Below are 133799 nucleotides of genomic sequence, written 5' to 3' on the forward strand. Positions count from 1 at the left end.
TAAATAATGAATTAGACCAGCTGACGTCTTCCAGTAAACTCCACACCGTCTGCTAGTGTTTTCATCCCATAAAATTACCCTGAGCTCAGACATTCTGCAGCATTTATTGTAAGACAAAAAGAGAATTTCACAGCCCACTGTTTGTGCTCCACTGCAGCAGAATGTCCTAAAAACTGAGATAGGCAGTGCAAGAAGGGGAAGAATTCATACAAAAGAAGTACTCGGTAAAAAGCATCTTTCAATTTTCAATAGCGTTTGAGTATTTGTTCCTATTATGTTTATATCATTTCCAACATTCTTGGTGCCATATTTCTGTCTTCTCAAACCTGAACCTTTTAATAAACCTAGAAACTCCTATGACTGATCTTTCAGATCATTTTCATTTAAAAAAAAAACCTTATGCTCTTCTTCTGAGCTGCAGTCTCTCCCCTTGTTTATTGTAGCTTCATAGTCCTTTGCCTTATTTAAAAAAATATATCACTGGCTTCTTCTTATTGGCTGTACTGATCCACATGATTCTGCTGATGCCATCCCGGGCTATAGGTGGTGTGATGATGCTGCACATGCTCAGAGACAAATCACATAATTGCCTGCAGCCAATGGGATGAAAGTGCAGCTGGGACAAATGAAGCCAAGGTCAGTGGTGAGGAGAGAGAAGAGGAAAAGGAATGAAATCAGGAAGAAACAACGTCCAAGGGGCTATCAGCGTTCAGGAGGTTAATGATTTTAATGTTCAGTTCTTTGGAGACATCATTTGCTCATTTCAATATTACGCAGTCAGGCAGCGACATAAAAGAAGAAATAAATGCCCGTCTTTAATTATTTTGTCTATTGTAGTTATATGCACTGCCTGAAAATTAAAACAGCGCAAAAACATTGCCATCAGTTTAACCTTCATGTTTATTGAACACCACCACCCCAGATCCTATTCTTTGTCATGACCATAAATCACATACAGTCATATAATGAAACTTCTCCCAACCTGGTGCACTTTTGATGTGTTGCTGGCATCCAAATTTCCAAGGTTAGGATAGTTGCCTGTATGGGGAACTTATTATGGATAAAACAATTATCACCTTGACAACCTCTGGACACCTTCAGAGAGTGATGTTAACATGAAATCCACCTGTCCTTCAGCCAGGATAAGTTTATATCAGTCTAATATTTGCTGCTCCAAATGTTGTCCTATTCTGGCTCAGTATTATTATTACCTTTATTGTCAGAGTACAACATGTGTACAGTGAGATTGGCTGAGCCTCCCTTTGTGCAGCCCTCCCCACAACACAACTCACAGTGAGGACACTATGTCCCTAACCCAGACCCAATCTTATTACACTATGTGACCTTGTTGCACAATGCGGCGGCCCTGCAAATCTGTCATATTATGTTGACATGAAGTTATTTTCCATTCAGAAGTCTGACAGCCCACGGGTAGAAACTGTTCTTCAGCCTGTTGGTGCGACTGGCTATGCTTCTATACCTCCTACCCTATGGTAGGAGAGTGAAGAAGTGCTGACCGGGATGTGAGACGCCCCTAAGAATTTTCCTCACTCTTCTAAGGCAGCGAGCCCTAGCGATGTCATCTAGTGGTATCAGGGAACAGCCCACGATGTTTTGTGCTGTGCTCACCACCCTCTGTAATGTCTTTCTATATGCGGCTGTCAAGCCAGCATATGACACCGTAATGCAATATGTGAGGACGCTTTCTATTGTGGACGATAAAAGAAGGTCATCAGTCATTGTTCTACTTTATTCTTTCACAAGAACACTGGAGGAAATTGAGTCTCTGTTGGGCCTTTCTGGCCACCTGGGTTGTGTTGATTTTCCAGGTAAGATCTTTGCTGAGGTAGACTCCTAGGAATTTAAAGGAGGAAACTCTCCCCACACAGCCCCCCTCAAATAATGAGGCTGGTAAGTGTTACTGCCCTTACATAGCACAAGTTAAGGAAAGCAGTTTGTGCATTTCCTGGCATGGTTGTCCCTCACACCAAAGTTCACTTGAAACAAGAATCACACAATCTTCTTTGTAAATTTGGGGAGATGTTGGAGGAAGAATTTTGACTTCTTCCTAGACTTCTTACATGCATGGGAGAACAAAATCCTGCACCAAAATGTTGATTATACTACTTGTGAATGGTAACTAAATTGTCATAATGGACTAAAAGGCAAAGAAGGAAAAGTAGTGGATTTATAGGAGTTAAGTTTCTGTTTCATAAGAGACCCATCTCAACAGCTACATGTAGTTTGCAAGTCACTCTTCTTGTTCAGTTCTTGTTACATATTGTATCAGGACATAACCTCGGTGTCCTGTGCCCTCAAGCCCTTTTTATTATTATTATTACATTAAAAAATATATTTTCTCACTGTGTTCTGGTATGCACAGAGTGAAAAGTAGGTTTGTTCATTCTGTATATTATTATTGCTAGTATTATCAGCATTTCTATGCATATATGAAAAGGAATAGATTTCCATATCTGTCCAAATAAGGAGAGATCTAAATAGAAACATCTGTAAAATTCCAGAGTCCAGTAATCATAAATTGAAATAACACCTATAATTTCCAATCTATTATAAAATCAGACTGATTTATTTTGTTTCAACAATACATTACTTCCACCAAAAATGTCATCGTTGTACTAAACACTGAATGTTCAACTATGTGTGCATGATATTCATCAGTAACACAAAATATGTAATTAGAAACGTTTATTGTATACAGGAAATTTCAATTCTAAAACTATTAAACATATATCTTATTTTTAGGAGAAGCTCTACACCAAAAGTGCCTGTTGGATAACTTTCACTTTTAAAAATATTGAGCAGTTTTGGACCCTAACATGACTATTTCAGTACCGTTTCCTTTTGAATAATAGTGACCCATATTAATTGTCTTCATCTTTGTCTCCATTGCTTGTTTTATCTTTATTTGTGACTAGAGAGTAACTGAAACATGGAAGATACTTCAAAAACTTATTGAATTATAACTGAGATAGATCCACTTCTCCAGTAGAAAACTCAGCTGACATCAAAGTACAGCATTCTCTCACCAATTGCAAAATTTTATAAAGCTTCAAAAGAGTTATGTAGAGTGAAAATTCATCAAGGAAGTGAAGGATGTAAAAGTATATGACAGAAAACTATCATGATTAAAATGCCAGATTATTATGTGCAAATGAGAAAATATGAAAGGTGATGAGGAAGACGGAGACTATACATTGAGTTAAATTCACTACACATCTTTCTTTGTCTTTTTTTTTTTCCAAAAAGTTTTTAATTTTTTAATTTTTACACATCTTTCTTTGTCTTGAAGGGGGAAATGGTTGCATTAGTCCAACATATTTGACAATATAGTAGGATTAAGAAGATACTGCTGTGTTCCCAGAAAATTATGGCCAACTGCTTAACACAATATTGTAATACAACTGCAGCATTTGCACAAGCAAGCTAAATATCAAAGTGCATATAATTCAATGCAAAGGCATTGAACTCCTGCCAAAACAATACTTAAAACCACGTCTTGCTGAAAATAGCATCTTCTAAGAAAAAAAATCCATCTTAATAAGAAACCCTTAACATACGCAAAATGTTTAGGTGCAAGTTATATGTCTGTTGATTAGCAGAGTTTTGATTTGGCTATAATTATGAGTAACTTTTCAACAATTGTTATCTGCAGATATCAAACTGCATGGACATGAAACTATGTAATTTTGTTGAAGGGTGGGAAATGAATGACTACTGAACACATACTGAACACAATTCATGAGAGTACTGTGTGCGATGTACTCTTAATTTTTGTATTAGATTCATAACCCACCTGTCTCCTTTGATGGATTACTGAATTTAATCATTTTCTGGAATCTCCCAATACATTGAACCAAAAATGAACTAAATGGGATGAATTTACCTGATACACTAAGCTGCAAAAATCCTAAACCAAATGCAAACTTTATGACTTAAACATAATTCAGTATGTTCTGTGAATGTCTGCTTTCCTGAGATCATAAACTACCGGTAACCATTTATTCTCATTCAAACTTTTATTGTTAAGGACATTACTTTGAGTCCCGTGATTATACATTTCCAGTATATATCACTTTATTTCGTTACTCCTCATTGAGGATGCCTATATCCAGGAGTGGGCTGCTGGGGGTTTGTAAGGGTTCGGGAGAGCCCCTAGCTAAGATTCTGTGCAGTATTAATTGGAGAACCCCCAAATCCCACTCCTGGCTGGCCCCACCCTGCCCCTCCAAAGAATCCCCATGCGGCCCATTTTGGATGCAGTTAAGTGCAGGGTGTGCATGGAGGCTTGGGGAGGGTGAAAAATGGGTCTCCCGGAAGTTCAGGAAGGCTAGAAATGGGCCCGTTTTCAGCTTCCAGAGAGCCTCCGGAGTCCGGGGTGGCTGTTTTCGCTCTCCCAGAGGCTTAAGGAAAGCCTCCGGAGCTCGAGGAGGACAAAAAACGCTTCCCCTCCCCCAGCCTGGTGCAGGAGGCCATCAGACACCATGGCCACGCCCACCCAACAACTGGGTATAGAACCCTTTGCTAACATTTTTGAAGCCCACCCCTGCCTATATCCATGATATAAAAATTAGGATGCATGCAACATGTGCCATTTGTCTCCATAGCATAAACATGGAACAGTTCTTCTCCATAACAAAACAAAGGGTAATAAAAACATGTTCTTTTCTCAGTTCCCCTGCTCTGGGGGGAAAAAACAACAACAATCCTCAAGCAGAATAGCTTCTCTGGAGCCAGAAGTGAAATTAAAGAGGAAAAAGGAAGAGTGGGAAAACATAGAGGAGGACTCAAGGCTAGGATGATAAGATGATAGGAGCACATCTATAGAGTTTCTATCTGGAAGGAATAAAAATAGTGTCCACATGGCACACTTCTAGTACATAATGCAGAAAACAAAACAAAAAATGTTTTGGTTGAGGCAGATCAAGAGAAGGGTCAAAAGCTTGCATCATGGCAATACAAAAATTCTGTAATAATTTCCCAGCAAGAATTACACCATAATGCTTATTACCATCTGTCAAAGAATCTTATTCCATAATGTCCTTTTAAATGACAGTTCTGATATCTCCGCTATGTACACCAATTGAGTTAAGGGGGGGGGGGACAAAGAAAGCAAGAGGCATACAGAGAGAAAGCAATCTTCAACCAGCAATAACAGCTATAAATCTATGCCAGAAATCATACAGTAGATGTTACTCAAGGGCAACCTGGCAAATAATTATGCCTTTCATTGTGAATATAATTGCATTATCTTGTAGAAACCAAATGCTGTTTTAGAATCAAATGCTTTCAATAATCACACTCACATGTTTGAGCCAGAATGTTCCAAAACAATACAGTCCCGAGGTTGATGTGCTTCAAATAAGAAACGGTCTCTGTTCTCAGTATAAAGATTAGGAGCAACTACCAATCTGTAAATCATGTTTTCAATATAGAATCTTCAGTTAATATGCTTTCCTGATCATGTTTTATGACGATCAATAATGCCTATTTTCAAAGTAATGGTAAGTTCTAGTTGCAGTCCAAGTTCTTTGTTTTCCTACAAGAATTGAATAAACAACATGGTTATCGGAATCCTAGTCATGAAATGAATGTGACACTAAAAGATATATCTAATGATGTATTCATTGTTGCACAAAGACTGCTTAAAAATACATTCTGGACTGACACCTTTCTATAACACTAATTTATAGGCTCTTATAGTACCATACAACTATCACTGTGTCAATATATTGGTAATGAAGATAGGCTTTATGCTGTCATGTCTGGCTGATACTATGGAACCCTATAAATCACAATTGTAGAAAAGTGTCAAGAAATCACTATAGTTATTATGGACTTAGTTCATGCTATCGATGTGAAAGGCAAAAGTAAGCGCATAGTTGAGAAATGCTACATTGTGAGAGAGGTTTTTCTCGGTTACCATTTACATTCATCCAACCATAACGATGGAGCTATAAAGCTTGACTACATCTGATTTTCCGTAGCGACAGTACATTATGATTTGCTGCAACGTGTTCTTTAAGCGTAACAGAACACAAATGAAATACTAAGCAGAGGTGTCCATCAGGAAATGTGTAACAAGAAGTATTCCATCTGTATTATTCTTTAAATAATGTAGCAGTGGCTTAGGTTTTTCATCTCTGTGGATATTTTGTAGAGGGTATAAGAAGGTCCTAATTAGGGAACAGCTATCATGTAATCTTGCTTTTCTTTCATTTCAGAAGCTCTTCAGTTTTCATAGATGTGCAATTATTTTTAGGAGTGGAAATTGTAATTTGATTTCAAGTAAAGCCCACTTAGGTTTTGTGTTTATTAGAAAGATATAGCAAGAGTGTATTATTAGGTGGGCTATATCAGAATTCCTTTTCTTTTTATCTTCATCTTGGAGACTAAATAACAGACAGCACTATATGTAACACGATTGCAGATTTCTGTCTGTCACCAAAGAGACTTCAAACCGAAAAATAAGTATAATACTGGAAAACAACAGAAAAGGGGAATACAGAAGAGAGAAATAGAGGTAGAGAGACAAGGGGGTAAAAAGGGGAGAGAGAAGAAGAGAGGGAAGAAGGAAAGGAAAAGAAGTTACAAAGGACCGGAACAAGATATAGAGAAACAGGACGTATTTAGAGATAATGGGTGAAAATTTAACTGAAAAAGGGATTCTGTAAAGGTACATAAGATTGTGTTGTTATATTAGTAATAGAAATAACTTTAGAAAATTGGAAACAATGTATGATTAAAATGAGGGATAAAATAGTTAGTGTAATTTAGTGAAATGTTTGTGAATAAAATAAGTGAAATAAAATAAATGAGAAAATTGAATTAGGAAGGAACAGGAACATCTTAATTAGTTAATGTTTTCTAAAATAAAAGTGAAGAGGGGGGGAATCAATTATGGAAAGCTTATAATTGTTCCCATAGAAGTATGATATTTAATTAAAAAGTAATGGTAAAGAAGTTAAGATTTTAATGAATATTAATATTAATGATAGAATTGAATTGGAATGGAATGCGTTGTTTTAATTACATACATTTATATATTTTTCTTTTTCTAAGAATATATTGTGTATTTTAAGAATGTACCAAGCAGAATCCGAATGGAAGTTATGTATTATATTCAATGTTATAATTTTAGGGTATATATTGAAGCCTAAATAAGAGTTAAATGGATAAATTTAAAGGGCTTGAGGAGACAGACAGAAATCCGCAATTGTGCACGGTTTGTCTGGGCTCGCTGCTGGAGCGCCTCGAGCCGGCTGGTTTGGGGCTAAGCCACCCGTAGAGATGGTGAAGAGGGGGAGACCGCCAGCAGGGTTGAGGAGAGCCGCATCTCTCCTCTCCTCAGCTGGCCATTACCCTTTCCCGAAGGTGGTTGTAGCGGTGGTCAGAAATGGCCACCACAAAGGAGAACTCGAACGAGGAAAGAATGTGCAGGAGGAAGATAAGAAGTGAAAGTTTTGCTGACCGGGTTAAATTGTAAAAGCAACAACTAAGGTACCCTGGAATTTAAACTTACAAAAAAATAACATCGCTCCCAAAGAAGAGTCGGAAGCAGCGAAGAAAAGTGAAAAGGGAAAGGTTTGGGTTTTTTTTTTCTCTTCTCTTCCCTTCCCTATACTGACAACTAAGAGATTTAAATAAGAAATCGGAAAATCCGCTTTGACATCAACAGGCAATTAAGCTGAAAATAAAACAAAATGTCAAAGGGATAATAAAGATTTCTGGACACTAAAAATTTTTTCATAAGCAGGAAGGGAGAAAAAAAAAGAATAAGGGCAGGATCTGGAAGAGGGAGGAGACTGCCTGGAATTAAAAAGAATCTACGGTAAAACTTCAGTAAGACTTCTAAAAGATACATTTTAACTGAAACTTTGTAACTAAATAGTAACCCCAGGAAGAGAAAGTGAAAAAAAGAGCAAAAAGAAACAGCCTGCGTGTATTTGGATTATATGGTGATCTTTGGATTTTTGGTTATTACATTTGAATGACTAAAATTAATTGGGTGGTTGTTTAAAAATTTATACAATGGCATCACTTCTAGATGAATTGAAAATGGAGCTTTTAAAGTACAAAGAAGATGCACAAGAAGGGAAGGGTTCTTTTGGCTTCGTTTTTCAATTCTTAGAAATGGAGATTTGGAACCATGAGAAACAACAAGAAATGTCTGCAAAACAAGAAGACTGGGACAAAGAAGAAGCCATCTTTAATGAACAAGTAATTTTATGTGGGGAAGAAAAAGGAAAGGGGGGAAAGAGAATGGAGAATTTAAGACTTAAAAAAACAACCAAAGAAAAGAAAAATAATTCGAATAATATAACCATACTATCTTATCTACCTTTGCAGAATCCCTTTTTCCATTAAATTTCACCCATTATCTCTAAATAGGCCCTGTTTCTCTATATTTTGTTTCTGTCCTTTATAACTTCTTTTCCTTTCTTTCTTCCCTCTCATCTTCTCCCTCCCCTTTTTACCCCCTTGTCTCTCTACTTCTACTTCTCTCTTCTGCATTTCCCTCTTCTGTTGCTTTCTGATTTTATACTTATTTTTCACTCTATTTTTTTGGGGGGGGGGGTTGTTTTTCCCAATCTTAAACTTTCCATTCTCTTTCCCCCCTTTCCTTTTTTTCCCCCACCTAAGATTACTTGTTCATTAAAGATGGCTTCTTCTTTGTTGCAATCTTCTTGTTCTGCAGGCATTTCTTGTTGTTTCTCATAGTTCCAAATCTCCATTTCTAAGAACTGAAATACAAAGCCAAAAGAACCTCTCCCTTCTTGTGCATCTTCTTTGTACTTTTTAAGTTCCATTTTCAGTTCTTCTAAAAGTGGAGCCATTTTAAAAAGTTTTAAACAACCACCCAATTGATTTTAGTCATTCAAATACAATAACCAAAAATCCAGAGATCATCAAGTAATTGAAATAGTCCCAAGCTGTTTCTTCTTATTTCTTTTTCCACTTTGTCTTCCTGGGGTTTTGACTGCGATGTTTCAGTTAAAATGTATTTTTTGGAAGTCTTGTTGAGATTTTGCTGTAAGTTCTTTTTAATTCCAGGCAGTCTCCTCCCTTCCAGATCTTGCCCTTTTATTCTTTTTCTCTCCTTTCCTGTTTTCAAAAGCTTTTGATTATCCAAAAATCTTTATTATCCCTTTGATTTTTTATTTTCAGCATTAAATGCCTATTAATGTCAAAGTGGATTTTTTTCCAATTTCTTGCTTAAGTCTCTTAGCTGTCAGTACAGGAAAAGGAGAAAAAACCCCAAATCCTTTCTCTTTTCTCTCTCCTTCACAGCTTAAAAATCTTCTTAGGGAACAATGTTATTGTTTTTTTTAATAGCTTCAATTCGAGGGTACCTTATTTGTTGCTTTTGCTGTTTGACCCGGTCAACCAAAACTTTCTCTTCTTATCTTCCTCCTGCACATTCTTTTCCGGTCAAGTTCTTCTTTGTGGTGGCCATTTCTGACCACCGCTACAACCACCTTCAGGAAAGGGAGTAATGGCCAGCTGGGGAGGAGAGATGCAGCTCTCCTCAACCCTGCAGGCAGTCTCCCCCTTCTTCACCACCTCTACGGGGTGACTTAGCCCTGAAACCAGCCGGCTCGAGGCGCTCCAGCGGCGAGCACGGATTGAAACCTCGCAGAGACGAGGTTTCGGTCTGTCACCGAAGAAGCTCAAAGATGCAGTCAAAGATGCATTTGATTCTATCATATTCTAGTTATATCCTTGATAAAATTAATCCCAGAAGTGTTATAAGAATCCCTGTCAATCCTATTTTGACAATTCACTGATTTGTTTTGTATTAACTTTCTTTTATCATCTCCTTCCATCATTTCACATGGTGCCTCTTCATATGCATAACTGGATATCATTTTGATGCAGAGAAGAATGAGAAGAATGAAGAACTTTTCTACTATTTTCTGAAACCCAAATAACTACAGTTTTAAACTTTGATGATGAAATGCATAATAACTGGTCTTAATAAGATTATTAAAAAACACAAAACACAGTGCATATGGAAAGGCTATGCCTAAAGGAAGCAGAGGCTATTATTTATTTGCGTATCAATTTATTCAAAATTAGTTCTGCTGAAACTGCTACTTAAAGATGCATTGCAGAATTAAATCACATTACACAAAATCCAGTCAGCAAAAGGCACATTAATCCAACATAATATGATGTTATTTAACCACGTATGAAAACTCAATTGTAGTTAAAGATTTCACATGAGAAAATTGATATTTATACCTAGGTTATCTATCAACTGGTATGACAATGAACACTTACTCAAAACATAGGTGTATTGTCTATTTTTCTACCATGACTAACACTGAGACAAATTTTCATAAATTGGTATTTTGCTGTGTATCCTTTTTTTCAATGAATGCATTCACAATACAAATTACAAGCAATCAATCCATAGCTAAAACATAAACCAACAGTAATATTATATTATAACAATTTGTATTAATATGTACAAAATATATATGCATTTACCACAATAGGAAGCTTGAAAATGCATCATCATCACCAATAATTTCCATGTTGTCCTGTATATTTTCTCCATCCTCTCTCTTTTTAATTATTGAAATCTGTTTTTAAAAATGTCAATATCTAAACATGAAAAAAATATTCTCTATGTTTAAAGCTCCAATAAGTAGAAACAAATCAATAATGTTCAATTTAACAAACTACAAATTGTTAAATTATGTATTGATTAGCAATAGCAGGTATGGTTTAATCACTGATCAATCAGTTTATCGCTGATCAATTCATAATTTAACAATTTGTAGTTTGCTAAATTGAACATTATTGATTTGTTTCTACTTATTGGAAATCAGCCTTTAAATCCAGCTTTCAAATAAACTGAAAAGCAGAAACAGGGTTATTGAAGGCTTAATGAAACAGAATTTGAATTGAAAATATAGCTTCCAATTATTGCATTTCCATGCATATTAATGCAATGTGTCCAAATAATTTTATATAGTTTTCTAATTCATAACATACTAATGGAATTTTTCTGAAAGCAATACAATGCTTAGCAAAGTTTAAGTAGAATATATGTGCACTTTAAAGTAATATTTAGTATTATAGTGATGTGTTCACAGATACTACAGGCATGGGAACACTACAAAGAAATGAGACAAGCACATTCACATGCTCCTTTCTAGGAAGATGATAAGATATATTTCTATTGGAGTTATTGCTGTTTTGAACATTCTTTCCATTTTGAATATGCTCATTTCAGAAATGGGATGAAATTCAGAGTGTAGCAAATGGAAAAATGGGACTGATTTCATCGGAATGCTCCACTTTCTTTATTACAATGATCACATGACTACATAATGGTCAGTGGCCATGGAACTTACAACATAAGCCACTGGGATGGTATGAACCTACAGAGCTATGTAGGTAAATGAAGAAAGTGATGAAGTTTTCTGGAATGGAAATCTAACTAAGCAGTGATTGGTGAAGCAAGTTTTATAACTATAAAAAATGGTTAAATAATTATGGGATAGGAAAAATCTAACATCATACAAGGAGAAAACTGATCTGTGGACTTCAACTCCCAGAATTCCTGAGTCAGCATGATTAATTCAAGAATTCTGGGAGCTAGATAATGATTTGATATGAAATTAGATAAGAAAGTTGGAAATTAGAAAAACTTTAACCTTAGACTGTCCATTATTGACCTCACCCCTTTCCTAAGAGGTCTGTAGGGGGCGTGCATAAGCGCATCAACGTGCCTACTGCCCCTGTCCTATTGTTTCTTTTATTTTTCTGATATGTACCCATTTCATGTATTCATAACTATGTATATACTTATACCTATTATCTTGTAAGCGATTGACAAATCAAAAATAAATAAAATAAATAAAATGTAACCATGATTATAAATGAATGTTGTAACCTGGAACCACGTTGCTTACCTGAAGAGATGTGTAAAAAATAAAAAATAAAAAACTTTTATTAAAAAAAAAGAAAGTTGGTAGGTTTGTTCCCCTAAAACTTTCAAAGCACTTTTGTAACTAAATCAGAATCTACGGTTGTAGGTGTATTTATTGATAAATGTTGGTGTTAAAATATATTGTTTTCAATGTTAAAAAAAAGGAATTCTGGAAGTTGAAGTCCATAGATCATAAAGGGGCTATAGTTGTCCACTTTTGGTTTAACCTGATTTCTCTAACTATTAGTCCTTGCATCTGTGCCATGAGGTATTGAAGAGTGAGTGGAACTGTGTTATTATATAAGTTGACTGCAGCAAGAATCCTATATACCCCAAAATAGAAAGACATATCAGTTCCAAAAATGAAAGAATGGATGGAAAAAGCGATGGAGTTGACAGAGATGGTAAAACTAACTGCTTTAATTAAAGGAAAAAATTAATCTAGTTCTGTTTCCACTTGGAATTCACTTGTGGACTTTATGTTTGATACAGATAAAAAAATAAAACATTGATTTTAGGATTTGAAGATTATATTAATTATTTTCTTATATACAGTAAATGGCTAGTATATAATTATGTAAAGCACAAAATTGAGATTGTAACTATATTTTGTATTTTACTACATCAAAATATTCATAGGCAACAAGTACCAGTCAAGATATCTTCCTCTACTTCACCCAAGTTCAACTTACTGAGGCCAATGGCATTTGTGTATTACTTCTCCACACACTGACAACAGTGATACATATGGCTCTGCATTACATCCTACAACACCTGGAATCTCCAAATACCTACACAAGGGTCCTCTTTGTAGGCTTCAGTTCAGCATTCAATACCATCATTCCAGATATTCTTCTAAGTAAATTAAACCAACTAACAGTACCTGAACACACTTGTAAGTGGATCATAAGCTTCCAAACAGACAGGAAACAGCAGGTGAAGCTAGGCAGAATCACAACTGATATCTGTACAATTAGCACACACACACCCCAAGGCTGTGTACTTTCTCCATTTCTCTTCTCCCTATATACCAATGAGTGCACCTCAAGTGATCCATCTGTTATAATACTGAAGTTTGTTGATGACACAACAGTGATAGGTCTCATTCGAGACTATGACGAATCCTCATAAAGACAGAAGGTTGTATAACTTGCCTTGTGATGTAACCGGAACAATCTGGACCTGAATACACTCAAAACCATAGAAATGGTGGTAGACTTTAGAAGAAACCCTCCCATACTACCACCTCTTACAATACTAGACAACACAGTATCAACAGACCTTCAAATTTCTAGGTTCTACTATATCACATGACCTAAAATAGACACCTAACATCAAAAATGTCATCAAAAAAGCACAACAAATAATGTTCTTTCTGCACCAACTCAGAAAGTTCAAACTGCCCAAGGAGCTGCTGATACAGTTCTACGGAGGAATTATTGAATCTATCATCTGCACCTCTATAACTGTCTGGTTTGGTTCTGCAACCCAACAGGACAGGCACAGACTTCAGAGGATAATTAGGACTGCAGAAAAAAGAATTACTACCAACCTGCCTTCCATTGAGGACCTGTGTACTGCAAGAGTCAAAAAGAGGGCTGTGAAAATATTTACAGACCCCTCACATAAACTGTTTCAACTCCTTCCCTCAAAATGATGCTATAGAGCAGTGCACACCAGAACAACTAGACATAAGGACAGTTTTTTCCCAAAAGCCATCACTATGCTAAACAAATAATTCCCTCAACACTGTCCAACTATTTACAAGGTCTGCACTACTATTACTGTTAATCTTCTTGTTGTGTCTGGCGCAGGAAGGAAGCTCGGAGTCAGTGACAAGTTCAGCTCTTTATTGTGCTCCATTTACATGCTTGGCTTTAAGGAAAAACCTGCGGCTTTTTATTCTCAAGCCGCCGCGGCGCTGCCAATGACATCGTTTCGAATCTCCCGCTCTTGGCTTGTCCAATCGCGGAGATTCTTAACGGGCAATCGGTGCGGCTTGCTTCTCGGCCAATCCGGTCGCGCGCGCTTTAGCCAATCACGGCACGGGGTTTACAAGAATGCTAATTAACTGTACAGAACACCCCTCCCTCTTGGTTTGTTCCTACGTAATGTAGTCCCGTAAGTAGGCGGGGCTCCGTACCTGTCTACTGGACTTGCGCAGGTCAGTTGTTCCTTGGTTTTCGACCTGCTCGGTCGGGTTTTTGTTTCTCTTTGTCCATGGGATGGAATCGTCTGGAAGGTGTTGCCTGGCCTGTTGTTGCAGCTCCCTCCCGGTCTACCGGGTTGGTCGAGCTGCGATTTTCGCCGCTCTCGCCTGGTCTTTCCGGGCTGGTTGAGCTGGCCTGGCTGCTTCTCTCTGGTGGGGCTTGAGTTGGCTGTTATCTGGTGAGTATTGCTGGTTATATTCTATCCTTCCTTGGCCCCCTGTATCTTCCCTCCCCTTGGTTTGTGTTAATGGGGTTGCCTGTGTTTGCTTGCGTGTCGGTTGTGTTTCTTGCCCTTGATCTTAATTGATCGATGTGGCGTTTCCATGCTTGTCCATCCGTTGTTTGCAGTCTGTATGAGTGGGGGCCTGTTTGTTGGGTTATGGTTGCCGGTACCCATAGTGGGTCTCCGGTAAGGTTTTTGCATAGACTGCATCGCCCGGTGTAAATGCCCGGTGTTTGCTCGATGAGTCTGGGGTTTTTCCGGTTGTATGTGGGGTGCAGTCTGTCAAGTGGGGACCTTAGTTTCCTCCCCATTAATAGTTCTGCCGGCTTTTTGTTTGTTGTCGTATTTGGGGTTATATGTTGTATTAGGAGCATTTTATTTATTTTTTCTTGTATGTCCCCGTGATCAATTTTCTGGATGGTTTTTTTCAGAATTGAACCATCCATTCCGCCCTACCATTGGCTGCCGGATGAGCCGCCGCTGTCAGTGCGTGTCAGCTTCGCTGCGGACGTCTGCCAGGGCGACATCGAGACTGATGTCGCCCTTTGCCATTAGGGCGGCTTTTCAACGCCTGGTCCCGGAGACCTAGGACCACGCGGTCCCGGAGGATGTCGTCTAGTTCCTGGAACTCGCACATACCCCGAGGTCCCTCAGAGCGGCTATGAAGTCGTTGATGCCTCGTCCTGCCGCTGGTTCCGCCGATAGAATTCGTCTGCCGGATGAGAATGGGTACGGTGGGAGCGTAGTGGTTTTGGGAGTAATGGTGCAAGGTCGGCCCAGTCCATCGCTCTTCACATCGGCGGGTTTGGCGAGGGCTTTCGCCATCTTGAACACTGCGGGCCCGCAGTGTGTCAGGAAACGGCCCTTTTCTTGTTCCCGTTTATGCCTTCTGTTGCTACTCTCGAGGAACATTTGGAAACGGTCTGCGTACGATTCCCAGTCCTCGGTAGCCGGGTTGAAAGGCGCGGGCGGAGTGAGGCCGGCCATCGCGCCGGTCTTTGTCTTCCTCCGGACACGTGCTTGGTGGTTCTTCCTTGAATCCCACCTTCGTCGCCAGTGTTGTGTCCGGCGCAGGAAGGAAGCTCGGAGTCAGTGACAAGTTCAGCTCTTTATTGTGCTCCAGTTACATGCTTGGCTTTAAGGAAAAACCTGCGGCTTTTTATTCTCAAGCCGCGGCGGCCGCTGCCAATGACATCGTTAAATCTCCCGCTCTTGGCTTGTCCAATCGCGGGAGATTCTTAACGGGCCAATTGGTGCGGCTCGCCGGCTAATCCGGTCGCCACGCGCTTTTAGCCAATCACGGCGCGGGTTTACAAGAATGCTAATTAACTGTACAGAACACCTCTCATCACTCCTTATCGCCCATCTCCTCCCACTTGTGACTGTATGACTGTAACTTTGTCGCTTGTATCCTTAGGATTTATATTGACTATTCCCTAGTATGACTTGATTGCTTATTGTACCCTATGACTATCATTAATTGTTGTACCTTATGATTCTTGATTCTTGACGACTGTATCTTTTCTTTTATGTATACTGAGAGTATTTGCACCAAGACAAATTCCTTGTGTGTCCAATCACACTTGGCCAATAAAGAATTCTATCTCTTTATCCATATAGCAAAGGGAAGATAATAGGACTGGAGAACAGCATATAATTATTTGCGTAACATCCATCCTTGAATTCTTCATTCCTTCTCTGTTTTTCTGGTCCCTATCAGTGCCCCTCAACTGTGACCTTCTCTATCCTTAGCTAAAATAAATGCCACTGGGTATTCAATGGCCGAGAAATGATGATATTGTCATAGCATTTCCTAGAAGCACACCACTATCTCTTACAATCTCTTTTTACACGTTTGTGCAGGAAACTCTTGGTAGCCTTTTGCTCCCTGTGCTTATTGAGGGGATATAAGAGGCCTCATCTATTGCTTTTGACAATAAATCCATAGGCAGCAGTACTGCAAAGATTACAGTCAAGAAATCAGTTATTATAACAAGCAGAAGATGTGTCAAATGATAAGGGAGAACAAGATCATGCTAGCCGAAACTAAGTGGGAGTGGCAGGCATTCAACCTTAGGAGAAGAACATTATTTTGCTAGCCTCCCCAATAGAGAATTCTGCTCTGCCACTGGCTCTTTTTTATCAACAGCCTTACTACATGAGGTAGTTTTCTTTTGAGTGGAATTGGATTACTTACCACTTCTCTGCTGTTTAGGAAGAATAAGGATCGTGCTGCTTTTCACTCTGCAGAAGATAATTAAAGGCAATACGCTATAACCTTTCAGTACATCTGCTCCATATAGATGCATCTGCTAAATTATATCTCTTGCCCCACTCCACCCTCTTTATATGGGAAATGCAAGACAGTTTTAGGAATTATGATAACAGTAATAATTTTCTTAGATTTCCTTTGGTTCCTTTGATCCTGAAAGATCTGACAGAACTTGAGAAGAACTTGCTTAAATCTCTTCATTATACAAAATAATCATCTGTTAAGCTAGCTGGACCAATGCCAGTTGTTAAAAAGGCTGGGGAAAATGATGGGTCAGAATGGAGAATTAAAAACTGCAGCCTCTGGATCGTCTCCAATCTTTTCTGCTCCAACACAGAACCTACTTTAATATCTATATATGTGTATGCAGATGCTTACTTTCTCCCCCCCTCCCTCCCTCTCTCTCTCTCTCTCTGTCTCTCCTCCCTCCCTCCTTCTGTATTCTATATGCATATAGACATACATTCTGTGTGTATGTCTATGTATGTGTGTGTGTCCATATTTATTTCAGGGCATATTTAGTCCACAACTGGGCCTGGGGCTTCTGTTGCTAAGTGAGTCATGAGCTTTTTTGCCACAGTCATTAAGTGAATCATGCAGCCATTAAGGGAATCCAGCTTGCCCCCTTAACTTTGCTTGCCAGAAGCTGGTAGACAAGGCAATCCCGTGATTCCAAGACACTTCAACATCATAAAACCAAGCTGGCTGCCAAATGCAATAATTTTGATCACATGACTACAGGGTTATAAGTCATTTTTTCAGTGTGTCTTTGTAACTTTGAACAGTCACTAAACAAATGATTGCAAGTCAAGGACTATCTGTATATAACAGATATATCAAATTCCAGATCTATCTAGAAGTAAGCTTTATTGAGTTTAATATATGTCTAGAGGATTTTACTCCACACCATTCATTCTACCTTAAAAACTTTGGGAGGTTTGGTTTTGTGAAGTTTATGAGCTGAAAGAATGCTCAGTAACCTTACAATTGTTGGTTATTACCGTATTTATTTTTTGTCACTAAAATAAATTGATGCTGAAGGTGACCAAAAATAAAGAAGAGAACTGAATAACCAGAAGAAGAAGAAGAAAAAGCAAAATAACACAAAGTTAGAATTCTCTCCATTATAAATTTAAAATTGAAACTAACAATAATATGGCAATACCAGGGGTGGGATTCTACCAGTTCGCACCTATTCACTAGAACCGGTTGTTAACATTCTAAGCAATTTGGAGAACCAGTTGTTAGAAGAAATTACTGGCCTAATCCTGTAAGGAAGGCAGGAAGGAAACATTCTGGTGTTGCTTACAGAAACTGCCTCTCCATTAACCCTTATTACATTCTTGGTAGGATTAGACTTCCTGTCTCTGGAACTTCTCTGGAGTTTTTTTCCCTCCTTTGCTGGTACTTTGCTTGTGTGGAGTGACCATTCAAAGTTACAATGGCACTGAAAAAAGTGACTTATGACCATTTTTCACACTTATGACTGTTGCAGCATCCCACAGTCATGAGAGGCCAGGTGAGGAGATGTGTGCCTCGATGTGAGTGATATTGAGTTGGCCACGCCTAGCTAATAACATGACCACCAAGCCACACCCACCAACTTAGCCACGTTCACAAAACCGGTTGTTAAAACTGGGCAATATTATTGTTCAGTCTCAGTAGAGGAGGGAGCCAATGGTTGTAATAGTGTCCTTCTGTTAATCACCTAACCTGTTACAAATTTGGGGGGGTTATGTAATTACAGGGCCATGAATACAAAGGTGGTAGAGTAGGGGTGTCAAACTCGCAGCCTGTGGGCTAGATGCGTCATGCCCACCCTGCTTTAGCAAAGGGGGGAAGTTACTATATGTCACGTGACGACGTGACGCCACAAGTTTGACACCCTTGGGTTAGAGCACCAGTGTATCTAATTTTGAATGACATCTATTACAGTTAAGCCAATTATAAGCTGTCAAATTCAGTATGTTTGTGTTGTGACCTTTCATTGACCAAGGGCACAAACATTTGTTAATTTGTTTATGAAGACCAAGAGCATCAGAAGGCCTGTAGAACTATGGGGACATTTATCAAAGTCTCAGGAAGCAGGATTTCCAAATATTGGAGAGGGGAATTTATGCCTTGCATAAATATGTCTGCATGTACATATTTATGCAAGGCATAAACAAAGATAAGAACGCTTTGTTCTTTTTTTGTGTGTTTGTTTTCTGCCAGACGATCACCTTCATGTATCAGCAATTAAATGCACAAATATGGAAACATGATTTTTGGGATCTCAGAGTTTCAATGAAAAAAAAGCTGTTCAAGAAGTATATGTCCAGAATTAAAACAGAACATAATAAAGGAGAGGTTTAATTTGAGCAACATTTCTCCAGTCTAAATATTCTATTTTCCCATACAAAATAAGTTTCAGAATTAAATGGTGGTAGAGCCACTTTCAACTAAAAATAGCCAGAGAAGATTTTTCTCCTAAACCCAAGCAGTGTGGACTTGAGCCATAGTTGCTCTGAGGAAAATTTTGCTGAGCCTGTTCACCAATTGCTCACATTTTTTTTTCTCATTTGGGATTGATTTGGGATTGATTGTCATGTAAAGTACATAGAATGACAGCCAAAGTCCTGAAATCCCTTTGATTTTATGACATGTAAGCTGACTTTTCAAACTTCTAGTTCACTGCCTGTTGAAAGTTAAAAACAGGATAACCACATGAATTCAGTTATATGCTCCAAGGGATGTTTACTTCTCTCCATGCTTGCTCTGTTTTTAATGGAAACTTTTACTTCCACTGCTTAATTTCAAGCCAATTTCCTTGCTCCAAGACTTCTGACTGTGGGCGGATGTAGGTGTGGGTCTTAATTGTTACAATCAATTTCCTGAAATTGCTGGTGGTGGGGAGCGAGGTATTTTAGTTGTAGCTATAGAAACAGTCAAAAGCTAACCAATAGCCTCCTACTACAAGACAATGCTTTTATTTGGATGTTAATGGGAAGATGCTTGCTTTGGGGTCTCAACTGTGCTGACTGCTGACCAGCCTGGCAAATCTGGTATATTGTTGGCCACATGCCAATCTCTTCATAAAAGGAACTTCTGTAAATCACATTACTCCCTCAAGTCATTTGATGCTTCTATGGATAGTGTGCTGAGTCACAAGGACAAGGTTACATAATGTCAAGTTAGCCAGGCAAAATGAATTATACATAAAACATTTGACTTTCGGGATTAGTTTGGAACCACCCGGATTCTGGATTGAATACTCATGCAATCACATTTACACTGCAGTGATGAACAAACATAATCATACGCACCACACACATCTCTTCACATCAAACAACTCTTTTCTGGCTGGGTTAACCCCAGACTTGTCAAACTAGAACTTCAACCATTCCCATCCAGATTGGGGAAAGCTATATTAATCCTTTCCATTCCCACTTTCTAAAATATGGAAAACAGAACAATTCAATGTGGGATGTTGAAGGTGCTAAAATGTGTGTGGCTTCATCTGTGTGCCTACTAGATGTGGAAATGTTGCTCTACTCCCTTAATACCATAACCAGCACCAACCACGCCCACTGTTGGCATGCAACCCCTCCAGTGGTAGGATTCAAATTTTTTTACTACTGGTTCTGTGGGTGTGGCTTGGTGGGTGTGGCAGGGGAAGGATACTGTGAAATCTCCAGTCAGAGGTGGTATTTGCCAGTTCTCCGAACTACTCAAAATTTTCGCTACTGGTTCTCCAGAACTGGTCAGAACCTGCCACCTCTGAACCTCTCCCAACATGCTTGCCAACATCAATTGTGACCCATGGGCTAAAAATACTTTTCACCCTGGCATTATACAAATGGCAACCATTTTTTCTGACTGCTAGCCTTTCATGTACTTAAAGCAATACTATCGATGCAAAAGAGAGAACTTTCAGAAAATCAGACAAATGCAAAGGTTCATTAAAAACAATACGTAAGTTTAAATCAATACATACACTCACCCACTTATTTAGGGCTTGGGCATGTTCATTGGCTCTCAGTGTTAATTAACTATTGAGAAAACAAAATTAAAATGTGAAATGATGGAATGTAGGGTTATCACAATCAGTCTGTTTATTTTTTGTTTTGACCACCAGATATTAGAGATAAGGTAAAACCTACACAAAAGGGCCCAATCATTAAGAGAATAAATAAATGTATACAAAAATTAGTAAAACTTTAAAATAGTGTTGTTACAACAAATAAAATATTAGAAAACATTAGAAACTTTTGATAAAATGTTCTGTTTAGCAGCAGCCTGTGCAAAGCTTGCTAATTTCCATAGCAATATCTCCTTTTCCCAATTCACTCGATATTCAATTTTATAAGAATAAGGTCAAAATGCTTTTCTTACCAAGAGGGGTTCACAGTCATCAACTTGATATCTTCATCCCCCCTTTTCCCCTCCTCAAGACATTCTTGGAGTATGGAATATGATTGACATGGGAAGGGTTGACTGACAAGCTAGCTCACTAAACTGGAATCAGGCCCAAAGTTCCTCTCAAAGTTCTTCACCAAATGCATGTACAATGGAACTGGATAGCTGATCTCTCCATACTTTTCCAGGGAAAAGAGAACTTCTCCAACTATTTCTCTATGGCAGAACTCTTGCTTAGAAGGGCAGAAACATTGCTATGGAAGAAGTCCTCTTTTATGCCTTTCTCTGGAAATCATTTGAAGTAGAAGATGTCAAGGGGTTGCAAGCTGTTGCAGAAAAAAAAAAAACCTGCACCCATTTATTAACTAAATATAGGAACACTAAATTTCACCAATGAGAATCTCTCCAAAATGTTCTCCTCCATTAGGGAACAAAAATAGGCAATAAATCAAATTCCTTTTCATAGAGTCGAATAAAAAGGAATGCTCCAAGCTGCACCATTTTATTGCAGACCTTCTTACAGCAACTACAGCTGGGTGTTTCTTGTAGCTATATGCAAACATGTACTAAAAAAAAGTCAGTTTTCCGTGCCATGTTTAATATTAGATGACATAATCTTTGGGATGTCTGCCTGAGAGGAATTTCTTTTCCATCCACCTGGTATCTGCATTTAAGAAATATAAAAACATTCCATATGTGCAATATAGGTAGCAGTGAGGAAAGACATGACTAATCAAGAGGAAATTCATTTTTCTTCATGTTTTTTTTTTTAAATCTCTCTTTCCCAACCCATCCCTAAGGCAGATTCTCAGTGCAAAGCAAGTCTGAGCAGTCTAGAGAATATTTTCCTCTGTGATGCCAGAATCCCACTCCAGAGAATGGCAGTTGGAGAGGAGAGGAATGCCTTAAAAATGATTAGAGGTCTGTGCATTCTGGTAAAATTAATATTCATCACTGCCTGAGCCAGATTTAGATTATGATCTCCTGGGGGCAATTGCAGTACTTTTCTGGCGCAGAACGTAGAAGTACAACCTTGGCATGAAATGGATTCATAATTCATTGGATGCAGGCATGCTAGTGGCTGTTAACGGTTTCCAGCACTGAAACATACATTCACAATGAGTTGCCATCCCATCCTTCTGAAGTGGTGGTTGGATGACCAAAGATAGAGGAGATACCTCCAAGGATCAGAGCAGTGCTTTTCAACAGCATGGGGGTGGTGGTTTTAATTCATTCTTCCTCTGCCATGTTTTTAATCAAAATGTTCCCTTGCCACTACCGAAGGCTTCTTTTTAATATACTCATTTTACCACAGAAAGAAAGTTAGAAATGCATAGAAAAACAGACAAATCCCATCTCTGCAATAAAGAATTTAATGATGGGCCAAAATCGCCCTGCAATTTTTCAGAAAATGTTTACTCCTGTCAAAGGTACTTTTATTTATCTAGCTAGTTTTCCGAATGCTTGAAAAATTTCAGATTTCTCTAGGTGGTATTTTTGTGTTAACTAACAGTAAGTCCTTGAAGACCTGATTTTATTACAGAGTCTGGAGCTACGGTTATGTTAATAGTGTTGATTGGTTTGTTATCTTGGCTGCTGTATATCTTATTATTTTGCTGTGTTGTTTTTTATCTTGTTTTTATTTATTGTTAGCTATCCAGAGTCATGTATTTGAGATGGGCTGCCATATAAATTAACTAAACAAACAAAGAAGCCTTATGGCTAAAATGGCAAAACTGCTGAAAAGCTTCCTGTTACACATCTTTCCATCACACTGAAGCCTTCCAAATTGCTCACACTTCAAAATATAAAAAAGTCCAATGGAAGGAGTTCTGTACTTAAGAATTAATGGAAATGTAAAAAATCATGATTATATTATTAAAGTCTAAACATACACACATTGCCTCTCTCCTATTACATCGACCTGGCTCACCAGGAGAGAAGGCAGAGTATGATATGGGTCCCATCGATCAGGGACATATGTCTAGTGGGACCAGAAAAAAGGGTCTTTTTGGTGGTGGCTCCTTCTCTATGGAACATCACTCTTCCTGGAGTACAGTTGGCCCCCACTGGGTTGCCTTTCTGAAAGGCCCTAAAAACATGGTTTTGTCAATGGGCCTGGGGACCATGAATGGAGATGGAGCTGATTGCTGATTTGACAGGCGGGAGAGGAGTTGAAGGGTTATGAGTTTTTAGATGATGGATTTTTAAATATTGTAAATGGCCTGAGTCACCTACTGTATCTGTGAGTTGGGTGGCCATATAAATTTGATTCATAAATAAAAATAAATAAATATTGCTTACCCACTGAGAAACAAATAAATGCAGGAATAACTCTACCCGTGATAATTTCTCCTGAAAAAAAAAATCCAATTTAGAAGATATTTCAAAAATAAGTTCTCTTTCATCATATTAACTGAGAACTAGCAGGGAGAAAAAGAAAAGGAGGATCTTTCAGCCTGTTTTTCATACACTGGAACAAACAATAGTTTTTATATTAGATCGTGAAGCACGCAATCACTGAACTGGTTGTTATACTGGCAGCATCCCACCCCTGGATATGGGGCTAAGTAGGTGCCTTAAGCTTTGGAGATATAAGAGGATCCCATTTTGATTTTTAGAGTTTGTGAACCTATTTCCAAAATGGGCTCGATCCATATAATCTCAACATCCCACACCTGGTGTGGCTCTCAAGTAACAGCAAGGATGCACTCTTGCTTTACAGATCATGCCAGAATACTGTTAAGGACACTTTTTATATATTTTATATAAACCTTCTCAGAAGGAGTGTGGTGGCTCATATGGTTAGAATGCTGGGTTGGAGGCCAGTGCCCATATTTGAGACCTAAGTGCTGCTCCATGAGGGGGTGATTCGCTCCAGCTCCTTGATGGGGACATGAAAGGAGCCCCCACGGACATCCTTTGGGCAATAGTGATGTCACTGGCTAATGTAACACCAACCAAAAGACAAATTTCACAGACATATTTTCTAGAAAGACTGCCCCAAATACATCTATCTCTTGAATAATCAAGGGAAATGGATGGATGTTATGTGAGAGGCCCTAATCCTCCTCATGGAATGAAGCCTGGTAGACCAATGGCTGCCACATTTTGTTGTCATGCACAAGAGAAGCATCTTGTGTTACATGAGAACCGTGATAAAGCTGATTAAGTCATTATCCACTGGTCCTTTTGGGGGTCTGAGATGCATTTCTTGGCAGTCCAGCATATTTTTTCCAACACAGACTTCCTAAAGAGATTTAAATATCAAATGTGAAAGCTATATGAAATGGTGATCCTATACAAATTGACACAATCTGGAAATGATATGTGACTGAACTGGAACTGAATGAAGCTTGGATGTTTATGGAATAGCAGTCTATCAAGAACAGGTCTGATCAAGTAGGGAAATAGTCACAAGCACAATCTGAGAAATAGCCACAATCTGGTTATGTGGAACACAAAAGCCTAAGATATGGCAGATAAAAATGGCATTTTAATGTGACAGATGGGTTTGACAGTTACCTACAGGGAGAATATCCATAGAAATCAATTTGTTACAATTTACATTGTCAATTTATTTTGTACTTGTGGTTTTGATCACTTCTTTTAGACTGCAGTCCCCACAATATTGGGTACTTCTGCCTGCATTACCAGATGATTGATCAATTGTGCCATACAATCTAATTCCTTCACATAGTTTGATATGTAACAATAAATTAATTCTTTGGACCAGAAACAATAGAGTGAGAATGACAAATTCTGCTGAAATTCAAAATTACTTAGCTCATGAATATGTTTGTAATCCATCACACTTTAATGATGCAACAGAGATTGAAGATCAGTTTGTCTGTTCTAGACTGTGCAGTCTGTATGATTCTCATATAACCACAGTCTTACACCTTTGCACTCTCCCCTACAAGGTTTTACTTCAAGGATAATATCTTCAAATGCCTTTGAAAATGTAGAGCATAGTTATGTTGTTGAGCTGGCTTTCATTCATGAATTGAAGTTTCCAATAGTCCTTAAGTAAAGCACTTTGCAACAAATAAATGTCAAAAGATAATGAAAACATAAGACTTTATTGATAGTGCTTGCTACTTCAAAAAGGGACTTAATTGGAACAGCTAAAAGTGGGCAAATACACGCTGGACATGGCTTCCACCTGTTGACCCACATGGATCTGTAAGACCAAGGCCATATCAAGTTGCAGACCAACCTTTTAAAATATTCTCTTCCAGGATCAGCAGACCATCTAGCCATTACATGATTGCTTAACTCCAATTTGTTACAATTTAACTTAAATTTGTTTCATCCCAGCCCAACTCTCAAAGCTCACAGGATATAGGTAAGGAACCCCACAGCATCACCTATTCATATTCAAATGCTGATGTATATCAATTATATTTCATCTTACCCTGATGAATTATCTCCCCTAATGGCTTCCCAAAGAAATTAAATAATACCGTAGTCCTTGATACCCTCTGAGCTTGGTTGTTTCCTTGCAGACATTTCATTACTAGACTAGGTAACATCTTCAGTGCAAGCAAATAATCAAACTCAGCACCAAGAAGTCCACAGTTCAACCCTGAATTGTGTATATTCTGTTCTATTGGTAAGTCCTATATTTCTCCATATAAAAAGACCTGGACTCAACCACTCAGTTGTCTTTGATACTTACAGATATTGCCCACTCAAGATAAAACATAAACACTGCAATATAATGCTCCCAAAATTCATAGATTCACTCTCTACAATAGTTGATTCAGGAAAATGCCATGATTAATGATACCAAAGGCAGCTGGGAGATCTTACAGATCCAGGACTGCACTCTTAACACTTTGAGTTTGAGTCCTGGATGAAAAGAATCTAGATAATTCTGTTTCCACCTAGAATCCTTTTCAGCTATAGTTCTACAGTATAATCTTTTTCCAAATGAATGAATGAATGAATTCTTTATTGGCCAAGTATGAGTAGACACACAAGGAATTTGTATTGGTGCATGTGCTCTTAGTGTCCATAAAAAGAAAAGATACATTTGTCAAGAATCGTAAGGTACAACACTTAATGATAGTCATAGGGTACAAATAAGCAATCAAATCATACTAGGAAACAATCAATATAAATCGTAAGGATACAAGCAACAAAGTTACAGTCATACAAGTGGGAGGGGATGGGTGATAGGATCGATGAGAATAGTAATAGTAATGCAGACTTAGTAAATAGTTGGACAGTGCTGAGGGAAATATTTGTTTAGCAGAGTGATGGCGTTCGGGGGGAAACTGTTCTTGTGTCTAGTTGTTCTGGTGTGCAGTGCTCTCTAGCATCATTTTCAGGGTTGAAACAGTTTATGTCCAAGATGTCAGGGGTCTGTAAATATTTTCACAGCCCTCTTTTTGACTTGTGCAGTATACAGGTCCTCAATGGAAGGCAGGCTAGTAGTAATTCTTTTTTCTGCAGTCCTAATTATCCTCTGAAGTCTGTGTCTGTCCTGTTGGGTTGCAGAACCAAACCAGACAGTTATAGAGGTGCAGATGACAGACTCAATAATTCCTCTGTAGAACTGTATCAGCAGCTCCTTGGGCAGTTTGAACTTTTTGAGTTGGTGCAAAAATAACATTATTTGTTGTGCTTTTTTGATGATGTTTTTGATGTTAAGTGTCCATTTTATGTCTTGAGATATGATAGAACCTAGAAATTTGAAGGTCTCTACTGTTGATACTTTGTTGTCTAGTATTGTAAGACGTGGTAGTATGGGAGGGTTTCTTCTAAAGTCTACCATCATTTCTACGGTTTTGAGTGTGTTCAGTTCCAGATTGTTCTGGTCGCACCACAAGGCAAGTTGTTCAACTTCCCATTTGTATGTGAATCTTCTTTAAAAGGAATTTGGAACCTGAAATAACACTATAGTGTCAAGAATTTGTGTCTTGAAGACTACTTTCTTCAAAGTGTTCACTACCTTCAGAAGTTCCTCCCTCCATCTTAGCTGTAAGCTATAAATCTCTAATAAATCATAGGTTTACCTACTTGAAAGTGCTACTTTTTGCCACCTTTTAAAAAATGGTAACTTTCAAAACACTCACCTGGGCTTCTTTCATGTTCAATCAACTTTTACAACATATAACTGCAAGCAGAAATATAATTAAGTTGCTTGTAATTGAACAATACGTTAGATCATCATTTCCCCCTAGTAATCTAATGAAAATCTCAAAATATAATTTACACAACTAAGCTAACCAAAACATAATAGACTGAAATGTTTCAATTTCTTTGTGGGAAAATGAAACAAAAAAAGAAAACAGTTTTGCTCAGAGGAAATTCCAGTAATAATGAACATAGCAAAACAATGCTACTATAGCAACCAAGGTTGCCTACTAAAACTATCAACATTAATAGCAGCTCTTCCCATCATCTTTATTATATCAGGTGTAGGTAGTTAGATACTTATTGAAGAGGTCCAAAGTTTTCTGGGGTCCAATATTGACAGCAAAGCAAGCAGTTTTGCCATCTCCTAAATTGGATGCTGCATTGGAGCAGATTAGAATTGTATTCTATGTAAATCCTGAATCTGTGATAAACCATAGCTATTCAGGAGATATTTTTATTGCTTCAGGATGGAAAGCAATAATTCTAATGTTTTTTTTAACTTTATCTAACACAGCTGCAAATGGAAACTCAATACATTTTTTCAGTTCCAGAGGATTACTTAGTAATCTGTAGCAAACATGAATATTAATAAAATAAAATGTCACAGAATTAAGCCAATCAATGTTCATGACAATAAGCACAGAATAGAAAGAGATGGAGTAGGGTCAACTCTTCCATCAGGCAATGTGATAAGTTCCTCTTGTGGTAGAAAATGGGGAATGAGAACAAGAGGAAGATGGAGGCATTAGCCTGTTGCTCATTTTGCATGCGCACACACACAAACTCAAACACATACACAAACTCTCTCTCTCTCTCTCTCTCTCTCTCACACACACACACACACACACATACACATTGGTGCAGTGAAGAACTATCTCCCATTGCCAAAATGTACTACTCAACTATTGTAATTGGCCTCTGCATATGGCACTGAAAAAACTTATCTTTCAGCACTGGAAGTAAAATGTGATTAATGCTAGATGTCAGAGGCTTTCCTTCTGCCTCTGCTATCAGACTATCTACTCAGTGCATTCTAATTTTTTTATTTGTATTAAATAGTCTTAAAAGAAAGATAAAAACAAATACAAATTAATAGAAGGTAAGAAAAAGAACAAATGCAAACTAATAGAATGTAAGAAAAAGAACAAATACAAACTAATAGAAGGTAAGGAAAAGAAAGAATTCAAAGAAAAAGCTAAAAATGCAAGAAAGGAAAAAGTAGTAAAAGAAAAATAGAAAAAAGATACAAAGTAGCTTTTGCTTTTCTTTGCAACAGTTATATGTACAATTATAAATTTACTACTTACTCTATGGTTACAACATAACTCTCTTCATTCTATAATTTATTCTGTCTAATCATTCAAAGCATAAATCATAAACTCATTTTTTTTCTGTTTTACACAAAGTCCACAAGGGGTTTGCTTAGTGCATTCTTCTAGAAGTTATCTTTCAGAGATGAAGTATGCACACCATAGCAAAAGAAATTTAAGACAGCAGCATCCATTATCATTGAAGTTTTCAAATTTGGGAAGCTCAGCCTTACATATTAGCAATGGGAGCAGAAGGCTGGATTCTGACATTGGATTCACCTCCAATGTTGGAAGTTTGTCTCTTAATTCTAAACAGATTAAACAATGTGGAAACTGTTCCAGCAACCATAGCATCTTCTAACCAATTTTGGGAGACTGCAGGCAAACATCTACAACTGGAGCAGGCTTATTCCCCAAATCCTTGCCATTGTGAATGTGGTCAGTCAGCAAACACAGACAAACAAGAATGCAAATTGATGAGGAGATTGGCACACAGAGTGCGTTTTATGTTTAGGTTTTTTTTTTAATCCCTCCTACCTATAAATCTTGTATCTTTTCTTTTAAGTATACTGAGAGTATTTGCACCAAGACAAATTCCTTGTGTATCCAATCACACTTGGCCAATCAAGAATTCTATTCTATTCTAAATGCACATTTCCAAACCAAACATTGGTTTGGAGTGGCATCATGAGATTTGCCAGCAGGAATATGTACCTTCAAGCAATGGGTAACTTTGGGCAATGAGATTGCAACTAAAGAGTACCTGAAGCAATCTCCTCTTCATTATTTTGTTACCTCCCAACATGGTACATAGCTCATAGCTCAATATTATTGTCCTGGTACCATAGCTCAATTTTATTGTCCCAATTTAAATGGAGAGTTTGAATGCTATTGTTGTCCTTCTTGTTTGTGTGGCATTTTGAAGTTTGCCTCCTGCACCAAAATCCCTGTGGTGGGTCGTGTCCCAGCACCACACGATATGTAAGCTAAGTTGAATTTTTTGGAAAGAGTAATAGCTGGCAGACTTCTCCCAGGAGATTGGATGTGATTCAGCCTGTAGGCAGAGACGCAAGCAAAAACATCCTTGGAATGCCCCTCCCAGACTTCAGAATTAAAATATTTCCTCTCTGCCATTGCTGCAGCATTTGTTGTTGCTGTTTTTAAAAAGTCTCACCGGATCATCTGTGGTGCTAAGAGAGCACTGGATAAGATTGCTTAAGCCTTTTCTTATCTTTTAAATCCCTTTACATTCCCTGTAAACCAGGGAGATTTGTGCCAAGTGATTTTTATTGGGAATGAGAATTTTTGCAGTTTAAGAATATACAGAATGTTTTTTGGGGTATCATTGTGTCATTGAGTGTTAACTCAATGTTATTTTGAGTGCCAGTGGCCTTTTTTGCAAATTAGATTTCCTATTCATATCTCTCTGTTCATAAACGCCTGATGCATAATGATAATAATCAATTATGTATAGCCCAGTATTTTATTTTTACATGCTTGTCAGCAAGGTAGAAATACATTTCCCCAAAGACCAGCAAAATATTTTCCTCTTTTTCCAGCTCTTCCTCAACATCTACTTTGGGAAAGCTCTTTGTACTATTTGAAATCAAAGAATGTTTTTCCCACTCAGACTTTAATGCAGTCCTTCCTTAGGCTATCTTCTGCATGTAAGTTTCAATTCATGAAGATATAATAGATGTAATGCAAGAAATTCAGGAAAAGTTTATTTTATTGTCATCATCAGCTCAACTTTAACTAATAAAGAGCAATACTTGGAAAGAGAAAAGAATTTAAAACAAATATGATAGGATTCTTTTTCCTGGAGATTTCCAGAAGCAGTTGTTTGAGCAACATCTACAAACAATATTACAATTCTTTAATTCTGATGGTATTCAAAATTATTACTTATTATCTGTTGACAATGTGAAGTCACAACTGCCAGTTCTTTGGCTAGTGTTAGCCTTCATATGTATTAAGTTCTTCCCAATCTTTAACATTTTCTCAGCCCTAAGAAGGAGGCACCAACAAACCACTTCTAAAAGCCTCTTGTCAAGAAATCTGTAAGGACTTCTCCAGACAATTGCCAGGAGTCAACAATGATCTGAAGGCATAAAAATGTGGTATGTACTGATACCAATATTTTGAAAAGCCACTATTAGCCACTTCTGGTAAATCAAATCTTGCTGTTACAATTAAAGGTTGTTTCGGTCAGTTGGCAATCTGTATTACACATGCCAGAAGTGATAGACAATAGAGCTGAACCCACTCCCATAGTGACAGTTATATTGAACACCTTCAAGATGCCATATTCTAGTTCCTGGTGTCAGTCCTGTGGCATCCTAATTAGTTTTTTTATCCAGTGTCTTAACTCTGAAATTACAGGTGTGACACATGCATAATGAATAAGTTAGATAGTTTGTTATTCTGGTTGTCCTGTCATCATGCTGCTCTACTTGCCTCAAGGAGGAAATAATAAAAAACAATGGGATCCTGAAATAAACTATAAATCAACACAACAAAACCAAGAAAATTTCAGTACCACAACCAAATTAAACCTGCAAACTTTCAGGCTCCCAGCCTTTCCATTTCCCAATGCTTCTAAATCCACTTCCAAACACAAAGTTTATCTACACGTTAGCTACTTTTGGCTCTTTTCAGGCATCAAGGCACTATTTGAGAATCTACACATCTGGCAGGGAACTGCCAGCCAATCGGCATTTGCATGCCAGCCAAGAACTGAAAGCTTGGTCCTGTTCAACCAAACATCCTTTTCCCACTTTAAAAAAGAAAATATACTTTGTTTTTAAATTCCTAAGTAATATTAAATGTCCTAATATTGGGGCAGCAATCCCAGGAGCTAAGAAAGAGAGTGAGCCAAGAATGCCTTCAAGTTGGTGATGTATTGGTTTTGAAGTGGCATTCCTGGCCTTAAAATGACTTTTCCCTATTCTGGGATCCAACAATATTCACACTGAAAAGATTAAAATTCCAAGTCTCTGTTAATACTATTATATAATCAAAAGGGGGGAGGGTTACCTCTTACAAGTCTGCATTTCATTTACAAAATCTCTAAATTTTTCTTGCACTTGACTTACTCCACGTTATTCTTGATTGTGTTTTCTAGCTAGTATGGGTGGAATATTAGAATCAGAGTATTAGAAGGGATCTAGCCAAAGACAGGATGCAGCTATAACTCTCTGAAAATATCTATCCAGTTTTCTACTGAAGCTCTTCCAGTGAAGGAAGAAATGCTGATCCCTTCCCCTCCCCCAGAGGAAGAGAGAGAGAGAGAGAGAGAGATTGTTCCGCTCCCTTACAGTTTTTATTGTTTAGAAATTGAGCCAAGTTCTTCTCTGGAGTGTCCACTGATTGGATCAAATTCTGCCCTTTTGAACATTACGAAAAAAAGTTTATTTCTTTCTGAATAAAGACCTTTTAGATCTTCTAAAGCCACCATCTTCCACTCCCCAAACTCGTTTGCCGACCCCTTTGCTTTTCTTTTGAGGACTATATGCAAGAGATCTAAAGTACTTTTTTTCCCCAAAAGAACTTGTGCAGTCCGTTTCATCTGCTTTTCATTTCAAACCACATTCTTCTAACCTACGTGAATTCAAACAGCCAAGAGACCCTTTAAATGCTAACAAATGTATTATCACATGAGCGTTTGTGCTTCACAGTCCTCCAAGAAAGCTTATACAGTTATACCAGTTTCTAAGATGCCACACAGCCGCGTTGTTTTGCCATGCTGCAAGATTAACGAATCACTTCTGAAAATATAAACAATGACCTGCTCTCATTCTCTCTCTCTCTCTCTCTCTCTCTGTTCCTCCCCCGCTTCCCCCCACTCCCATCTCTGTTTTGAAGACTGGGGATCATCCGAATAAACTCTTGTAGCCCCCACTGCTCCGAAGATCCCACCTGATAGGTAGGAATAGAAATTGCCCACCCAGCCGGCCACTTTAACCAGCGAGGACCAGCCAATCAAGTGAGGGCACCAGCTGGGAATCTTCCATCAGTTTGGCTGGTCCCTGCAAGGAGGAGTTGCATCCGCCGCACCACTCCCTTTTTCTGCAATGACCTAAAGCAGCAGCTCTGCAAGGCTATGAACAAGCAAGTAAGCAATGCAGAGCCGACCTGAACCACTTGGGGCTCGTCCAAAGGGAGCGTTTTTTTCTTCTTCTCCTGCCGACTGTGTCAGCAGTTGATTCCGACCAAGCTGCACTTTTAGTGCATTCCCGAAAAAAAAAAAACACCACTCAACGCTTCTGTCTTCTGCACTGGGAGTGATTCTTCAAGGCAGCCTTTCTCAAAGGAACCAGAGAAGCTGTCTCTTCTCTTCTCTCTTTTCTTTCTCTCTGTTATTGCTGTGCCAACCTAATCCACCAAGATGTGTGACTGCTTTCATCTCGTACTTCCTAACTGGCAAGGATCTCCAGCCAGTGGTGGGCTTACTTTTTTTCCTCCCTTCTAATACTTTCTTCTGTGCTGCTGCTGCTATTGCCTGTGCTGTGTTAAACTGTGTTTGTTAGCTGCAAAGTCGGCCTTTGTGATTCCATCCCTGCAGCTTTTAGGGTGTGGCTAATCCCAGATACTGCATGAATCAGATAAGGAGTCCAGAGGATCTTGCAATATTTAGTCGGGAGGGCTAAACTTTCCCTTCACCTTTCCTCCTTACATTGAATCGTGTTTTGGAGCTCTGGCACTATGTATAATTAAGTTAATAGCAATATTTCTGCACATCAGAATATCCGCTTTTTCCTCAGACTGCATGCTTTCAATTTCACTAGTTTTTAAAATATATTTACATAGCAATAAGTCTGTTGGTGCACCATGCATGGCATGATTTAAAAATAAAGTAAAATGTCTTTTTTTAACTGCAATTGAAAAATGTGGTATATGGTTTATATGTGCAGACTACAGTGTTTCTAGTAAGTGGTGTCAAAAGTCTTAAGCAACAGCAGATAAAGTTAGCACTTTGGTATATGTGAGAGTACTAGTAAAAGCATTATGTTTGGCAGCAATAAGGGCACACTTCCATAAATTTTAAAAGTTTTGAAAATAATGTCACTTTGTTCCCAGAATCCTCTTGAGAAAAGAGGTAAACAAGAGGGTTTAATATTTAGGAGATGAGGGTTCTGGATTTCAACTCTGTACAAAAGCCCTGCATCTTAATATTAAACAAATTAGAAAAGGCTGGGGGAGGGCAGTGATTAGAAAATCATATTTTGTGCATCCCCAGGGTTTCTCTTAATTTCTTTATGTTTTTTTGCGTAAAAACTGGAATGGCTCAAATAATGGAAGTAGATTAATTGGTAGAGTTGAAAAAAGTATAAACAACACCCACAGAATCTGCCCAATTATACCATTATATATTGGATCCATTCTATAGTAAACAGTTATATGTATCATATGTATCATTTTACTACATTACCAGTAAAACATCCCACCTCAACTTTGTGCACAAACTGACACGAGATGATGGAGGCTGTAATTTTCTCCATCTGGTGGGTACTAATCAGAAGATGCTACAATAGAAATGTATCTTTCAGTTTGTCAAATTTATGAGCAAAATTGCAACAGGAGTTGTTCCCTATTATAATGTAAAGGGCATAACATGTTCACATGATAATCACAATCCAAAATGTACTGCCAAGTGTGAGGGGAAAGATAATAAATGCAACAGTCCCTGACTTATTCCAAAGGCAACTTTTTAAAAAGAGAAATGTAGTGGTTTAACAAGTTGGTAGCCTGATATATGTTTGATATATTAGAAATATAAAGTTGGTGTGTGTGTGTGTGTGTGTGTGAGAGAGAGAGAGAGAGAGAGAGAGAGAGAGAGAGAGATTCAATATTAAGCTGAACATCTGATCATTTAGAATGATTTCTGTTTCTTGCAAGACCAAAGTTTACATCAAACATTTTCTATAATGTGTACCCTTTCACATAGCTGATTTTTAAGTGATTTTAAGAATAATACATGCTAAATGGCCACTGCTTAAATCTTAAAAGGGAACCTATTGGATGCATGATTTTGAATGTCTGGTTGTTAGCTTTTTAAAAAAGTATTTTATAATCCTGTTTCTAATGCCCTGGAATTTATAAGACTAACTTTATCAGTTCTTGTTTCTCAAAGAACTGCTACAAAGAAATAACTGTTTGAGCAGTCCTATTGACTGTTACTACTTTATGGCCTTTATGGAAAGAATGGTATTTTTCCACTGGGAGGAGCAAAATATTAGCTGAACTCTCTCCAAGTCCCAAGATAATATTTTGATTAATTATTATGATCTCAATGTCCAGGTTTTACAACAAGGATAATGACCAAATGGCAGTCTTAACTTGGAGGGGGAAATATCTGGTACCAAAAGACCCACCCTTTCCCCTCCAAATAATCCAGCTAAGATAAAAAATACTTTCCTCAATTTCACATTAATACAATAGCGGTGATGAGAATCTCAGTGCAGAACATAAAATCATGACTGTATCTACTACCTCCTCTTGTTTTATGGTGGAATTGAGTACAGCCATTTGGCTGTATCAAACCCTGCCCATCTCCAGTTAATAACTTGATCCCAACAGGGAGTTTATGCTCCTTATTTATGAAGCTCTAGTCGCTAGTTAACCACAAGATTATTCTAGGGAATCGTTTTTGAAATTGAAAAGACTTAAGATTGCAGCCGCAAGACTCAAACATCTGTATTGAAAACCAAATATATCCCAAGAATATAAGTTTTGGCATTTCTACTTAAGTATTTATGTTCTTGTTTACATAAAATACCTTTTAACCTGAGAATGCACTATGCCTGGTCTTTAAAATGGATGAGATGATAAATAAATATTCTGTTCAGCATTATATCTCAATGTTTCTGTCCCACAAAGTATTTAAATAGAACTCTGAACGAATCAAAAATGTAAGTTCATTGACTTCATATAATTGCTGCAATATCTCATTTATTCATACCTGAGTAAACATCCCACTGTGCTCTATAATTGCATTCATAGATGATCCAGGCAACCAGATGTAAAAAGGTCATCAAACTAATATCCAAGTCCTTGCATTTTAATAGCAGTATAGATCAAGCTGTTTGAATATCAGAGGCAGAATTTCCATCTCACTTCAAATGTATCCTGGTTTAAGGTAGAGTCTGCTTGTGCTGGGAACCATCAAAGGATGACAGGCATGCTTGAATCAGCCAACTATTTTTGGGAAATCCATAGCTTGAAAGGAGAGAAAAAGCAGATGGTTTTATTCTCAAATCTTTATTGTGAAAGTTTTTCCAGTAACAACAAAACTAGCTCAATAAGAAACCAGGCAACTGTATTTTAGAATAAATTTAAGATTTTCTTTGGTTCTTGATGGGGTCAATACATTGTTCTGCAAGGGAATGTGACTATATTAACCTTCTGTGAGATACAGTAGAACCTCTAGTCACAACCATAATTTGTTCCATAACTTTGGCCACAACCCGATTTGGGTGTGACCTGAATCTAATTTTGGAAATTTGGTGCTTACAAAAAAATGGCGCGGAAGAGGAAATCGGCCGCAAAAAAATATGTGAATTTTTTGGTCAGAACCCGATTTGGTCATGGTCAGAAGCGTTCGTGACCAGAGGTTCTTCTGTATTTTTCTACCACCACAGTTTTGACTTTTGGAGGCGTGAAATTACTCTATATCACTATTTGGTACGATTGTGCTTCTTTGTGCTGCAGTAGATATGTTGCATAGCAAATAGTCTGCTTATCTCAATATTATAGAGAATTGTTAACTAGTTGTTTTTCACTTACACTGTAAAAACATGTTCATTTTTATATAACTGAGTAAGATAACAAGAATGTGTTTTGTTGCTGAACATTTAGGATGCAGAAAAACAATGACTCTGACTTTGCAGTGACTCTAAAACTGCTTCAAGAGAAATTTTGTTTTCCTTTCAGAACGTATTTCATATAAAGGCCATCTTTAACTATTCAGTGTATTAACTTTTTACATAAAAATGGATATTGCCAAAATCTCTCCATCTTTTAAAAAGCATTTAAGGAATTGTGAGATAGCAGTTTAATAAACAAAATCTCTAATTGTAGACACAGCCCTTACTCAAGAGAAAGCCCAGTGACGCTTGTAAGGACCATTTAAAAAGCCAATGCTTAGAAGCAAAAGGTAACAAAGCAGTAAATCACATATACTTTCTGAAATCGTAACATTGATATACTGATGATGTTACCTAGTTTGAGTAACGAAACATCTGCAAGAAAACAACCAAGCTCAGGGAGACCAAGGATCCCTCATTTCAACCCAGAGCTACAAATATTCCCCTCTTTCAGAGATAATTGCAGAAATGAGGATGAAGAAGAAAACAAATAAATTCTTTTTTTAAAAAATACAAAAGAAATATACAGTAATTCTCACCAACCATCCAATCTCTGGAGGCAGTATTCCAGAGAGCTGGCACCACTATTGAAAACACCCATTTGTGTAATACCCGCAATAGAATCTCTCTGGGTGATCATCTAAAAACCATTCAAATGTATAGCAAGAGGGAGCTAGCCTGTTTTCCATATTGTTTAGAGGTTTATATGCCATTAATAAAGCCTTCAACTAGTAAATGGAGGAGCATGCCATTGTTTCAATTAATGCTATTGTGTATGGACTGCAAATATCTGGATGACCGCAAGATAGCAGCACAGCATATGACTGTTCTGCATATTGCATTACATGAATAAGAATTGTTAGCAGTGCTTGGAATATGGTGAAGATGCAGAGAAATTCAGCAGTGAGGAAATAAAACATTGGGGGGGGATATATGCTATTCCAGAAAGGAGGGGGACAAGGAGGAGGAAGTAGGGTTGTCTACTACAAAGTCAAGAGCAGCATAATGGAAGCAGGAAAGGGAAATGGTACAAAGGCCATGCTAAATTCACACTGACCAGGTGAACCATCAGATGGCAGCAAAAGGTACAAGAAACTTTATGCTCCTGTCTAATGATTCAAAGTGACTCAGGGAAACTTTTGCCGCCTAGTCCTAGTGCTGATGCAGCTTGCCATACCATTCCACCCACAAGAGTCCAGAGCTACTATATTCTTATTTCTCTCCCCAACAGATTTAAATACAAATTGCAGATACCCTGCCCTTTCAAACTTTATGCACTAACTCTGTAACTTTTGACTATTATTGAGATGGAAGAAAGAGCATTTGATAGGCTGGTCTTAGGACCCAGAGAGATCCTAATGGTAGCTAAGCCATCCTTGACCAGAAAAGGAGACACTATATGATGAGCCAGGGTGATGCAGCGGTTAGAATGCAGTATTGCAGGAAAATTCTGCTGACTGCCAGGAGTTTGATTCTGACCAGCTCAAAGTTGACTCAGCCTTCCATCCTTCCAAGGTCGGTAAAATGAGGACCCAGATTGTTGGGGGCAATATGCCAACTCTGTAAACCACTATGAAGCAATATATAAATCTATGTGATGTTGCTTTTGCCATTGTAGCAGATGTTCCAGCCAGAGCTGATAAAAAGCATTCCTGACCTCAGATGTAAATTGAGCCTTGATGACTCAAGGATGACCATTTTCTGAAATCCACCTGAATTAATTCAGGAGAATAATGTGGTATTATGAAAAGCCACTGTCCCAGAAGCTTGTCTTTGCCTACAGGTCATCCAGCAGAGAATCTAAGACCTTTTCAGTTCTCAAAACAGGCTTGAATCTAGACTGCAGTGAATCAAGATAATCAAGAATAGCCATTTCAGTAATGCCATCTCCAATATCTTATTCAGATATGTTAATGATTAAATAGTATTTGTCATGATAAAGTCTTTTCTTCAAAGTAGAGTTTTCAGGGATGGGTGACCCTATGGCTGGCAGCATCTCTCTAGCATGCAAACATATATCCAAGACTTATTGGATCCATCCAGGTATCACTTCTCAGTTCATTCAAACAAACCTCAAGGTAACAGTCAAGAGAACACATTGTAGGGTAAAATAACTACAAATAATTTGAACATATCCTAAGGAAGCTACAAACTAAACCTATGTAAGTTTCACCATTATTATTTACTCTCATGCATGTCTGCCCTAGTTCACAACAAAAATTGTTTCATTTGAATGTTGACCAGGCATACTTAAACCACAGTGAGACTCTTTAAAACACTCCAGGGGGTTGTTGATAGACATAAAGTTTTCCTACTAGGACCTGTTTTTTAGTTCAAAACAGCAACTAAGGATACTGGAGAAATAGCTGCCCTCTGTTATGGGAACTAGTTTTACGAGTTTTTTCCTAAGGAAGTCAATCTTGTATCCCCATGTACTTTCTTTTAGATGGCACACTAGCTTATTTCCCACAGCTTTCATTTTACATTATGTTTTCCCTATTATTTTCTTAAGCTAAGAAAATGCTGGTGAATACATATATATACATTGTTGAAAAGTGAGATAGAAAATCTGAAAGAGTTAGATATGTAGTTATTTACAGTTTAGTTCTGTGTCCAAGTTGGAACCATTCAACAAATCCCTTAGTTCTTCTTGAAACAGTTTAGCAGGCAGGTTTATTTTTATATATATTGGGATAAACAAAATATTTCCCATTGCTTGCAATAAAATGGGAGGGGTGGCTCATTTTAACTAACCAAACTTTACAAAGACACAAAGTGTGAATGTTAAATAGCAAGGAACATAGAAAATTGGCACAAACAATAAGATCTGCTTCAGGGAAAATAAGGAAGTGGTTGTAGCTGAAATGGAATGCAGTGAGCCCTAAATAGTGTGTAATGTTCTTTTAAAAGCTTCATGACTAAACTGGGGGGAAACTCTTGATTTTGCACAATGCTGCATTTTCCTCAAGTGAAAAAAGAGACACAAACAACAAACTGAAATTAACATTCCACCTAGTCAAATTGATTTATTTAATTCAAATGTTTTGCTATACTTTTTATTGCTGGCATTCAAACAAGTTAAAATTATATACAGTTTGACACAGAGAAAATTATGTGAAACAATACAAAAATAATAGCTATTTTGAAGTAAGATATAGGTATAAGATATTTCCTTTAGAATTTGTTCAGGAGATCAAGTTTTGAGCAAGCAATGGAAGAAGCAAAACATTTCCATAATTTCTCCATTCAGAAACATTATCAATAAGTAACTAATGATAGAACTACCAAGATCAAGGTTCTGCTTGCCAATCCTACAAAGGACAGAAGGATTAACTGTAAGCTTATCTGGTAAAAAATAATTATGGAGTTTAAATCCAAGGAATCTTACCGAAAACACTAGAAGATAGATAGAAAAAAGAGCATGGAGTTTTCAAACCAACAAGATACAGAAGTAATAATGGCTCATTTTGCCACTGAATTCTGGCATGAAATTCATCAACATTTTATTCCTCTTTCAACATAGCTTTAGCTCTCAAAACACGAAATACATACCTGCCCTACAAGCAAACTGATGGCATGGCCACATTTATAGAAGATATTAAAAAAGATTCAACAAAAAAGAATTTGTTCAGGAATTTTGGTGTGTCCTAATTTAACAAACAGCAGTTGTGATTATTGCAATGATGATGCAACAATAGTGGTGGTGTCATTCCACTAAATAATTGGAAGACCAGAAGCTGCTGAAAAGTCAAGGTTCTATTCAAAGGTGACTTTTTCATTCTAGGAAATTAAATCAATAAGAAAATATATTAAACTTTTCTTTAAGGAATTGCAGGCTGTCATTAAACAAATTAGATGCAGTAAATTTGAAGAAGCCCAATTGGCAAACAGGTGTGTCTGTGTGTAAGTAGGAGCAAAAAACATATCCACCAATTTGAAAAAAAGAGAACAAGAGAGACTTCCGGAGAATTTTTTACACATTCCCTACAGTATTGGCTGAATGGCTTGACCTTTAAATTTTTAATGATGATTAAAATGGCAAATTTATTATTTTATCACCTATATAAAAGGTGCACTTTTCACCACAACCTCTTTTGAAAGTGCCCCCCCGCTACAAAAGTATAAAATAACTTGGTCAACTTGGTTTTCAGAAAACAATAATTATGGAAATGAAGGAGGAAGAGTCCTTGAGAGAGAAAAGGGATGTCACCATTTCAGGATTACAAAGTGAATCTGATTTTCATGTTTCAGTTTTCCTAATCAATGACAATTTATAATGCCAAGAAGCATCTAAAAGGCCATCTGAGAAATATATGAGCTCCAAAGATGATAAACCAGCCCTGGATCAACTGCAATATTATCAGCACTGGGAAATAAGACCAAATTGCTGAATCCCCTACATCAGCACTGCCCCAAAGCATGCATGAGTCAGTACTGATTGGATGAGTATTCAGTGCAAATCACATTATTTTATTAGATTTATATCTCCTCTTTCCTCGAGGAGCTTGGAGCAACATATTTAGGGTTGCTTTTAGCCTAAACAACCCTGTGAAGTAGATTTTGTAAGGGAGTTATGGCCTAAGCTTCTATGGATAAGGGTGAACTTGAACTTAGATATCTCAGATCTTAAGTCTCACACTTTTTTCCACTACATCACACTGGCTCTGAATCTTGTATTCCATATAGTGATGTGCTGCATGGTGCAAGCAGGTCCTTGTTGATAAACGGGTGGTTTACCTTATCGTGACATTTGAAGCAAAAAGACCCTTCTCTTCCCCCCCTCCCCCCCACAAAACAGGTCTCTTTCAAGGTCCCTGAGAAAGGCACCCATATTTTTGCAGCAACAATCATTCTCCTCCATCAATGCCCCAGCAATTAACTCAAGCAGCCAGAGAGTGAGTATGGCTATTCATAAATAAGTTTCCAGAATAATAGTACAAAGACCTCATGTACAAATACAGATGCACCCAGTTACAGGTGGGATTTAAGGGGACAGCGGCAAATGCAACAGCACACAAAAGTGGTCCCACAACACTCCGACAATGCTCTTCACCCCAGGACTGACTACCATGTGCTTGTGATGGCATCGTGCAATGGCACATGTCCCTGCCTCCTTCCCTGACTGCACGAGGTCAAATTTCAGGCAACAAGGAAGGAGAGCAACTCGCTGTCTCCCAGGGCCTTGGAGATGGCAACAGTGCCCTCCTGTCTCTGGGCTGGGTTGGATGTCTTCAGTCCTGCTCACCCACCTCCTGGCGCTCACTGCAGCCAAGACAAGGAGAGTCTGTTTTCCCAGCGCCTTGGATGGGACATGACTTAGAGGCTATGGCTACTATCTCTGAGCTGCAATCTCAAAAAAAAAAAAGAAAGAAAGAAAGAAACTTTGACTTGGCTGGATTTGCAGTCCAGATCTGGTAGATCCAGGGGTGGGATTCAAATTTTTTAACAACCAGTTCTGTGGGTGTGGCTTAGTTGGTGGGCATGGCTTGGTGGTCATGTGACTAGCTGGGCGTGGCCAACTCAACATCACTCACATCAAGGGGCGCTTCTCCTCGCCTGGCCTCTTGTGACTGGGGATGCTGCAATGGTCGTAAGTGTGAGAAACAGTCATAAGTCACTTTTTTCAGTGCCATTGTAATGGTCACTAAATGAACTGTTATATGTCAAGGATTACCTGTACAAAAATACAAAAAGCTTCTTTGCTTGCAAAAAGCTGCCCTAAATACCAATCATTAGATTAAAAATATCTGCAAGCCAGAGTTACAAATTAGGCAGGGTGCCAGAGCATCTTGAGGAATTTAATATTTTAAAATAATTAAAATGCAATGATAACCATCAGCAGCCAACTCTTGCTCATAAAGTGAAACCCTTTTGCAGAGAGGTCATTTAAGCTCTCCAGAAAGAGCACACCCAGGAGAAGCAATCCTTAGATCCATTTGCATCACTTAAAGACACCAGCTGGTCTCCCTCACCTCATAAAATATCCTAAGGAAATCTATCCAGATTTAAGGAAAGATCACATGCCCCCCAGAAAGGCAATAAAAAAAATCAGTGCCAAGCTTGCATCCTGCCTCTTGGAAGTATACCCCAAAAGGATAGTGCCAGATACCACTAAAGCAGTGAAGGAAAACTCCCTCTCCCCAAAGAAACCATGAGGCAGGAAAAAATTCAAACACAATACAAATAATTAAATCACAATAGTAGCTGTTGCTTGTTAAACCAATTACCAGAACAAATAGACACAGGAACTAGCCATATTTCTCAACCCAGTTTCTTTTCAGGAACAGAGATTAACCTTTTTCCTTCCAAATAAAGCTGAATAGGGAAAATTATCCCATCAATAAACACAGGATTAAACATCACCAAGCACAGAATTAAACTTCACCAAAAACCAGTTTTAGACCAAAACTCAGAAAGGGTATGTAAACTCACGTTTGAATGTCAATCTTTCTAACTAGCCAAGAAGCCTTGCTGAATGTCACTCGTCTTGGTTTCTTGTCATTAAAAGCTTCTTTCCGCAGCTCTGTTTTGTTGTTCAATTATTTCTTCAAAGTGCTAACTCCAACAGGGGAGTATTTCCTCCCAACAGCAGTGTAAAAAACTTAAAACAACCCTTCCCCTTTAAGAAAGTCAAGCTGTCAGGTTTCCAAGTGAAATGGCTACAATAAGTCAATTTCAGGCTCCACACAAGCAAAGTACCAACACAGGAGAAAAAAAAAAAAAAAAACTCCAGAGAAGCTCCGGAGACAGGAAGTCTAGTTCTGCCAAGAATGTAATAAAAGTTAAGGAGATGCAGTTACAATACCAGAATGTAAGGTTTATAAATATTATATTATATTATTATAAATATTATAAATAAAAATTCTATTTGGAGCTGCTTTTTTCCCTCAAAGCAAACCTGTAAAAAGTAAGGCTGACTATGAAGAATCAATGTGCGATCAAGCCATGCTTCTCCAAAATACTGGATTCACTAAAGCCCATCTGTATGGTATGCAACTGCATCATATGAAACTTCCTGCAATCTTAAATTCTGATTAAAAATGTCATCTGTCCCATTGGAAAAAAAAAATCCACAATGGTCATTTTGGTACTTTAAATCAGAAATAATGGTGGCTGACCAAGGAAAAAAAATCTGAAGACTTCCAAACTTGTTTCTTAAAAAAAACAAAAAACCAGCCGTGATTAGCAGAAGGATGTGAACAGCATTGCAGGTGAATTTTGAATGAAGATTAAGCCAGTGGATAGGTAAGGAACTGAATTTGCTAGAGGTAAGAGTCATTTTCTTTATACTGTTGTTTTTTTAATCTCACATTTGACCAAAAACTGAATTCAAGCAGTGGAAATGATACCTATTTGAGCCACATCTACAGATTTAACTTGCAACAACAATTTGTCTTCAACTTGATGCATTCAGTTAATGAATCAAGGAAGCTTGACTACCCCTGCTTTTTATACCCAAATTTCTCAGTGCAGGATTTAGGACTCTGCAATATGTACTTTTTTACTATGCACTTATCTTAATCCTAGAATCCAAAATCATCTCAGGAAACTGGAAGAAACAGCAGCTTTATAGGGCAACCATGAATTTACTGATTTACTTATTGGCATGAATGACTTCAGAAGGGGATTTGAGAAATTCATAATAGAAGAGAAAGATAGGACTCTCAATCTACTAAACAGAATCCGTTGGCTTGGAGACCAAATATCATTCAATACTGATTCTCAAATTCTGAGAAGCAACTTTAAAAGAGAAGAGTTGTTATTGTCACATCCATACTCATCCATTATGAGGACTAGTTTTAATGGGGAAAAAAATAGGTTTTGAAATTATTTCAAGACAACTTTGGAGAAATAGGTGGAAGATTCCTGTTCTTATGTCAATGGACAATGTGAGCATGCTACCGTTCATAATATGGTACCTATGATTGATTTCTTGAAGAAGATATCATCTCTACAGCAATTACTATCTCTCTAGCTTCCAAAGGGAAAACATCAGGTTTCCCCCTTTAGCAGTGTTACTATCACCACTAAGAAAATCAGAGAAAACTTCCTTCCAATCTCTCTGTCTACAAATCTGATTTTTAAAAAATCAGGGAAACATTTTTTTAAAAAAAGATTATTCACCTTCAGTCCAAAGAAGTGCAGTCTAGCTAATCAGTACTTTCTGTTCAAGTCTGCTGCTGACCTCAGTTTTGAAGAGATCTGATGCTTTTTGAATGAGAATATGTGAAAAACATGGAACATATTAAGTATTTTAATAATCAATGCTACGTCATATTAATACATATATAAAGGACCTAAGATAACTCGGCAGTATGCTATGGTGAAATAAAGACAGCCTCTGCCCAGATGTTCATAATCAAAAGTGACCAATGGAAAGAGTGAATCATAGACATGATCTAAAGAACTCGGAGTGAGTAATGAAATATATATCTCAAAAAAAAAAAAAAAAAAAAGATTAAGGAGCAGTAGTGAAAAAAATACTATGAACATAAGGGACGAAAGAGAAAACGTAACATAGAGAAGAAATAAAATGCCCTGGCCATTCATTAGACTGTGGATCTTAATAATAGGCAGAAAATTATTAGTCAATTAAATTATTAATAAGTAGTAGTGTATTTACTGCCAAGTGTAAGGAAGGGATGCTTTTCTGCTTCATGTATTTATCTTGATTTGGGTGATTGTAAGGTATCATTTGCAGCAAAATATCTTTGGTAGGCTTTGAGAAAAAACAATACGAATACCATGCAGTGCATTAATTAAATATTTATTTATTGAACACATTTCTCTCCCACTGCAATCAAAATTACCCAGGATATATTATCAACGTAGTGTGTAACAAACTGCAATAACAGCAAAGGACAACAAAACAAATGATAGTTGCATGATGACATCAACATGAAAATGCTACGGTAGTTACATACCTTTTATATAACATTTGATGCAAGACCATAATACACAGCATTTGTATGATGATGTTATTATGCATATCTTGTTGTCTGCCCCACCTCCATGGACTCCGAACAGTAATTGCTGATTACGACACAGTTCCATGGCATTGCTGTGTGAAGATTTGTGACATTTCGGTTGGAGCTGGGTCTTGCTATGTTCTGATGGTACGCTTTAATGTACTTTCTGTCAGGCATGGTTCATCATTCATCACTATTTCTGGACACGGATGGACAGATCCCTTAATATGTAAATTGCAGAATGCTTGCTGGATATTTTCATTTCTTCCATTTGACATTAAAATTCATTCCATGCTGCTGAGACCTCTATTCTGTGACCATGTGATATTTTTTCTGTCACAACTCTATGAATCAAAATATTATTAATAAAAGAATTGAGAATTTTCTGTAATTCATTTTAGAGGGAAACAAATTTCAAGGAATGAAGGCAAAATGACATTTGCCCATTGGCGTCAGTATGAATATACATTGCTGATGGTGAGCAGGGGGATAGGATGAGTTTTCTCAGAGCTGTCCCTCAATTCATAATGACGATGCCACTCTTTAGAATGTGTAGTTCCGAGTACTAATCCTAATAGAGAGCTGCCAGGAGAGAGCATCATGCTCACATTCTAAAACAAAGTAATAAGAAAATGTAAATATTAACCAAATATTTGTAGAGTGAGATAAGGGTTAATGGAGAGCCAGTTTGGTGCAATGGTTAAGGCACTTGGCTAAAAACTGGGAGACTGTGAGTTTGTGTCCCACCTTAGACATAAAGCCAGCTGAATCACTGGGCAGGAATCTCTTTCTCTCTCCCTCAGTCATGGGAAGAAGGTAGTGGCAAACCACTTCTGAAATCTTTCCAAGAAAACTGCAGGAACTTGTCTATGCAGTCACTAGGAGTTAAGACTTCCTTGAAGAAGAAGAAAAGGGGGGGGGGGGTGCCAAGATTTCTGCTGAAAGCAAGTTAGATCCATGACAGAGTAAATTCTAGCCAGAAGGAAATCCAGTCATTGTTTATTCTTCTGCCCTCTTTCCTCTCTATCCCCCATAACAGGAATAAACAACGTTTTACTTATTTCCTAAAATATGCAAGATGGTACAAAGATAAAAGCCCGATTAGAACAGCACTTGGTCTTTTTGACATTCTATAAGCTGCTTTAACAGTGCTTTCGGGATCAGCTTTGTGATCCCATGTTGTCATTTGTTGATTGATTGATTTAAACCATTTATATAGCTTCTGATTGGCGGCTCCTAATCAGTCATATGGCTTCGTTAATCATTCCAAAAGGTAATGAGAAAGAATCCTGCCGTCCAGTGTTTCTCAACCTTAAACACTTTAAGATATGTGTTGACTTCAACTCCCAGGATTCCATAGATAGTCATAACTGCCAAGGAATTGTTGATGTTGAAGTCCACACATCTTAAAACTACTGAGATGTGTTATTTCAGTACAGATTCACAATTCACATGGACTTTCTATCTAATGCTCCCTGTTCCCAAGCAAATATTCGTCCCAAAAATGAATTCCAAATATAGCTCAATTAAAGAGGCATAGATATGTTTCATTTCATAAATACTCTGCTTAATACCTGAAATAAATCTTATTTTCTATTCTCCTCCATGGAAATTACAATAAATTTGAGCATCAGCCAAGTATGAAAGCTTAGACAAATCCCTAGTCGAAGCCACATACGGTAATTGGAAAAATTGGAGATTGCCATCTTACCGAATAAACCAATTTGTCTAGCTATCTTAGCATCATCTGCACAGAGTAACAGTGATTTTTCCATAGCCTCAGAATTTTCCTCGGTTGAATTTCAAAAAGATTTCTCATTACTATCTGATTTTTAGCTGGAGACTACAGAGATTGTCTATATTTAAGCGCAGAGCGGTAGTCTCCTCTCTTAATTATAAAACCTGATTACACCACTAGTAATAATGCCTCATACTATGGCAAAAATCTGAATAATTCTTGTGAACGTATGCATATGTGTGCAAATATCCAGTGATTCAAACCCATCACTTGTTTTCCCAAGTGTCAGTGACTCACTCACCCTGAAGATCCATGAATAAGCCTTGTAACTCTTATGGTCTTTGTAATTAAATATTCATTTTATCTTGCACACATATAATGCTTCAACATTGTTCTTCAGAACAAATATTTTGAAGAAGACTTTAGTTTACTTTATTGTCATTGCACCTCGTATAACGAAATTAAATACCATCTTCAGTGTACATTATGACTATGAAAATAAACACAAACACACATCCTTCACATTCTATACATTGAATTGAAAACTCCTGATACTGTATTAATATTACACTATACAGTAGAATTCAATAGCGTTAGTCCCCTGGGATAGAAGCTATGTTTCAGCCTATTTATCCTTGTTTTTATTATGCTGTACTGTCTGCCAGATGGTAATAGTTCAAAAAAAAAAAAGGTGCCCAGGATGAGATGGATCTTTGAGAATGTTTTGAACTTTCTTAAGGCAGCGGGAGCTATAAAGCTTTTCCAAAGAGGGGAAAGGACAACCAATGATCTTTATTTAATCTTTAAAACACTTTCAATTTAATTCTTCTTTGAAAGCCGTCTTCTGTGCAAATGTTCCATTTTTTTTCTTTTTCTTCCTTTCTTCAATTCAAATGCTTACTTTTCTATTCAAATATTAATTCAAATGTTAATTTGAATACCTTCTGCTTCACATAAATATTGTGGAATCCAAATCTGGGACCAAAGGTTTATTTTTCCAAGCGTTCAGACTCATGCTAGAACCAATCATCAGGGAACTTCTCAGATAGGCTCCAGCATGAGCCCAAAAGCTTGGAAAAGTAAACCTGTGAGTCCTGGTGTCCAACTCAGATTGGATCCTGCAGCATGATCCTGGGATATGTATTATTTAGCTTCATTCATGATAAATACTCTAGTTATAGCATAACATTGGAATATGGCTACTTATAGGAGATATGTCAACAACAAAACTCAGTAAACATATCTTAAGAGTCAAAATAGAGGTTAACATCATTATGAAAAGTATAACTCCTTACTATAGGTTTTAATTTTAAATAAGCTTAATTGCCCTGTAGATTCTGAACAGGTTGTTGAACGATTTTGTTCTATCACAATTGCCGTTTGAATAATTTCACTTTAAATAGGGGAAGTGTCATTTTATGATTATAATAAGAACTATGCTTTTTTTCCTGACCGCCTGTTCCTATCAATAGAAGAGTAAGAACATTACCTTGCTTTGCTGAGTAGGGGACTCATTAAAGTATGTAGATAGGATGGGCATAAGGGGAGAATTTGCATTGTATAGATGTTTTCTATATTATGGAAGCACAAGGAAACTACAATGTCTATATTAACTACAAAAATTAACGTTTACATCTCAGCTTTTATTTAGTCATACCGAAAAGGCTAAAAACTTTCTAGTAGCTAGTACTTCAGTGTCCTATTCCTTTGCTTCTCTGCATCAAACTGCAGAGTTATGTAAGATATCTAAAAATACTCATTTTTCTAGACACAAACCAAGCCTTTTTTTTGTGGAATAAGGAGAGGTGATCATGAATCAAAATTATAATTATCAGCCTGAATACAAAGTAGATTCAGCTCCAGCTACCGGCTTTGTGTTATATACTATTTTGACTATTATACAGCAACGCATGCACTTTTTCTTCCTTTTATAGAACACTCTTATGAGTAATGAAATTAATAAATCATGAGAGAGTAGTCATGGGACAATGTCTTTTTTTAAAGATAGGTGTGGCAGCATATGTTTGTTTAGTTTCAGTTTTAGGGAACAGGATGATGAAGCAAAGGGTGAATATAGAATGTAATGACACGGATAATCTCCAACTTCAGTTTACGTAACAAAGATAGTATCAACCAAACATTCATCAGCTGATGCAGCTGCTAGAAAACAAATATGGAAACAATGATCACTGGGTTGCCCATTCAGATGACATTCAAGACTTGTAACTGAGGAAAACTACATTCTGTATACCTACAGATAAATATTCTGGATACTCTTAGATAGACTTCACTTTCTCCCAATCCCAGGCACCTCAGCAAAGAACTGTGGGAGTTGTAATGCAAATTAACTTAGAGGCATATGATTGCTTGTCCCTATTTGAGATTGTTGAAAAATAAATCAATCCTGCCTTTTCCAAGTAACTAACCTGCTTTTCCAGAAAAATTTGAAATGGCATGAAGACAATGGTCTTTTTCCATTATTCTTCTCCATTGTCTGGTGTTCATTCAGTTAAATACTTTCTCTAAACATAGAGGCTCTATGAAATATCCTGATAGGAAAGAGATATTGTTGGCGGGGTTTCGGCCAAAATCTTATTGCTTATTTCATCTGTAATTTAATATGCTTTCAAAATATAGTTATGGCTTTAGCCATCTGCTTTAGATGCATTGTTTTACACCAGAAGGTGCCTATTTCGCACATCAGAGCATTAGCACTAGATTTTCCCATGCTGTGTAGCATATCTACAGAAGATGATTAGGCTGAGACTAAGGGAGGAATCAAACGTGTCATCAGTCATGAGTCCCTTCCCACACACAGGAGATCTAAGTCTAGGCCACTGTGAAATCCTTATCTACTGCCAAATTGCTTTGACCATCAGTGGTTCAGATTCTTGTAGACAGTTTAAGCTTGCAATAATTCTTTATACTCATTTGAACTGTCTGGATCTCCTGATTTCCCTGGAGCTTGACAATATCAGGTAGCAAGGGATCTCCAGTGTTTTTGATCTTGGACAAGTACTTCAGCATCTTTCCATGTGATGTTTAGAGTCAATAAGTCTTCCAGTATTTCAAGGCTGTCCTCTTTTCAAAACTCCATATGGTTACATACATTCCTTGATGATTGTAAGCATATTATATTTCACTAGGCTTCCCTTCTCATAACAATAGTGCACTTAGCAAAATCCAGAAAGATAAACTGAATGCTGCAGCAGTTAATAATATATGGTATGAAATCATATTTAGCTGTGATTATGTACTAGTTAAGACTCCAGGCTAGAAACTTCAAGACCATGAATTATAATCCCAACTTAGCCATGAAGGCAACTTGGTGACTTTAGCCAGTCACTCTCTTCCAGCCCTAGGGAGCAAGTAATGGCAAACTGCTTCCAAAAAATGTGGCACGGACTTTGGTTTAGTCCTTTGTTCAGTTTAGTTCAGTTTAGATCACTTTAGTCAATTTAGTCAATTTTTTTTCCTGATCTGAGAATCACCAGGGACAAACTTTTTTTTGGTCCAAGAACTAGCAAGGGAGCTGAACAATATTGAATGGAATTTAGTCATTTGTACTTCAGGGTAATTAATATTAATTATAATTAATATATTATCTTTTAGATAGCTATTTAACAGATTTTACTTTTTACTGTATTAAATTACAATTTGATGCACTCAAGGTTTTGGAAGCTTTATGGTACCCTGGAAATACAGAAACTCAAATTGTGCACTTCTGATCAAGCCCAAAGACTGTGCCATTTCCTGTATTTTGTACAGTGGATAATTCACTACCACTGGTACATAAATGTTAAAAAGATTGTATCAGTAACTCCCTTAATTTCTTTCCCTCCAATACACTGATCTTGTCTCCTCTGCTGGAGAATACATGATGCAGCTTTGCATTGGAATGCACAACAGGCAATGGCAATTCTACAAACACCAAATCCAGCTTTCCAAAATGCATGGGTAAATTTGTAGGTGGCCACTCCAAATAACAAACTCACAGACATGGAAGGCGGCAGGCAACACATTCATTAATTGATTTCAGTAAGTAAATAAGATTTGTGCAATGAAACTGTTGTAGGGCTCTACCATTTCATAGTGTGAGCTAATTATTGCCTGCCCTACTTCTTCATGTTGAGAACTCTTTCACATATGTAAGACTAATAATGAAGTCATATAGTTACCATAACTGATACTAGTTATGTATGGAGGCTGGCTGTAATGAAACCCAAACAGTGAACAATTCAGGACAGGTCCCAAATCCTAAATTGTATGTTAAAACTGCAAATGCACAAATGTTCTTTCCAGATTCGCCACTTCAATTGAGGGCAGAAAAACAGAACGGGTAATTCCACTAAATAAGGATTTTCCACAGTGGTGACACTGGCTGCTGAAAGAGTCCCAGTAGGGGAGATTTTTCCGAGTATCTTGCAGTGGTGGAATTCAAATTTTGTTTACTACCGGTTCTGTGGGCATGGCTTGGTGGGTGTGGCTGGTGAAGGATACTGCAAAATATCCATTCCCTCCCCACCCCACTAATCTGCTTTCCAGCTCTGTTCTCCTGTGCAGGGAAACAAAAGAAGACCCAGCCAATCAGCTGATACTCGGGAGGCAGAGAATAGATGGGGGCGGGGCCAGTCAGGGGTGGTATTTGCCGGATTTCCAAACTATTCAAAATTTCTGCTACCGGTTCTCCAGAACTGGTCACAACCTGCTGAGTACCACCTCTGGCACCAGGGAAGTGGCAGATGACTGAAAACATGACCTTATAATGAAAGAAAGAACATGTACAGACATGCTAGACTACTGCATAACGAAGAGGAAGAATGCCATTTTTCATTAAGAAATTCTCCAAAATGTTCTTATCCTTTGAAAAAAAATTCTAAAGCAAACATTCTTTCCTTAAACTCAGTGATAAGTGATCAGAGATCTTTTGAGCTTAGCAGGCATTGGCTTAACAAAGCAGATTTTATTATCTATGATTAATTGTTTTTACATCCCATCTTTCCTCTCAGATTTCAAGATGGTGTACATTAATACAGGTAGCCCTCAACTTATGAACAACTTAGCAATTATTTTAAATTACAACAGACCAGGGTGAAATTCAATTTTTTTCCCGACCGGCTCTGTGGGTGTGGCTGTGGGCGTGGCTTGGTAGTAAAAGCAACTGGGGTGATTTTTTTACTGATTCAAATCATCCCTACCACTTCTCCCGAGGTGGGCCAAGGTGGTTGAATTGCACCCCTGCAACAACCCCCCCATCCAAAGCTACTTCTGACCTAATTGCATATATCCCCATAGTCACATGACCACACCACAGGCACTTGGCAACTGGCTCACCTTTGACCCACTGCAGGGTTCCATAATCACATGACTGCAATTTATGATGGTTTTGCCAGCAAAAAAAATGCCCATAGGAATACATTGATAATGACCATAGTGTTTGCTGCCATGTTCACTTAACAACCATGGTGCTTGGTTCATGACTGTTGCAAAAAAAAAGGTCATAAAATTGAGTTCAGTCATGTGGGTGCCTCGACTTACATCCATCATGATGGAAATTCCAGGCTCCATTACAGTTATAAGTCGAAGACAACTTCTATCCTCTCTTCCCAGTTTTCTCCACAACAATTGACTATGAGTGTCCCAAAGGTGCTTTTTCAAGAGGCAACTGGACTTTCTGGGTTTTTGGTTTTTTTTGAAGATGTTTCACTTTTCATCCAGGAAGCTGCTGCTGCTTCCTTTGGGACAACCATGACCTGGATGACTGAGAATCTCCATAGAAATGGACTATGAGCAGTGATGGGATTCAAAAAGGTTTACCACCAGTTTGGTGGGCATGGATAGGTGGACACACTTTGCGTGCGTGCATGTACTTTGCGTGTGTGCATGCACTTTATGTACGTGCGAAACGTGCACTTTGCAGAATTATGCAACTGCTAAAATGCTCAATGCAGTCTTATTCTGCTTTAGTGCTTTAGCAGAAGTATTGCATTTAAATTACAGGAACTAATATTTCTTCGACCATATGTCCCTCTCCCCCAGTGGTGTGTTTTCAAAAAAGTTTACCACTGGTTCGTTGGGCATGGCTTGGTGGGTGTCCTTTGTGCATACTCACATACTTTGTGCATGCGCACGTGCCAAACCTTCACTTTGCACAGGCACAAAGGTGTTCCAACTCACCTCCTGCAAGCCTTTACTCTCCCGGTTGCTTCAGCAGCTGCCGCGCAGCACTCTGCTGTACTGCGCAAAGCAGCTCCACTTCAAAAGCAGAGGATAAAGACAGAGGTGGGATTCTACCGGTTCACACCTATTCACTAGAACCTGTTAACATTTTAAGCAGTTTGGAGAACCGGTTGTTAGAAGAATTATGGCCTAATCCTGTAAGGAAGGCAGGAAGGAAACATTCCGGTGTTGCTTACAGAAACTGCCTCTCCATTAACCCTTATTACATTCTTGGCAGGACTAAACTTCCTGTCTCAGGAATGTCTCTGGAGTTTTCTTTCCTTTGCTGGTACTTTGCTTGTGTGGAGTGACCATTTAAAGTTACAATGCCACTGAAAAAAGTGACTTATGACCATTTTTCACACTTACGACTATTGCAGCATCCCACAGTCACGAGAGGCCAGGTGAGGTGATGCGTGCCTCGATGTGAGTGATGTTGAGTTGGCCACGCCCAACCAGTCACATTACCACCAAGCCACACCCACCAACTATGCCACACCCACAGAACTGATGGTTTAAAAAATTGAATCCCACCCTTGGATAAAGGTGAGTATGGGAGCCCAGGTGGGCGGGTGGGCCCAACAGCAGAACAGTGGAGAGAACCGGTTCGGTCTCCGCTGCTCATCGCCGCTACTGGCTCGGCAGAACCGGGCCAAACCGGTAGAATACCACCACTGACTATGAGGTAGTTGGAGACAAACATGAGGATTTCCCTTGGAATACCAACTCCTATTTCAAATGCTATTTCATATTAGCATTTTTTTAAAAAAAAGTCTGAAAGAAGGTTTCTAATTTTATAAGCAGGACAATCAGAGGCTTCCCCAGCCCTTGCTGAGGCCCACCTTAGAGGCCCTCCTTTTGCCAATCTCTGACAGTAGAGTGTATTTGTCTAAATATCTCTGTACAAAGATCATTGTACACAAACATGAGTAAAGGGAACTTAAACTCATTTTCCTCTTGTCCTTGGACTGAACTCATGGAAGAAGAATAAATGAAGTGGCAAGAAAAAGATGAACCTTGCCCAAGAGGCAATACAAAGGTCCTCTTGTCAGGAAACCCTAAAATCCTGCAGCCAACACGGTTGTGTTAAAAATATTAGGAATATTATGATCGAAGCTAGAGAGCCCAAGGGAGAATAGGTCTTTTGCATGCACATTTTATGCTTTACAATACTTTAGCATCAGAACAAATTACAATGTCACATATTAATGTCAGTTTGGGTTTCAAAATTATAGATTCAGTATGGCAAATTAGTAATCTAAACAAGGAAGCATTTTCCCTAATAACAAAGAAATGTATTTCAGGAAAGAATAAGCTGCTATTGCCTTTTATAATCTATCACTCTATTGCAATGTTTCTCAGATTTGGCAATTTGCTAGCTGGGAGTTCTGGGAGTTTGCAAGTTTGATAAACACTGTGGTAAGAATTGGCAAGTGATAGCTAATGATGTTTCCACTTTGCATGGGCTAGTATTTTCTGTTTCCCACTGCATTTAGGCTGGGATAAAGGTTTCAGCACTGCTGTTCTTTCAAAATGATGTTCCTGAACCTGATTTGCTTCTGGCATTTTATCAAAGATACTAATCTTCCATTACCCCTCCCCTTTCCTAAAGGGGAAATCACTAGAGGAAAGTTTGGAATAAACTTGAACAAACCAGTTCCTGCAAATGCTCAGCAACATTTCTGACTTATCTGTAGCTTGGACCCATCGCCAACCCACTCTGACCTGAAGTCACAAAAATATTTAAAGTGAATGCAGTACCCTGATTCTGGGTCCCAGTGTCACCATGGGACACATCTCAAATTCTTAAACTTTTGAGTTTAAAAGAATGTAACAGGTCAAGGATTAAGCCAATAAACTGCTTTTAATTCATTTAAATCACTGGTTACTAATTCTGATGGCTATATATGCTGATTCCAAGCTCTGAATAATTTTTTTGAACTGGCAATTAGCAGGGTACAAAAGAGAAGAGACCCATTGCCCTCATGCCTGGCTTGTTAATATTCATCATTAGTGGGGCTGACTAAGAGGTGGCATAGTGGTTAGAATGCAGGATTGCAGGCTAATTCTGCTGACAGCTGATTGCTCGCAGTTGGGCAGTTTGTTTCTCACTAGCTGAAGGTTGATTCACCCTTCCATCCTTCTGAGATCGGTAAAATGAGGATCCAGACTGTTGGGGGCAATATGCTGACTCTAAACTGCTTAGAGTGGGCTGTGAAGGGGTATATAACTCTACATGTTATTGCTACTCATAAAAAAATGTCAGTACAGATGAAGCATCCCTCCTTGAAGCATGAAAGCAACTGTGTCTTTTGGGAAGCTCATGCTTGCCCTGGTTATCTGTGTGTGCTTTCATACATACAAGCAGTGTTTATACTGGTATCATGGTGAATTCAGGCACTGTGGCTTTAAGTGTACAATCTGCATTACACATGGGTATTGAGAGGGAAGTGAGGAAGCAATTGACATCACATGCATCATTTGCACAAAGAATTCATCACATTGTTGAAGTGATTTATAGATGGCTATGGCACCAATGTGGTATCCCTTTTATGTTTGATAGTTAGCAGGGCCATCTATGCATATTTTAAAGATAAAGCAGAGTCTGTTATACAAACTAATTAGTAAATTTGCATGATCTTGTTTTTTAAAGCCACTTAGGCCACCAATTATGGCTGCATCAGATGGAGTTGAATTCCACTGCTGTCCCTGTGTTTCATGAAGAGTATTTTGTTTAATTGGTTTTCTAGTGAGAGAACAAGGACCATGATGGGATACCAGTTAGCCAACTGGAAGATGTGCTGCCCAACTCAAGAGAGCACTATCCACACCTGAAATTCTACTGTCGTAATCCTGTTAGATTTTGAAGTCTTGGCATTTCCGTCAGGGACTAGGACCAGATGAGCTGTGAGATAGTTTATTAGGAGTCTCATTGCATTATAATATTGTTTGTTTATCCTGTTATATTATGCATTTATGTATTGTTAGCTTCCAGAGTCACTGAACTGATGTGGACAGCCATATAAAATTCAATAATAAATGGGAAGACCAAGATATTTGCCAGGTCCTGGGATGGAGTAAAAAAAAAAAATATGTTTACAATTATTAAAATTACAGTTGCTTAAAGTTCAGAGTTGAAACTGGTCACAAGAAAACAACCTTGGTTAAGCTGACTGGCTGGGGGAATTCTGGGAGTTGAAGTTCACACATCTCAAAGTCGCTGAGGTTGAAAACACTGGGTTCAAACATGCAAGATATTGTTGACCATGGGAGGAATTTAAGTTGGGGCAACAAATTTGTCCAATGACTGATATTCCTGGGGGCTTAACCATGGCTGAGTTGAGACGGAGCTGTGAAACCAAAACATTTTTGCCTTGCTGTGTTGAAGAAATGCATGCAGCTAATTCATAGGACCTTTGTCACTTAAGCAGAAACTTAAAGACCCATCACTGCTGAGCAGCCACACACAGTGCCTTTTTAGGAGAGGGATGATTGGGACGTGGGTGCATTCTCCTAAGTCACCTAGTGAAATGGGACCGCAGCAGGTAACAGCTGGCCAGAGAGGGGGCGACGCAGTAACGTACGAGGAGGCAGCTAGCCTGTATTCCTGCATTTCGGAATGGCTGCTGCTCAAATGACTTTTTAAAACGAAGAAATCTTTGGAAGGTTGAGATTTTTGTAAAGGCGTCAACAGAAAGCTACTCTGCGATCCTTGTAATGAGTGTTTGTGTGGATCTGCTGTACGCGAATGGGGGTGTGTGCGAGGGAGGAGGGGAGAGAGAGAAGTGTATTCATGACTCACTGGCCCCTGGCAAGCCTTGAAATGAATCCCGGGAAAAGAGACATTTGTTTAGCCCTCGCCTTCGCAGCCACGGGGATCCCTGCTTCTTTCTCTCCACCCCTGCATCGACATTGGTGCTTGCAAGTGTAGGCTTAAAGACAAGGGTCCGTCTTGCCAGCCATCGCCCAAGCCTCCTTTCCTCCATAGCGGAGGGTGACTCACCCTCGGCACAAGACCTGTAAGTGGCTCCAACTTGAAGGAAGCAGTCCAGCTGTGGTCTTCCTGCAGCGGGGATTGGTTGTCCGCGGGCTGCGAGGACCGCCACCGAGCGGGCGAGGACTGCGCGGTTTGGAAGGGAGAAGAAATTTCCCCCCTCGCTCAACGGCACGACTAAGCGGTAGCAACCAGGTTCGTTGGATTCAAGTCCTGGGCGGCAGGGGTTTTTTTTTGGTTTTGTTTTTTGTTTTTGACTAAGGTCTGCTTTGAAAAAAGGAGGGGCTGCTCCGGGATTAGCACGCCTCGATGTCTTGCAACTTCAGAGCAACTTTTCAAAACTTTGTATCTAAATTGAGATCATTTGAGGGGGGGGAAAGTTCTGTCTTTCTGTCTGTCTCTGTCTCTCTCCCGACCCCCACCTCTTGCAAGCCGAGATGAGCATTTTAAATATGTATTGTGTGTGTCCGCGTGCAAAACGCAGTGCTAAAAAACACGGCATGTCCGAATGTGAAGGGCTCCGGAGTTGCCAGCGGAGAACAAGAGGCACACCCACCCTTAAGTTTTGTAGTGCTGGAGGAGGGAAAGAGCTAGAAAGATCATAGCGGGATAATGTGTGCGTGCGCGCACACACACACACACACAGAGTTTAAAAATGAGGCTCTTTGGGTTAAAAATGTTTTTAAAAAAGATGCACACTATTGAAACTGGTTTGGGGTGGAGGTTTGTTTTTTAAAAAACTGAGTTTTAGAAGGAGTTGCAGTCCAAAACGGTGCAATAAATTATCTCCTCTCAAATATATGTCTCTTGAATTTAGGAATTAAGAACTTGCTGCTAAATTCTTGTATGTGGGCCTCTTATTGAGCCTGACACAGTTGTGGGAGGCAGGGGGTTGGCCAGGATGGGTACCATCCCTCCAAAATTTCTTTGCAGTAACTTTCTGAGAGAGTTCAGTTTGCAGAAGAAAAATGAAACAATATGGAATGTGGCTTCTGTGTTGTAAATGAAGCTCATTCATTGAGTTTGGTCTTTTCTGGTCCCTGTTACTGAACACAAAAGTCAGTTCTCAGCATTTTGAACACTGTGGTGTGAATAACTTCCAAAACCAGTGTGCTATACTATATGTATACTATGTGGAAGCACACTGTGCATAGAACACACTTTTTAAAAAATGAAGGACAGACTTGAGTTGCAACTGGGATATCTTGGAAGTGTAGTCCTAATTCCCATCCCTGTGCCCATTTCTTCCATAGAAATGAATAGCTCCCATCCAGCTCTATAAAAGGGCTACTGTACCTTTTGGCTGTGGCAGGTGTGGCTTTAACATAGTCATTTTGCCTTGCGAAGTTGTTTCTCAACTTCAAAAAAGTTAAGGTGTTGCTGGCTGGGGAATTCTGGGAGTGGAAGTCCATACACCTTGACATTGCAAAGATTGAGAAACACTACTTTATGCAAACTCACAGGTGGAAAAAAAAATCTTATCCTCAGTCAGATCAATCCTCCCTCTAACACAGGTGTGTCCAATCTACAATGTTCCCTGAGATGGTGCCATGACATGTGTTAGATCACAACTCATGTATTCCCTAACCATCCTGGGCATGGTTGGTTTATGCTCATCTGCAGTAGTTCTCCAGGCACTCAAGCTGTGATCTGCTTGTATTTCTGGAATCCTGGATCTCCTGGACAAGCAAAGCTGGCTCTCTATGCAAAGACAACTTGCATACTCACCTCCACAATGAGAGTACTGTACCTCAGGGGTGGGTTTCTACCTGTTCTGTCCACCTCTGTAGAACTGGTAGCTCTGAAGAGCAGCAGACATAGAACCGGTTCTATGTCTGCTGATGTTTTTGACCACCTGCCCACCCGGGCTCTTACCTGATCTTTATTTTCTGATTTTTTTTCAACTTCAGCTGCTGTGGGAGGCACAGCTGCAGTTTAAAAAGCAGGAAATAAGGGCTTTTTGAAAGGCTGCTTCTCTGCACGCAGCGTGCTGGTGACAATTTACAGGCACGCGCCGGCAGCGTGCAGGGAAGCACATCGTAAATCACCGAACCTTGTTAATGACCAAATTGGTAACCCTGTCGGATCCCACCCCTACTGTACTTGCATTAACCAAGTGGCTTTCATAACCTCTAGTTTATCCACATGGCCATCAGAACACTGATTTATTTTCTGGGGTTGTAAGCAATGTCTCACCAAATATTTCTAATGCAAGAACTGTCAGGTTTATGTTCTTTATACTTGTCATCTTAATTAATCATGGCCACCTTTTATTCTGAATGTTTGTAGTTCCATCTCTGCAGACAGTCACTCCCAGTTTTAAAAACAACTGTGTGCAATACTGAAACATGTGATACCAATTTATGCAATAAATATTGGCTTACTGGAAATGATCCAGAGTTAGGCATTTGCAAAGCCTGCTTTATTCAGATGTTAAAATCCCATTCAACTGAATGGGATTGACTTGCTAGTCAATAGAATTATAACAGCAGAACTTCCACAATGCCTACTCAGAAATAGGTCTGCTGTGGGGCTTACTCACAGATAATTGTGTGAAGGACTATAGCCTTATACAGTAGCTTCTTTCATGTCACTGGACAAACTGAGATGTAATGCAACTGCATCAGTGTTTATTCAGAAGCAAGTCCTATGACTTTAATGGGGCTTATAACTGAGTAATTGGACACGATTGAATCCTTACACAACAAATCTCAAGATTTATTACGATTACAGAAGCAGATCTAGTAGAAGAAACATTGATGGCATTTTTCAGTAAAAACATTTGCACTCTGAATATTCATTGGGCACTGATAGTTCTGGTAATACTGCTGTTAGTTAAATCCCAATCTCAGCATTTCAAACTACGTAAATTCTGGATCAGAGAATGAAGAATGATCTTCCTGATTTACTCTATATTCTATCATCCTTGATTATTGGCCATGCTGGCTGGAACTGCTGGACTAGGAGACCATAAACACACGGAAGAAAAAATAATGTTCCATCTTCTTCCCTAGCTCTTGTTGGTAAAGGACCATAACTGGAACTGAATGAAAGCTGGTGGGCTCCCTCCATTCATAGGCACCTCTGCAAGCAAAGGCCTCATTCAATCTCCTGCTCCCCATTTGAACAATGCAGCAAGTTTTGAAATAATTATTTAGTTAGACTTAGCATATCTAAGCTTAGAGAGGGCTATAAAGCACTGTGAAGCAGTGTGTAAGTCTAAGTGCCATTGCTATTGCTATTGCTCTGACATTTGAATGGTTGAATGGCTATTTATAAAGATGTTTGAGTATTGTGCAGTAAATCTATATATATAAAAGCGAAATACCACTCACGTATCATCAGAAAATCTCCAGAACTGTAAAGCCTACAAACTTGAAATTTGGCATGTATGTTCCTCTTGGCTTCTAGCTGCTCACTAAGAAAGAATTTTTTGAAATGACCATCAGAGCATTAGTATTTCCTATATTATTATTTACATGCTCTGATGCTAAGGAGTTCTACTCCCCACCTGAAAAGAAATCTGTTCCAAATGCAAAACCCAAGCAGAGGAGAGGAGTTTCAGTTTCAGTTTTAGTTTCACAGCAGCAACCAGCTTTAGTACAGAACAGTTGAGGTAAGCCACACCCAGGCTCCTTGCTGTCTCCTTGCTCACCCAGCAAATAATGTTTCAGTTTCCAAACAGCCCTCAGCTCTTCACACACTGACAGGACACTATCAGATGAATACTGATGGATGCTTGTAACAGAGAAGGAATTTTTTCCCCTTATTTTACTTCCCAAAAACTAAGTCTGACTACATAGTTTCGTAGCGAAGCACGGGTATCGAGCTAGTATATAATAAATATGTTTAGGATAATACAGATACAAATTAATCAAGATAAGCAGAAATTTCATCAGCCATATTTTAACCTAACATTTTCAGTTAACCTAGCCCACGTAATTTATGTCCTTTGTGTTTTACAAGTTCATAGTATTTGAGTAAACTATGCTTAAATCACCCATTGATAAATATATTGTGAGAAAGTGTTACTATCTGATTATTAGAATATCATTCATACCTAATTCTTCCTTCTGAAGGCAAAAGAGCTGGACACTCTGTGGCATTCTTCAACTAGTTCTTTGCAGAAATTTGACTTGACAATTGCATGTTCTCAGTTTGCATTTAGTAAAGTATTTTATAGTAATAATCAGACTGTTTGGTTATATAAATATCGTATTTCTACTTCCCGTCTCATGTGGCTTATAACTATTTTGAGCAAGTCAGCCAGAAATACCAATATATTTTTCTATTATAATACATATTAATATGGATGGATACATCTGGTGAAGGCTTGAGTTGACAGAGAACATTATGTTACAACTATGATCTCTGATTGGAAACATCAACTCCTTCTCTGCTTTTTGTCTTATTGCAAACAAAATACCAATGGAAAACCAGCCTTAGCATCTATAAAAAGGAATTATCCCAATTTAATTATATGGAGAAGATATAAGTTCAGAGGCTGTGCAGATTTAGAGCGCACACAGTGCCTGTCAGGAATACCGTAAAAAGAAAGGTGTTTTTTCTTGGGTTCACCTTCTGCAGCTGAAGAAATTTGCTGTACTGCTGCACAGCCGTAATAGTTTCTATCAATTTACAGTACCAGGTACATGATTGTTTTTTATCAGGGTAAGTTTTTTTGTATGGGCTACTAGAATGCTCTCACTTTTCTAAGTTAACAGCTTCTAGCAGAATTCAAGATCCTAATAAACCATAGCATGAGGCTCTTTTCAATTGATCGGCCAGCTGGCTGAATCCTGCTGGTTCAGCTCTGTGTTTGCAGCCTATCCATAAACCAACCTTTTCCTTTAGTTCCCCAGCTATTCTCCCTCTTTAAATTTCTTAAACTAATGAAGCAGACAGCAGACAGCTAAGTGAGCTAATCGTGCAGCCTTTAGACATCAAGGAACCTGATAAAGGAAAGAGTAAGAAATAGCAATAGTAGTTTAATCATTTAATGGTAGGGATATAGTGGGTGCTCCTTTTAAAACAAGTCATAGCAAATGGGTGTGTCAGACTGGATTCTTGGCCAAGTTATCTTAGATCACAAGAGGTCCTTCAGAACTCTTCAGCCCTTCAGCTTCTAGGAACAGCAGGATTTTTCACATTTGTGGTTCAGTCCATACAATAGGATTATTATCATCTCTGGGCAGTAAAGCTCCAGATCATCACATGCCAACAACTTTGCAGGCCTCTAGTGGTGCAGAAGAGATTTGGTAGCCAGGCTTTTGGAGCACCAACTTCAGGAAGGCCTGGCAGGTGCCATTCCATCAAGTGTTTTGACAAACTCATTAAAAAAAAAAAAAGCTTAGGTAAGTGTAACTAACTAGTTGTGGACAAATCCCATTTTTAATTTTTTTTTATTTGGATAATGTTGAAGCAATTAAAAGGTAGAAATTGTTGCCGGTGGAGATTTAATCTTATTACTTACAGATCCACCAACTAAAAAGGCTTTGTGTCTAAAGTGGGATTAGAATTCACAGTCTCCTAGTTTCTAGCCTGGTGCCTTACCCAATACACCAAACTGGCTCTCTTGCCAGTAACCCCCTTCCAATTCTGTCCTTTGCAGCAATTTGGCACAGGATCTACAAATCAAATACCCCATTATGAATTCCTTGATCTTATTAAAAATTGCTGCTGAAGGAGTGTCCCACAAGCTTTATTGTTTGTTTGTTTAAAATATCTGTATGCCACCTATTTGTATGACTCCAGGCAGCTTACAATATGCTTCCATTCAAACAACTTTTAAGAATCTATCCAGAGTTACAACTATATTAGTTGCCAGCTTCAGTTAAATCTTCCTCCCCAAATTCTTTAGGAAAAAAAGACTGGTTCTATGGTCTTTTTAGTTTCCTAAAGGATTCAAGGGGCTGAGCTAGCCTCATACATCAAGCTATTCTGTTTTGATTGCTACACGGGGCTGCCCTTGAAGGCTAACCGTAAACTTCAATGGTGATGTTGAAGTAATGGGTAATGGCAGTAATGGGGGCCCCTAGGTTTGTTCTTCTAAACCTTTTGTTTATGAGCTGCTTTGACTTCCAGTTTCTTTCTGGGTGCAATTCAAAGTGTTAGTCATCATCTTTAAAGCCATAGATGGCACAGGGCCAGGTTATCTGCAGAACCTTTTCCTAAGAACATCTATTGATCCTACCAGGTCATATGCAGTATGATGGGCAACTTCTTTGTCCCTTCCCCTAAATATTGCCATCTCATGGGAGTTAGGAAGCATGTTTTTTCTGTGGCAACCCCTGCCCTATGTGGAACACTCTTCCCAAAGTTTGGCAATGCTCTACCTTCCCTTCATTCCTTAAAGTTTTGGAGATCTGGCCTTTCCCTCAAGTCACTAGGTGACTGCACATCAGAAGTATGACTTGGCGCCAGGTTTTTGTTTTTAGTGCGTTGGTTTTACAATGTTAATATGGCTCTTATGTTGTTTTAACTTTTAATTGGGTGTTGCCCAGAGTTTAGTTATAAGATTGGCAACTCTATAAGTATTTTAAACAAATAAAAGAGGCTGCTACTGACAGTGCCTTTCTCCAGATGGTTTCTCCCCCATTTCTCTTGAGATGGACACTTATCAAATTCTCTCGCTGCTGTGCCAGTCAGACAGACCTCTGGAGGAGATTGTCCTGAGAGTAACAATCCACCTTCACACTTCTTGCGAGCTGTATTTACAGTATTTTGGCATTTAATTTTGGGATGATGTAGTTGAGTAACTGTTAAAGCTGGCTTTTTTGATCTCCGGGGCAGGGTGGGTTGCTAAATATTTTTGGTATGGTACTTTCATAAAGAAAATTCAGTTCTCTGGCTGGAGGGCTAATTTAATGTTCTCTCACTAAAGTGTGGTAAAGATTATCTCAGTCGCTCCTTAAAAGTAGTTCATCAAAGATGGCAACATGCCAGCAATCACTACAACGACTTTTCTTGTGCAGTGAATTAGATTGGACAGAAAGGTTGACAAAGGTTTCCTCTGGAACTGTTCTTCTAACTTTTCTGGCAGTGGAAAATAGTTTAAGATATATTTTTCATCTTGCTAGTTCAGTTCTTATTCCAAACAATGAGATCAACATTTTATTTCTGTGCATCCAACTTTGGGATGTGAGGAATCACAATAAAAGATTAAAATATATTCAGGCAGGTTGGTTAATCTTAGCTTTGAAAGCAGACCTGTATCATCGGGTAGTCCTTATTTAATGACTGCCTCGTACAGCAATGGTTACCCCAATTCCAATGGTGATTTTTTAAAAAGTAACTCGTCACATTGGCAAACCTTTGCAGGTCTGGAAAATAAAGAAGAGCTAAAGTACAATATGAAGCAGGGTCACCGTTTCACTTAGGTGCCATTGTGTTTAACAACTGAGTTGTTGATCTCAATAGTGTCTGCTAAATGAGGACAATGTGGATTATTCCCTAGGATGAATAAGGACCAAGAGCTATTGAAACTGAGAGCTTATTGTTCCTTAACTTCTGAGGCTGTGAGTGACCTTGTACATCAATCATAGCATTTTCGTTTAAAAAAATATTTCACAGAAACAGAGAACACCAACACGCTCCCAAGTCCAACCTGGTATTCCAATTGAGGGACTGGGACTTTCACTCCCCAAATTCCGAGCATTATGGCCACGAAAAAAAGGAGTGGTAGCTGGGATAACACTGCAAGGTAGCAAATACTATGTTCAATCCTGTGCCAATCTGCAAATATTAACTCTGCTGGCTTTGTAGGTATGATTGAGTTCCTGCATCTCTGTCCCATTTAATTTTGGTGCATTCAATCATATATTAACAATGCAGTCATTTTTAATATAAAGTCAATAAGTGAAAGCCTCACATCCATATGACTTTCTGAAATGTTATTTGGCCTTTTCATTTGATTTGGCTAGACACCTTCACCAAGATGAACTATTTGGATATATTATTCCAGCTCCCGGGGAGTAGTAAATTGGGGATCCAACAGATTAATGTCTGCAAGTGTTTTCTACTGTGTTCAGTATAAATATTTTATGCTGCCTATGTTGTCTACCATTGTCTCTCTTATGCATTGCATATCACTAAATTAGTTGCCACCAACTCTTGCTGGTCATATTATTCAATGTTTTTCTAGTTGGAGAAGCTTTGAATTGAAGACGTAACCTTCTGGTCTTGCCTGAAAACCACACTGGACTTTTGAGTGAAATGCCACAGGTTACACTCCGCAAACTTAGATTGAATTTCATTTTATTTCATATGAACATGATGATACTTTAAATATAGTTAATACAATCCCTCTTCAGACATAGATTTAATAATTTCTTCTAATTAAAAATAAAAGAGATCCTGGCTTGGGGGAATGAAAGAAATTTAGGAGCTTCTGAAACATAATTTAAGTACTAGGATTCTGCTCCAATTTTGAATGATCCAGGAACATGTTGAGGGTTGCCTTGAGGAATAAAGGCAGTCCTCAGATTATGATAGGTTGCTTGGCATCCATTTGGATTTATAACAGCCCAGCCCAGGGCTACTTATGACCCAAATTTGAAATTCTATTGCCCTCCCCCTGCAGACATTTTGCAGTGCAAAATGCAATCACATTTTGGTTTCTTGGCACAGTTCACATTTACAGCCATTTGCAACATCCTGTGGTCACATGACTGCAATTCACAATTATTTTGTGCCAGAAACAGGCATTTACTTCTGGTTTTCAGCAAAAAACAACAACCTTCATTGCAGTCAGTGGATACACGGCAGCATTGGCTTAGCAACCACTACAAAAAAAATGTCTTAAAATCTGACACATTCACATGGTGACCTGATTAACAACAGGGTTCAATTACAGTCATAAGTTGAGGGCTACCAGTTCAAAGTCCAGTTAATCAGCTCTCTTGACTTCCCTCACTATTCCTATTTCCCGCAGGTGTACATGCCTTCAGACAGAAGACTGGATGGGCCACAGCCATCCAGCATTTTATTTTTTTAAGAAAGCCCATGGGGCTCATAGGGATGCGGTGGCTCATTGGCTAAGATGCTGAGCTTGTCGATCAGAAAGGTTGGCAGTTTGGCAGTTCAAATCCGTAGCACCGCGTAAGCTCCTGTTACTTGTCCCAGCTTCTGCCAACCTAGCAGTTCGAAGCATGTAAAAATGCAAGTAGAAAAATAGGGACCACTTTGGTGGGGAGGTAACAGCATTCTGTGCGCCTTTGGTGTTTAATCATGCCAGCCACATGACCAGGGAGATGTCTTTGGACAGCACTGGCTCTTCAGCTTTGTAACAGAGATGAGCACTGCCCCCTAGAGTTGGGAACGACTAGTACATATGTGCGAGGGGAACCTTTTTCTTAACCTTTACAGGGCTTGGTGCTTGACTGTATGGATAGCTGGCACTTTGCTTTGCAGCATGCCAGCTTCCTGCTTTTAATCTGCTCTGGTTTAATGTAAAACATTCTGAAATCCCTCAAGGTTTGACTATGTTATCAGGCTGGAGGTCCTGGGGGCTAAGAAGATTTTGCAATCATTCGCTTACTGTCATTAATATTATCTTCTCTTGTTCTGGGTGCTTTTTTATAGTTATTTTTTAAATTGTGACTTTTATATATATATATTGTAATGAAGTGTTATATTCCACCCAGAGTCACTTTCATGTGAGATGGGCAGCTATACAAACTTGATTGATAAATAGGTGATAGAACAGGACTGCCAAACTCTCGATCCCTGGGCTGGATGCATCACATGCTGGCCACACCCATGCCCGGTTTAGCAAAGGTGAAAAAAGTCCCAATACATCATGTGACACTGCCATGACGACATGAGTTTGACACCTATGCTAGAACAACATGATAGAGATAGAGATAGACAGACAGACAGACAGACAGACAGAGAGATAGAGGTAGATATAGACAGACAGAACTATTGCCCTCCATTTGAGGGACCGTTGTAGGGCTGGTACAACGTTCTCAGCAATGGTGGCTCAGGATGTTCTTTTGGAGACCCTGACGGGTTGTGTTGCCCTGGGGCTGCAAAAACTGGGGTGCAATTGCAGGCAACTACAAAAGGGCAATAGAGAGTTCTCCTATACTACAGTATTGGAGTCTTCTGTATCTCTGCTGCCATTTAGTGGTTGCTTCTAATTAATGGTCATAGAGTTTGCCCACTGCAGTTTGCCACTCCAGCTTCTGCCAGCTGCTTCAGCCTATCTATCATCCTCCTAGGGGCAACTGCCTAGAAATTTCCATGGCTATGGGCTATACGTGCAGCAGACTATGGCCTGCTTTGCATTTTTAAAAGATTGAAGGCCATGCTGGAACCTTTCTGTAATGAGCTCAGAGACAAATATCACCCTGGCTTTGACTGGATGGCACTGGCAACAAGAGGCACCTATTTGTGGACCATAGAAGTAGGACCAGAGGTGTCCCTATGGTCAAAAAAAAATCAAGATGGCAGCCACAATATAGCAATAGCACTTAGACTTATATAACGCTTTATAGTGCTTTACAGCCCTCTCTAAGCAGTTTACAGAGTCAGCATATTGCCCCCAGTAATTTGGTTCCTCATTTTACCCACCTCGGAAGGATGGAAGGCTGAGTCAACAATAGTGCTCCCCTCTTTTTTATGTGGCTACCATCTTAACTTTTTTTTAAACCACGCCCTGCAGACTCTTCTGAGTAAGTCATACTAAAAAATAAAAACTTAACTCTCCCCTCCTCAACTTTCAAGCACTAGCTAAGTTTCCAACAAGCGCTGGAAAGTACAGTGGACTGGATTGCTATAGAAATTGTAGTGGATCCATATTTAATGTATATAATAGACTGATTAGCCCTAGTGGCTCAGCAGGTGTGAGCAATCCATGATCTGCCTGCTGAGTGTGCCTTTTTGTATCCAGTTTATAAACCCCAACCCCCCAAAATCGCATTGCCAGATTTCAGAAGTAAACTATTGGTAGTTTTTAAATTTTGTTTTCAAAATTAGCAGTGGGCATGGGAGGAAGAGTCTAACTTGGAGACACCACCAAATCCCACCCTTCAAGTCTTTTCCAAAACCTCCCAAATGGTTGCAAACCCCAATCTCTCTTTTGCAATTCTTTTTCCCCCTTCAGGACTTTAGGGATGGAGTTTAGAACAGGAAACATCTGAGAGTCAAACCACTCCTATCTCCTTCCTTAAAATCTCCCACCTGTCAAATGGCTTGAAATCATTCTTTGTAGGTGATGTTGGACCATTTTTCAGGATTTGGAGTTTTTGTTGGGAATGGGAGCCCCTGTACTTCCCAGAGGATTCCTGCTAAATTGGGGGGGGGGGATTATTTTATCTAATACAGCTACGCCATGTCATCACTGAATAATTTTCTATAAAGGCAAAGATATGTGGTCTCTGATCCCTAAATGTTTCCCATTCCTGCAGTATGGGACTCACTTATTCTAAAGACCAGCTCACCAGTTACTAGCCATGTAATTGTCTCAGAAACACATGAAAAGCACCAGGGATAGAAAGCCCTTTCAATATATACTATTTTTAAGTGCATTTCTGCAATGATTTCAATTCTTGCAGAAGTCATAGCATCGTAGAACTGGAAGAGATCTTGGTGTTCTTTGAGTGTTAACCCCTTGCCCAGTGCAGGAATCCTCATACCATCTCAGACAAAAGGTCATCCAAACTTTTCTTGAAAATCTTCAGTGACAGAGTGTACCTACAACTGGCTCTCACTCAGTTCTCCAAGAACTGGAAAAAAGTGATGCAATCCAGTAGAGCACAACAGTTGCAACACACAACTTCGCCCTCAGGTACTGGTTGTTCAGACTTCTGCAGAAGAAACTGTCATCTGCAATACAGATTGTGGCTTGCACATTCCCACAGACTACCTTGATAACGTCCTTAAGTCTCTTTATAATCTTGTATATGGAATCTTATACCTATAAATGGATGGAGAACATGGAATTGAGGATTGACTCCATCAATTATGGGCATTTCTGCAGGTTCAGCAGTTTGATTCAGTGTCTTCTACCAGCAAAAATCCAAGACACAGTTTTAAATTGCTGTAACTTCTATTTAATTGTACATATTTCCTGTTCCCAACAGCCCTGTATTTCCTGTTCCTAATATCAGCCAAATGCAGAAGGTCCTAAGATACAAAAAAAAAATAAGTACAGCAAATGTTTGTACAGAATTTTGGAGCCAGATTAGACATAATGGACCACTGTTTCCTTACAGGCCATCAGGTGCTTCAAGAAGCATCTTCTTTTATGAGTACAAGCAAGGCTTTTCTCCAGACTGAATACAAATTGTGTCATTCAGGAAACACTTTTTTTCACAACATGACTCAGTCCATACAATCCAAGGCTATCACCATCTCTATGCCCATAACTCAGTATTTCTCACTTGGTAGCATGGCTAGCTGGGGAATTTTAGGAATTGAAGTCTACCTGTCTTAAAATTGCCAAGGTTGAGAAACATTACCATAACCAATGAAGAGAGTAGCCTGAAGTCCAGGCATTCTAAGAAAGTAGAGGTAGTAAAACAGCAATTATTGTTCCCTCTTTCCAAGTGGAAAGGCCATAGCTGTAGACCAGACTGGACATTTGGAGGACCATCTTGGAAGATGGGAATAATAACAATTCCCTATTATGGTAAAAAAAATTACATGGATATCTCACATCACCAGAAAGGATACTTTATCTTTACTTCAATCATCTTCATAGTCCTGCAAAAACAATTCAGGATGGGAGAGAACATCCTGGGAGTTACAATGTGGAGCAAAGACTATTATTAGAAGCCAGGAAGTTACTGGGAATATTAAATGTAAGAGTATTATGCAATTTACAGTGTCCATATTTAAAGTGGCCACATGGGAACCAAACTCAAAATACCACTGACTGTTGAGAATGGAATGGTTAATGCTTCATGTTCTGCTTGGTGCCTTTTGCCTTTGTAATAAACCTTCTCCTGAGGCTGTTTATATTTGCTTCTCTTGTATTCAAGTTGCTCTTAATTGCAACCTTGTAATAAATACATTTTCTACGGATAAAAAAGTGCTGATGCATACAGGGTGCTAATATTAAATTCAGTTTCATGTGATGGAATGATTCACAATATAAATGTAAATCTTAAATTGAGTGTATATCCAGCTTTAAAGCACCCTGGGCTTTACATAGTATCATTTGGTAGATTCATCAGCAAAAAAGAAGAAATGTGAAAAAGAAACCAGAAAAGAATGAATTGGCATTCAATAGTGTGTGTGTGTGTGTGTGTGTGTGTACACGGATGGATGGATTATATATATGTTTTCTTAAGTTTTCGCGGGTACTTACATGTATGGTATTCAGCTTTGTTCGGGTATTTTCCCAGACGAACACAATACAGAAGCCTGATGATGGCAGATGAGATTCTGCCGAAACGTTGCTACAACTTTAAAAGCACAACTATAATGATGTGGGAAAATACCTGAACAAAGCTGAATACCATATATATACATATACATATACATATACATATACATATACATATACATATGTGTGTGTATGTATGTGTATATATATATATATATATATATATATATATATATATATATATATATATATATATATATATATATTCAGACTTTTTGTATGTGTGTGTATATATATGTATGTATGTATGTATGTATGTATGTATATATCCACTTCGATCGGCTGGTAGAAGCAGCCTCGGGGTGAGCGTGCACACACACTCTCCTCACCACGAGGCCGCTTCTACCGGCTGATCAAAGTGGCTGGTGACTGCTCTTGGGGAGCTCCCGAAAGACACTGCCTAATGGTGAGGGGACACGGGCAGCCAAGCCTCGCCCCGAAGCGGCTGGGGACTCTGCCTTCGGGGAGCTTCTATCGGCTGATGTTTTGTCGGTAGATCGGGGTATTCTAGCCTAGGCTACCTGCACTCCTAAAGGCAAGTTTTCTCCCCACCCACCCCCGCCCTTCCCCCCCATTTCTCTTCACCTCGTGTAGTTCTAACGAATGATGTGAAAAATGGCGGGGAAACGCATGGATTAAATAGGCCTAAATTTTGGGGGTGGGATTTAATTTCACCTCATGCCTAGAAATCATGCTGAGCCTTCCTATTGGTGGAGGCCGTATTGTTGGAGAAACATGGTATGTATGTATGTATGTATGTATGTATGTATGTATGTATATATATATATTCAGTAACAAGTGTGGAAATAATTGCTATAATTTAAATTGAGATACTACAACTAAGAGCTGGCTTGTTATAACTCTGGAAAGCATCTACTCTAGGCAAAAAGCTAGGCACAATTATCAGATAAAGGAGAATATTTGTAGCTCAGGGTTGAAATGAAGGGGCCACCCACAAATATTAGAAGAAACATGTTTATGTTTTGAGATAATCAGAAAAGACCCTTCTCTTTTTTTCTTAGCTTACATGAGCCCATTTATTAACAACACATGAGAAAAGTCCCCTAGCTATAAAATAAGAGATGACTGGCACCTTAGTTGTGTTGTACTATTTGGCAAAGTGTATCCACTCAAACCTGTCTCGGGGGTCAATATAAAAGCAAAGCAAATCACTATAAATTTGTCAGATTTAACACAAAAATGCCAAGATTTCATGAGATCCAAACTTTATTATTGCATAGACATTTTTACATTCCTTTTTACAAATAGAATACAGTATTTTTAATAGTGATTGATATAGTATTAACTTTCTCTGGACATTTAGATATTATATTGTTATATTTTAAATTTTTGCTAGTTAATGTATCCCATCCTTACAGCCTTTTGAAGGTGAAGCATTCAAGAATATCTTAATTAAGAAAAAATCAATAAGCTATTCGGTATAAAACAATACAGGATGAATAGAGAAGAACAGATGAAGCATCAGCAAATAGACAAGATACATTAAGTCTTCTCTCCATAATTTGTGCTTTAGTTTGAGCTAATTTCCATAGTACACAAGAACTCAATTTCCACTCATAACTCCCTAATGTTTGAGATGGTACTTTGGTTTTATAGATTAAAAATATCTATATATTTCTTCCTCTCCAAATTTTTTCTGCAGTGGTAGCTTCAATTTGTGCTGCTTTGACCAGAAATGAAAAGTGGAGACAAAAATAATGATATTTCTCAAAAAGGAACTTACATACATCAAGAAAGCACAGAATGTATTGATGTTACATGATTTGTTCTCATTGCAGCATTTAATTCTTGTATAATCTAAAATGTGCTTAATAGAACAGAAGAACATACCAATACTTTCCCCCCTTTTTCGTCTAGCTACTTGTGCTTTGCCAACTTTACTTTGATGTGTGTGTATGTATGTATGTATGGCACATAGGAAGACAAGAAGCGTGCTTAAAAATAGTTGATTATTGGGGGCAGATAGCTCGATACTTTTATTTCCAACAAGGTAAAGTTGTTTTCCTTTATCAAAAGGTTTTGATTTTAAAACCAAAGAAGATTTTAACTGATGAAGCTGCTTTTTCTTTCTTTAACACAGATCTTCTTAATCATATTTCCAGGCACTTTGTAAGATTAATTGTAATTCATGCATTCATATTTTATTTGAGGGCACTATTTTTACTGGAAGATCAGATGATTGTATAAAGTAAAATGATAAATCTAGGCACTAAATAATAAATGCCTGTATGGCTGGCAGACTTCCAGAAGCTCAAGCAAATTGTTTCTGATGCGAACTTGGAACTGCAAAGATAAAAAAAAACCTAATCAGCTGGGGAATGGCCTTCATCTTTGTGGGTCAAAAGTTGGTCAGGTCTGTTCTAAAGTAATGGCATTAGCTATGCTGGTCACAGGCCATGTTGCCTCTGGAAGTATTAGCTGTTTTGATTTAAATAGGGCTCTTGCCAGAAGTAGGAGACATCTAAGACACATGCTATAAAACTGAAATTGTACAATTGTACAACTTACATATAAGGAAATATTAAAACACCTATATTCTACATCTCCTCATCCTTTTGACAACAGAATAACTTCTGTGAGATAGTACAGTATTATTCACCCTGGCTAAAAAAGCTGCCAGTAGTAAAATTCCAAGGCACCCATAAAAGCTGCATTTCTGGTATTTCTAGATTTTTTTTCTTTTTAAAGCAGGTTGCACAAGATACCTCTTTGGGCTGCAGAATTAATTCTCTTTCACCATTTGTTCTGCTTCAGACTGAATGGATTCCAGCAATGTCCTAGCTCGGTGGTTCTCAATCTTTTCTTCACCATGGATTCCCCGCTTTAAATATCTTAAATAAGGAGCCTCTGTGGCACAGTGGTTAGAGTGCAGTACTGCAAGCTACTTTTGCAGCCAGCTGCCTACAATTTGGCAGTTCAAATCCCACCAGGCTCAAGGTTGACTCATCCTTCCAAGATGGGTAAAATGAGGACCCAAATTGTTGGGGGCAATATGCTGACTCTGTAAACTGCTTAGAGAGGGCTCTAAAGCACTATAAAGTGGTATATAAGTACTATTGCTATTTTGTGGTCAGGGATCATGGCCACGGACCACCAACACTTAACTCAAGAATTAAACCACAACATTTCTTCAAGCCTTCGTGGACCTTCTGTGATCTGTTATCACAGATGCCCAGCGCTCCGTGGACCACAGGTTGAGAATCACTGTCATAGCTGAAACAAACACTCTAGTTTCGCTCACCCAAACTGAGAAGTAAGAATCAAATGTATATGTTACTTTCTGTGTAAGGGGAAAGTCATTTTAGAGCAGAACCATTGGATTAAAGATCTACAATCTGCTTGTCCAGTGTACATATACAAGGCTTTTGAATAGTGGGAAAATACATTATGAGCCAATATTGCTCCAGTATTTCAATTGGCAGTTCATATACATTTTTAATCCATTTCTTGCCTTTATATCATATCAATCTTTTTTTAACAGAAAAAAAAATCACTTTTAAAACTACAATAATGAAAAATGACTTCAAAGGCAGGACATCTCCAATGTCAAAAAGCTGATAAAACACAGACCTGATAAAACTGTCCCCAAGAGAATGATATATGCTTGGTTCAGAAGTTAATTTGGGAATACACCATAGAGAAAAATCTGGGAAAACAGAAGTTAAGGTCAACAAAGAGCTGTTAGTTTTTCTTTTATGTGTAACAATGACTCTGGCAGAAAGTTTGTAAGCTCAAAAAGGATTTTATTTCAAACTGAAACCATAATAACAAGCCCTTGTTACAAGGCTCTTTGTACAAAATCTATATCAACAAAGTAAATGCTAGGGGAAAAGGCTTAATTGTGTCTTCTTTTGAATGTAGAACTGTATCTATAATTGATGTTCCACAAAATTCCATCTTACACTTAACAGTTTCTCCAATGTAGAAGACAAGATAGATTCCATTCAGAAGTTCAGAAATTAAAGCTGTGTCTAAAAGAATGTTTACCTTCATCTTTTCATCTAGATCAGTGCTTCTCAATTTGGCCACTTGAAGATGTGTGACTCACAGAATTTCTTAGCCAACATGAGAAACACTGATCTAGATACTAGCCCCCTCAAGTAGCTTATCTCTATACTAGCTCGATACCCGTGCTTCACTACGAAACTATGTGGCCGGGCTTAGTTTTTGGGGAGGAAAATAAGGTGGGGACATTCTGCCTCTGCCTACAGCATCCATCGGTATTCATCTGGCTAGCATCCTGTCAGTGTGTGAGAAAGTTGAGGGCTGTTTGGAAACTGAAACAGTATTTGCTGTGTGAGCAAGAAGGAGACAGCAAGGAGCCTAGGCATGGCTTAGCTCTACTGTTCTGTACTAAAGCTGCTTGGTACTGTGAAACTAAAACTGAAACTCCTCTCCTTGTATTTTGCATTTGGAACAGATTTCTTTTCAGGTGGGGACGGGGAGTAGAACTCCTTAGCATCAGAGCATGTTAATAGTAATAATATATGAAATAGTAATGCTCTGATGGTCATTTCGAAAAATCCTTTCTTAGTGAGCACCTAGAAGCCAAGAGGAACATACATGCTAAATTTCAAGTCTGTAAGCTTTACGGTACTGGAGATTTTGTGATGATGCATGAGTGGTATTTTGCTTTATATATATAGATTCTACTGAAACTCATATGTCTGTAACTTTAATTGGAACAAACAGTGGGGTCTGTTCACCAAAAATTCAACAATTTGAAGCTTCAAATGAGCTAGCTTACAGAATCCAATGAGAGTTCCATGGGATTGAAATTTGGCAAAAAATGTGGTTGTTTTAATGCTGCCAGAGGTTCAGTAGACCAGTGCCACCCCAGCCCTTCAGAGGCCAGGTAGACTGGTCCCTTGATTGGCTGTAGGGGACAGTCAGCTTCAGTCACGCCATATGGAAATTAGAAGTTGCTTTTTTGTTCTGAGAAATATCTAGAATAACAGAAATATCTAGAATAATTAATAACATTAATAATAAATGTTATCAACTGCTTTCTACAGATTCTATGTTATAAATAGATTAGTTTTCAGTTTTTCTTTTCTAATAGAAAAATTAAAAAGAAAAAGGGGAAACCCATATACTCTCTCTCTCCTCTTTCTTTCTTTCTTTCTTTCTTTCTTTCTTTCTTTCTTTCTTTCTTTCTTTCTTTCTTCCGTTCTTTCTCCCATCTTTAAATACTTCTCACTCTCTTAGTTTAAGATTTCAGTAGATTTGGTGCCTAAGTAGGTGTTTCCTTTGTCATCTCCTTGTATTGTTTCCTTAATTTCCATTTTTCAGACCTCAGAGACACACAGTTGGTCATAAGCATGCCTTTCGACTGATGGATTTGTGGCTGGTTCTATAGCAACAAACAAAAGCATGAGTCAGAAACTGGCAAGGAGCTAGAAACACTCCCCCTCCCCGACATCGCCCAAAATTTGCTTAATTTCTAAGAGGCACTATTGCTACATAACAGTCAGTTAAGTGGGGTCTGTTCACACTTTTGAATTATGGATCTGTTTCAGAAAATAGTGCTGACCCTGGTAATAAATATAGTTGCATCCACAGAAGCTTAGACAATCATCCATCTGTTAGTCTTCAGAAATGTTGCAAAACATTTATGCTGCTTTTGCTAGTAGATGCAGCTCTTGTTGGAACTGAGCAGTGCCCTGGACTCAATCTCTGAAATAAGTCTAAAGAACATGCAGTCTGCCAAGCAGTCTGCGATACATTTTTTTTAAACCAATAAAATTACCACCACTGTTGCCACCAGTCCAAAAAATGCACTGCTGAGCAGCTCCAATGCCTCACCGCTACTGCTGACTCCAGCACTGCTAGATGCCAAATAGCAGTTTGGTGCACCTAGTATTCCTTTTCGGCTCAGGATTTTTAATTTATCAATGTGGCCTTTTTCCCCCTCTATAAGTTGTGCAGGTGTGCTATAGAAAGTTGACTCAGAGCATATAGAAATGCAGACATAATGCTCATCTGAAACACCTCAAAGTGGTTCCTAGTAATCTCAGGGAAAAGGCATAGCTGTGTTCCCATCCCTGTATTTTCCAGAATACTTTTGGACAATCAGATTTGAGGCCCTGCAAGGCCCTAAATACCCCTCTTGGGGTGTATTCTGACCTTGGAAATAAGCTGAATCTACTGCACCTTTCTATCCTACAGTTATTAAAAACATGAGGTTAGAATCTAGACCCTGTAAATTATTGTATTAACGCAATTCAGAATTTTGCACACAAACCTGGTTTGCAAGTTTCTGGATTCGATAGAATAGGGAAATAGGTCTAAGCATGTACTACATTTGAAAACAAAATGTAAAAAAGGCTCATAGGAAGCATTTTAATCAATCTTTGAGTATGCATGTCAGGGAATACAAGTGCCCTGGATTCAATTTCTACAAGATCTCCATTTGTCTAAAACAAGAAGACTAATTAGGTCACATTCTGGATGTGGCTGCTCCAGTTTTCTGTGCAGTAAAAACCTTATCACTGGAACTCTCTGTACAAGGAAGCTTATATCGTTATTTGTCATTTAGGAAATTTGTTTAGGTCCTTTCATTAATTTCAATGACTGCTTTTATCTCTGGCATTTGGAATAAACTTTGTCATACTGTGCTATGAATTCTTGTTCGTTATTGATTTCTGGTTCTTTGTCAAGAAGAGTATTTACAGTAGAATCTTCTTTCTGTGTATGCCGTTTAGGTATTTATTTGGATTTTTCATTATTTGCCAACTGGAGAATTTTACTATGAAGTAGATGGGATTTATTGAGATAGACTTTTAAAATAATAATTTAAAAAATCTATAGGAAGGCCAACAACACTTGCATGATGAAAAAGTTCTCCCTACTAATCGAAATGTCATGGTAGATCATGTTGAATTTTTAAAAAAACACAATCATAGCTCCTCCCCTATCTTTGAGGACTGGGCTTAGCTCAGGGGTGTCAAATTTGCGGCATCATGTTGTTGTCATGTGACATATCGCGACTCCCCCCCCTTCATTAAATCCGTGGTGGACGTGGCCAGTGTGTGACGTATCTGGGCCGCAGGCCGTGAGTTTGACACCCCCGGCTTAGCTGGTCTGTAACCCTATGTTGCAATAACAAAAACTAACACCTGCTTACAGCTCCCACCCAATAGCTCTGTCTCAGTGTTTCCATCCTTATGGCTCCCATTCCTTTTAGTCCTATGCCCTTCTTCTTCCAAGTGCAACTCATTTACTACATGGAGTTGCAGATGAATGCCTAATGATGGCTGTACCTGGTAGGAAACCCTGAGTCAGTGCTGCCAGATGCTGACATTCTTTCCACCTTCACCCAACATAGACAAGCAACTTATCTAATCCTTAGGGCTGGATCATTGGCAGCAAGCAATGAACATTTCGAGCCCCACCAACTTTGGTATTTGGGCCCTCTCTGCAAACTTAAGTGCCTCTGGTGGCCACCAACAGTTGCTGTTCCTGAGCTCACTTGTTCCTAAATATACTTTGGAATCGTGCATTTTGATGTGGGAGAGAAATGCATCAGTTTTTATTTTGCTTGCTTACTTGGTAAATGTGGACTAAGAAAAAAAAAATGAAACAACAAAGTGATGTGCTGAATTAATTGGGATTGACTGATCCACCCACCAGTTGACTGTCATGTTGTCATATTTTCCTTGTATTTAATTACAAATTTGGTGCCATTAGTCCCTAACCTTTCCAAGCCGTTTTCTTTAGAAACTTAGCACAGAAGCTTCAGGATTTATTTAAAAAAACACATAAGGAATAGAACCATTTCAAATTGATAACACTTTAACCAAGTTCTATCCCTGCCAGTTTCTGATTTACCGAAGCAAAATATAGTGAGAAACGTTAGATGTACATTAATTCAGTCCTCCTTTACCATTTCTGAACCCACAGTACAACAAACTGAATTATAAACATATTTCTTTCCAATGCTAAAAAATGTTTCACCTCTTTCCTGCTATTAAATGTTTACAGTAGTTTTGGCCTATCCCAAACAGGTGCTAAAAAAATCTGGAGAACTACTGAATTGCTGCTGTTGCTTTTGCAACTCAGATATAGTTGTGCCACTAACCGTAGCACTGTGGAAATAGTCCACCTAACAGTGATCAAAACTCCTGGATTTATTATTTTTAAAAAAAATCAAAGCAAGTGTTTTTATGAACACCTCATACCAATCTACATTCATTGGCAAGTGGCCTATTTTAATTCTGGCAGGTGAGAAATTGTCTGGGCAGAGTCAAGTCAAAGATTTATTAGTTTTCATAGCTTTGTTTTCTAACTGGCATTATTACTAAATTCTTGCCTAAGTTAGAGCAAGTTCTTTGCTTAAAGGAGCTCCTGGCAAAGTGCCATCTGGTTTCTTTCCCCCCCTCCCCTTTCTCCCATCTTCACAGGTGTGCAATTATTTGGAAGCAACCTTGCTAGTATGTAAGTAGAACAATCACTACAGGAAATTAATGCTGATGGCCGGGGAATGGGCAAAACCATGTGCTTTATCCTGAGCCTCACAACAGTACATGTTCAGGTGCAACAAGGGATATCGGCCCACAGCTGTTTCATAGCTGCACTGAGCAGCTGCTGTGCATAAAAGAAAGTATCCTGATGTCCATCTTAATCACCAAACTATCTTGAAGTATCCCAAGGAAGAAGCAGGCAACTAGGAAGCCAATACAGTACTTTAAATTCCTTACAATGCCTTGTAGTCCCAGAGCACTGTAGGAAAAATTAACTAGTGACTGCATGCTAACCCACCTACTACAAAAGGTCCAATAGAAATGCCAGAATACTGTCAATTATTAATTCTCTCCAGAACAAGCTTGTTTCTGAGTTACCTTGTATGTATGGCAGCCAAGCATATCTTCTATCTTGAGTATCTGACTCCACACATTTTTGCAATTTTAAACAAGAACTAGATTGGGTTGTACAACTCCGATTGCACCACTCATTGTTGATAGACTGGGTTTTTTTTTTCCTCAGTCAGATCTCAGACTGAGCAAATTTGCTGTAGAAGGCTTCCACATTTAATTAAACTTGTCTGAGGCACTTGGTCTTTAACAAGGCTATGCTTTCTCCACCTGCTTCTGACAATAGCCATATGTGTCACCACTGCTCTGCCTTTAAGAGCAATTTTTAGGTGCAGGCAATTCATAGTCTAAGCCTTTTCTGACATGGAGCTTCAGACTTTCATGGCAAAAAAAGGGGGAGAAGGGGGGCTATGATAAGGTCAGCTTTTTTTGCCAAACTCTTTGCAAGCCCTATCCTCTTTTCCCAATGCATCCTAATGGGAGAAGTTGGGGGGGGGGGGCTTGGAACACTTCTGCCTGCTTAATGTTCTGTTTTTGGTTGATTAATTTGTTAATCAATGTTAATATTAATGTTTAAGCTTCCCATTTCCTTCCTGGCTTTGCAACCCAGACAGAAGCTGTCATGTAGAATTTGGAAAGGAATTCATAAGCCATGTTGCCCAACCATGTTTTAGGTTGCATTTATTTCTACCTGTGTCATCCTGCTTGATACGTATATCAAAGTTAATATGGGGATTAATATATTTATGTAAAAGAAGTACTAGAAAATATAATGTAGGGAATCACTATTCATTTCTGTTGATGTTTGAATTTATTTTTAGAAATTGAGAATGTGAAATAGGCCAGGACAATGGTTTGGAGCAAGCACTCACTCTATTTTTCTCATTGATGAATTATGTCAAATGATCTTAGATCAGTGTTTTTCAAACTTGGCAACATGCTGGCTCAGAAATTCTGGGAGCAGAAATTCACATATTACAAAATTGCCGGTTTTGAAAAGCACTGATCTTAGATGATTAAGAAGAATGAGCTCATTCTGAAGAGCGTAATACTGCTCTTCAACACTTCTACAAAATTTAAGGGATTTAATTTTTAATTTTATCACATGTTATGCCAAGTCTATTCTTTTGCCAGTTCACTCAGAGACATCTTATGAGATTGGTATTCATTTGAACTGGTAATATTTATAAAAGTATGTAAGCCCTAATTCAAAATTTATCCACAAAGTATAAGTGTGCCCCTAAATCAAAATGGAATTATAATTATATTGTCTGTGTGCTCATATAATATACTAATAGAAAAGAATATTTGTATTTCAGGGTTGAACTTGCGGTGTCCTTGGTGATCTCTGAGCTTAGTCGTTTTCTTGCAGACATTTCATTACCTGACAATGTAGCATTATCAGTGATATTATAATAATGTTGATGATGTTACCTAGTTAGATAATGAAAGGTCAGCAAGGAAACAACTAAGCACAGAGAGTATCAAAGATCTCACATAGTATAGTTACAGGGTCACACACAGAGATATATATTTTCTTTGTTATATCATAATTTTATTAAACATTACAATTAAAAAGACAATTAATACAAAGTAGAAATAAAAGGATAAAAAGCAAAAATAGAAAGTGCAGAAAAAAAAGAAAAATGGGAATAAAAATAAAAACAGGTTCACACTGGCTTCTGAAAACTAGGCAATCCCATTGATTCATTTCACCTACTTTCTGAGCTTCCTATAACAGTTCTGAGCAGTTAAAAGAGATATCTGCACATGCACTATGTTAGCTGAATAAGGGGATACAAAGAGGTGACATAGTGTAAACCAGTGGTGTGATTCAGCAGGTTCTCCCCAACTTGGTGCAGCATTCATCATCCCTAATCAGAAAGCCAGAAGTATGCATTTCTTCCCTGAATTGCTTGGCATCAGTTAAAAAGAAAGTAACAGTAAAAGACGCATATATAGAGAGAGGTTCTGACAGTAACTGAAACAAGATAACAGCTGGTTATTCTCACTTACAACAGCTGGTATTCTTACTTTACAACTAGCTGAAAAGTCAATGGACATATCAATCAGAGGGTTAGAAGTATGAACTAGACTGAATTTTCCTTCTTATTCTTTCTCCGTTAATAATAAATAATGTTGCCAATTTTATTAAGTTATACCTAACTTTAGTTTATTTGTATGGATATGGATATGGCTATCTTCAATTTTACATTTTTCTGTGGTGATGTAATGGGAAATATTCAGATAATTCTTTGTCCAACTGTTCACTAAAAATTAAATCTGGTTTTATTCTACTGGACAATGAGCACATGATGGGATAATTAACCTGGATTGTACCAGATTTTACCATCTGGTAAGCATCTGGGTTTTTAAAAAATAAAAAATAAAAGCTAAACAATGTTAAATCAGAAAATTACCGAAAACAAATACTATTTTGCTTTACTTTCTATACATATACTGATTATACTGTTTTGGACTTCCAGAGTACTTTTGTTCCACCATGATGTACCCTATTTACAGCTGACTTTATGTTTTAAAAGGCTGTCGGCTTATATTAAGAAAATAGCAACAAACTTCCAGACAACGGTTTCAATTAATGTTCATGATCAAAAATATGCAGCTATCCCATTTTATTACAGTATGGTCATTTGCAAGACTGGAAGCTAGATTATCAACGTTTGGTGCAACCCTTTACTTTGCAGCCCTGAGCTCCCTTGTCTGGGCTCTGCCAGCCTGCTGGGCTCTGAGAAATATTCCTGTCCTCAGGACTTGCCAGCCTTCTGGGTCTTCCAGCTGTACTGCTGGACACAATTGGCCATCTTTTTGTTTTTTGGCTATTTTTGGAGTTTGCTTTGCTTTGCTTCTCTTCCTTTTTCTATTTCCTTTCTCAACATGTCACACCTTCTAAAGACCAAACTCCTTTTTAAAGTTAGCTTGGTTCATTTTTTGAGGGTATGACCACTAAAGGACATTAGGGAATATGAGCTACTGGATGTCCTTCTTTCCAAGGTTGATAGGTATAGCTGCAATTTTGAGAGGATTTTATGTGTACACTTACAAAATGGCTGCCCAAGAAGATGTGGCCAGTCCCCAAGGACTGATTTAACAGCATGGGATGGGGTTGAGGTAGAACCTCAAATCATTAAAATTTTGTTTCACTAACTTTTTATTCAGAAAGACAATGAAACGTGCAATTTTGGATAGGCACACATTCTTCTGTATTATCTGGGTGAATTGATTAACAGTGTTATCAGAAAATTTATCTTTTCCATTAACTTTAACATTTTTTATCTATTATATTTTTTCTTCTTTTTTAACAATACAATTTAACAATACAAACTTTAACCTTACCAAAACGAAATAGAAATTAAAAACATTTAATTACTCTTAACAATTAAACTCTTAAAATGACAAGAAAGGCCAGTTAGAGTGAGATGGGAAAGATGGTCACCTAACAATGATATTTGTTCTAAAGCCATTTCAAATATAATTTCTTTCAACAGTAGGTTCTAAAAAAGAGCTACTGCTATAAAATTATAGGATTATAAAACAAAAATGTATGTTTTCTTTCAGATGGGCTTGAATTTGGACAGCTTTTTTTCCTGTAAATTAAGCACATATTTTCCTACGTAGAGGTACTCACCTTCTTTCCAAGCAGCCTTTGAGCTCAAAACTAAATACACTTTACTACCCTAATTCCAAATGGCCAAGGTCTGGAAAAAATCCACCCACAGACTCAATGGGTCTGTGCCAGCAAGGAGACTTACCCAGGCCAGGTCCATTTGTCAAATTAGCTTGAAGTCCCATCTGGGATGCCAGATTGTTGGGAGAAATATCCATCCATCAGTTCCAAGCCGAGAGAAAGACATTGGAGACAATATGGAGGTTGGAGGCTGATTGAAAAGAGGGTCCATATATTGATGAAGTAGAACCACCAAGCACATGTGGTTCTGAGTAGCTGACCATATGGAGTGGAGAGTCAGGGATATTTATACCCTCTCTTGGGCTTTGCACTTGAACTTCCTGTTCCTGTGCAAGAACATGTATTCTGTTGGCTGTTGTAGGGGTCATAGTTAACTTTGTAGGTTGTCTGAGTTAAGCTTGAGCAAGGGTTTGAACTAGAAGATCTCCCAAGGTCCCTTCCAACTCTGTTATTCTGTTATTTATTGCTACTCTGTTCTACAATGTAGTTAGTATATCCAAATGAAAGGTAACATTAAAGATTGCACATGCATGCTTTTCTAAGTTTTTTTTTTTACAAAAGTAGAAATTAGGATATTTGTATTCCTAAGGGTACATGTCCATTCTGATTGTGGGAATATGCTATGCTAAGTTTGGAATTTGGCTTCTTCATGCCAACTGACAGGGAGAGGCAGTTATGTAGTCAGTTATGTATCTTTATTAGGATTGCAGTTTTTATCTGTGCCCCATTGATTTCAATGGGTGTACAGTTGATCCTAGTGAAATAAGTGCTCATTTTAAGGAAAAGACCTGATTTTCCTTACTCTTATTTGAACTGCCTCCTCTTTAGGCTCAATCTTTGAGGAGTGTATTCCATAAGAGGATATATCGTTTCCTTGATCCTGATGGTAGATATCTAGGTTCAGAAATGAGGATTTTGAATTTATTTTCCCATCTTGTCACTACATCTGGTTGTAAGAGCTGTTTACAAGATTTGTAATAGATCTAGCAGTCCAGAAAATTTCAGGCAGCCAATTAATAATAGCAAACATTGATCTAAATTAAATAACCATACTGATTTCCTAAAACTTAGGTGAACAACTGTGTTCTCTTGATGGTTGCAATATAATACAACAGTACTAGTTGATTATACTATAATCAATCCAATTTCAATCTATACTTCATGATCTTAAAGAACTATAAAGAGGTCATTATGATTTGATTAAGTTAACATTAGCTTCAACAAGCTTTTAGAGTGAACTTTTAGGGGGTTGGGGACCTCTGCTGTAGGTTGTAGAGAGATAAAATCAAGACCAGTATAGTTGTAGCTACCAGTGCCAGGCAAATACTAAAATGGACTTCTACAACCTACAGCAGGGGTGTCAAACTCATGGCATCACGGTGGTATCACATGATGTATCAGGACTTTTTTCCCCTTTGCTAAACTGGGCATAGGCATAGCCAGCACGTCAGGGGTGGGATGCTACTGGTTCTGCCTGGCTCTATAGAACGGGTAACTCTGAAGTGCAGCAGACACCGAACCGGTTCTGTGGTTGCTGCTGTTTGGCCCACCCACCCACCCGGGCTCTTGGTTGTCCTTTATTTCCTGCTTTTTCAATCTCAGCTGCTTTGCGCGGCACAGCTGAGGTTGAAAAAGCAGGAAAAAAGTGGCTTTTCAAACGCTGCGCACCTGCACGCAGCGCTTTTCAGCTGTCAAAAGGTAGTCACTGAACTGGTAGTAACACTGGTTGAATCCCACCCCTGAATCATGTGACACATCCGGCCCATTGGCTGGGTGTCTGACCTACAGCAAACAAGATCTGCAAATCTGTAAGATACTAAATATCATCCTGCCGGTTGAAATTCTCCCGAAAATGAGTAATCAAGCATTTAGACACTTACTAACAGCTGGTTTTCGAAGGTACTAATAACCAGCTTTTGAAAATCAGACGTAAAACAAATTCAAGTTTTGAGTATTTTACTATTTACGTTAAGCTTTGGACAAAAAACTCTAGGCTATTTTTCTGCAAAGATTAGTAATGTTTTCATTCTTTCATAAATCGTTCACAACTGGTGTTTTGTTTCAGCTTCTTTTTCACAAATATGGTGGAATTAGTCACTGCAACTGTTCCCAGTGGCCACTGGACTGCTGTCAAAACAAAGGAATAATTTTGCAGGAAAAGTGTAGGAGTAAAGATAGAGCAGAACATTTTAGATCATAAGACTATAAAGCATAGTTTCAAAGAGAGAAACGAGCTTTTTTTTTAAAGCAGAAACAAAGCCGATCAGTTCCTTTTTAAGGAGCGCACATAAGCAACTCATGGGCTGTGTACTTAGCCACCACCATCCCTTTTGAAACCGCAACAGTAGCCCTCAATGGATCAGGGCAATAATAACTAAAACTTGTTTTAGAAAGGTGTGGTTTAAGGCTTCCTTGAAAATAGAATAGACATGCTTACCTTTTGTCTGAGCTAAATCAGTGTTATTTCCTTGTTTAGTTTTGAAGAGGAGTTTTAAGAAGCACAGTGGTATCCTAAGCTTTAGGAATTCAATTTTATCTCATTTTTATGTTTGTTTGTTCATCTCTCTGAGATTTTTAAAAACTGCACAATTTAGAGAAAACATGCAGAGCATGGCTTCTAGAATTCTTTCTAACTGCCTCATCAACTATGGCCAAAGGAAGTATCTACATTTTATTTGGTGTAATATTATGTCTTCTGCCTGTGTGTGGACAGGCAGACAGATTCATTTCTGTTCTTTGCATTATGTCTGTGGGTGCTTCTGTGTATATATGTGGTGAAAAGTACTTCCCCACCAGCAATCAGGACCCTGATGAGAATAGATTAACTCCAAGATTAACATCAGACCAACAATCAAGTAAACAATACCCCAATCAAGGAACTGCCAAACAAGCCAACACTAAACAGCTGAAAGATTTCAAAGGAGAAGGAGGTCAACCACCTTTTCCCCACACCCCCCCCTTAAATCGCCCTTTTAATTATCCACCCAAACTAAAAAAAAATAAAAAAAAAATAAAAAAATTATTTAAATTTATTTATTTTTTTTTTTATTTTCTTCAAATAATAAAAAACCAAAACCACACCTCCCCCCCCCCAAACCCCCCCCCCCCCCCAACCCCCCCCCCCCCCCCCCCCCCCCCCCCCTCTAAGGCCATGCCCACCAACATTGACAGGGAAAACCATTAGAATATAAACTCCACTCCTTACTAGCACTGATGATGTTACCTAGTTTGGGTAACAAAATGTCTGCAAGAAAACAAGCTCAGAGAGCACCAAAGACCTCCTCATTTCAACCCTGAGCCACAAAATCTCTCCTTTGTTGGCAGGCCTACACCTCCTAGTCTCCTGATTTCTAAGCTGGTGTTTTAACCACTAAACCAAACTGGCTGTCTATTAATAGAGAAAGATGGGGCTTTGGTGACTTGCATGTTCCTCACGGCTTCCTATGAGTAGTGGAACTACAATAAATTGTGTGAAATACAAAAATATATACAAAAATTTTATATTTAGTTATTGTATTTACATCCCATCCCAATCAAATATAGATTCTCAGGTTGCAGAATGAATCCAGTTTGTCTGAATATATAGTTTTAATCATGTTGTACTAGACTTAACTATGAGTGTTTCTTACACAAAACAGGAAACAGCAGGATGATTTTTTAAAAATAAACTTGGTCTGTTATTAATTTTTGGAAATAATCCTTACATGCTTCCTACTGAAAATGCAACTCATCATTTATTGCCTAAATTTTGAATAAGGAATTCAGTGATAAGTATAGTCTAATCAAGCCAAACCAAGAGAGATCTATAAGATGAGTCTTCTCTATTTTGCTACTTCATAATGCTTATTTATGTCCCATGAACTATTGATTAGAGACATATTTTATATGAAAAATCATTAATACACATCCATTAAATATCCATTGGAGGGCAGAACTAGATGTCTTAACAGCTACTACTAGATCAGCAATAATACTTCAAGCTATACATTTTTTTTACTGCTAATGGATGGAACAATTTTGATGCTTTTTTTAAAAATAATTCCAGCATCAGGTAGACAGCTGAGACCTGAAGATACAGAGGCAGATGGTGAGGCTGATGCAGAAGATGATTCGGTAAGTAATCCAGATTGTTCTATTAATTTTAATTGGGAATTGCAAAGCTTCATTTCCTTTACAATATAACCTCACAGCAAGAAATCAAGCTTCATCTAATCAAACAACAAACCAAATTAAACCATTCTTCTTCATGAATTTAATCAAAATCTGCTTTTGAAAGCCTTCACTCAACCTGGCCCAGAATAGATATTTAAAACAAAGTTACTTGTTTGAAGCAAATGTTTAATGCTGTTAAGTATATTCAATTATGCCATGATTATAACAGTTTTAATGGGTTATGATTTACATTTGATTTTAACACAATAATATTGAAACTATTCAGAAATCATTATCCAGTTTTTATTAACTTGAACCTGAACAACTTTAGTCACAAGTTAAACTAAACTAGAGCCTTCTAAAACAAAAAAAATCCATGGGACATGTTAGTAGAGCAGGGGTGTCAAACTCACAGCGTCACATCATCGCGTGATGTATCATGACTTTTTTCCCCTTTGCTAAAATGGGGGTGGGGGTGGCCAGTGCATAACGCATCCGGCCTGTGGGCTGCGAGTTTGACACCCCTGTAGTAGAGTATCTAAAGGAGGTACAGGATACGTTTAATGATCACTTGTTCAGAAAGTGTTTGAACTTACAATGGTGCTGGACAAGTAGTACTTGTGTCCAGTTCTCATACTTATGTTGGTTGCAGTGTCCCTGCAGGCATGCAATCATAATCAGCTCCTAGCTCACAATTACAATGCCACAACATCCTAACATCATATGATCACTATTTGCAACCATTTGGCTAACTTCTTATCAGCAGATTAATGGAAAGCTGGCAGGAGGTCATAAATGAAGGCCATGTGATGTTCTTGCTTAATCACCCATGGTGATTCACTTAATGACAATGGGAAGTACCAGAATTTTGGTCTTTAAGTAACATTATCTTGTAAACAATTGACAAATCAAATAAATAAATAAATAAAAATAAACATTGTGGTTTATAGCCACATCACTTAACAGTAGAAATTCCAGTTCCAATTATCATTGTTGTGAGGACTACTTGTATTATACCCATTTGGCTAATTTAATAAGAATTTGGTATTATTCAGTACCCTGCTGGATCAAACTAAAGAAAGGTATAATCCACCTTTTTTTCCTCACAATAATATTTTTTAAAGCCCATGAAATTAATAGGAAAGCAAATTCAGGATATAAGGGCAAGCTAATGCTATTTCTCCATTTCTATAGATCAGTGAAGTGACAACTGAAAGTATAAGACCAAGGCCACAAGGATCTTCTCCAGTGTATGAATATTGTATAGAAGATGAATATTTTAACAAAAAGGTAAGACTCAAAATGAAAGAGTTCCTAGTATACGTTTTAGTTACGGCAACAAGCTATAAGCCTTTGGAGCCATTGACAGAGTTATTATGCCTTCCTTAGCCCCTTAAAGTTAAACACAAAATTAATGTTGATTGGCTAAAGGGGCACCCATTTTTTTCCTGCTCTGTATAATCTGCAAGAGTATCCTGGGAAAAATGCTGTGCCATCACTTATTATCATTTGAATCTGATGCAGTGATCTAGAAATGAAAAGGAAAACTGCAAGGTTGCTTAATGTAATGAAAAAATAGCTTTTTTTTTTTTTAAAAAAAGTAAATTTAGAACAGAGGTCTCCAAACTTGGCAACTTTAAGACTTGTGGACTTCAACTCCCAGAATTCTCCAGCCAGCATAGCTCTCTTTTTAAAGGAAAAATAATTCTTATCCAAAGTACACCAGTTTTTGTGGTCCAGCCACAGGGAAAGATAGAAGGTACTGAAACTCCCAGCTTTGAAAGTGAAAAGGCAGATGACTGCACTTATATATCAACTTCCCAACATGAAAAGCAGGAATTAAGTAAACATTGTGTGTGCACTTGCACACAGTTGCTGATGGTGAAATCACTCTTTGGGCGATTTACAATGTCAGCATTATTTGCATATTGCCCCCAACAATCTGGATCCTCATTTTACCAGCTTCAGAAGGATGGAAGGCTGAGTCAACTTGGAGCCCCATCAAGATCGAACTCCAGGTTGTTGGCAGAGTTAGCCTGCAATATTGCATTCTAACCACTGCATCACCTGGGCTCAGTGGTGGGATTCAAATAATGTAACAACTAGTTCTCTGCTCTGACCAGCTGGGGGGGGATGTGGCTGGGGGTGGCCATGTGACTGGGTGGATGTGGCCAACTCACCATCATTCACGTCAAGGGGCACCTTGCCTGGTCCCTCGCCTCCCAGTTCTCCAACCTCTTTCTGTGTGTGAGGGGGAGGCAGCAGTGGGGGCGACTTCTGAGAAGCATGATCCCCCCTCCCCAGTCAACCAGCTCCACCTGACCTACTCCCAGAGTCTCACTGTTCTCCTCACCCCTCCCCCTCAAGCGGCGGCAGGCTCTGTGGAACAACAGGCCTTTCATTTTTTCTCATGGCATGGCATACGCTTGCTACCTCTGCTTGTCTGCTTGCAAGCATCAATCTTCTCTGCTTCTCTTGGGATGCTGGTGCATTGCTTGTTGAGGCTAAGCAGGGAAGCTGCTGTCACGCAACTCCCCCTTGCTTCTTCGAGCACAGAGCCAAGGCCGTGCGTTTCCTCACCTGGCTGGCCACTGGCAAAGAACCGCGTGGCCACCAGCCGCTCAATGCCCCATGCAGCATCACCCAGCCGCTGGTGGAGACGGAGCACCCAGCCCAACTTGGGCTTGGGCTGGCTGGTTGGAGCAGCGCTGTAGCCAAGGCCCCCGCCCTGCAGCTGAAGAAGGCACCATGTGAGAAGATCCTCATATTGGAATCTATGAACTAGCAGGTCAAAGCAGTAGAGTACGTGGTGCGGGGGCCCATCATCCTGAAAGCGGGTGAGATCGAAAAGGAGCTGCAGAAGAGTATCAAAAGGCCTTTCAAGTAAGTCATCAAGGCCAACATTGGTGATTTGGGGTAACCACAACTTTAGTTGGGCCATTCAAGCTGCCACTGCAGGGCCAGCTGCCTGGTGCAAAACCTCTTGGTTTTTCTCCTCAGCGTCATCCTCCCTGCTCAAGCAGCGGCAGGGTCCGCAGGGATCATTTTTGCTCTGGTGCAGCAAACTCCGGAAGGCTGAATGAAGTTTTCAACTGAGCGAGGAAGCACTGTGGAGCCAGGCCCTTTACACCCACATCCAGCTTGCCGGAACAAGCGATGCATGGTGCCCACACCAGCATCCTGAGAGAAGCAGAGAAGATCGCCAATTGCAAGCAGACAAGCAGAGGCAGCAGGCATACACTGCGCCTTGGGAAAAATGAGAGGCCCTGTTGTCCCGCAGAGCCTGCCACCGCTTGAGGGTGGGGAGATTCAGGGAGTAGGTCAGGTGGAGCTGGCTGACTGGGTAGTGGGGGAGATCATGCTGTTCAGAAGCCGCCCCTGCCATGCCAGAAGTTTGTGTGCCTTGGCAAACACGGATTGCTCCCTCCCTCCCTCTCTTTCTCTCTCACACACACACATAAAAACAGGTTGGAGGGGTCTCTTGCTCTCTCTCTCCAAGTGCCTCATGTGCACACAGACAGCCCATTTGAGGAAAGGCCACATACGGCTGGGCGCGCTTCCCAGCAGGAGGAGCAGGGTGCCACGGAGCCACTGCGGCTGCTGCTTGTTTATTGGGGTGGTCCTGGCTGTTAATGGGCAGCTTCATTTTTTTCCACCATGATTCCGCCGCTTGCCCCACCCACCGCCAGCCAGGTGCCCTCGCTTTCCCCAAGCGTTGCTTTCCCTACCTGATTTTCCGCTCCATCACATTCTTTGCTATTGTTTGCAGGAAAATTTTGTGGGACTACAAAACAAAAAATCAATCGATTCCAATTTCGTGATTTTTTTTTTCTTTCGTGAGAAGTTGAAATAGATTGATATTTCTACTCCCACTAAGTTTTGTTTCCCTGCACACGATGGCAAGAAACGTGACGGAGAAATGTGATGGAGTTGAAAATTAAGTAGGCAAAAAATGCTTGGGGAAAACAAGGGCATCTGGCTGGTGCTGGCAAACTCTTCTGCCCACAAAAACCTCATCTTTGACCACTGACACCAAAAGGCAGAGCAAGAGCTGCTGGGAAGAAGCCAGTAGGCCCTGGAGTCTGGAATACCCTTCCTCTCCCACCCCAACTTTCCCCACCTGCCATACTCTCAAATTACAGTGAAAGTGAGGGGCAGGAAGCCCTGCCATGCCTGGCGAGGGGGGGGGGAGAAGAGGCGGCAAGAGGAGCTCCATCTCGCTCCACGTCCCCCAATGAAAGGCAGCAGCAGCTCGGCTGCTTCTTCCCTGCCCTCTCTGGCGCTGGAAGCCAAATGTCAGATACACGTCCAGTCGCCCATGCAGATATCAGGTAGGCCTCAGCAAAGGCAGGCAAGCGGGATGGGCTGTGTGGGAGGCAGCTAAGGGAGGAAGACTCACCGGGCAGAGATCAGCTGGGATGCAGAGGCTGCGGAGCAGCAGCAGCTATGCCACATCCGTGAATGTAGGCATCGGTCAAGGTGGGCGGGGCAAGGTAAAGAGTGAGGGGTAATTTAACAATCGATTCAGCTGAAGTGTTGCAAACAGGTTGAATCTCACCACTGCCTGGTTTTCTACACGATGTGCATTTGCACGCAAAGTTGCCAGCAGAGACTGATAGGCAAGAGAGCATAGTATGTACATTTACATATAGGGCTGCTGGCCCAGAGAATGGTGAATGCATTGTATTTCGACTTCTACTGAAGTTGACTGGGGAAGCCATGAAGCATGATAGTCTATAAGGCTGGAGGAGCACAGAGAACGGTATTCTCTTAAACAAAAGAGTGTACTCTTGTCATCAGTATAAGTCAGGAGTGTTGCCACAATAGGGGGCTATGACAGATTTGTTTAAGGCTAGCTTCATGTAAACAACAGAACCTTTGCCCTACATGTTGAATGTAAGGCAGTTAATTGGAAAAAAAGGCAATTAACTATGTCAAGTCCTAGAAATATCTAAAGCCTGTTCATATGTTATCTGCTTTTCTGTGGTGGAGCATTAAAGATTGCATGTTTATTTCCAGCTTCAGCAAGATATAGAGAACAGACAAAGAAGAGACTCCACCTTCAAAATGAGTGATTCACAGGTGAGATTAAGTACCTGTTAGGCTTCAGGTGTGACTTTCATTGTAGGAAAGCACTGTGCTAGAATTCTTGAAAATCCTGGGTCTCGTTAATAACAATTGATTTTTTTTATTTGCATGAGGTATAGATGTTAAACAATGTGAACTTTTCACTTAGTCACTTTTTGTAATTGAGGTGAACTTCTGAAACTGAAATGTCACTACACTATTACATAATTACACTAATATTCTTACACTCCAACATAATTTAAAAATAAGCAAGTTGTATGAATTCTGCATCCACTATCACATTATGCATTTTATTAATGCTTTGGCACACACAGCCCTGAACACATTCATAGCAAATGGTTGGCCCAATCAGCACTGATAGCACTACTACAGCTAGAATTGGTCCTTTTCATCGAATAAGTGATTGGAACTATCCAAACTGGTAAACAACTGATTTGCTACAGATGCAGTCCTGTTCCAAGAAGGGATATCATTCCTGATAAATGCCAATAATCCTGCTGGAAATTCTGCATATATTCCCTTTGCCAATTCACTACACTACGATTAAACAGGTAGACCTCGACTTACAACCATTTGTTTAGTGATCATTCAAAGTTACAATGGCACTGAAAAAAGTTACTTATGACAGTTTTTCATACTTACGACCATTGCAGCATCCCCACAGTCATGCAATTAAAATCTGGGTGCTTGGCAACTGACTCGTATTTATAATGGTTGCAGTATGCTGAGATCATGGGATCACCTTTTTTGACATTCTGGCAAGCAAAATCAATGGGGAAGCCAGATTCACTTAACAACCATGTTATTAATTTAACAACTGCAGTGATTCACTTAACAACTGTGGCAAGAAAGGTCATAAAAATTATGCAAAACTCACTTAACAACTGTCTTACTTAGCAACAGAAATGTTGGTTTTATTGTGGTCATAAGTTGAGGACTACCTTTAGTTGTCAGAGAAACATTTCTGTTTTTGTTCTGTTTTAAAGGAGACAAATGTAGAACATAATTTTCCCCCAAACCTATCTAGAGACTATTTGGTAGCATAAAAGCTCTTTCATTCAAGTTGGTAAACTAGCTGGCCTTTGAACAATTAAACAAGTCCTTTTAAACACTTTCAAATTTGGGTTCTCCAGTCACAATTTATATCTTAGCATGTGTGACTAAGTCCAGTAGACCACTTGTAGTTTTCTGGCACTGATCTATTTGAAATAATGCAGGGCTGGGAATCAAATTCTGTGGGAAGATTAGTATGCACATTTTTCCACAACGTTTTATTCAAGTTACTTTGATACCTGATTTACTTTCAATTGAATACCTATGTAAATAAACAGGATTTGCAAGTGGCTGAAGTCAAATTATAGCCATTAATGTTATGTTTTTAAGTAGACAATTATATCACCCTAGTATTTTTCAGAATTAAGTACTAGAAATTAAGAGGTGTGAGAAAGATCTATAGTACTAGCTGAACAAGCAGAATTATACAACTGCTAAAATGCTCAATGCAGTCTTATTCTGCTTTAGTGCTTTAGCAGAAGTATTGCATTTAAATTACAGGAACTAATATTTCTTGGACCATATGTCCTTCCCCCCAGTGGTGTGTTTCAAAAAAGTTTATTCACTGGTTCGTTGGCATGGCTTGGTGGGCGTGCTTTGTGCATACTCACACACTTTGTGCATGTGCACGCGCCAAACCTGCACTTTGCACAAGCACAGAGGTGTTCCAACTCACCTCCTGCAATCCTGCACTCTCCCTGTCACTTCAGCAGCTGATGCGCGGCAATCTGTTGTGCCGTGCAAAGCAGCTGCACTCCAAAAGCAGGGAATAAAGGTCAGTATGGCAGCTCGGGCGGGCGGGTGGGCCCAACAGCAGCTCCTCAGAGAACCGGTTCAGTCTCGGCTGATCTTCGGCGCTATCGCAACACCAGAACAGGGCCGAACTGGTAGAATACCACCACTCTTCCCCCCCCCAAAAAAATAACAAGGATATGGAGAAACTGGAATAGGTTGAGAGAAAAAGTATCAGACTAGAAAACAATGGAAAGCCTGGAAAGCTGTATGAAAAATGAATAAAGAAATCAAGGAGTTGAGTATAATTAGCAGGGGGGGGGGAGAAAACTAAGGAGTAATGCAGGTACCTAAAAGCTTATTACATGGAAGAGAAGGCAAATCAATACAATCCTTTTCAACGAATATACAGTATTAACAGAGGGATACAATCAAGATCAAGGGAAGTACTAATACTATAAAGCCTTAGTAAGACCACACCTAGAGTACTGCATCCAGTTTTGTTCACCACATTATAAAAAAGATGTTGAGACTCTAGAAAAAAGTTCAGAGAAGAGCAACCAGGATGATTAGGGGACTGAAGACTAAAACATACAATGAACGGTTACAGGAATTGGGCTTGGCTAGTCTAGTAAAGAGAAGGACCAGGGGAGACATGATAGCGGTCTTCCAATATTTGAAGGGCTGTTACAGGGAGGAAGGGGTCAAGCTATTTCCTAAAGCGCCTATAGGCCAGACAAGGAATAATGGATGGAAACTGAACAAGGAGAGATTTAACCTGGAAATAAGGAGAAACTTTCTGACAGTGAGAACAATCAACCAATGGAACAGCTTGCCCTTGGAAGTTGTGGGAGCACCATCACTTGAGACTTTCAAGAAGAGGTTGGACTGCCATTTGTCAGAAATGGTGTAGGCTCTCCTGCTTGGGCGGCGGGGGGTTGGACTAGATGACCTACAAAGTCCCTTCCAACTCTGATTATCTGTTAATCTGTTAATATTTTATAATTTTATGAGTTGCTGGTGACTTCTCATAAGACCCAGAGGAATGAAGATCAATATTCGGTGGGGGAGGGTTCTTCAGGAACATGTGGCTTTTGAAAAATAATCATACATATGTATGATATTAAGTGTAGACATTTTAGATGGAAACTTTTATCTGGTTAGATATTTTATCATTGCTGACTGTTTAATTCTCATTTAAAATTACTTGTCTTCCATTCCAAAAAATACCAGAGAGATGTTTATATCTTCTAAAAACTCTTTATCTGCCTATCATGGATCATTAAGAAATATTAATACTTTCTTGTCAAATCCTACATTTTGACCTTGTGATATAGGCTTATTTACATTACTCATCCAGCAAGCTGATAATAAATCTAATCTCTAAAAAACCTTGTTATCTATTTTATAATTTTGCTTGTCTTTTGGTGCCAGGAAACGTTTGTGGCTCTTTAGTAAATTTAATATGTGCTTTTTCTGGCAATGTAGTACAGTCAAGTACTACTATTTTGTTAATGACAGTGTGAGTGACATCATGATATAAATGAATTGAAGAATGAATTAATTTAGAGATGAGATTTAATAGCATACCTTTTGGGACAACTAGGAATCTATGGAAGTGACGTTACAAACCGAAGTGGAATCTGGAGCAAGTGGATTCAGTGTCGCTGGTGGGGGAGCCGAAGGCATATTTGTGAAGCAAGTGCTCAAGGAGTCCCCAGCATCAAACCTATTTAGTCTAAAAGAAGGTACAGTATTGCTTTTGTATTATATGTATATTTTCTCTTAAAACCATTAACTAAGAAAATGGTCTTATCTTTAAAGCATACATTAAAAAAGTAATAACCATACAGTACTTTTTTAAAAGTATGCATACCTATTGAACGATGAACAAGCTGCAGGGCAGGATAAAATAGTACATGTAGTCCTCGATTTACGACCAGATCAAAGTTATAATGGACTCCCAAAAAGGTACATATGACTTGAATTCGAAGATCTGATGGTTGCCCTCCCCCCTCGGTCATGTGATTGCCTCTTGAGTGCTCAGCAACTGGCCTGTATTTATGGCCATTTGCAAAATCTTGCAATCCCATGACTGCTTTTTGCCAACGGCAGTGTTCACTTTATGACTGCCATGTTCACTTAATGACCACAACAGAAAAGACTGTTGGACATGGTCACTGGATGACCTGTTTAACGACCAGTATAATTTACAACCATAGTTCCAGGGTTAATTACACTTCTAAATTGAGGACAATCTGTATATATTTTTAAAAAGTGAATAAAAAGTGGTACACTTTGCAAATTTAGACAAGGAACTGTGGGGTTTATCTGATAGTCTGAAAGCCTTGTTTCTGTTTTCCAGGTGATCAGCTTTTGAGTGCCACAATCTTTTTTGATAATATCAAATATGAAGATGCACTTAAGATATTACAGTACTCTGAGCCATACAAAGTACAGTTCAATCTTAAAAGAAAACTTCTTGGGAAAGATGAGCTGGAAGCAGTACATTCTGCAACACAGTCCAAAAAGGAAAAATTAAGTCAGGTAATATATTGTTCTTGAATTATACTATAGATTAAGCTGTACATCATGAAAAAATACCTGTTAGTGAAGTAATTTTAGGACTTTTAAAAGTTTCCCCACCCTACCCATGCCTATGGTACGCAAATCTGGTCAGCCTCTCAGTATCCTGACCCAGGAGGATTCCTCAGGACAAAATCTCCCTCAGCCACAGTGGCTCCAGCTGACTATCTGGCATTTGAGAGGAGTATCCTGAGGAAGGATACATTCTCCATGAAGGTGATACAGACGATTCAGGCCTCCAGGAGGCCATCAACTAATAGGATCTATGATTCGACCTGGAGAGCATTTTGTAGATGGTGCTCCAAAGGTCACATTGACCCCACCTTGGTATCAGTTCCACAGATGCTGGATTTCCTACAGGCTAGACAAGGGACTGTTCCTCTAACACCATTTGCAGAAAAGTGGCTGCTCTGTCCACGGTGCTAGCATGTGGGGAACTGGAGTCCCTCACTCAACACCCAATCGTGCACAGTTTTATTAGAGGTGCAACTAAACTAAAACCTCCTATGGTACATAGGTATCCCACCTGGGACCTGCCCAAAGTACTACAGGCCTTCACCTCTGTGCCTTTCAAGCTGCTGTGGACAGCCAGTCTGCACTTCCTAACTTTCAAGGTCACCTTCCTCGTGGCCATCACTTCGGCCAGATGAATCTCCGAATTGGCGGTCCTCTCAGTAGAAGAGGACCTTTGCATCTTTCACTTGAACAGGATGTTTCTATGGTTGGACCCCTCCTTTGTTCCCAGGGTGAATTCCTGGTTCCACAGGGCTCAGGAAATAATATTGCCAGACTTCTGCCCAGGCCCAACTCATGCCCTGGAGAAGAAATGGCATCCCTTGGACGTTAGGAGGGCCCTCCGCATATACATCAAGAGAACAGCTCCTCTTCGAAAAACAGAATCCCTGTTTGTGTCATTCCAACCATCTTCGATGGGTAACAGGGTGTCACCATCGACCATAGGCCGGTGGATAAGGATGTGCATCGCCAAAGCTTAGGAGCTTCAAGCTCTCCCATTACCCAGGGGAATACAGACCATTCAACCAGAAGCGCAGATATATATTTGGGGAATTGATTATAGCATATTATAAACCTTGTAATTAAAAAACAAAATGATATAAATAATACTCCATATACATTTTTTTAAAAACAAACATATTCATTTCAGAATTTTTCTCTCCAGGGAATGGATACAATGGAAATATCTGAGAAGACAATCTCGGAGGAAGATAGAACAAACTTAATTGTAAAACAAAGAGTGGGAAGACAAAAAAGAACCAAAAAGGATAGACTCTCATGGCCAAAATTCCAGTCCATTAAGGGAAAGAAGATTTTGGGACATAGAAGATCTCGAAGTACATCAGATGCATATGAACATGGAATTCCAGATGTTTCTCCTACAAGCACAGATACAGAATCACAATTCCAGCCAGAAGAAATTCATGGAAAAATTAAAAAACAAAGCCAAAAGAAACTAAAGTTTCCAGCTATTGGATTTAAGATGCACAAAAAACAAGAACCGTATGAAATAAATCCATTCAAAGAATATGAGAATGATACTACAGTGGAACTCTCAGAGATAATGACAAGAGAGTATACTCCATTAGATGTAGACAGAAAACCAAAAGAAAAAGAGCCAAAAAGAGGTGTATCAGAAACGGTATTTCCACTTCCACAACATACAAGAAAATACCCTGATGTTGAACTAACTATTACAAAATCCAAAGAAAAGAAATTAAAATCCAATTTAGAATTTACAAAACAAGAACCTACAGTTGCAACAACACAGATGAAAACAGCAGTTATTCAAACAAAAGATATTGCAGACTCTCAGATCAAAGTTTCACAAAATATTCCAAAAATGAGGAAGAAAAAGCAAAAAGATTCAAAAGTACAAACTGAAACCCAATATCAGAAAGAGGACAAAGGAAAAGAACCAAATATTGCTAGCAAGTATGCATTACCACAAATTGAAAGTCCCAAAGTTGAGGTGGACATCAAAATACCTAAAATGGATTTATCCCTTCCCAAAGCTGACCATAAGGCTACCAAACCTGAGCTCAAGATGGAAGAAATTGCTGCTGATATAAACATCTCAGAATTGGACATAAAGTCAAAAGCACGTCAGGGAATTTTGGAATTGAAAACAACAGATCAAGAAACAAATATTACATCAGATGAAATTCCTGCAGATGGCTCAGCCATTACACTGCAAGATGACGAGAATAAGTTCAAAATGTTAAAATTACAAATGCCCAAGTTTGGGATATCACTTCCCAAGCAGAAAGTTATTCCACTGGGAGAACTCTCCATATCTTCCGTGGAAGCAGACTTCCCCAAAACTGCAATGAAAACGGAACTCACAACTGCAGAGATTGAAGCTGACATTAAGTTGACAGACGTGCAGATAGAGGCCCCCAGTCTGGATATGGAGATTGGAGAGAACGGCAAAATCAAAATGCCTTCACTGAAGATGCCTAGTGTCAAAGTCGCCAAACTTAAAGCACCAGAAGCAGGAGTCTCCTTGCCAAAGGTTGAGACTGATGTCACCCTTCCCAAAGGAAAAGCTGAAGTGCCTGAAGGTGCAGCAGCCATAAAATTGCCAGAGGCTGAAGGCACCATCGACGGGGGAGGACTAAAGATGCACATGCCAAAGTTCAAGATGCCCAGTATGGGATTCTCCAAACCAGACATCAAAGGTCCCAAAGTCGACGTGGATGTCAGTATGCCCAAAGTGGACGTTTCTCTTCCCAAAGCTGAGATCCACGTTGAGACGCCGGAGGTGAAGGGAGGAGATATTACCATTTCAGCTCCAGAAGTAAAGATTCCCACAGGATCAGCCAGCCTGGAACTGAAAGCTCCTGAAGTAGATGTAGAGGCTCCAACCGGAAAGGTTTCTGTACAGGGCCCTGATGTGAAGCTGGAAAGCGGGGATAAGAAATTCCAAATGCCCAAGTTCCATATGCCCAAATTTGGAATTTCAGTGCCCAAAGGGAAAGGTATCTCGGAGGCAGAAATTAGTGTACCTTCTGTGGGAGCAGAGATACCAAAGACAGAATTGAAAGCGGAAGTGACCCTGCCCTCTGCAGAGTTTGAGACTGATCTTAAGCTTCCACACGTGGAGGTAGATGCCCCTAGCTTGGACGTGGAGATTGGAGATAAGGGCAAAATCAAAATGCCCGAAGTGAAGATGCCTAGCGTCAAGGTCCCCAAGCTCAAAGGGCCAGAAGTAGGGATCTCCTTGCCAAAGGTTGAGACTGACATCACCCTTCCCAAAGGAAAAGTTGAAGTGTCTGAAGGTGCAGCGGCCGTAAAATTGCCAGAGGCTGAAGGCACCATCGACGGGGCAGGACGGAAGATACACATGCCAAAGTTCAAGATGCCCAGTATGGGATTCTCCAAACCAGACATCAAAGGTCCCAAAGTTGACGTGGATGGCAGTATGCCTAAGGTGGACATTTCTCTCTCCGAAGCTAAGCTCCAGGTTGAGACGCCGGAGGTGAAGGGAGGAGATATTACCATTTCAGCTCCAGAAGTAAAGATTCCCACAGGATCAGCCAGCCTGGAACTGAAAGCTCCTGAAGTAGACATAGAGGCTCCAACCGGAAAGGTTTCCTTGCAGGGCCCTGATGTGAAGCTGGAAAGCGGGGATAAGAAATTCCAAATGCCCAAGTTCCATATGCCCAAATTTGGAATTTCAGTGCCCAAAGGGAAAGGTATCTCGGAGGCAGAAATTAGTGTACCTTCTGTGGAAGCAGAGATACCAAAGACAGAATTGAAAGCGGAAGTGACCCTGCCCTCTGCAGAGTTTGAGACTGATCTTAAGCTTCCACACGTGGAGGTAGATGCCCCTAGCTTGGACGTGGAGATTGGAGATAAGGGCAAAATCAAAATGCCCGAAGTGAAGATGCCTAGCGTCAAGGTCCCCAAGCTCAAAGGGCCAGAAGTAGGGATCTCCTTGCCAAAGGTTGAGACTGACCTCACCCTTCCCAAAGGAAAAGTTGAAGTGTCTGAAGGTGCAGCGGCCGTAAAATTGCCAGAGGCTGAAGGCACCATCGACGGGCAGGACGGAAGATACACATGCCAAAGTTCAAGATGCCCAGTATGGGATTCTCCAAACCAGACATCAAAGGTCCCAAAGTTGACGTGGATGGCAGTATGCCTAAGGTGGACATTTCTCTCTCCGAAGCTAAGCTCCAGGTTGAGACGCCGGAGGTGAAGGGAGGAGATATTACCATTTCAGCTCCAGAAGTAAAGATTCCCACAGGATCAGCCAGCCTGGAACTGAAAGCTCCTGAAGTAGACATAGAGGCTCCAACCGGAAAGGTTTCTTGCAGGGCCCTGATGTGAAGCTGGAAAGCGGGGATAAGAAATTCCAAATGCCCAAGTTCCATATGCCCAAATTTGGAATTTCAGTGCCCAAAGGGAAAGGTATCCCGGAGGCAGAAATTAGTGTACCTTCTGTGGAAGCAGAGATACCAAAGACAGAATTGAAAGCGGAAGTGACCCTGCCCTCTGCAGAGTTTGAGACTGATCTTAAGCTTCCACACGTGGAGGTAGATGCCCCTAGCTTGGACGTGGAGATTGGAGATAAGGGCAAAATCAAAATGCCCGAAGTGAAGATGCCTAGCGTCAAGGTCCCCAAGCTCAAAGGGCCAGAAGTAGGGATCTCCTTGCCAAAGGTTGAGACTGACATCACCCTTCCCAAAGGAAAAGTTGAAGTGTCTGAAGGTGCAGCGGCCGTAAAATTGCCAGAGGCTGAAGGCACCATCGACGGGGCAGGACGGAAGATACACATGCCAAAGTTCAAGATGCCCAGTATGGGATTCTCCAAACCAGACATCAAAGGTCCCAAAGTTGACGTGGATGCCAGTATGCCTAAGGTGGACATTTCTCTCTCCGAAGCTAAGCTCCAGGTTGAGACGCCGGAGGTGAAGGGAGGAGATATTACCATTTCAGCTCCAGAAGTAAAGATTCCCTCAGGATCAGCCAGCCTGGAACTGAAAGCTCCTGAAGTAGACGTAGAGGTTCCAACCGGAAAGGTTTCTGTGCAGGGCCCTGATTTGAAGCTGGAAAGCGGGGATAAGAAATTCCAAATGCCCAAGTTCCATATGCCCAAATTTGGAATTTCAGTGCCCAAAGGGAAAGGTATCCCGGAGGCAGAAATTAGTGTACCTTCTGTGGGAGCAGACCTACCAAAGACAGAATTGAAAGCGGAAGTGACCCTGCCCTCTGCAGAGTTTGAGACTGATCTTAAGCTTCCACACGTGGAGGTAGATGCCCCTAGCTTGGACGTGGAGATTGGAGATAAGGGCAAAATCAAAATGCCCGAAGTGAAGATGCCTAGCGTCAAGGTCCCCAAGCTCAAAGGGCCAGAAGTAGGGATCTCCTTGCCAAAGGTTGAGACTGACATCACCCTTCCCAAAGGAAAAGTTGAAGTATCTGAAGGTGCAGCGGCCGTAAAATTGCCAGAGGCTGAAGGCACCATCGACGGGGCAGGACGGAAGATACACATGCCAAAGGTCAAGATGCCCAGTATGGGATTCTCCAAACCAGACATCAAAGGTCCCAAAGTTGACGTGGATGGCAGTATGCCTAAGGTGGACATTTCTCTCTCCGAAGCTAAGCTCCAGGTTGAGACGCCGGAGGTGAAGGGAGGAGATATTACCATTTCAGCTCCAGAAGTAAAGATTCCCACAGGATCAGCCAGCCTGGAACTGAAAGCTCCTGAAGTAGACATAGAGGCTCCAACCGGAAAGGTTTCCTTGCAGGGCACTGATGTGAAGCTGGAAAGCGGGGATAAGAAATTCCAAATGCCCAAGTTCCATATGCCCAAATTTGGAATTTCAGTGCCCAAAGGGAAAGGTATCCTGGAGGCAGAAATTAGTGTACCTTCTGTGGAAGCAGAGATACCAAAGACAGAATTGAAAGCGGAAGTGACCCTGCCCTCTGCAGAGTTTGAGACTGATCTTAAGCTTCCACACGTGGAGGTAGATGCCCCTAGCTTGGACGTGGAGATTGGAGATAAGGGCAAAATCAAAATGCCCGAAGTGAAGATGCCTAGCGTCAAGGTCCCCAAGCTCAAAGGGCCAGAAGTAGGGATCTCCTTGCCAAAGGTTGAGACTGACATCACCCTTCCCAAAGGAAAAGTTGAAGTGTCTGAAGGTGCAGCGGCCGTAAAATTGCCAGAGGCTGAAGGCACCATCGATGGGGGAGGACTGAAGATACACATGCCAAAGTTCAAGATGCCCAGTATGGGATTCTCCAAACCAGACATCAAAGGTCCCAAAGTCGACGTGGATGCCAGTATGCCTAAGGTGGACATTTCTCTTCCTGAAGGTAAGCTCCAGGTTGAGAAGCTGGAGGTGAAGGGAGGAGATATTACCATTTCAGCTCCAGAAGTAAAGATTCCCTCAGGATCAGCCAGCCTGGAACTGAAAGCTCCTGAAGTAGACGTAGAGGCTCTAACCGGAAAGGTTTCTGTGCAGGGCCCTGATGTGAAGCTGGAAAGCGGGGATATGAAATTCCAAATGCCCAAGTTCCATATGCCCAAATTTGGAATTTCAGTGCCCAAAGGGAAAGGTATCTCGGAGGCAGAAATTAGTGTACCTTCTGTGGAAGCAGAGATACCAAAGACAGAATTGAAAGCGGAAGTGACCCTGCCCTCTGCAGAGTTTGAGACTGATCTTAACCTTCCATACGTGGAGGTAGATGCCCCTAGCTTGGACGTGGAGATTGGAGATAAGGGCAAAATCAAAATGCCCGAAGTGAAGATGCCTAGCGTCAAGGTCCCCAAGCTCAAAGGGCCAGAAGTAGGGATCTCCTTGCCAAAGGTTGAGACTGACATCACCCTTCCCAAAGGAAAAGTTGAAGTGTCTGAAGGTGCAGCGGCCGTAAAATTGCCAGAGGCTGAAGGCACCATCGACGGGGCAGGACGGAAGATACACATGCCAAAGTTCAAGATGCCCAGTATGGGATTCTCCAAACCAGACATCAAAGGTCCCAAAGTTGGACGTGGATGGCAGTATGCCTAAGGTGGACATTTCTCTCTCCGAAGCTAAGCTCCAGGTTGAGACACCGGAGGTGAAGGGAGGAGATATTACCATTTCAGCTCCAGAAGTAAAGATTCCCACAGGATCAGCCAGCCTGGAACTGAAAGCTCCTGAAGTAGACATAGAGGCTCCAACCGGAAAGGTTTCCTTGCAGGGCACTGATGTGAAGCTGGAAAGCGGGGATAAGAAATTCCAAATGCCCAAGTTCCATATGCCCAAATTTGGAATTTCAGTGCCCAAAGGGAAAGGTATCCCGGAGGCAGAAATTAGTGTACCTTCTGTGGGAGCAGACCTACCAAAGACAGAATTGAAAGCGGAAGTGACCCTGCCCTCTGCAGAGTTTGAGACTGATCTTAAGCTTCCACACGTGGAGGTAGATGCCCCTAGCTTGGACGTGAAGATTGGAGATAAGGGCAAAATGAAAATGCCCGAAGTGAAGATGCCTAGCGTCAAGGTCCCCAAGCTCAAAGGGCCAGAAGTAGGGATCTCCTTGCCAAAGGTTGAGACTGACATCACCCTTCCCAAAGGAAAAGTTGAAGTGTCTGAAGGTGCAGCGGCCGTAAAATTGCCAGAGGCTGAAGGCACCATCGACGGGGCAGGACGGAAGATACACATGCCAAAGGTCAAGATGCCCAGTATGGGATTCTCCAAACCAGACATCAAAGGTCTCAAAGTTGACGTGGATGGCAGTATGCCTAAGGTGGACATTTCTCTCTCCGAAGCTAAGCTCCAGGTTGAGACGCCGGAGGTGAAGGGAGGAGATATTACCATTTCAGCTCCAGAAGTAAAGATTCCCACAGGATCAGCCAGCCTGGAACTGAAAGCTCCTGAAGTAGACATAGAGGCTCCAACCGGAAAGGTTTCCTTGCAGGGCCCTGATGTGAAGCTGGAAAGCGGGGATAAGAAATTCCAAATGCCCAAGTTCCACATGCCCAAATTTGGAATTTCAGTGCCCAAAGGGAAAGGTATCTCGGAGGCAGAAATTAGTGTACCTTCTGTGGGAGCAGAGATACCAAAGACAGAATTGAAAGCGGAAGTGACCCTGCCCTCTGCAGAGTTTGAGACTGATCTTAAGCTTCCACACGTGGAGGTAGATGCCCCTAGCTTGGACGTGGAGATTGGAGATAAGGGCAAAATCAAAATGCCCGAAGTGAAGATGCCTAGCGTCAAGGTCCCCAAGGTCAAAGGGCCAGGAGTAGGGATCTCCTTGCCAAAGGTTGAGACTGACATCACCCTTCCCAAAGGAAAAGTTGAAGTATCTGAAGGTGCAGCGGCCGTAAAATTGCCAGAGGCTGAAGGCACCATCGACGGGGCAGGACGGAAGATACACATGCCAAAGTTCAAGATGCCCAGTATGGGATTCTCCAAACCAGACATCAAAGGTCCCAAAGTTGACGTGGATGCCAGTATGCCTAAGGTGGACATTTCTCTTCCTGAAGGTAAGCTCCAGGTTGAGACGCCGGAGGTGAAGGGAGGAGATATTACCATTTCAGCTCCAGAAGTAAAGATTCCCACAGGATCAGCCAGCCTGGAACTGAAAGCTCCTGAAGTAGACGTAGAGGCTCCAACCGGAAAGGTTTCTGTGCAGGGCCCTGATGTGAAGCTGGAAAGCGGGGATATGAAATTCCAAATGCCCAAGTTCCATATGCCCAAATTTGGAATTTCAGTGCCCAAAGGGAAAGGTATCCCGGAGGCAGAAATTAGTGTACCTTCTGTGGAAGCAGAGATACCAAAGACAGAATTGAAAGCGGAAGTGACCCTACCCTCTGCAGAGTTTGAGACTGATCTTAAGCTTCCACACGTGGAGGTAGATGCCCCTAGCTTGGACGTGGAGATTGGAGATAAGGGCAAAATCAAAATGCCCGAAGTGAAGATGCCTAGCGTCAAGGTCCCCAAGCTCAAAGGGCCAGAAGTAGGGATCTCCTTGCCAAAGGTTGAGACTGACATCACCCTTCCCAAAGGAAAAGTTGAAGTGTCTGAAGGTGCAGCGGCCGTAAAATTGCCAGAGGCTGAAGGCACCATCGACGGGGCAGGACGGAAGATACACATGCCAAAGTTCAAGATGCCCAGTATGGGATTCTCCAAACCAGACATCAAAGGTCCCAAAGTTGACGTGGATGGCAGTATGCCTAAGGTGGACATTTCTCTCTCCGAAGCTAAGCTCCAGGTTGAGACACCGGAGGTGAAGGGAGGAGATATTACCATTTCAGCTCCAGAAGTAAAGATTCCCACAAGATCAGCCAGCCTGGAACTGAAAGCTCCTGAAGTCGACGTAGAGGCTCCAACCGGAAAGGTTTCCTTGCAGGGCCCTGATGTGAAGCTGGAAAGAGGGGATAAGAAATTCCAAATGCCCAAGTTCCATATGCCCAAATTTGGAATTTCAGTGCCCAAAGGGAAAGGTATCTCGGAGGCAGAAATTAGTGTACCTTCTGTGGAAGCAGAGATACCAAAGACAGAATTGAAAGCGGAAGTGACCCTACCCTCTGCAGAGTTTGAGACTGATCTTAAGCTTCCACACGTGGAGGTAGATGCCCCTAGCTTGGACGTGGAGATTGGAGATAAGGGCAAAATCAAAATGCCCGAAGTGAAGATGCCTAGCGTCAAGGTCCCCAAGGTCAAAGGGCCAGGAGTAGGGATCTCCTTGCCAAAGGTTGAGACTGACATCACCCTTCCCAAAGGAAAAGTTGAAGTGTCTGAAGGTGCAGCGGCCGTAAAATTGCCAGAGGCTGAAGGCACCATCGACGGGGCAGGACGGAAGATACACATGCCAAAGTTCAAGATGCCCAGTATGGGATTCTACAAACCAGACATCAAAGGTCCCAAAGTCGACGTGGATGCCAGTATGCCTAAGGTGGACATTTCTCTCTCCAAAGCTAAGCTCCAGGTTGAGACGCCGGAGGTGAAGGGAGGAGATATTACCATTTCAGCTCCAGAAGTAAAGATTCCCTCAGGACCAGCCAGCCTGGAACTGAAAGCTCCTGAAGTAGACGTAGAGGCTCTAACCGGAAAGGTTTCTGTGCAGGGCCCTGATGTGAAGCTGGAAAGCGGGGATATGAAATTCCAAATGCCCAAGTTCCATATGCCCAAATTTGGAATTTCAGTGCCCAAAGGGAAAGGTATCCCGGAGGCAGAAATTAGTGTACCTTCTGTGGAAGCAGACCTACCAAAGACAGAATTGAAAGCGGAAGTGACCCTGCCCTCTGCAGAGTTTGAGACTGATCTTAACCTTCCACACGTGGAGGTAGATGCCCCTAGCTTGGACGTGGAGATTGGAGATAAGGGCAAAATCAAAATGCCCGAAGTGAAGATGCCTAGCGTCAAGGTCCCCAAGCTCAAAGGGCCAGAAGTAGGGATCTCCTTGCCAAAGGTTGAGACTGACCTCACCCTTCCCAAAGGAAAAGTTGAAGTGTCTGAAGGTGCAGCGGCCGTAAAATTGCCAGAGGCTGAAGGCACCATCGATGGGGGAGGACTGAAGATACACATGCCAAAGTTCAAGATGCCCAGTATGGGATTCTCCAAACCAGACATCAAAGGTCCCAAAGTTGACGTGGATGGCAGTATGCCTAAGGTGGACATTTCTCTCTCCGAAGCTAAGCTCCAGGTTGAGACGCCGGAGGTGAAGGGAGGAGATATTACCATTTCAGCTCCAGAAGTAAAGATTCCCACAAGATCAGCCAGCCTGGAACTGAAAGCTCCTGAAGTCGACGTAGAGGCTCCAACCGGAAAGGTTTCCTTGCAGGGCCCTGATGTGAAGCTGGAAAGAGGGGATAAGAAATTCCAAATGCCCAAGTTCCACATGCCCAAATTTGGAATTTCAGTGCCCAAAGGGAAAGGTATCCCGGAGGCAGAAATTAGTGTACCTTCTGTGGAAGCAGAGATACCAAAGACAGAATTGAAAGCGGAAGTGACCCTGCCCTCTGCAGAGTTTGAGACTGATCTTAAGCTTCCACACGTGGAGGTAGATGCCCCTAGCTTGGACGTGGAGATTGGAGATAAGGGCAAAATCAAAATGCCCGAAGTGAAGATGCCTAGCGTCAAGGTCCCCAAGCTCAAAGGGCCAGAAGTAGGGATCTCCTTGCCAAAGGTTGAGACTGACATCACCCTTCCCAAAGGAAAAGTTGAAGTGTCTGAAGGTGCAGCGGCCGTAAAATTGCCAGAGGCTGAAGGCACCATCGATGGGGGAGGACTGAAGATACACATGCCAAAGTTCAAGATGCCCAGTATGGGATTGTCCAAACCAGACATCAAAGGTCCCAAAGTCGACGTGGATGCCAGTATGCCTAAGGTGGACATTTCTCTTCCTGAAGCTAAGCTCCAGCTTGAGAAGCCGGAGGTGAAGGGAGGAGATATTACCATTTCAGCTCCAGAAGTAAAGATTCCCTCAGGATCAGCCAGCCTGGAACTGAAAGCTCCTGAAGTAGACGTACAGGCTCCAACCGGAAAGGTTTCTGTGCAGGGCCCTGATGTGAAGCTGGAAAGCGGGGATAAGAAATTCCAAATGCCCAAGTTCCACATGCCCAAATTTGGAATTTCAGTGCCCAAAGGGAAAGGTATCCCGGAGGCAGAAATTAGTGTACCTTCTGTGGGAGCAGAGATACCAAAGACAGAATTGAAAGCGGAAGTGACCCTGCCCTCTGCAGAGTTTGAGACTGATCTTAAGCTTCCACACGTGGAGGTAGATGCCCCTAGCTTGGACGTGGAGATTGGAGATAAGGGCAAAATCAAAATGCCCGAAGTGAAGATGCCTAGCGTCAAGGTCCCCAAGGTCAAAGGGCCAGGAGTAGGGATCTCCTTGCCAAAGGTTGAGACTGACATCACCCTTCCCAAGGGAAAAGTTGAAGTGTCTGAAGGTGCAGCAGCCGTAAAATTGCCAGAGGCTGAAGGCACCATCGACGGGGCAGGACGGAAGATACACATGCCAAAGTTCAAAATGCCCAGTATGGGATTCTCCAAACCAGACATCAAAGGTCCCAAAGTCGACGTGGATGCCAGTATGCCTAAGGTGGACATTTCTCTCCCCGAAGCTGAGATCCACGTTGAGAAGCCGGAGGTGAAGGGAGGAGATATTACCATTTCAGCTCCAGAAGTAAAGATTCCCTCAGGATCAGCCAGCCTGGAACTGAAAGCTCATGAAGTAGACGTAGAGGTTCCAACCGGAAAGGTTTCTGTGCAGGGCCCTGATGTGAAGCTGGAAAGTGGGGATATGAAATTCCAAATGCCCAAGTTCCATATGCCCAAATTTGGAATTTCAGTGCCCAAAGGGAAAGGTATCCCGGAGGCAGAAATTAGTGTACCTTCTGTGGGAGCAGACCTACCAAAGACAGAATTGAAAGCGGAAGTGACCCTGCCCTCTGCAGAGTTTGAGACTGATCTTAAGCTTCCACACGTGGAGGTAGATGCCCCTAGCTTGGACGTGGAGATTGGAGATAAGGGCAAAATCAAAATGCCCGAAGTGAAGATGCCTAGCGTCAAGGTCCCCAAGCTCAAAGGGCCAGAAGTAGGGATCTCCTTGCCAAAGATTGAGACTGACATCACCCTTCCCAAAGGAAAAGTTGAAGTGTCTGAAGGTGCAGCAGCCGTAAAATTGCCAGAGGCTGAAGGCACCATCGACGGGGGAGGACTGAAGATACACATGCCAAAGTTCAAGATGCCCAGTATAGGATTCTCCAAACCAGACATCAAGGGTCCCAAAGTCGACATGGATGCCAGTATGCCTAAGGTGGACATTTCTCTTCCCGAAGCTAAGCTCCAGGTTGAGAAGCCGGAGGTGAAGGGAGGAGATATTACCATTTCAGCTCCAGAAGTAAAGATTCCCTCAGGATCAGCCAGCCTGGAACTGAAAGCTCCTGAAGTAGACGTACAGGCTCCAACCGGAAAGGTTTCTGTGCAGGGCCCTGATGTGAAGCTGGAAAGCGGGGATAAGAAATTCCAAATGCCCAAGTTCCATATGCCCAAATTTGGAATTTCAGTGCCCAAAGGGAAAGGTATCCCGGAGGCAGAAATTAGTGTACCTTCTGTGGAAGCAGAGATACCAAAGACAGAATTGAAAGCGGAAGTGACCCTGCCCTCTGCAGAGTTTGAGACTGATCTTAAGCTTCCACACGTGGAGGTAGATGCCCCTAGCTTGGACGTGGAGATTGGAGATAAGGGCAAAATCAAAATGCCCGAAGTGAAGATGCCTAGCGTCAAGGTCCCCAAGCTCAAAGGGCCAGAAGTAGGGATCTCCTTGCCAAAGGTTGACACTGACCTCACCCTTCCCAAAGGAAAAGTTGAAGTGTCTGAAGGTGCAGCGGCCGTAAAATTGCCAGAGGCTGAAGGCACCATCGATGGGGGAGGACTGAAGATACACATGCCAAAGTTCAAGATGCCCAGTATGGGATTCTCCAAACCAGACATCAAGGGTCCCAAAGTCGATGTGGATGCCAGTATGCCTAAGGTGGACATTTCTCTCCCCAAAGCTGAGATCCACGTTGAGAAGCCGGAGGTGAAGGGAGGAGATATTACCATTTCAGCTCCAGAAATAAAGATTCCCACAGGATCAGCCAGCCTGGAACTGAAAGCTCCTGAAGTAGACGTAGAGGCTCCAACCGGAAAGGTTTCTGTTCAGGGCCCTGATGTGAAGCTGGAAAGCAGGGATAAGAAATTCCAAATGCCCAAGTTCCATATGCCCAAATTTGGAATTTCACTGCCCAAAGGGAAAGGTATCCCGGAGGCAGAAATTAGTGTACCTTCTGTGAAAGCAGAAATACCAAAGACAGAATTGAAAGCGGAAGTGACCCTGCCCTCTGCAGAGTTTGAGACTGATCTTAAGCTTCCACACGTGGAGGTAGATGCCCCTAGCTTGGACGTGGAGATTGGAGATAAGGGCAAAATCAAAATGCCCGAAGTGAAGATGCCTAGCGTCAAGGTCCCCAAGCTCAAAGGGCCAGAAGTAGGGATCTCCTTGCCAAAGGTTGAGACTGACATCACCCTTCCCAAAGGAAAAGTTGAAGTGTCTGAAGGTGCAGCGGCCGTAAAATTGCCAGAGGCTGAAGGCACGATCGACGGGGGAGGACTGAAGATACACATGCCAAAGTTCAAGATGCCCAGTATGGGATTCTCCAAACCAGATATCAAGGGTCCCAAAGTCGATGTGGATGTCAGTATGCCTAAAGTGGAAGCTTCTCTTCCTGAAGCTGAGCTCTGTCCTGCCAAACCTGAGCTGAAATGGGACAAACCTCTGGGTTACATTGATATGGCTGCCCCTGAAATAATAATTCCAACTGGGCAAGTTTCTTTGGAAGTGAGATGTCCTCGCACTGAAATCAAGCCTCCTTCCTCTATGGCTGTGCAAGTGCCTGATGTTCAACTTGAAAGTGGGGATAGTAAATTCAAAATGTCCAAGGTCCAAATGCCCAAAATTGGAATTTCAAGACCCAAAGGAAAAGGTTTTTCAGATGGAGAAGTTACCATACCTTCCATGGAAGGAGGCCTTCCCAAAACAGGACTTAAAATGGAAATCACTTTGCCTTCTTCAGAGCTTGAAGCTGACATTACTGTTCCAGAAATGAACAGGGAGGCCCCAATCCTAGATGTGGAAGTTGAAGAGAAAGGCAAGATCAAAACTCCTCGGGTGAATTTGCCTAGTGTGAAGCCCCCCAAGCTCACTGCACCAGAAGTTGACATCTCCCTTCCAAAGGTTGAGGGGGATGTCTCCCTTCCTAAAGCTAAAGCTGAGCTGCCTGATTCTGAGGCTGCTAGCAAAGCGGCAGAAGCAGAAGGTAGTCGTGAGAAAGGCAGGATGAAAATACACATGCCAAAGTTCAAGATGCCCAGTATGGGATTCTCCAAATCTGATATCAAGGGCCCCAAAATAGATTCTGATGCCAGCATGCCTGATGTACACACCTCTCTTCCAAAAGTTGAGCTCAGCACTACAAAACCCCAGCTTAAGACAGATGAATTCGAGGGCGACATCAGAATAGCAGCCCCTGAAGTAAAGATTCCATGGGTCCCAGTCACTGTGGAGCTGCAAGCTCCCGGTGTAGAAGTACAAGCTTCTTCAGGTAAGATTGTTGTGCAGGGGAGAGTTTTTGATCTTGGTGGTAGGGTAGTAAGTTCAAAGGTTCAAATGCCTTTGCTGGGAATTTTCCTTACCATGGGGGAAAATGTTACACAGAGAGGAATCTCCCTACCTTCCATAGAAGCAGACCAAAGCATATAATCTGAAATCCTAGTTGATGAACTTGAAGCTGAAAAACTGCCAGAAGTGGAAATTGAGGCTGCCAACCTGGATATGGAGATAAGAGAAGGGTGAAAGCAAAATGTCTGGAATCAATATAGCTAGCATCAAAGTGCCCAAGCTGAAGTCTCCAGAAGTAAAGATCTCCCTGTCATAAATTGAGACAAATATCTTCCTTCTTAAAGGAAAATTGATTCCCTTCCCCCTGCCTCAAAAAATCAAGGCCAATATTAGTGGTGGAGGCTGAAAGCATAATTGAGGGAAGTGAGATGAAAATTCCCACACCCAAGTTCAAGATATCCAGCATGGAATAATCCAAATCAGAAGGTAGGGGCCCAAGTCAACCTGGACATCAACCAAATTTCAGTTGAAGATACTAGAATCCAGGGCTGGCATTAGTTTTTCATCATCTGATGTAAAGATTCCAGGTGATCATGGAACTGAAAACTCCTGACTTAAAAGTATAGTCTCCATTTGGCAAATTGGGGTGGGGGGGCAAGGTTAAGATGGAAAGTGCGGGGATTTAAGTTCAAAATGCCAAAGTTGGAAATTTCTCTTCTAATGTCTATGGAGATTCGCAGTTTCCCTTCTAATGGGAATATGGCAATAAAGGAAAAAGTCGTCTTGCCTTTAATAGAAACAGAAGTATTCAAAGCAGCTGTTGATTGCAGTGCTGATTTCATGAATTATTAATGTTGGATTCTAACATTGAAAATAGTTCTAGATCATTAGAAAAATCTTAAGAAATGTAATAAAGTTTAGAGCCTAAGTGTATTGTTTATTCTTTTGCAACATTTTCTTCCTACTGACATTCTGTCTGAAGAAAATATTAAGACCAGAATTGCAAGTTGTTCCTATCACGCTAAATCTACTGTAAATGTAGTTTTATTTGTGTGAAGGAACTTAAGTTATCAGAATTAACTTACTGTAGTTTGGAAAGGTCTGATACAGAAGTTCCTGTATTGACATAGATATTTTGGAATCTCACTGTCATGTTGGTAGGATAAATACCAGTTTAAGTTTTTATGTACCTAGTTTGGTTTCTCAAAGATTTAAATAGCTCCTTTTAAATCTGACAAAAGTGAAAACTTGCCTACTAGCAATATTATTCTGGTGAGTTGGGCTGGTTTTGACTTAACCTTTATTGTCTACATATATTCAAATTTAGGAGCTAAAAGTGTATCAATTGATTCTGATTTTTAGCACACCTAAGAGAAAGGCTGACTCTTCAAAGATAAATGTATGCAGGACTGAGATAATATTTCTGATGCAAATTTTAGATGTCAGATCATCTGAAATCTCTGAAGTATCCTTATGTTAAATCCAGTATTAAAAGTTCAGAGATAAATATTGTCCTTCCATCTGAAGATATTTTATATTACATAATCAAGTGCTAAGATTTAAGCAGCAGTAATATAAAAAAAATGAAATTAATTAATTAAAGACATGAGAAAAAAATAAACGTAAGATGCCAAAATTCAAATTTTACTTAGTTGGAATTCAAGAAAGAATCTAATGGTTCCACTGCTATTAATACAAGCAGAGAAGATCCCTCATTTACAGTTTAAACAAGAATAGATTTTTTTAATTAAAACTAACTATGGAAGAAAGGACTATTAGAAGGCTTCATTCTAGTTTGCCAAAAATGAAGCTGAAATACCTGTGTGCTGTTGCTGAATAATGACATGACAGTGTCTGTTTTTAAGGAAGAAAAAGATATTTCACAAGAAACATTAGATAAAGAAACCATTGACAATTATATTAGAAAAGTATTAAAATGACCAAAGTTCCAAGAACAGAACATTTTAGACCAGCAATTAAAGCTTCTACAGTAGATATGGAAATCAGTTTACCTAAAGTCTTAAGTTCTTTCACTTGATGTCAGTTTTTAAAATGAGAGTTATAACCAGATGATGTCGATGACAGAAATGATAAACCAGTAGCAGGAATTAAGGTTCCTAAAATGAAAGTATTGGGAATTAGAGTAGAGAGACTGAAATATTTGTAAGTGGAACAGAAATTAAAATTAAAAACTACAGTTAAATTAAAAGAAAAGTAAAAAGTAAAATATCAAATCACTAACTCTGGGATCTCATTTTTTAAAGGAAAAATTCCAGATATTGCTATTGGCCTATCCAAGGATGTTGACGTTCCCCAGCTGAAAACAACAGCGGATATTATTGATATTGCAGTGGAAGCTTCAACACTTGAAATGGAGTCTGATGTACTTGGTGAAAAAAAGGATGTTTTGGAACAGAAAATAAAAATGCCCCAAATTATTAGAGCTGATGTGAAGACTTCAGCAGTAGGCATACCATCTGTTGATATTTCTGTCACACAGTCAGAGGTAAGCACTCAGGATTTACATGGTGCAGCTAAGGAGCCAAAAGCTAAGGGACAAATAACTAAGAGAGAAAGTTTAGATGGAGAAGAAAAAGGACATTTCAAAATGCCAAAATTCAAATTGCCATCATTGAGCTGGTCCCCTAAAAAGGAAGCAAGCCTTAAAACAAATATAAAAGAACCTCTACAAGAATCTAATCTTGGTATAGTATCAGTTGATACAGGCACAGAACCAAAAGTAACTCTTTCAGAAGATCAAGGAGCTCATACTGATGGAAATGTAGACATAGCCACCAAAAAAAGTCAAGTAAAAAGACCTCATTTAAGTATGCCCAAAATCTCACTGTCTAAGACAAAGCTACCAAAAGCAGAAGTAGATACAGTAGTGGAAGGTGATGGAGCTTTGGTGCAAATACCTGACATAGAAAACAGTTTTACTACAAGAAAAGTAGAGGAGACAGAAATAAGTGTAAAAATGCTGAAAGGTGACATCAAAGAAATCAAAACATTCCAGACAGATCCAGATATCAGCTTACTCAAAACTGATACTAAGGTGTCCATGACAAAAAGTTCATTTGAACAGAAATGTTTAGAAACAGAGTTCAAAGGTGACATTTGTTTGGACAGTGCAAGTGTGAAGTCTGATGGTACAGAAGGGGAGTTTAGGATGCCAAAACTGAAAATGCCAAAGTTTGGAATTTCAGATCTGTCAGAAAGTGAAATTTCAGATCTGTCAGGCAGTGGAATCACTTTATCAAAACCTGAATCTGATGCTTCTCAGTTTCAAATGACTACAGAATCTGAGGAACTTGGTGGAAAAACTCAGCCCTTACAAGTTAAAAGTGATGAAGGAACTTCTGAAGAAATTCAGACTGAGGAATCTCAGAGTTGGTTTAAAATGCCCAAATTCAAAATGCCTTCATTTGGTCGCACTTCAAAGGCAAAAAGAAGTGGTGCTGAAATTGAAGACATCACTGGAGAAGCTCATGTTACTGAATTACAAGCTGAAGTAAAATCTCCTGAAGTTGTAACCATCTCAAGGGAACTTGACAGTGAAAAAAACACCTCAGAACAAAAAGTCATGCTTCCTAAAGAGGATGTTAGAGTACAGAAAGAACAGCAGTCTACCACTGACCAATTAATGGATGAAGGCAGTTTTTTACAGTCCTCAGAAAAAATTGGCAGGAAATCTAGTGACCTGGAACACAAAACATATGCTGATATAGTTAAAGATGGTGCAGAAGGACAAAGTTCTCAAACTGAGTTCAGTGGCACTATCCCAAAGATGGATATTGATAGAAACATCCCTAAAACTAAGATGACTATTCAGCAACCCCAAGTCATACCAGACATTATGGCAGTGGCTGAGATACCACCTACTGAAATTACTATGGAAAAGAAAATTGATGCTTCTATTACAGACCCAGAACCTTTGCAAAGTCTTGATAGACAAGCTGAAGAAATGGGGGCTGAAAAGAAGTCACCAAAAAAGGATTCTCAGGGAAAAGAAAGTATATTCAAAATGCCAACATTCAGTATGCCTTTGTTTGGGTGGTCTACCACAAAGAGTGATGCCATTGTTCCTGGTATTGAATCTGACCTAGAAGAGCCTGCTGTTACTCTTTCCAAAGTTAAAGTAGGTGTTTCAATCACTGATGAAGACTTTGAAATCATTGATTTCCCAGTTGAGGGCTTTGAAAAAGATTTGCCTAAAGAAGGTGAAGTGAAAGCAGAAGAGAAAGAGAAAACAAGTAAAATGAAAGCATCTAAATTCAAGATACCAAAATTTGCCAACTTGCGCAGTAAATCTCAGGGTGGAGAAATGCAGGTTGATTCACCAAAAGTGCAGACGGAGGTGTCATTAGTTAGACCTGAGGGAGAAACGTCAGGAATCCAATTTCAGGATAAAAAACTTGGAGATGCAGAAGAAAGTTTCCAAAAGCCCAAATTCAAAATGCTCAAGTTCACACATAGAATTTCTGAAGGAGAAAAACTGACTTCAGAAGAGACAGTGGATATAAAGGATACTGCCGATGGTGATATTTCTCAATTGCAGTTCAAGACTATGTTCCCTGAAGAAAAAGGAGATGATATTCAAAAATCAAAAGCCAGAATTACAACATTGTCTGAACCTGCCATTCAGAGACCACAAGTTGGAAGTAAATTCCAATCTACGGACTCTTCTTTTGTGGGTACAACAATGTATGTGCATAAACAAGTGCCAAAGGAATTTAGTGCTGAATTTCTTAAAGAGAAAATGGACACTATGGACAGTAACATTCAAAAGTCAATCGCTAAAATTACAACACTGAAGGAGCCAGATATTCAAACAGCACCACTTGAAATTAAACTTCAGCCTGATGATCCATTTAGTTCAAGTGAAACAGTGCAGGTTAAAGGATCAATCACTGAAAGTAAAGAAATAAAGATGGAAAGTAAATCTAGCTTTGGCTGTGGTGATATTGCTGAAATACAGGAATCCTTCTCCACTCAAATAGTAAAAGAATCTGAGATTCCTCCATCAGAAGTTAAAACTGCTGCTTTTGGATTTTCACTTCTCAAAGTGAAAATCCAGGAATCACACGTGAGCTTAGATGTACCCGTTAAGTTATCTTCTACAAAATGTATGGGTGAAATATTTGAGGATAAGGATCATCAACTTTCAGGTACAGGAGAAGCAGCACAAAAGGCTGATAAAGATAAGGATATAACTTATGAATATATTGAAGGGACCTCTTCTGCTGCAACACTGACAACACTTAAATCCTTTACAGTTGACATACAGTCTTCTGGTGAATTTGCAGAGAGTCACTCTGAACCAATAGAGATATCTAAATCTGCTATAGAAACTGCAGGAGAAATGGCATTTACAAGTAACACTGATGAGGTCACAGATGAAAAAGATAGTAAGAGATCTGGTGGATTTAAACTTTGGTTTCCAAGTATTGGGTTTTCTACAGATGACACAACATCAGAGTCAAAACCTGAAGCTCAACAGAAAGTTCAACCTGATGATTCATCCAAATTAGACAATGATACTGCCAAAGAAACTGAAAAAGCAGGATGGTTTAAATTTCCTAAGTTAGGTTTTTCATCTCCAACAAAAAAGAGCAAGGAAGAGGGCAAAGAAAAGGAAACGGATTCAAAAGAAGGAAAGGGTGAAGAAAGTCCAACAGACAAAAACGAAACTTTCTTTGATGCTCAGGAAACCTTACCTCTCAAAGAGAAAGAAGAAAATGAAACCTCAGGTGATATACCATCAGAGCCTATTGTTTCATCTTCAGCAAGAACTGAATTGATCCTCTTAGAGAAAGGGAAAGCCGAACCCAAACATACTCCTGAAGACCCATCAAAATAAAATTGTTTCTTCCTACATATAAATAAAAATACAATATCACCTTGAAAAGCATTTTAAAAAATCAGAAATTAATATTGCTTTTATTTCAGCAAAATAAATAGAATGCTACCTTAAAATGAACTTTAAAATACTTTATATTGCAATAATGATTATAAGTTCAAGGAATAGTCTTTCGTGTCTTCACAGAAACAAGTATTACCTGCAATATGAATACATGTATAAGAACATCCAGACAGATGATGGGCCCTACCATTGATTAAAGATATACATAGTTCCAATGAAACTAACCAAGATACTGTTTGCTAATTTCTGTAAAGATATTCTTTTGCCAGATCTGTTTTAGAGAAACCAAAGCAAAGCAAGATATTAAATATACTGTTCTGAAAATTACAGTGATTTTGTGTGGGATTATTTGCAAAAAGTAGTAAGGAATTAGTGCTGAGAGAAATAGAAATATATTTCTCCTTTTTTAAATTTTATTTTTAACTACATTTATGCTGCTATCTTATTAAAAATATCATTCTTAGACTACTCAGAGATTATTGTAAACTAGATAAATGGAAGTAAGAATGTAAATCTTATAAAAGTTACTCTTTGAGACTTTTTTCACCCAATACAATTAATTGAGTCAGTTAAAAAGATAACAGCTGGATTTCCACATCCTAAATTTGATTAATTTTAAATTCATTTTTTTTCTAATTGGCATGTGATGTGAATCCAATCTATTTCTACAAGCCAAGAAAATGGGTTAATTCAATAGCATGCCTGGTAAATAAAGCCCATATCTTATCCACAGTTCAGGTGAATTATTTGGAGCTACAGCAATTGTGTATCTATTATAAATCTAAGTTATTGCCTATGGTGACTTAATGCCATATTTTCCATTATATTGTGCTGACAAAGCTTCCAATTGATAAATATATCCTAAGCATTTACCAGAGCAGCCTATTTAATTCAAATTGCTTTTGAATTGTCTTTAAAATCAAGAATCTTAATGCAAATATATTAAGATCTTTGTTGGTGCTTCATCTCATGATCAACGGTGTGCCTAGAAGTCAATATCCACTCCCTTGTTGCCACTACTTGGGAGTTTTCCAATCAGATACAATAAAAATAACATTCTTCATACAAAATGATAATGCATTCAGTTAACAACATATTACTGCCAAGTAATAAAGTGAATTTCCCTGTTTTAATTTTAACACTTTTAATCACCAGATTCATCAGATCAATCTTCCTTAATAAAAATAATCTTTTGAATCAGTCAAGATGGAGGTCCTAAATAAAGGTGTCTGAGGGGGTTTAATGTCAAGTACTTCAGTGTGATCCAATTATAAATTGGAATTCAAATAACCTGAGAAGACAGGAATAGTGTGTGGTGTCATCTTTGAACTACAAAGTAGAAATAGAAGAGGACAAGTACACATGGTTTTAAAGGTTTCTTGGACATGTATAGTTATTGTTGGATTCTGGATTATATGATTTCTTTTTTTATAAATATATAGCTAACAAAATACCTATTTAAACATACTAATTTATGACAAGAATGTAGAATATATTCTGGTTATGCTGCCAATATGGAAATAAAAGCAGTATTGTTTGTATTGTGATAATCATTCTGATTATAAAGTAATACTATCCTAGCCACATGAGGATGTGCTTATCTGACAATGCTGGAAGTCTTAAATAAACCTATGTTTGAGTCATAGGGTCAGGACTCCTAGTGTATTTGTGAAGAGAAGCAACATACACCAGAGAGATTTCAAATGGAAGCCACACTTTTTAAATTCCACAATATCATCTCCACTGATGGTATGAAAGCCCCCTGTGTGTTCAAAAGTCTTTGAGAAGACTCTGCATTGGTAAGAGTTGCCTATTCAGGTTTTCTTTCCAAGTCTTCCCGTTCCCCATTTTAATCAGATCGGGTTGACATTTTCTCCTCTAGGATTTGATAAACTTCATTGATAGAAGTAGAACAAAATACAGAGTAAATTTCAGGGAAATAAAAAAAAATCGCAAGGTGATTGAATAAAGGCCTGCAGCAGAGTGAATGGATTAAAAATACATTATCTTCTTGTTTAATGGCTGCAATTCATTCCAGCGAAATAGTCACTAAGCAAACTACATGACTAAGAGAGTGTGTGTGTGTGTGAGAAAGAGAGAGACAAATTGTAAAGATGTCTGTTGCTGCTGTCTCGCTCAGATAAAGATCTCTCATGCAGCAACGCCAGCCTTATTCTCAATCTAGCATGCATTGTTGTCAGGGGCAGAAATGTGGACAAAAGCGTGGACATTTGTTGGGGGGGGGAAACTTCACTACCATTTACTACCATAAGTATTTGCAAACAGTTTTTAACGGGGGCCATTGCTAAATGAGGCCTGGCTACAGAAGAGATGAAATTATTTGAAATGAAACTAAAATGAGAAACTGCTAGCAGGAGTACTTTAGATATCCATGGATGCTGTAACATATATTAGAGTTAAAGAAAAAGTGATGAAAAAGATATCAAATATTGTACGTGTCAAAAAGTGGTGGGGCTGCAAAGATATAACAAGAAATGTTAAAATATGGATGGAAGCACAACATGTTTACTGTATCTGAAGACTGCGTCTATATCTGACAATTGGAAGATGCTATAATCTGGCAGAATTCTGATTAAAAAGACAACAAGCTGTGGAAAGGGAATTTCATGAAGGCAGTAGTGTCACAAAAAACAGGAAAAGCCCAAGGGGAACATCAGGTCAGCCAGAAAACAAACTTACATAGGAAAAGGAATCAAATAAAAAGTATTAAAGAATCCCTATAGACAAAAGCCTAAGTAATTAAGAAAACTAGACAAATAGGAAAAGATAATTTAGAAAACCCTTACAAACACAGGACATACCAAATAACAAACAGACAAAAGACACAAAATATAAATTACAAAAGGGACAAACAGGAGATTGCCACAGAATAAATATGAAAAACTATCTTAAAGCTAAAAGAGATTACAGAAAACCAATAATACAATCTGGCCACCCTGCAGAGTTTGCCTTCTGCACCCCGCGGAGTTTGCCCTCTGACGGAAATAAAGACAAACTCAAACAGGATTTGAAACATTAGGCACAAATACAAACACTCACACAAAATCAACTTACAAAGGGAGAAAAGGGTATAAGAAACCAGGGGCTTACCATAAGAAGCTAGCTAGCCCAGGAACGCAGACTTCTCGCTGTTCTCCGTCTTTCTGAAAAATAAAAAGATCCAGCTTTCAAGCAGTTGTTCGTATCCTTGCGCCGGAGCTCTCCCAGCAGGAAAATCGAATCCTCGAAAGAAAGGCATTTTGACACCTTTCAACAAAACAAAATTTGGGAAGTGTTCATATACAAAACAGTTTCACATTTCAACCATTCATTAAGGAAAAAAAGCTTGTTGCATCTGTATTTGTTTAGAGAAAAGAAGTGATTAAGTAAATAGGCTTGAATTGTGGAATATTTTGCAAGAATAAGGAGTTCCAGGTTAGCTGCTGACTACAATAAGAGTAACATAATGAAGCGTAAATGAGATTAAACAAACATCTTAGGGAATGATTCAATACTTAGCTTTGTAAAATGATATAGTAAAGGCTATATCTTTTATTATATAAAATAAATGGTTATGAGAATATGAGAAGTATGTCAGTTGGGAATATGTCTATATGTGTATTTTCCTATGTAGGTGATGCTTTTTGAGAACTAAAATAATTTACTGAATGGTAATTTAGATTAATTGTGTGAGGCAATGAGGAACAAGGAGCTGAAAATGAATGTATGAAGGACTAAGGTAGTTGTGTTTGAGATGGAAAATGAAATTAATTATAACAAGCTATACACAAATGGGCCAAAATTAGATCAAATAAGCAAATTTGGGTACCTTGTTAGAATTGGTATATTTTGAAAAATTCATTCCAAAAAAAATAAATTTAAGATATACAATTGCTGGTGGACAGATAGTGGGTAGAAACTAGTGTGTTGTGAGGAATGAATGTTTGTCCAGTGTAGCAGAAGTGGCTGTGTATACAAGTGTGAATCTGTTCGCTTGGTTATATGAAAGTGAGAGTTGGGTATGTCAGAGAAAACAGTCAATTGAATGCAATGGGAATGAAGTATATAAGGTGGTAAAACCAGAAGAGATAATTACAAATGAATAGATATGAATGAATGTGGACTGAAAACAAAAGTGACCAATTTAAAGAAAAGGGAAGTCCAAGAAAGTTGTGGTTGGGGGTATTTGATAATATCCTTGAAAAGGTGACTAGTTTAAAGAAATGAAGGGAAAACATGATGCAGTTTATTGGAAGTAAAGGTAGAAGGATACATAGAGATGCAATGAATGGAGTTTGTACAAGCTAATTTTACCTATGTTGCCTTTGTTTCTTCTCTCCTACTCTTAATTAGGTTTTTTTGCTACTTTTACTCCTTTTTTGTGCTCTGCAAAGCATGTTCATACCAAAATGGAGTACTTCGATGAGTTAATATACTCTCATTAGAAGCTATGATATTACATTAATTAAAGCAACATTCCTACTGACATTAGCACACAAGAATTTCTAATTTTAATGTTTTTTAGGCAATCGAGACTTTAAATTCTTCTATAGTAATTCTGCCTTGGTGACCTTTACTTAGCACAGCTTTTCGTTTAAAAAGCACTCAGGTGATTAAAGCAGGACATAACATTTCTCAAACATTGCCATCTTGTGGTATTTGACAAATAACACAGGGCTTTAACCTATTGATCTCTAAGCTGCAATTTGCAATTATAGAGCCAAAGATTTGTAAATAATACTTTAATTTTAAAAGTCTTATTTCATGTACATATTTGAAAACTGGATGTGGTATAAATAAACATAAAATTCAGCTTTTGTAATTTTTCTTCACAATTAGGTCACAGACTAAAAAAATACTTTATTGAGATATCAAGAATCAAGTATCCTAATCCATCTACCAATTCATACATGTTCTTTTAAAACGGCTTCCAGTCAACCCCTTATACACAATGTTAGATGCAGGTGCAAAAAGCAACTTGAAAGGCATCATAAAACCTCTATGATGAAACTTATTTCCATGAAATAAAGCACTTTCCATCTGGTGTTAATTTAAATCCAACACATGGCAAATTTATGAGTAAATTTTCATTAGAAATACTTTCATTTTATGGTTTAAATTCCATCTTTCCAAGCACAGTCCTTCTGCCCAATAAGATCTTCCGTATTTATGGATTATTAAATTTTTATTTAGAATTCCAGTCTCACTTACTAACACAGGAGCAATTACTCCTGTATTAGATTTCTCTTTGAAGAATCTGTTGACTGTTTTGCAATAAGTCCTAGGCCTGTACTGATGGTGCAGTATTCTTCAGACCAGACTTTGAAGTGCCTAGAAACTATATAAAATAAAAGAGTACAATATTATAGCATGCACTTACATAGTGCCCAAAAAGCCAAAGTCCACTGCTTCTTTATTTTAAAATTTGTCTTTTATCAAAGTCCTTCCACAACTTTCTGTGGGGAACTCAAAGAATATATAGGAATCTCCCAAGTGTGCCTTCCATCATTTTATTGCCTATGTTGTGCTGAAAGAGAGTAACTAAGCATAGTCACTCAGAAACTTCCATAAGTAGGTTGGAATTTTAACCTAGATTTTGGCTTAATCACTACACAATGCAATGATCAATATATGATTTTGGTTAAGTGAAATGAGCATTCTTAAACGGCTGCCATTTTGAAGCACAGCTATAAAATTCAGCAGAGAAGATAAAGGAGAAGTATGTGTAATGTATGTGAAAATCTTTGATTAAAGAAAGTTCTATACAAGCATAACAAGAACAAGAAGAACACAAAGAAATCCCAAGAAAAACAGTTATCAAACAAAATCAAAGATATCTACCTTGTCTATTTACTAGATACTGAGCTGAAATGCGTTTCAGAAGAATAAGGGAAACATAAACATTCTGAAAATATTTGAAGAGTACCAGACAGAATAAATTAAGGGCAATTCTCTGTCACCCCAAAGTACAGAACATAAGCAGCATTTGGGGAAAGGTTCAAAGGAATAATGGAATAATTGTACTTAAGTTTTAGGCAGGTATATTGAATACTGGGAAAAATATCCTAACAGAAGGAGCAATTTAACCATTTAAGAATGACTAAACCTCTGGTCCCAGTGATGAATTCTGCAGTTTCAGAATGGAAAGTTTTACTCTTTTACTTATATTTATTTTGTTTTTTAAAATGTTACACACAAACATTATAGACACACATATACAAGTCTCCCTGGAGTCAAATTTGTTTCCTTGTGACTAGAAGGTGACAAGGGCTCTACACACTTCAAAGAAGACTTAGAGGATGTGGTTGGCACTAGACATTATAAAAACAGCTCTCTGGTATTCATTGAAGAATTATGATCTATTTCATATATTTTCAGTTTATCCAGCAAAAGTCACCTTAACTTTAAGGAGCAGAGTCTCTGGAGAAACAATCTTTCAGGCTTACATGGAAACCTGAAAAAGGTCAGATTATTTGAATGAACAGCTCAGTGCAATATTTACCTGAAGGCCAAGCACTTTTTCCAAATCACATTTGAAGTATACATCACCTTAATCTTCATTCAAGTGCTTTATAAACTTCTATTTAATCATGCTTACTTAGTTATTTATACTGCAGGTCTATAAGGCAAGTCAGTATTATTAACTGAATTAGAACTGGGCTTAATTATTCTTGAGGTGATAAACCTATCTTTGGAGTATATCACTTCAAGTGAGGATTGATTTAATCGAGATTTGATCCTCCCATTAAAAAATACTTCCACAAAAATATTTCCATACCAATACTGGGTTTGCTTTCTACATGACATGCTAGTTTTCTATATATTTGAAAGAAGAGATAGTAATTGTTTGCTCCCATTCCTAGTCAGTAGACAATCCATACAAACGAATAGGTTGGAGAGATCCATTTTATTCACATTATCTGAGGACCTATGTTCAGATTTAATGATACCTCTGATACCCTGAAGGGTGCTTGAAATGGCTGCTAGAAAAATTTTCCATAATAGAGACCTATATTTTTTTTCCTGTATCATAGATTATATCAAAAACACCTACAAGATCAGAGGTACTACCATCTGGACAAAATGAAGAAAGTGAAGCCTAGAACAGAGAAGACATTTAATTACTATTACAAATTTCAAGATATTCTCAAAGGAATCCTAATATTGAAAAGAAAAAAAAGTATGTCTGTTTTCTTTTGGATTCCTTCACTCCTGCACAGCGAAAGAAACCATGAAGGGAAAATATGGATTAAACTTCCTCAAACCTATTCAAATTGCATTACCCTTTACCCGTATTTAGTTTTTTCTCTTTCATTCTGGCAATAAAATTAAAATACTAATAAAAACAAGAAATGGGGCAAGAAATTATAATCTCCCTGCACCCTGTGCATCACCTATAAAAATTGCCAGTATGTAAAAAACTCAGACACCCCATTTCATGTTCTGCTGCACATCAACATTTGAAGTTTTAAGTTTAAGGACTAGGAAAAGAATTGTCTGAATAGCTTTGCTAGTGTTCAAGGAGCAGGATGGGATAAATTAATCTTTGTATGCCATCCAGAGTCATTAATGTGAGATGGGTGGCTCTATAAATCATTTAAAATAAATAGATTTCTGGGACTAGAGCAGAAGGTCTACAATCTCAAATGGCCTGTTCAGGCTAGACAGATCTCACATTGATCTGAATTAATTCAATTGTATTATATAAATGGGCCTTATTCTTTTCATATCCTTGCTTATAATGGTTAGAATGATTCATTAGTCAGTTCCAGATCAAAACTAAGAGCAGGCCATTTTTGTGTGTGCTAAGGTACTGCTGAAATGATTTTATTGATACTTTTATTTATTTATTTTATTTATTTTATTTTATTTGGTTTGTCAATTGCTTACAACATAATAGGTATAAGTAAAAACATAGTTATGAATACATGGATACATATAAGAAAAATAAAAGAAACAATAAAACAGGGACGGTAGGCACATTGGTGCGCTTATGCATGCCCTCTACAGACTTCTTAGGAAAGGGGTGAGGTCAATAGTAGATAGTCAAAGATTAAAGTTTTTGGGGTTTGGGGAAGAAACCACAGAGTCAGGTAGAATATTCCAGACATTGACCACTCTGTTGCTGAAGTCGTATTTCCTGCAATCAAGTTTGGTGCGATTAACCTTGAGTTTGTATCTATTGTTTGCTCTTGTATTGTTAGGGTTGAAGCTGAAGTATTCATTGACTGGTAGGACATTGCAATGTATGATTTTACATACTATACTTAGATCGGACCGAAGGCGGCCTAGTTCTAGGTTTTCTAGGTCTAGAATTTCAAGTCTGGTGGCATAAGGTATTCTGCAACAAGTAGAGGAGTGGAGAACTCTTCTTGTGAAATATTTCTGGACTTTCTCAACTGTGTTAATATCAGATACGTAATGCGGGTTCCAGACTGATGAGCTGTATTTGAGTATTGGTCTAGCAAATGTTTTGTATGCTCTAGTTAGTAGTGTAATATTACCAGAGAAAAAGCTACGTAAGATTAGGTTAACAACTCTTAATGCCTTTTTGGCTATGTAGTTACAGTGGGCTCTAGCACTTAGATCATTAGAGATGAGTACTTCAAGATCCTTGACAGAGTTTGGATCATCAACAAGGTCTTGACTATTCAGCCTGTATTTTATTTTCTGGGTTTTTTTTGCCAATATGTAAGACAGAGCATTTATTTGTTGAAATTTGAAGTTGCCATTTGTTTGAGCATTCTGATACATAGTTGAGGTCTTTTTGAAGGGTAGCAGTATTGTCTGTGGTGTTGAATAGCTTTACATCATCAGCGAAGAGAACGCAATTGCTCTTAATATGACCACAGAGGTCATTTATGTAGAGTATAAAGAGAGTTGGTCCTAGAACACTGCCTTGGGGGACACCACTATTGACAGGTACAGAATTTGATAGGACGCTCCCAATTTTGACCATTTGTTGTCTGTTTGAGAGGAATGCTTCTATTCAGTTATGCAGGTGTCCAGAGATACCATAAGATTTTAGTTTTAGTTCAGTGTACCACTGAATCAAAGGCTTTACAGAAGTCTATGTAGATTGCATCTATTGCTTTGCCCTGATCGAGTTGTGTAGTCCATATGTTTTTGTAGTGTAAGAGTTGCAGATTGCAGGTTAGTTTTTTTCTGAAACCAAATTGTTTATTAGAGAGTAGGTTGTTTGTCTCTAAGTGGAGGATAATGGATTGGTTAATAATTGATTCCATGACTTTACAGGTGACGCAGCATAAAGAGATTGGTCTGTAATTTTCAACTAGGCTGGGGTCTCTCTTTTTGAAGATGGGGATGACCGTGGCTTGTGACCATGGCAAGGAGCTGGTCCTGAAAGATTTTTCAAAGATTATGCTTAGAGGTTCGGCTATGGCAGTGGATAGCTATTTTAAGAAGTAGGCACATATTCCATCCGGTCCAATAGATGGAGATGGTTTTAGATTGCGTAGTGCTTTTTCAACATTGTCTACTGTAAAATCGATATGTATTAGATCATTGTAGTTGTCTGTGGTTCGACTAGGAAATACTGGGCATGATCCATTGCTGTTTACAAATACTGAGCCAAATAATGTGTTAAAGAGGTTGGCTTTAATAGTGTCGTCATTGCAGTCTTTACCATTAGGTCCTTTCAGGGGTGGGATGAACCTTGAGTCTTTTAGCTTGTTGTTCACAAAATTGTAGAAAGTGTTGGTGGAATTGCTGCGTAGAAGGTTTTTTTCTTGTTTAATGTGATAATTGGTGCATTCACTCTTTATCTGGTGGCATAATTTTTTGTATTGGCTTTTGAAGTTGGCAACGTGACCAGATTTGTTTTTCCGCCAAAGTGATCTCTTTTTGGATTGAAGCTTCCTTATTGTTATGGCTAATCTGTTTTTTCTGGTTTTGGGAGTTGTTATTGGTACATATAGTTTGATGACTCTTTTGACTTCAAGTAAAAATATTTTGTAATGGTCTTCAACAGTATTGCATCCAGTGAATAGAAATTGCCAATCAAGGGATGAGAGATCGTTGTCTATAAGATCATAGTTGCCTTTTTTAAAGTTATAATTGGGGATTACATCATTGTGTTGATTTTTGTGTGGACTTATGTTGAGACAAAAGTCAATCATGCTGTGGTCACTGTTGGAAAAGGGTTCTTTAATTTGTATTCCATAAATTGAATTCAAACTATTGCAGAAGATGAGATTGAGGCAGTTGTTAAGTCTAATATTGTTGGTTACTAGTTGTTCCAGTCCCAGGTTTGTTACAGCATTGTAGAAGGTTGCATGTATGGGTTCAGTTTTACATTCGTTTTGGGTCCAGTTAATGTGAGGTAGATTGAAGTCACCAAGAAAGATAAAAGTGTATGGGCAGGTTGTTGCCCATGTTAGTAGTGAATTTAGCTTGTTTACATGTTCAATGTCATAATCATGGGCTCTGTAACATAGTAAGAATCGAAATGTGATATTTAAGGACAGTTCACAGACGATGGTCTCAGGAAGAGTAAGCTCTTGGGTAACTTGAATGTTTTTTAGATATAAGGACTTTTTATAGACGATAGCAACACCACCTCCTCTACGGATTTCACAATCTGATCAGTAAACATGATAATCTCTTACTGTGGTAATGGAGTCAGGGAGAGATGAATTTAGCCATATTCTGGAGTCTTCACTTTTTAAGTTGTCCACATTAAATCTTTGAGCCGTTTACCCGCTCCTTCCTCCCACTGAAAAATGCACTGCCGATCTATAAGGAGCCGGGGGAGACACTCACCCGCAGTTGGGTAGCTTCTAAGCTTGCAGTTGGCAGTTGCCACAAAACCACAGCTCGTTTGTTCCCCGCGTCGGCTTCCCTCTCCCGAGATCAGGCAGATTCTTTAGACCAGGTAGCTTCTTTTCACTAGGCAGCTTTTTCCTCTCCAGGCAGCTGAAAGGGAAGCTGCTCAAGACGGGATTCCTGGACCCTGGCTTTAAATCTGAGGTGTTTGGTTTTTTTTTTAAACAAGAGTGTGAAAAATCAGCTTTTAACCTGCCAGGCAAGGATTAATTAACCCCTGGGAAGCATTTGTCAAGAAGAAGAAGAAGAAGAAGAAGAAGAAGAAGAAGAAGAAGAAGAAGAAGAAGAAGAAGAAGAAGAAGAAGAAGAAGAAGAAGAAGAAGAAGAAGAAGAAGAAGAAGAAGAAGAAGAAGAAGAAGAAGAAGAAGAAGAAGAAGAAGAAGAAGGAGAAGGAGGAGGAGGAGGAGGAGGAGGAGGAGGAGGAGGAGGAGGAGGAGGAGGAGGCTCACCAGCTGCTGGGAAAATAAATCCTTGTTGATATTCCCCTAGTCCTCAATTTACAAAATAATCTCACAAAATAATGTTTCACAGAGGTGAAACTGTTCTCAAAGTGACTGGCATGGCAAGTTTGGTCAATTGTAAAACACTGATTTATCCAAAAACAAACAGCTGAAGTTCTTCCCAATCACTTCTTCTTACCATGCCTTTATATTTTTATCAATTTTACACCCCCATTTTCAATTTAGGTAAGCACCCTGCATAGTCTTCTAAACAAAAACCTGGGCTGCAGTCATGGTTTTGTAACAATGACTATTAGACCCATTTTCTAAACAACATTTATGCTAGAAGCTAGCACTTTGCTTTCAAATACTAACTGCCCTTTTTAAAAAAATAAAAAAATAAAAAATAAAACTAAGGGCAGCTGTGGCAGTGGGTTGGGTGGGTACAAAGATTTATGACACACAGCTTTTTCCTGCTGTATCTTTACTTACCAACAGAGAGTGCTCCAAAATCCTAATTACAAGTTTCTTTCTCAACGTGTACAAAAAGATATATTCGTAAGTGTAGAATTTGGGGCTGAATCTGCAGTCTTCTTTGTTCCATAATGAGGGCCTCCCATTTCCTAATCCAGGCCATCTGAAGAGTCCTCAATGGCCCATTATCATACAGTAATTTTAAAAATGCTGACCATTTTGGAAATTAGGCCCCATCTCAAGCCTCTACAGGGCCTATAGATCAAACCAGATCTCTTGGCAACTGTCAAAAGGCTGATTTTACAAATACATTAAACTATTTTCCACACACATGGACCATAGATTGAATTTCCCCTTTACAACGAGGAAGTAATCATTATTAGATAATAATGAAAGCTAGAGATTTAACATATCAGGCCTGATCAGCAAAAAAGTTACATGCCTGCAGTTAAGCAATTTTGTCTTGCTGTCTTCTTTAGTTTGCTTTTGGGCGGAGGAAAAACCCTGCTTGTGTGTGGGACCGCAGTCCACACAGATTTCATGCCAACTTTTTTGTGCTGAAAGAGTACCTCTGCCATTTGTTGATTAATTTTCTACCTGGCACAGGGGTGGGCAATTAATTCTTCAAAGGAGCCGCATGAGAAGCTGGGACTGTTGTGGAGAACCAAACCAATAGGCTGAATTTAATTCTGCCACCGGGGCCACCCATATATTGACGGAGGAAGGAGCCCAGCGCCTTGCCTGCCTCTGCCTCAGCCTGACTGCTGCTCTTCTGCTGCAGGTGCAGAAAAGCTTTCTCTTGCTAGACTAAAGGAGTCTCTCAGCTGCTTCTCCCACTCTCTGCAGCTCAGTCACATTTTATTTTCTATCTTCCAATTTACCTCAAACCAGGCAGGGAGGGAGACAGACAGGGAGAGCCAAAGGGCCATAAAATATCTAGATCTGACCTAGCAGAATATGACTTTCTCTACTGATCTTGCACCTCACTTTCACAAAGACCCTACACCACTGCTGCAGACAGAGAAAGGAAGGCAGTAATCTAGAATTTTGAAATTCAATGAAAGTTCAAGAAGACTGCTAGAGATGAAGAGACTAAAGTGAGGAAAAAGGCAACAATGACCACCCAATGAAGCCTGAAAACTAAATTCTGCAGCATGTCTTATTCAATTGCACCCACCAATGGTTTTTTTTCTCTGATATTGTCCCATTTTATTTCATTTAATATGCACTGTTGTGCCTCTATATATCATATAAAGCTCGGAGAGGGGTTCCCTCTTTTTTGTGGAGGAGTCTTGAGATTCTATCTACCATGTTTCTATTATTTTTTCCCTCTTCCATACTGATGATGCTGTTTCGGCTACCTAAAAAAGTTTACTCCAAGCTCATTTGCATCAGACGAGTGAATGGTGGAAGACAAGAGCAGCAGCAATTCTCCAATCCTTCTTTTGCTTGCTATGGATTTATTCCTTCTTTCCCTTGCTCCCCAGCATTTTATAGTCAGAAAGAGATCTGGAACCTTAAAAATAAACTCTGTTCCTATAGATTCAAACAGGTGTGTATTTCTTACCTTTCCCAACCCAAAGCCTCTAAAGAGATTAGCTCAGGCCTCTAACTTTGTATGAACCTGGTATGAGAATGATTTATTATAGCAAATTTGTGATAAAATTATATAAAATAACCATTTATTTTGGTTTGAAAGACATCCACATTATTCAGAAACAAAATGGTACAGATAAACTGCCTGTCAAGCAAAATAAATTACTGTTGTTGTTTTTTTTAAAAAAAACTAAGACAAAGAGAAAAAAGCAAACTGAAGGTCTGCAGGAATCAGGTGGATCTTATAATTATGCACAGTATTTCAGAGGACATCAAAATGAAGTAAAAGATGAACCAAAAATGGAAGTCATTGAAACAGTTTTGAGTTACACAAAACTGAATTTCAGTAACTCTCATACAGCTCAGCTTGCTTCAGTGTGGCATGCAGATCTAGTACAATGATAGCTGTGAAAAAATGTTTTTAACAGTGGAAAACAGTTTCAGCAGAGTAACAATAAGCAGATGCTCAGGCACCACTGAGCAGGAGACAGAACAGAAAGTGAACAAGTAGTTTTCTGGACTTTGACAATGGCAAGATCAGGAATTCATTTGAGGGAGGAAGGAAGGAAGGAAGGAAGGAAGGAAGGAAGGAAGGAAGGAAGGAAGGAAGGAAGGAAGGAAGGAAGGAAGGAAGGAAGGAAGGAAGGAAGGAAGGAAGGAAGGAAGGAAGGAAGGAAGGAAGGCATTTACAAAAGTGAATTATCAGTATCAACTTATACTCCCACTTCTTTCAAAAGTAGTATCTGTAAACATTCAGAGCAAACATTTCCTTTGATTCATGTAAGGATGACTTGGGGACATACACACATTAGGTTTTTAAAATGTATATATTTAAGACACTCATTAGCTTAAACTGAAGTGTGCATTTAAAGTCTAAGATATCATGTAAGGAGATTTATAATTTCCAATTGGTTTCAAAGCCTTCCTGGGTACACAGGTTGTACTGGGTTGCTTTCATGTGATGTAGAAAAACACTTACCCAATCCATTTCTCTCAGGTGGAATGAAAAGTTATCCCTTCTGCTAATGTACATAGCTGGTCATTCTTGAAAACTTGCCTCTGAAATTTTTTCTAATTTGAATTGAACCCAGCCATAGAGATAGTCCTCACTTAACAACTGCCTTGTTTAGCAATTATTTAGCAGTTACGACAGCACTGAAAAAGTAACTTTATGGACAGTCTTTGAATTTATGATAGTGAAGCATCCCAGTCATGTGATTTCCATTTACATGATTCACAGCTAACTTCCAACAAGCAGAGTCAAGTCAATGAAGAAGCTGGTGTGAAATTATAAATTGTAGTCATGTGTCTTACTTAATTGTATGGCATAGCAAGAGTTGCCAGTCTTGATTGAGGTAAAGCAAGGATTATCTGTATTGGCAAACATGCAGAATCCTACATACACACACCTGTTTGAAATCTATAAAAAAAGTTTGTGACGGGCAAAAACTGCCCCCATTAACTGCTTTCACTCAGTGTTTTTACATATATATGTATTTATTTAGCACATTTATGTTACTGCACACTCTCAGATTATATGGTAGTATTACCACCAGCATGAGAATGACAGCATTCTTTTCAAACAGATAAACATTCTCTCAATGAATCATATTCATTCAATCTTGATCAATCATTTTAACCTAAGGGGGATAAGCTGTTTTCTCCCCCCCTCAAAAAAAATTTAAGCTACTCTGAAGAAATCAAACATTTGTCACTGAACTTCAAATGATCTGGGCTTTGTAATCCTTTGAAACTGTCTAGTCAAATATAAAAGTTTTAATTAAATAAAAAACTGTGTATCAACAAGTAGGTCCTGTTTATTTGACTTTCTGCTAACTAGAAAGTCAAATAAATGGGACCTAGATTGTACCCACATACTGGGATTAAATGTTTAACGGGTTGCATGCATATTGCACTAGAGGGATCCAATATGAGAATATCAAAGCCACATGGCGTCTTCTTTGACTTAAGTGTATTAGAAGTAATATGCAATCTATTTGTAACATATTAACTGTATAACCTTAGTTTGTTTCAATTTTTAATTTTATGTGTAGGTTAAGCCCAAGTCTTTTTTGCAAACCAGACTTCTATGTCCATGCCTTCTGGATGTTAACACATAGATGTAGCACTGGAGTAGGACAAACATCTCACCTTAGGCTTGAATATTTATGAAACATATACACAGATGTGAACATCCTTCCTCATGTGTTAAGCATGCATTTTCTAGAAGTCCCCAGATACATGTTGCCTGGGAACTTTGAGAATTATATGCGTTTGCAATTCATTCTATTGGGGAAAGTTGACTGAGAAGATGACATAAATTTAAAACTGCTTTTCTAGGGTTTATTCTAAGCCTTTTCTAAGCTTACTCAAAACTCAGCCCCTCTTTCTGAAACAGTATATTTGGAAGATAATTAATGTAGACTTGGTCCTGGCAAATATGTACTAGTGTGACATCAATAATTGAGGTGAAGATTTTTGATGTATTTACAAGGTTTGGTTTCTTAAGAGATGGCGGAAAAATTTGATGAGAAGCAAGAATTGACATGTGACATCTCT

At 39.3% G+C, this 133799-nt stretch overlaps 2 protein-coding genes and 1 long non-coding RNA gene across 5 annotated transcripts; 2 read left to right on the top strand and 1 right to left on the bottom strand.

The window, feature by feature from the left end:
• Positions 1-238: 238 nt before the first annotated feature.
• Positions 239-43083, bottom strand: LOC148133489 (uncharacterized). Its single transcript, XR_015746870.1, has 6 exons — positions 42820-43083; positions 35639-35740; positions 20650-20698; positions 16593-16639; positions 5325-5557; positions 239-850 (listed from the first exon to the last, which is right to left on the bottom strand). It is a non-coding gene; the product is annotated as an uncharacterized LOC148133489 (long non-coding RNA).
• Positions 32646-101067, top strand: LOC113413665 (uncharacterized). Of its 2 annotated transcripts, none has more exons than XM_087952253.1 (7): positions 32646-32964; positions 87286-87353; positions 88587-88682; positions 92412-92474; positions 95872-96013; positions 96631-96812; positions 98032-101067. In XM_087952253.1, exons 1-7 carry the CDS (start codon positions 32910-32912, stop codon positions 101065-101067), a joined length of 3642 nt encoding a protein of 1213 aa, XP_087808379.1. In that variant the 5' UTR covers positions 32646-32909. The 2 variants fall into 2 exon arrangements, with proteins under 2 accessions (XP_087808379.1, XP_026525892.2); XM_026670107.2 differs by lacking the exon at positions 32646-32964 and adding an exon at positions 57077-57502.
• Positions 101068-101227: 160 nt separating this feature from the next.
• Positions 101228-119532, top strand: LOC148133490 (uncharacterized). Of its 2 annotated transcripts, none has more exons than XM_087952251.1 (4): positions 101228-103187; positions 103906-105476; positions 106194-111945; positions 114227-119532. In XM_087952251.1, the coding sequence occupies exons 1-4, from the start codon at positions 101228-101230 to the stop codon at positions 117820-117822; spliced, it is 12879 nt and encodes a 4292-aa protein (XP_087808377.1). In that variant the 3' UTR covers positions 117823-119532. The 2 variants fall into 2 exon arrangements, with proteins under 2 accessions (XP_087808377.1, XP_087808378.1); XM_087952252.1 differs by having other exon boundaries at positions 104623-105476.
• Positions 119533-133799: the final 14267 nt, after the last annotated feature.

The sequence above is a fragment of the Notechis scutatus genome, chromosome 1 (genome assembly GCF_049901735.1).
Source record: "Notechis scutatus isolate UNSWTSFEM ecotype Mainland chromosome 1, rNotScu1.2, whole genome shotgun sequence".
Taxonomy (NCBI): domain Eukaryota; kingdom Metazoa; phylum Chordata; class Lepidosauria; order Squamata; family Elapidae; genus Notechis; species Notechis scutatus.

Bases quoted from the DNA above. Each gene is read 5' to 3' on its own strand.
- LOC113413665 (XM_087952253.1), top strand. From the start codon at position 32,910: ATGTGTGACTGCTTTCATCTCGTACTTCCTAACTGGCAAGGATCTCCA. The intron at 88,683-92,411 runs GTAAGACTCAAA...GTTTATTTCCAG, and splicing joins ATGAATATTTTAACAAAAAG to CTTCAGCAAGATATAGAGAA. The intron at 92,475-95,871 runs GTGAGATTAAGT...TGGGACAACTAG, and splicing joins TCAAAATGAGTGATTCACAG to GAATCTATGGAAGTGACGTT.
- LOC148133490 (XM_087952251.1), top strand. From the start codon at position 101,228: ATGCCCAAGTTCCATATGCCCAAATTTGGAATTTCAGTGCCCAAAGGG. The intron at 105,477-106,193 runs GTTTCTGTGCAG...CCAACCGGAAAG, and splicing joins TAGAGGCTCCAACCGGAAAG to GTTTCCTTGCAGGGCCCTGA. The intron at 111,946-114,226 runs GTAAGATTGTTG...CATTTTTTAAAG, and splicing joins AGAAGTACAAGCTTCTTCAG to GAAAAATTCCAGATATTGCT.